At 41.0% G+C, this 121,896-nt stretch overlaps 5 protein-coding genes across 12 annotated transcripts; 3 read left to right on the top strand and 2 right to left on the bottom strand.

Moving 5' to 3' along the window:
• Positions 1-350: 350 nt before the first annotated feature.
• zdhhc11 (zDHHC palmitoyltransferase 11) lies at positions 351-6,531 on the bottom strand. 3 transcript variants are annotated; one of them, XM_030392738.1, is made up of 12 exons: positions 6,249-6,531; positions 5,779-5,876; positions 4,480-4,698; positions 3,825-4,003; positions 3,164-3,265; positions 2,932-3,056; positions 2,668-2,823; positions 2,448-2,566; positions 2,314-2,363; positions 2,162-2,222; positions 1,993-2,071; positions 351-1,075 (listed from the first exon to the last, which is right to left on the bottom strand). In XM_030392738.1, the coding sequence occupies exons 2-12, from the start codon at positions 5,857-5,859 to the stop codon at positions 936-938; spliced, it is 1,311 nt and encodes a 436-aa protein (XP_030248598.1). In that variant the 5' UTR covers positions 5,860-5,876; positions 6,249-6,531; the 3' UTR covers positions 351-935. The 3 variants fall into 3 exon arrangements, with proteins under 3 accessions (XP_030248598.1, XP_030248600.1, XP_030248599.1); XM_030392740.1 differs by having other exon boundaries at positions 5,829-5,876; XM_030392739.1 differs by lacking the exon at positions 5,779-5,876.
• A 543-nt stretch (positions 6,532-7,074) lies between these two features.
• Positions 7,075-14,352, bottom strand: brd9 (bromodomain containing 9). 2 transcript variants are annotated; one of them, XM_030394912.1, is made up of 17 exons: positions 14,176-14,352; positions 12,231-12,451; positions 12,006-12,134; positions 11,783-11,921; positions 11,628-11,706; positions 10,686-10,830; positions 10,471-10,581; positions 9,741-9,928; positions 9,477-9,609; positions 9,228-9,303; positions 9,028-9,123; positions 8,751-8,883; positions 8,535-8,646; positions 8,344-8,400; positions 8,155-8,260; positions 7,551-7,721; positions 7,075-7,380 (listed from the first exon to the last, which is right to left on the bottom strand). In XM_030394912.1, the coding sequence occupies exons 1-17, from the start codon at positions 14,222-14,224 to the stop codon at positions 7,280-7,282; spliced, it is 2,046 nt and encodes a 681-aa protein (XP_030250772.1). In that variant the 5' UTR covers positions 14,225-14,352; the 3' UTR covers positions 7,075-7,279. The 2 variants fall into 2 exon arrangements, with proteins under 2 accessions (XP_030250772.1, XP_030250773.1); XM_030394913.1 differs by having other exon boundaries at positions 7,149-7,380; positions 11,628-11,685.
• On the top strand, positions 14,340-21,779 carry trip13 (thyroid hormone receptor interactor 13). Its single transcript, XM_030394915.1, has 14 exons — positions 14,340-14,471; positions 14,689-14,772; positions 15,700-15,850; positions 15,946-16,072; positions 17,889-17,944; positions 18,049-18,139; positions 18,243-18,315; positions 18,399-18,462; positions 18,563-18,649; positions 18,826-18,932; positions 19,116-19,269; positions 20,364-20,476; positions 20,592-20,661; positions 20,740-21,779. The coding sequence occupies exons 2-14, from the start codon at positions 14,699-14,701 to the stop codon at positions 20,833-20,835; spliced, it is 1,263 nt and encodes a 420-aa protein (XP_030250775.1). The 5' UTR covers positions 14,340-14,471; positions 14,689-14,698; the 3' UTR covers positions 20,836-21,779.
• A 5,601-nt stretch (positions 21,780-27,380) lies between these two features.
• Positions 27,381-52,988, top strand: nkd2b (NKD inhibitor of WNT signaling pathway 2b). 2 transcript variants are annotated; one of them, XM_030395239.1, is made up of 10 exons: positions 27,381-27,709; positions 27,843-27,869; positions 27,976-28,067; positions 48,239-48,299; positions 48,844-48,971; positions 50,696-50,791; positions 50,999-51,140; positions 51,608-51,665; positions 51,792-51,916; positions 52,084-52,988. In XM_030395239.1, the coding sequence occupies exons 1-10, from the start codon at positions 27,685-27,687 to the stop codon at positions 52,692-52,694; spliced, it is 1,365 nt and encodes a 454-aa protein (XP_030251099.1). In that variant the 5' UTR covers positions 27,381-27,684; the 3' UTR covers positions 52,695-52,988. The 2 variants fall into 2 exon arrangements, with proteins under 2 accessions (XP_030251099.1, XP_030251098.1); XM_030395238.1 differs by having other exon boundaries at positions 51,789-51,916.
• Positions 52,989-68,714: 15,726 nt separating this feature from the next.
• On the top strand, positions 68,715-95,941 carry plekhg4b (pleckstrin homology domain containing, family G (with RhoGef domain) member 4B). Of its 4 annotated transcripts, XM_030394546.1 has the most exons (24): positions 68,715-68,800; positions 73,974-74,171; positions 75,200-76,442; positions 80,321-80,524; positions 81,029-81,152; positions 81,948-82,041; positions 82,567-82,653; positions 82,847-82,963; positions 84,000-84,098; positions 84,332-84,474; positions 84,570-84,708; positions 84,807-84,929; positions 85,024-85,188; positions 85,368-86,227; positions 86,540-86,789; positions 87,018-87,107; positions 88,167-88,391; positions 88,628-88,798; positions 88,895-89,072; positions 89,180-89,296; positions 90,425-90,703; positions 91,845-92,071; positions 93,874-93,943; positions 95,544-95,941. In XM_030394546.1, exons 1-23 carry the CDS (start codon positions 68,726-68,728, stop codon positions 93,916-93,918), a joined length of 5,253 nt encoding a protein of 1,750 aa, XP_030250406.1. In that variant the 5' UTR covers positions 68,715-68,725; the 3' UTR covers positions 93,919-93,943; positions 95,544-95,941. The 4 variants fall into 4 exon arrangements, with proteins under 4 accessions (XP_030250406.1, XP_030250409.1, XP_030250410.1 ...); XM_030394549.1 differs by lacking the exon at positions 93,874-93,943; XM_030394547.1 differs by lacking the exons at positions 68,715-68,800; positions 95,544-95,941 and adding an exon at positions 69,243-69,489 and having other exon boundaries at positions 93,874-93,918.
• The last annotated feature ends 25,955 nt before the right edge of the window (positions 95,942-121,896 follow it).

Below are 121,896 nucleotides of genomic sequence, written 5' to 3'. Positions count from 1 at the left end.
GCACAAATGGCTTAACACTACAAGGACACAACAACACATGAACTGTCAGTAATACCCTCATTAGCAGGAAGAAAATCCATTTAATTTCAATTGCCTGAAACTAGGTGTTTAGGTCCAAGATGTAGCATCTTACATTGATCCGAGCACTGATGTTTTTTTCTGTCCTGTATGAAATAAATCGAAATAAAAATATCAACAAGCAGCACCTCAATGCTGTCTGAAGCCCAACATGAGTCTCTAATTCAGCTTAGTATACAGACAGAAACAGGGAGAAGCTGGAGGGATCTCAGCTGTCCAAAGTGCTACTAAAGTGGTCAAGTAGGCTTAAGACGAAAAAAATGGAGCAAATAAAAAAAGCTTACATTTCTTTTATTTAATATCAAATTAAGATAAAACAGTGACTGAACAATGCGAGCTATGTGAAATTTACAGTTAATATAACAGCAATAAAAACTCAAGTCCTGTCCCCTCTTCCAGCTTGTATCTGCTCCAGTACTTTCACTTAATGAAGGTATTTTGCCAAACAAGGCAAAATGACAAGATGCTAAAATGTTACTGTCAGTACAGTGCTCAATATCCATTTGGCTTAGAGCAGTAAATTCTAGCATCCTTGTTTTCAGCTTTTCAGGAATGTGCCAAAATCCATATATCTGACTCTCTGTACAGGTCGGTGAGATAAAACTATGTTTTAAATAATTCAACCGTCATCATAAAAACACAGAGTAGATAAAAAATGAAAAAAATTAAATAAAATACAATTACAGGTCCACAGTTATTCAGACTGCGTCAAAGTTCCATCTTGTGTATCAAAGTGGTGTGAAGTCTGAGACGTGTTCCGTCTTTATCAATCTGTGGTTGTGTGGCTCAGTTTTCATAAAAAATAGTTCCTCAGAGCAGCATTTCCTGATGTACCATCACACAGGCATCAGTTACTGCTAAGTATCATCTGGAGTCATCACTGAGCTGCCCAGAGGGTCCTGCACTACAGGAACACTGTTAACTGACTTCACACTGGCGCTCGGAGCCTCTTCAGCTTCTGGCTTCCAGCTTTTGATGTTGCTCATACATATTTCACCTGGCACACAAAGGAAAAAGTGAGAAAAAAGTCATCATATTTACAAAGGGCAAAGAATAATATTCTTTGGTAATCCATAGAAATAAACCTAAAAGTCCCATAATTTGTCAGCAATAGATTTATATGTATACATCTGTTTTCAAATGAATTTAAACTAAACCCCTGTCCACGCACGCGCACACACACTCACACACACACACGCAGGCACACACACGCACGCACACACACACATACACACACACACACACACACACACACACACACACACACACACACACACGCACACACACACTTTTCTTAAAACTAATCTCTCTATGTGTTTTGGTCACCCACGTTTGCTTCCTAATAGGGCCTTACCAGTGTATGTAGCATGAACAATTGAGTGTGTGTTTTGTCATATGATATTGGAGTGTTTGAGTTTGTACGTTGACAGGATAAATGTTGTATTGAATACATTTAGAAAGACACAAACATACATTGAATATACAGAGATGGAAAAAATAGACACAAACGACTGCCGACAATGATTTAAGGAGGATTCTGTGCGAGTAGTCATGTTTCCCTGCCTCATTTGTAGTACTTTCTGTAACGAAGCAACCAACCACAGAGTTTACAATCGTCTTCCTGTTTACACAGGCATGGTGCGCATTGTATGTGAATGGGCATGTGATATGCCGTTAAGGCGTGTTAAAATGGACAGAGATTATTTCAGAAATGGCGGCAAAATGCTAGTTTTTCTTTCAAAACCCCTTTTCTAAAATAAATAACATTGTACACATTGACTAGTCCTAAGAGACCAGAGGATAATATGAAACTTTTCCTCGGCTGTAGTTATTTGTGTTTTGTTTGTTGCTCTAAATAGAAAGATGAAGATGGAGAAAAGTGAGGAGCAGTGATGAGTGCGGTCAAATACTTACTTCCTGCATTCTCCGTGGGATTTTCTGTGCCATAATGGAAACTGTTCTCCTTTTCTGATGATTTCTTAAAGTTCTCCAACTAGATCAAAACAGATTTTTAGTGCAGTATTACCAATCGGCTGCATATAAAATCATTCAGAGGAGGTTAACTATTAGTCGACATACTTACCTCAGTGCAGATGGACTCTGAAAGTCGGCTTGAGAGCGGGCCTTTGTCAAATTTACAGGTACTGCAGGCAAACCAGAGTGGGATACATTATCCTCCTCTACAAATTTAGCTTTAATAATCATATAACAGGAAGTGTAACGAATTAGGTCAACCTTGAACTCTGTGATAATGCTGGCTCACAGTCAATTGAGCTGTCTGGATTCTATTAAAGGAAAAAAGTAAATGTTTTAGACACACGACTGCATGAACATGTGACTGCCAGTAAGAGGCAAAGAACAGGTCTCACCTGTGTGGCATTGTTATTGATTTTCCCATTATGTGGACTTCCTGCCTCGGTGTCTCGGTTTCTGGCGTCTCTCTGGCGCTTCATCTTTACATAATCATACGTGCTGATGCCTTTATAAACTGCAAATTTGAGAGGACACATATCACAGGAAAATAGTGAAGACTGATGAGTGAATGAGGAGAAAAAAGCTCAAATGTTTGTCTTGAGGTGTGTCACTCACAGAGGTAGACGTGGAAGCCCAGCAGATGTCCGAGCAGCAGCAGAGAGATGACGCTCAGCATGACCGTTACGAAGGCTAATATGAGTAGACCAGCTGAACTGGTCTTTATGGGTGCTAAAGGTAGAAAAACCAGCCACGTGCTATTCCTCAGCATACCTACAGAAAGAAGGAACCACAGCCTTTAATGATGCAACTGATGAAAATATTACCAAGGCCACTTCTATTCAGTCAAAGAAAGCTTTACAGTACATCATGGTGACTCACTGTCAAACTGTGGGGCCGTCCGTAGGTTGTTTGGGTCCAGATAATGCTGAATAAATATGAACAAGATGACAACAACAAGCAGGAGTGTACCCAGTGTAGCAGAGCACAGTGCCACAAAGAAGCACCTGTAGGCAACACACAAAACCTGATGTTAATTCATAAAGCATTCCACATGTCATTTTATGAAATGAGACACAGGAAGTGCACAAATTCACCCAAGATGCCATCTTACCAGTAGTTCCTACCACCCACGCAGGTGTTCAGCCATTTGCAATGGTGATCAAAGTCTTCCACACACTTGTTGCAAACACCGCAGTGTTTAACTTTCGGGCCACTGCATGAAGATTGAGTACATTAATGTCTTTTAACACAACTTTTCATGATAATCAAATGTAGAGCTGCAGTGATGCATTCATTAGTTCTCAACTATTAAAACAATCTGCAACTACTTTGATAACAAATTAAATGGTTTTGACTAGTTTATTAGATTCTCTGATTCCAGCTCCTTAAAAGGTGCAATATGTAAGAATGTATAATGTACTACTGTATCACCAAAATGTGAAGAAATAACAGTTTGACATTATGACATTATTTTCATCTATGTGTTGTGCATCTACTGTAATTGATTAGCATGCTAACCAGGTAGCCCTGGTCTGTCTTAGGCCAAAGCTTCTGTGATAGAGGTATAAACATCAACACTTCCCCAGTGCTCCGAGGTCTCAAGGTTTTTAACATTTTACAGATCAAATTACTAATTGATTAATCAAGAAAGATATTCAACAGATTAATCAACAATAAAAATAATCATTACTGGCAGCCCTGACTAAATTATATCTCTTTATATCTCTATTAAAAGCAAAATCACATGCCACACTACTGCTTTGTATACATACACTCTGACATCACACAGATAACAGCGCAGGTCTTGGATAACATGCGGCTGCTTCGTCCGGTCAAAAACCGGCAATGGTCTGGAATAGCTCTGTTTGGCCCTCACACTGGCATCCGCGGGGTCTATAGTCACAGCAGCAATATGGGTGATAAAGTGCAAAATAAATGCTACGGCCATCAGCTGTACACAACAAGAGTCAAGGAAAATCTGAATAATGTTGAAGAAAATACAGCAAGATATGGTAAACGTGCAACAATGTGCAGAATAGTAAGTGGCACAAGTGTACATGAACAAGAAACTGCAAACTGTTGCACACAAGTGGGTCTTTTGTGTGAGAAATAAAGTCAGTTCTGAAGTAATCAACTGTTTCAGTTAAATAAACCAGTGTTGACATCATGCTGCATTCAACATGTGACAAAAACCCCACTGACTATGTCTTTTGGGCGTAACATAGACCACAGATACAGAGACGGAGTCACGTCTGGTGTGACTGGAGCCCATACAGACAGCACACACAACTAGATCCTTGTCTTCTCCAGCAGCATGAACAAACCGTAGCAGAGACTAATGTTTGCTCCATATTCAAATCTGAAAGCTTCACACTTGACACCCTTGCTACAATGAAAGCAAGGGTTTCAGCTGTGTGCTAAGGATACAGTGTAAACCACATGGTTCCATGGTGGAGGCAGGAGAGGGATGTAGATGCCAAAGCTGACTATGGCGAGGTAGCTGTAAAAAAGCCAGGCAACCACTTGGAAAGCCTGAGGGGGCCAAGACCATCCGTTCATCCTGGGAGGCTTGGAGGGGACCAGCTCGTTTCTACTGCTGCCGCTCAGGGGAGATGTGCGTCGCAGCCTTTGACTGAAGCAGTTCATCTGGACAGTACAAGAGGAGATTAGCCAAAGTCAGTCGAGTCAATTATATATATATGTATAAAACTATATATATATATATATATATATATATATATATATATATATATATATATATATATATATATATGTATATATAGATAGATATGTAGACTTAGACAACTTTATCAATCCTTTTGGGAGGTTCCCTCAAGGAAATTGAAGCTCCATGTCACACACAGCACTGTTCCACACATATAGAGGATCGAGAAAGAGAAGATGCCAAAGCACACCCATATAAAGATATAAAATAAATATAAAATACTATACATAGACATATGTATATAATAAATATAACACGTTAATATAAATATCTATATATATAAGTATAAGTAGGATAAATAAGTAGTATATATTACTATATTACTACTATATATATATATATATATATATATATATATATATATATATATATATATATATGTATATATATATATATGTATATATATATATACATATATATATCATCAAAACATCCATCCACACATTACACACACGACCAATAGTGTGGCTCCAGCAGTTTGTGGTCCCATTTGCTGGGGAAATTAGTTAGGAAAATGAGCTGAGCATTATGATAGTGGCTGCACGCCCATTATGGACCTACACTTAACCCAGTTATCGCTAGGGATACCTGATACACTGGCAAGTAATACGGCAGCATTAAGGTTACAAGGTGCATTCATTATCATTTTTTAAAACACAAGGGATTCTGTGCAACACTCACAGAAAAAAGGACAGAAATGGAAAGCAGTTTATTCTATAAAACTGAGTACGATTTACGATGCACTGGGGTGTTAAGTTAACTTCATGGGTATAAATGAGGTGGACAAAATATCAGAAACACCTCTCAGGGGTGTGATTCATCGGACAAACTGTTTCCACACAAACGGACAATTACAACCTTCATCAGTGTAGACTTTATTGCTCTGTGGTTAACAGCATTACTAAACAGACTATTGTGTGACAGTAGCAATCTTAACACAAGGAGGGGATTTGTCACGTAGCCTACTGAAACATCTGATTCAGGGTAAAGAGTTACTCAACGTGAAACATCCCTTCCTTTTTTTCTTTTGTCAAAAAGGCTTTATAATCACATGTTTTGCTCCTGGCCGTTGTCCGACACATGGATTGTGCAGAAAGTCCTACAAATAAGCCAAAAAAACATGACAACAATCAATGAATACGTCATTTATAATGTTTTCTGTCCATCACTACATTAGACCTATAAATATAATGCAAAGCTAGTTGGTATTGTCGTGAGTTAAACCTGTTGTCCTCCTGGTGCGTTTTTTGCCTGTTCTGCCTCGCAACTACAGTTGCTAGCTAACGTTAGTTAACTGTTATCTGTTTTGGCTAACCCCATATTTTGCATTTAATTAAAAGCCGCCCACTCGGGGATTTAAAAAAAAACATCTCTACGACTTAAAAATGAACAGTAAACTCATGCCAACGATAACCTTTAACATATTCGGTCTGTGTACAGTTTCAATAAAATAAGAGTTAACGTTACTTACTTTAGCCGTTGAGAGACAGCCACCATATAATTTAAACAATACGCTCCTGTTCAAATACAGACGCAGATTTCCACCGCTTGATATCCCATTATTAGTTTGTCAGTCGGGCAGGTGCTTCAAGAAGTAAAATTCACATGACGAAACAACACACAGCTAGGAAAACACGAAATAATTACAAAATAACTCGTAAAAAGCTCCAAAGTGCTCCAGCGTCCTTGTTGTCAGAAGTTGGAGAATCAACTCACTCAGCAGGTCGCCGCAGCGCTATGGAAACTGTCCCACCGCGCATGCGCACTACAGCTCTCTTCAAGATGACCAGCTTTTTTTTTTATTGTCACCCGTCACTGTTTGAATAATTATGTTCATTCTTTACGATGCTTTCTCATAATATTATGCCCTGGAGAATACAAGCTCCTCAAAGATAGCCACCACTCTTTTCCCATGTGAGCAAGAGGGAACTGCAAGTAAGAGATATGCACGATACTTCTGCTTTATTGGTAAAGCCAGTCTCTTAAATTAACTTACTCATGTAATGCTATGCTGAATGTAAATGTATACTGCATGCATGCAATTCATTTTCACTTCCCTACATTGTCTTCAAATACTGAGAAATCCTACAGTAACCAAAGTTGCTCAATGAAAGCCTTTGTGTGGAACTTAACTGCTGCAGAAATCTGAGGACTCAGCAGTGTCAGAAAATCCTTTCTCTGCAAATGCACTAAATCTGGATCAGTATTACTGGCAGACACTTTCTTCATTTACAGCTGCCCCTACAGGATGCATAAGCTGATAAATGTTTCATGATTTGCTTATTGAACAACACACATTTTAAACACAGGTGCAAGCATTTATTTTTGAAGTGTTGCACTTATACAAAATCATACGATTACACTACAAACATTCTGTACATTCATGATCAGTCTTTTTAAAACAGGTCACAGTCTCCTGGTGTCTCCACATTGTCCAGACAATCCAAAGCTGACAACCCCTTTGCTGTTAACACCAGGATGACAAAAAGGCAGTGTGTGTCGTCAGCTGTTTGCTGAGCCCTCTGGCTCAGGAGACTGCATGAACTCGTAGGGATCATGAACCATTTCAGACTGGTCCCCCACACCCAGGTGTGATGGGCTCCCTGTGGATAAAAGAAAATATAGTTCTTAAGTTGTTGCACTGTTGTTACTATTCCATGGAAATCAATGAAAGTTTTTCAAAAAGGCAGAGGTCTAACATTTAGTTGATGATTAAAAATTTAACTAAAATGCATTAGCAATGGCTTTTTAGGCTCCCTTTTGTTGCAAATACCTAAGTGGTGCTGGTCCCTCTCTGAGGCATTAGATAGGGAGGACAGATTGGACGAGGGTCTGGAGCCAACTCTGTCAACCTGAGCCTCCTGGAACTCCTGCAGAAGTTTATCGGCCTCATCAAATTGCTGCTGGCCCTCCTCATTCCCTGGCTCTTTTTTCACTGTTTTACCTGATGAAGAGAGAGAGATGGTAATATCAGTGAGATGAATAAATATGAGATGAATAAACTAGGGAACAAAATGCACATGATTTCTAGTGGGGTCCTGGCTCACAAGTACATATAAAAGACAGGAAAGGTGCGTACGAATTAACTAGCTTTAGGATAAAACTGAAGCACCACATTCAACATTTCTGTCTGTAATAACTCTGTCAGAGAGCTTTAATAGGATTAATGTGTTTACCTGGGCTTCATCCCCGAAAAACTGTGAATCCTCACATCTAACTTTTGTTGCCACAACGAGCCTTATCGCATTAACGTAATGCAAGCTTAGCATTTACACAGGCTCCTCCTTACACATCATACTGCCTTAATAGGGTTATGACTGGATTACTAGTGTACGTGTAAATGCAGCCAATAAAAGTGTGTCTATGGGGATAATCACCTAATGAGTTCAACATGGATATATCTAGAGACATATCAGGATAGTTCTTCATTGACATGAAGTCCAGGACGGAGCCACTCTCTCCAAGGCCGCTGCCATCTGCCATCTGAACAAAAACACACAGCTTCAGTCAGACAGTTGAGCAGCTATTTAAATGTGCCATCACTTTTAACAGCAACTACAGCATACCTGCATGTCACAGATGTTGGATTTGGTTTCATCAGGTTTCAGCATCATGTTTCTTTTCTGAAATGTAATAGAAGCATCATAAACAAAACAGGCCTAAACCAAAGACAGTAATAGTGTGGTAGAATTGTTCAAAAAAGCCTCGAGACTCAGAGAATGTTACAATAATGGGAGTAATACTACAAGTAAGATACCTGTCGGATTTGAGTGACAGATTTAATGTGATCGCCAGCGGTCATCTTGTCCAGAAGCCCATCAACCCAGTGCTTTGTGATGCCTCCACAGCCCTTGACAAACTCTTGTATGCTAAGGGTGAAAGTGGACACAATTTTAGCTGAAAACCAGGACACCTGTATTCACGAGATCATTTCAAAATCAAAATGGAACCTATGACTGCAAAGTCCCCTTACCTGAGAGCACATTGCACCCCAGTGTCATCTCCATAGGCTGAATAGAGGGTGTCCACCTCATCAGGCAGCAGGTCTGGGAAGACTGAGTTCTTCTGAAGGGTTTGGATGTTGTAGGCACTACTTAAAAATGTTACTACACAGAAAAAAAGAAAAAAAAAGCTCAATCCCTTGTAAGACATAGACTTATTGGAACATTTAAGTCACTGTTATTAATTGGATGAGACTAATTAAAGCTACTAATATGAATTAAATCAACAAAATTGCACTCCATGGAAACCTTTGTGTCTCCTGTCATCTTTGAAGCCCAAGGTTGTTAATCCAGGCAGAAGCTTGTTTGACAGAGAACTCAGGTCGACTTTATGAGTCTCCTCTTCTGCAAAAAAACAAAGAACAATTTGCTTTATTAAATGTATTTCAGATTTTGTGTGAAGATAGGATTCTAAAAGATGTTTAAAAGACTTAAACATGATAACAAACCTTCTGCATCAGGATCCAGCTGATTTACAACAGTATATAAAAGAGAACTGTCTGCCTCCTTGCGCAAGTAGCCCATCTGAAAACACAGATAGAGGAAAATATTTTCTATAACTACAAACTACACTGATGTAAAGAAGTTAAGTCCACACATTTGATTACTTCAGCAAATCAGTCAAATCAGAAATGTTGCAGGCAGCAGAATTATTATATATGAGTGGGACTTCATACACATCAAGTAATGTCAAACACCTTTGAGTTGGGCATGTATCTGTTGATCCGATCCCGAGCTTCATCTGCAGAATGTTCTACCAGTGCCAGAACATGCTCCTCTGCTGTACTGTCAGTCAAGCTGCAAGCGTTTCCCTCTGGTTCATACAGGTAACTGAAATGACAGAGGTGACGGCGTTAACAGTCATGATACCAACATCAAACACTCTGGACTTCCCTACTGGCCTTTCTGACTACATTTCATTCACAGTGAAATTTAATGTAGGTATTACAAATCAGTAATACCTGATGACTTCCTTCATGTCTTTAACTGGTTGTTTCTTGGACTTCTTAGCCGATTCCACTGGCATGGGGATGATCTCTGCAGGAGGTATATCAGTTGTGAGGTCTTCATCACCCAAAATGGCTGCCTGTTGGCTGTAGTCCATTTCCTGCATGAAAGACATGCTGCGCTTCAAAGCCAACAGCCGCTCCTGAACACAAAGCAGAGGAAAAAAAGGGGGCAACACTTAACTCTGTCAGCTTGATTCTAAATTCATGGACAAAAAGAAAATGGAATAGAAACTACAGTAGAAAGTTTTTGATGATTACAGTCATCCACCTTTGGTCAAATGACACCAATGTTACTGACTTTGTTTTCGGTCACTACATCCATCACAAACTATTTGTGTCTACAGCTCAGCTGCTAGGAATTAGATAATGTCATAATGCTTTAAATATATTCCATTACTCACTGTATACAGAGCAGAGCCATGAGCTGACTCAAGTGTACAAATTATGGAAATATGTTTCAAGATAGTTTTCTCTTATCAATTGACACACAGCAAATCCCTTCGATGTTGATATATAACATTAACAACTGGACTTCCAAAGTTAAAATATTTAAGTTGAAGTCAAAACACCTATGTGTAGTGAAACATTACCTTTAAAATGTATGATCAAAAGGTGAACTGGAAGTTAAGCACAAGTGGAAGTGTATGAAATGTGTTTAATTTTTTCCATTTGATCTCATTACCTTGCTCATCATCTTGAATCCAGTATGGAGCAGTTTCTTGGCAGCCTTGTAATAGACTGTCTCAGGTCGGTTGTACACCATGGCATTGTCACACATCAGTTTAAAGTCCCCCTGAAAGACAGAACGTGTTCTTAAAGGTATTAGGGCAAACCTTGGTTACAATCTTACTGTCAAAAGAAATAAATATTCGCTTTTTTGTTGAGAAATACCCTCACCTTAAATTCTGTAACTGTGTTGTAATCATTGTTTCTAATCTTGTCTTTCATGGTGCTGAAGTCCATCGGATGCTTGATGATCATTGAGTAGCCAGGAGCAATCGCATCTGTTACTGGGAACGAGAAAAATCCATGGGGGTCTTTCCTAAAAAGAAAATAGATGAACAGCCACTGTTAATCAGGGAAGAATCAACCTTTGGATTTTTTTAGTGTGCTTGTTCGATCATGCCGGGGCATGTTATCTGTCAGGTCAATTTGATCAATATCAATGTGTTGACAGCAATTTATGGCTCATACTTAAGCAGAGTCACACACAATATGACTTGAATGGCTAGTGTATAATAAGGCTAATGTCTGTCCTCTAGTCACAATAATACATGCTCAAATAAACTAAAGAGCGTAAGCCAACAGTAAGTCGAAGCAGCAAAGTTTATTGCACCAGACAATATTCCGTATGTGAGTGTTGCATGGAGCAAATGACAAATGCAAATGTTGCTATTCTTAGAGTCATGAAAATCACAAGGTCTTTGTCCCAGTAGGATAATGTGAACAGCCTGTTTGATGCTGACTTGTCAATCAGCCAGTGGAACGTGATGCAAAACAGAGAGCTCAGAATGCCCCAAATGGAAAGCTTTTATCTTGTGGGCAGAGTAACTGTGTTCAGTAAATGTCATTGTAAAATGCTGATTAATTCATAATATTTGTTGTGTACTTTATGTTTGACAGTATTTGTATTAGGGAAAGAGGATGTCCCAGAAAACAATAGGACTCATCGTCAGAGACAAATATCAGCCTTACTGTAAACCCCTACTTAAACCTTAGTCTTTAAGCTTGTGGATCTTTAAAGTATTAACTCTTCAGGAGCAGCAGAGTGGCATTAAAAGAGCAGAAGGCCAACAATACAGTTGGATGGAGCAATTAGACAGCATTGGTGTTCCTCACCTCTGTAACTGCCTCAAAAAGTGTTCCAGCAGTTGCTGTCGAGGAGTGGACTCACTCTCTGCAAAAACATTACAGATATCTAAATAACACTTTAACAAATGACAGTCACTCAGAGAAAAGAAGACGATGTCGTTCTAAGAGACAGCCATTCTTACCTTGTTGTGTCCTGCATGCTCGGACTGGTCTGTCTCCTTGTTGGTCCATTTCCATCTTAATAGTGGGATTAAACTCGTCCACATCTGGCTCTAGTTCAAAATCTCTCTCTCGCTCTTTCTTCTTTTTCTTCTCTTCCGGCTGATGAGACACCGCCAACATTTGAATGACTAGTCAGCAAAATCATTAGGAATCTATTCTCAAGATGAATTTAGGTTTACTCACCTCTAATCCAATGTTTATGCTTTTTGACAATGTGAAAGGTTCAACAGGCACACCAGCACTGGTGGAAGCTGTAGCAGCTGCTGCCTCCGATTCATTCTGCTCTCGCTCTCTCTTCTTCCTCTTTTCCTCCTGTAGGAAGGGATAAAAGGATGAAAAACATTTTTTTATCCAACAGTGGCAAAAGGACAGGTCCTGTAAGTTAGATTATTGTTTTTGTTAACTAACCTTCCGTCTTCTTCTTTCCTCATCATCCACGTATTTGTCTTTGTCCTTTTCAGACTTCTTCTTTTTCTTCTTCTTCTTCTCTTTGTGGCGCTCCCGCTCATGGTCTGATCTGTCATCGTAATAGCTGGAGTCATGGCCAGAACCAGAGAGCTCTGTCACCTCAGTTCCACCGACTTTGAGCACAAGCTTCAGGGGCTTCTCAAGAGCTTTGTCCTCATAGTCTACAATAAAAACAAACACAATTCAGGCAATAGCTGAAACAGGAATCATGGCACAAGGTGAAAGAAAAAAAAAAAGTCTTTCCCAACTTGGGATTAAAAATAGTATAATAATAATAAAAAAAGGTTGTTGGAGGAGTATGTGAACATGTGGAATTTTGTTGCCATTAGTGTATCGTGTTCCAAACTATTATGGACACCGCAGTTTGAAAACATTCAAGAGGTCAGAACAAATTCAAAATAAAAATCTGCTTATATTCAATGTTCAACATACATGTAAATATACAGTCCCTGCCTGTTTTTCATTTAGGGATGCTAGTATTATCTCCGAGAGCTGCTGTTTTGAGCAACACTGCCACTCACCCTCATAAATCTTCCTTTAAAGAATGCACAGGTTCTAAATTGGGTTGAGGTCAAGGGATGATGGTGGCAACACCATTATTTTTTTCTCCATTTATGCCCATGGTAACTAAGCAGTCAATCTTGTTTTGCTTTTGCAGTATTGGATGATGTGTTGTCCTGGATGACAACAACTTTGTTCCAAAAGACAATGCTCTTCCTTTTATAACATGACAGGAAACAGACTGTAAAGGAGCTCTACATTTTACATTTTTGTTCAGATGTAATTGTGGCACTCAGGGACACTTAAGGGCATTCCATCTCTATTCCCAATATTTCAGCCTAAAGCATCACTCTGCAACTTGCCACGTGATGTCGTAGTCTTGCTGAAACCGGATAAACCATTCAACAGTCATGCAGAGTAACAGCATTCGTCAGTGATAAAAGGGTTTTAAGTTAGTCTCAGTATTTCAGAGCTCAGTGCAATATTTTCTCTGTATGGGGCATTGGTTAGAGGTGGCTAAAACACAGCTTTAAGCAAAGCTTCCAGCCTCTGGAGGATTCTAGATCGAGAAATTGTGGGGACTCGAGCAGCTTGAGAACTCTTGCTCTGCTTGACAGAGACTTTCACTGAGTCTTTATCTGACTGAATTTTTCTGTGCTCTCAATCACACAGAAATCCAGACAGTCCACACAGTTTTATTGCTCTTCAGTTCTCACAAAACATCTACTGTTTTCACACCTTTTTGCAATACAATGTAATGTTAACACTTTTCAACTTCTGGGAGATCTTTTTCTTTCTCTCCATACTGCATAAGAACTGGGACATGCTTAATAATGCCCTTAATAACAACCTTATTAAGTAGGTTACACTTTAGTTAAGATCACCTGACAATTAACTAACACATCTGAGATTGACATCAGTAGATGGGAAATCATAAAACATTGAAAAACTTAAAAATAAAGAACTTAAATTCTACTGATTCGTTGTGCTCACGTACCACAAGTTTGGACTATGGTGTGTTTTGAGTGATATTACCTCACACACCAAAGAGCTTCTGTATTATTAAGAATCCATGAAAAAAAGCTGTGTTGCAGTTGTGGTAAGAGTAATTACTAAAAAAAAAACAAATTGCACAGTAACTACAAAACTTAAATGAGATACAACTTAATGTTTTTACTGACTGTAACCTACTTGCACAGGACAAAGTGCCAGTGGAATATGAAAACTAAAGCCGGAAAGTGCACCGTGTTGGTTCAGATTCACAAAAACCGAGTGCGAATCTGCTGTCTTTGAACGAGCCAGCTAAGCTAAGCTACGAAGCTAACAGGGGATACCTGGAACAACAGCGACGCAGGAACTAAGTGTAAAACATGCATTCATGTACCATCCACTGTTCTCCACTCCGGTTTATGTTTCTTGTGCTTTTTCCCCATTTCTCCGTGTTTATATCCGAGGGCTTGAGCTTATTCCAATAATGTTGTCGCTGGTTTATGTAGCAAGTCCCCGCAATAAGAACGCTCGCGGCCGGCGGAAGTTATCCCCCAAAATAAATGATGTATTTCCGGTTTAAGAAATCAGCGCGGAGGATTCGAACGACTGCCGATCTCTGACAGCACATTGGACTGTCGATAGACTTTTGGTTGTTTCAAGTTATCTGACTGATAACGTAGATGTGTAAAGGTACGTTTTCAGTTTTGTCAATGAAGCAACAAGCTGTTCTCTTGTTCTTTGAGGGATGTTGACGTTAGCCAGCTAGGTTAGCTAGCTACAACATCGCTAACTTAACTGACCCAGCTAACGATGTAGAAAAGTGTCTTTACCCGTTGTTTACGAGACTGACCATTAGCTAAGTTATCCACTAAGTTATATGTGATGCATGCTGCTGTCTTGTCCACAGCTTTAACGGCATGGAGGGTGACAGAATGGAGGTGGGAAACCAGAAACCAAACATCCATGTGGAGGTCCATCTTAAATCTTACAGGTGAGGAGTTCAAAACATGCCAGTCAATACAGGTAGGCAGAAAAGTCACACATACACGCTCAAATACAGTCAAATGGCCACAACCTTCAAGGGAGTATGCAATGGTCAGAATATTTTTTGAGTTTTTTGTTATATTTCTGTCAGCTAACCCTTTGACAACTGAGTAAAAGTTCTCTTTCAAAACATTTGCATACAGTTTAACCAGAAGAGAAAAATCTTCATTGACAGATTTTTATGCTTTATGCTTTTATGCTAAATAAACATACTCTTTCACTGAAGAAACCGAATAAACAAACTGAATTTAAAGGACAACGCAATTTAATACTGTTTTACTTTGTTTATATGGGGCGGACCCTGCCACCTCTCTAGCTTCAAACAGTTTTCTGGGGACCTTATTTCCTCAGAGAAAGGCTTGTTTATTCAATTATTGGAAAATAAACATTTTCGATTTTGTATTATTACCTCATTTACATTGTAAAATTCTGTGTTTGAATTTATCCAAAACTACACAGGAACCATTAAAAATCATGATTATGTGACATCTGTTGGGGTCTGTTCCAAACAAGGATGTTTTCTTACATCTGGAGAACAACATTTATGTATACATTTATATCTCAATACTGCAGTTCACTATAATACCGTTTTGTCACCAATGTCATATTTGAAAGCAGCTTTAGCAATTTAGATGTTGGCCATAACTCTATTTTCGCAAAAAAAAATTGTAAATTGGACAGGCCTAATTGGGAGAGGTCTGAAATGGCACTTATTTTCATAAGAGTTGTGTGACTTGTAAAAACAGACATAGATATTCATATTGATTTGATACTGTGTCAGCCATTAGAGGCTCAAACAATTAGTTCATATCCTAATGATGACATGATTATATACTTTTTAAAATTTATTTTCCCATTCTTGTTCATGTTTCAGCACCGCTAAACAGTCTGATGTGAAGATGCATGTTCTAGCTCTCCTTAATCGCCACAGCCTGGTTTTTGGAAACTACAGATGGACAGAGTTTGATGAAGACTTCCTGCAGAAGCACGTGGAATCTGTGGTTCTGGTTGATCTTGATGAAATGGTAACACATTGTTGTTGTTTTATTTTTTGTCTTGTTCTCTTGTAAGTGAAAAAAAAAAAAACTTTTTTTTTTCATAAACTTTTTTCATCACTCAGCCCATTGATTTGAAGAGTTGCTCTCTGTCCGTTCACATCTTCACGCTGAATGAGGACGGGCCCAGCACGCTCAGTTTGGAGGAGGATGAGGAGCTTTCAGCAGCCAACCACTGGTTGCTGCCAGCAGGTGACACCAGACATTGTGAAGGACAGCACGTTGAGTAGAACATTATGTTGAAAAAACAATCCTTCTTTTTTAGTTTAATTAAGTTTAGTTCAATTTGTTTTAATAAATTTTTTTCCAGTTAAAGTTGGAAACCCAAGCAAGATTTAAAACTGGAAGCAAACATTCTACAGTGTGTATCTTTAAAGCATAAAGTATACTTTTCAGTCTTGTGTCATGTTACGACCCCGGCTTTTGGGAAGCAACATAGGATTCAAACAACAATCAATGCAGCCAAAGTAACATTTTTTGCACAAAAAAGACAAACCATAGATAACAAGACAATCAAAGATGGAGTCTGGTGGCGTTGCAGCAGGCCCAAGCTGCAGTGTGAGAGAGAGAGAGTGGTTGGAGCTGCCCGGGGCTCTTAAAGGCCTCCCAGCAGGTGCCAGAGATCAGGAGGGAATAATGGGGAGGAGTTTCTGATCACCTGAAAAATACAGAGAATAGCCTTGGACATAACAGTCATGTGATACTAAACCCAAAATGTCTTTGATTGTAAAACACACCACTGTAGACACTCCCTCTTGACTTCAAAGGTGGCTGCAAAAAGTCTGTAGCTCTTTTTGGAGAAGAGACTCTGTGTTCAATGTGGATTCATGTGTTCATGTCTTGTATGTTCAGTATGTCACAAACTGTCAATACACTGCACCTGTCTCAGTCCTCACGCATAAACTTGTTGAGATAACAAAGGGGCGCCTGAAGTGAAGTATGAATTCTAGCACAGTAAATATTGGATCTTCAAGGCTTAGTCTGATCTCGATATTTGAGACATTTTTAAAAAATCTGATGACGATTTATTGCAGTTGTTCTTAATTTTTTTTAACCTAGACATATAACATGAACAAGCGATGCTGATCCCGACAATGGTGTCCTCAAATGACCTCAAACATAGATTGCCATTTCTGTAAAGCAAATTCTCAGTACATATTGTCTGACATATATACAGACTGTATCCGGAATAAGCTAATATTGGCACTAATATGAATGGGCTTAGGTACAAGTGGACTGGGAGTGGTTTGACAGGTTTCTGTAAATTATTTTTTTGCTGCAATGAAATCTTTAAATGAAATGGAATCTGTTCTGGCATCTTTAGGTCTACAACTAATGATTATTTTCATTGTCTATTCATCTGTCGATTATTATTATAATACATAGTAGTCATTATTATTATATACTAGATTTATCAATTAGTAGTTTGGTTGATAAAATGTCAGAAAACCAAGATAAACTTCTCTCAGTCCTGAGATGATGTCCTCAAATGTTTTTCTTCTGAACCTGAAGATGTCCTGTTCACTTTCATAGAGGAGTAAAGAGACCAGAAAACATTCACTTTTCAGAAGCTGGAATCGGAATTTTGACTTTCCTTCTTCAGTATTACTCTAATTGATTATTTGATGATCAAAATATGAATATATTACTAATATTAATAACATGTAATCTTTCACAACTAAATGTTTAATTATTGCAGCTCTAAACATCTGTGAATTTGACTTCACCAAAAGCCCCCTTCTTTTGTATTAGAGAAATCCATTTGTTTTATAACCACCCTTTTAGTCTTCCAAGGGATAAATATTATATAACAAAAAGGTAAATCAAGGCTGGGTCAAAGCACAGTTAACATTATGACAAATTAGTTTCATTATTTTGATTAGCATGGTCGACATCCATCTGTCTCATCTGCCACTCAAAAGACCGTCTTTTCCCTTTGGCTGATTAACGTTTTATTATTGTTGTTGATGTTCCCTGACAATGACTGGACCTCTATTTGTTTTAACAGCTGAATTCCATGGTATCTGGGAGAGTCTGATATATGACAGTGGAGTCAAAACTCAGGTGAAATAAATTAATATATAACGGCAGTTAAGAGATGAGAGGAAATAATTACATAACCTCTTCACGCTGCTGAACTGCACATTGTTTTCACTTCCTTCCTTCAGCTCCTGGATTACGTCACAACAACAATTTACTTCTCCGACAAAAATGTTGACAGCAACCTGATTTCATGGAACCGTGTTGTTCTGCTTCATGGTAAATATCACAGCATTTATCACAGTAACATTTCAAGGTTGAGCCTGTAGGAGAGATGTGAGTAAAAGAACTCATTAATCACTATGTGTATGCCTGCATTCAGGACCTCCAGGCACAGGGAAAACGTCACTTTGCAAAGCTCTTGCCCAGAAGCTGTCAATCAGACTGTCGAGTCGGTAAGACAATCCTCATTTTAGTGAAACCACTTCAGCAGTTACACCTGCTCCTTTCATTCCAGAATACACTCCTCTCCCTGCAGGTATTCCTATGGGCAATTTGTCGAGATAAACAGCCACAGCTTGTTCTCAAAGTGGTTCTCAGAGGTACACCTGGCTTCTTTTGTGAAATTGTTCAGTTTTAGGACGTTCTAGATTGAACTGATAACATTTTGGTCGCTAATTCAACTGTGCCTCTTTGTTACAGAGCGGTAAGCTGGTCACAAAGATGTTTCAGAAGATCCAACAACTGATTGATGACAAAGATGCTCTTGTGTTTGTTCTGATTGATGAGGTAAAAATCTTGGAAACTGACTACGATTACTTATAATTTGAGTTGATTGAGTCATTGATTTGCTTCCAGATTCACTAAATAAAACAGGACTTTCTTGTGCACTTGTTGTACATTAATTAACCTATAATCAGGGGTGTCTCTGCTGTCCTTTTATGAACCTGTTTTATGGCGGCCAGGTAGAAAGTCTGACAGCAGCTAGAAATGCCTCCCAGGCGGGAACGGAGCCCTCCGATGCCATCCGAGTGGTCAACTCCGTTCTCACTCAACTGGACCAGATCAAACGGTCAGGAAGTAAAGCGGTCTCTATACTATTTTAAAAGTTCTCATTTATAGCATAGAGCGCCAGAAGCCTTTATTTGGTCTTTACACAACAACTTTTAAAGACTGTTTTCACTAGAAAATCCATTCATCAGACGTTAATCGGTCATATTTACTGAGGTTTGTTTTGTGTTGATTTTTATTTCAGACATTCCAACGTTGTGATCCTGACGACCTCCAATGTGACAGAAAAGATAGACTTGGCGTTTGTGGACAGAGCTGACATCAAGCAATACATCGGACCTCCGTCAGTGGACGGCATCTATAGCATCTACCTCTCCTGCCTGGAGGAGCTGATGAAGGTGACTGAATAATCTAGCAACTTTTTACTTAATAATGTAAACATATTTGGCTAAACAAGTCTTTTACTTGCATGTTGAAACTTTGGAGCTCATTTTGTGGGTATGATGAGTCTAATGGTATACAGGGGTTTGTCTTTGGGGAACTTTTTGTAATTTAAGTTGTTTTTTGTTGTTGTTTTTTTTCCCAAATATATAAAAAGGTATACAAGGTGTAATTAAACTAACATACCACATAAGTAGAACATTAGCGAAGTAGCACATTTTTCTTCAGACAGGAGGAATCTTGTTATTTCTTTTGTTTCTGTCTTAACGTAAATAAAAAAGAATAGACCAGACTTCATTAAATTTCCATTGGTAATTTTTAGCCTTTGCAAGTAACAATTTGAAAGAGGCCATTTCTTTTATCAACTCTAACCTTTAATCAAAAACAGGCTTTGTAGGATTCTGGCGGAGAACAATCATTAAAACACCACTTAAGCCTGTTGTTGTTGTTTGGATATATCTGGTGGTAGGAGAGATCGGTAGCTGGGAGAATCTGTAAATGGTTTATGCGTGTACTTTTGACAACTACTTATAAGAAAGGAGACAAAAACAATCCCACAATATATGAAGATGAGTGCCTATTTCCTATGACCCTGAAACTTGACCATTAATAATTGGGTTCAATAACTTGACGCAAGACAGAATTATGGTGGCCATGAGGTGCAAGGCTCCGCAGGTAGAAGGCTTGATCCCCAGCTTATCCTGTCCACATATTGAAGTGTCTTTGAGCAAGAAGCGTGTCTCAAATTTCTCTGAATGCTAACTAATGTACTGAAACCAATCAAAATATAACCGTATTGGGACATTTGTTTTTTTTATCTGCCTAAGATACCATTCTTGGACAATAATGACCTTACTGACCACATATTAATGAATGCGTAATACTACAATGGAATTTATGAATTATATGTATCATATCAGGATGGTAATGATTAACTTTATTCTAATATGCTTCCAAAAATAAAGGCAATAACTCGCAGCAACAGTACAACCTTTTAGTAGATAAATAACAGTGTCCTTTATATCCGTGCTTTATGATATGTGATGTGCAGTGCCAGATCATCTACCCCCGGCAGCAGCTGTTCACCATATTTGAGCTCAAGACGATGGGCTTTGCAGAGAGTGAGGTGTCCGAACACAGCCTGAACCTTAGGAACATTGCTCTGTGAGTAGAGGCTCCCATAGTGGAATAGCAATCAAACACAGTGTCTCACTGCTCTGAGAATTGAAACGGCTAGCAGCTAAGGTTTTTTTTTTTGTTTTTTTTTGTTCATTCCCAGAAAAAGCAAAGGTTTGAGTGGAAGAGCGCTCAGGAAGTTACCGTTTCTAGCCCATGCACTGTTTGTTAAGGTAAGTGTTTGATTCTACGGAGAGTGTAGGAAAAGAATGAGTCGTGCTTTTTTTTCTGATACGTTTGTTTGCCTGCAGACACCGACAGTGACTCTTGAGAGGTTTCTGGAGGCTATGGGGCAAGCAGTGGATAAACAGATGGAGGAAAAGGCTAACCTGGTCAACGGTGTTTGAACTCTTTACAATGCCCAAAGGGTGACACATGATTGTTTATCAGCTGTCACATGCAAATAACCGGTTTGTAGCTGGGAAAACAACTGCAATTGTTTTTACAAAGCTTGTTCAGTTAATTTGGCAGCACTGTGTTGAATATATTGTCAGGAATTAACAAATACCTTCTTAACGCAACTCTTTATTCAGGTAATTTTCTTGGTGCTTCTACCTTAAAGACCAAAACGGTTTGGTTTAAGATGGAGTACCTGGTGCTTGAATTTTCTATATGTGTTTAACCCGATTGTTTACTCTGTTCCTGGTGTCAAAGTGGTTTTTTTTATGTCACATGAAGCTTTAACAGTACCAGCTTCTTCTTGTATGCATGTTTAAAGGGAGAGTTCAGGTTTGTTTTCGCGTTTGTTTTTGGCTATAGTTATTTTTTGTGTTTATCACTGCATGGACATTAGCTCAGCCTGTGGATTATGTTGGAAATATCCCTTTTACAATGCAGCTTGTCAGACAGAATTCAAAAGCAGTCCTTCAGTGGACAATGAAGCATCAGATGTACAGTAAAGAACATGCAACGTTATATTGTGTTGTTGTCTTTGTTGTTTTGTGGACTGGTTTCATTTTCTGTTGATTTCTTTTGTATGACCAGCTGTTTTCTCCGGCACACTCTATCCACAGGATCTGTACAATAAGCTAATGTTCATGTACAATACTTAACTTAAGTTGAAAAATGTGAACTATCTCTTTTTAAACTTGCTTTTTTTTGTACTCTGTTTATGCCTCTTATGTTTAAAAAATGGATGTTCCTCCTTCCCCATCAGTTGAACGTGTTCAGTTATATTTGTCAGTTCTTTATTTATGCTAACAGCAGATCCTCTATCAGACTTATGTTCATGACAACTTTGTTTTGTGTATATAGAATGTTGTAATAAACACTATTGTAGTGTGTTTGTTTACGGACGCATTCCTGAGATTTTTAACAAAGCCTCCGATCCACCACTTGGTGGCGTACAGATGCTGTCACACACTTTTACACATGGAAAGACTGAATTCTATATAGTTTTATGAGATACATGATAATCGTGGTGAGGGCAGGAAGTGAAAAATCCCCCACAGCAATTAAAACCACACTGAAGTTGACCTTGAGCACATTTCAGCAAAGTTATCTAAATCACTCCGCTGAGTAAAACCAGAGACCCCCACAGATGTTAAATGAATGTACATTTTTCCGAACTGGAAGTCAAAAGGACTCAGATTGTACTTGTAGTGCAATTGTGCATCTGAGACAGTAGTCCTGTATGAAACAAGCCTCTGCACGGGGACTTAAAGTGATGTATGATTACACCGTCTGACAGTGTGTGTTTGCACGGGGGTTGCCACTAATTTAACGTAAAATCAAAATTGTCAAAAGATGATTCAGTTTTATCAGTCATACGCACAGTTTATATGGACAGATCAGTGGCTCCATTGTTCGTATGAACATGTTTTGCATTCTGTGAATGCTCTGCCACTTTGCATGTCAGCTGCCGGGTTCAGACAATGTGCCCTTTGTTTGTTGTTGGGCAACAGCTTTTTCACTCCACTTCAAAGGTGGATTCTGTAGGCTGTTCCTGAATGTAAAAGGAAAGCAAACATTGAGTTCATCTCTATTCACACGCTTCATTCCTGCTCAATCATAATCACTGTCACCCTTAAAATGACCTTTTGTGGGTGTTTAGTTGAGTGCAGTTCACAAGAAATGTTTCTGGATTTGATTTTTGTTGCCGTCTAAAGTCTGTCATTAAGATCAAGCAAAAGAAAACACTCTCTTTATAATCTAATCAAGACCTTCAAGGGCAGATTTTTCATAAGGATTGGGTTTTACAAGAAACCCTGACTGGATTTTCCCCTCGCACATAAAGCCCTCATTTCATTAAAGAAACATGACTGTTGTTTGTTTGAATTATCCCTTTAATGCCACAGTATCTTTTTACACCTAATTGTTTGGCGCCTGCTATTTTCATAACGTCAATGAAGTTTTTATGTGAGATGAATTGCACGAGGAAGCTGTACTTTTCTCTAATCTGATCAATGATCACAAAGTGGAGAGAAAAAAGAAAAGATAGAGAAAGGGAGAGCTGTAAGAACGGGCATAGTAAATAAAACCATAATTGCTCTGTCTGGAGGCCTTTTTTCTTTTGACTGTAGTTGGTCCAAAACCAGGCGGCTGTTAAAAGGCAATCAAGGCTGAGAAAGAAGAAAAGTCAAAAGCCTTATTGTTACAGGGTTTTATCACAGTTTCAGGCAGCTTGAAAATGTCAGAAAAGTCCAAACAAAACAAACAGTCTGATGTTTATCCTCTCAACCGTTGTTCAGGTACATGGCAGAAAGCAGTGGAATATCGTTGCATGTGCCAATGGTGATTCACATAGAGAGGGGAATTAACTTACACACGTACTTATAGGCATGTTAAGGAGAAACTGAACAGAGTGGCGCACAAAACCATGGAAACTATCGCTCATTTCTCTGAGTATAAAATTGCAGATTGAACTTAAAGTCCCCCTCCAGTCAAAGGCGAGTGTTTCTCCTTGTTCCTGCAGTGGGATGTTTGAGCTTCACTGGGCAGAATGATGAAAGTTTGACGAGTTTGACACGAGAAGGCTGTTTTCACATTAATTGCTGAGAGTGTAACGTTTTTCTGTTTTTAAGAGGCGGGCTTAGGAGCATGATTTGTGACATCAGTAATAGTGATGGAAGCCAATCCTGGTCCAATATTCAGCAAACACAAGGGCCATGTGGAAACTTGAAGCCTCCGACGCTCATACACTCAGAATTGACTTTACAGTGAAGTGGGACACATCTTGTGTCCAGAAGTTAAACTTGTAAAGGGAGGAGGAGACGGAACTGGGGCCATTTTAAGTATTTTAAAGAATAAGTTTAAGATGAGCCCACAAAAGATGGAGAAAACTACAGAAAATCGCTACAGAGCAGCTCTTTCGGCGTAATCCAAGCCTGAGACATCCTAAACTGATATGAAAAGACGTTATTTGCACCCTTTTATTTTTTATTTACACCCAAAGTCTTCGCTGTAGCTGCTAAGCGTTAGTACACAGCCTGTCTGAAGTGGGTGTTCAAACTCAACCTCGCGTTAAAGGTGTAAATATGACTTTCTTAAAGATATTACAGCTTCCAGGGACTTGGATTACCCCGGATGATCTGTATGCTTTTTCTCTTTTTACCTTTTAAAACAAATCCCAATCCACTTGAGTTAAGTAATTACAACTTTTGTGCAAAAACCATGTCAAACACACATATTAAATGCATCCCTTACTACATGTGTGAAGAGGCTCTTTAAGCTTTAAAGAGGTTTACATTGACATTATCTTCGGGATGATTTCAGGTTTAGCAAACCCTGCGCTTTCAACAGCATAATGATCTACATCCTCTGTGCAAATGCGCAATAAGAGCCCATAAAACTTGTGCTGTGTCAAAGCCTCTCAGTTCTTCATCCACATGACAGCCTTTGATGATAAACCAGGACTTTTATCCAACTGAGCATCGCCCTTAAAAGACAGCTCCAGCTCCCTCTCTCTCCTCTCTGCGGTTCCAGTCTAAACTATCCTGTCAGAAACTGTCCGAGCATATTTTTTAAAACATTTTCTGCATGAGCTCTGAGACCTTTTTGGTTTTTTTCTTTTCTATGCAACCCATATATATGTCATCTATTTAAGCTGGATGTTAGAGGGGAGGATGAGGATGAGGGAGAGACACCTTGTAAAGAGGCAGAATCCTGGGAGCCAGTCTGCATAAAGAGTTGGTGATAATTAGGCACGGCAAGAAGGATCAAAGACAGCTGCCATCAATGAGCTATGCAAATGTCTGCTCATCCTGTCAACCACAGACAGTGATCTGAGAGTCCTGTGTCTATGGGAAGTCAAACGCCAGACAAATTGACAGGAAGGAGCAGTGCAGCAGCACTCCACACTCATCATGGCATGGCAGTGAAACTGGGACACTGTCATGTAGTGCCATTCAGTCAGAAAATAAGTTGTTCTTCCAGTGGCACAGAGAATACACGTCTACCATGTTGCTCCAGGCAGAGCTCTTCTGTTTAGGTAATAGAGGATAAAGATAAGGTTTAGTGCATGGACTGTAATTTCTGCTATAACAGCAGCGCTCTGAGAGTGTGAGTGATTGACTCCCAACTTTGTAAAAACAGTTTTACGCCTTGATAACATGCGAAGGATCAAAGCAGCGTCTCTCAGCGTTTTGAATATAATCCGAGCAGGAGTGGAGTATTTACAAAACACAGCCATCGCATTCATGTTTTCATAAGGTTGCCTGAGTAAATGAATATTCATAACACTTGGCATGTGCACTCGGGCCCTGCTTTAACACCCTGCCAAAGAAAACAAACTGTAAAAACTGCTGAGGAGCTTTTGATGTCTGCTGGGTTTAAAGTACAGCATGTTCTTCCTGGTTCTCTCTCTCTCTCTTTTTTTTTTTTATAAACAAAGGTTTATCTTCAGCATCTGTTGTGAGGAAACTTCAAACAAATAATTGAAATGACAATGGGCAGCCTGTCAGAGTGTGGTCAGCACACAGAACAATAGTACAATCACTCATTAAATAGTCATGTCATTAATTTCAGTCCTTTAACACACCAGCGTCTAATTTGCAGTTGCAGCCGTGAAGCACAAATCATGTCACTGTTATTCTGGTTTATATGTAATCATCGGCTCATGTCTTGTTTTCTGTTAACTTCAAACCTTTAAACTTTTTGGTTTTCAGATTAGTTTCATTAAGAGGAACTTGTGATGCAAACAGGCCCACAAAAATAATGCGCCTTAGAAATGATTTAGGGAAAACAAGGAAATAAAAATGTCCCGGGTCATAAATCCAAAAAAATCCCCTTTGAAAACCATGAATGGAGCTGTTCGGAAAATTACACCAACAGAGGACGCGGTTTTACGTTCAGCGACGCACGAGCTGCCAAACCAGACTTCAGTGCGTCAAACTGACACACCTACAACCGGAAAATAACTGAGTGGGCTATTCAAAATAATAGTACAGTTCGTAAAACTACAGATGAAGCCATAATTAGGCGTAGCAGAACAAATCCCCGATGAAATAGTCTATCAAGAGGTTATTATATGTTTGATATATATATTGTCTAAACCAAATAAACACTGAGCAAGTTAACACAAATAGAACATTAACTGTTATTCAATTGGTTAAAGACTATTAAAGGTTATAAAACAGCGAGTGTACTCCAGTGTGTGTTCACCTCTAATATGCCATGACCATGTTATAGTCTAATCGTAGGTCTATCTGTCTATTTATTGGGAAAGAAAGCTTTTTAGGGTTCAGTATGGACTGAACTCAAACTTCAGAATATTGTACCACTGAACAGTTTTAAAACTATGGTGAAATCCATTGATTCTAGGTTGTCTTTGTGCAAATGCTTCATCTGATCATTTGAATGTGTTTTCTCTGTTCATTTGCACTCGCAACTCTGTGTCACTGTCTTCCTCTGCCAGGTCCCCCCTGTGAAAGAGAACGTAATATCACTGGGACAAACCTGGTTAAATAATGGCTAATGAAAAAAAGGATCTGGAAGATTGTGTTCAACGTTTGTTGTTATTTTTCTATGTGAGTAATCAATGAATAAAAACTAATCAGTGATGGAATCATGAAATTACAAAATAATGCCGGTATCTTTCAATATTGTTTAGTAGATTCATTATCAAATAATGCTGATTTAAGTAAAAAACAATATAAATATGTTGTGTTCATAAAACCTCAACCTGTAGTCGACAGGGAGGGCAAAAGAAATACATAATTTGAAAATTGAATCCAGATGTGTTGTCTGGTTTTAGTCAAGCGTTATCATTTCTAGATGCTTTGTTTTTTGTATTCCATACATATTTTAGTGTTTCATTACCTGAAACATTCTTTTTTACGTAATTGATATCAAATGTCAATTGATATCAATTGCCAATTCAATATCTGACAAATGGATGTACATCATTTCTGCCACCATTGCAGCTGCACCTGCACAAAGTGCACTTTGATCACTTTTATTGCTGTTTTTATACTGTTTTGCCTTATTTTGCACACCAACAGTACACTCTTGGTGACTTTACATTCTGTAATTATATGTGTGTCTCATCTGCATACATGTAAAGAAAGTGTCATGGACAGAGATCAGAGATTCCCCAAGGTCCTGATGTGAACAGAGGCTTCTCAGGATCTTGGTCACAGGTCATCAGAAGCACAGTATATGCACCTCATCCCTGCTTTCTTATATTTGATTCCATATACTCCGTTTTTGTTATTATTATTGTTACCGTTGCTGTTATCTTCATTATTATCACTGTTATTATTATTACTATTAGTAGAGTCTCTAAGCAAAATATTTTTTACACGAGTGTACTTGTACAACCAGTGACAAACGTCTTGAATCTTCCACCAAGATGTTTTATTTTGTAGGAGCACTATCCGGAAGCACCGCACATGTCCTGCGTGCGTTGACACTGACTCTGATCTCTGCTGTGTTCTCCGCGCTCCTACATTCAGTTGAAGTGAAGGGGAGCCCAGAGACAGACCGAGAGAGGCAGACAGGCTGACAGACCGGCTGACAGACAGGTTGACAGTGCGTCCTGTCTCGCTCGCACATCATTCTCACACACTTCCCTCGCTCGTGCTCAGAGATCGACTGATGCCTCAATGAACGCGCGGTTGAATCACCTTCCTCTGGACGAAGTTGGAGTTCTCTTCTCGCCAAACAAACACAATGTGACCATGTCGAGCCAGTGACTGTGTTATCCTTGTCCGATTTCGGAGTACCTTTTATTGATCCGGGGAAGAAGGGACTTAACAATGGGGAAGCTTCAGTCAAAACATGGTAAGAAATGTCGTGGCTGAGTGCAAACAATGAGCCAATTTGCAAAGTTTTTTTAATTCATGTTACACACACACACAAAAACAAAAAAAAACTAATTGTGTGTTTTGCATCCCTGCTTGTGATGGACCTGCAGCGTGTAAGCGCAGAGAAAACCCTGAAGGTGAGCACAGATCATTTTTGCATAATCTTATGTATCAGTGTATAATCTGACAGAGCATGGGTCGAGTTTTACCTGCTAATCGGTGTGTTTTTCCTCCGCGTCTCAGGAGACAGTTTTGTCGTGAACGCCTTCCTCCGGAGAGGGATGGAGGAATGCGAGAGGTACAGCGCGACGGATCACAAGCTGAAGAACATGCAGGTAGCTCTCAGGCTTTTTTTTCTGCGTGGTATTTTCCTACGTGGTATTTTCCTCCTTATTTCTTCTCCCTGACAACAAAATCAGCTCGCACTGATGCCGCCCGTTTTGATTAAAATTAAATGAAAAGGCTGTGAGGCTATTGAGTTTTCTCTTTAATGACTGGAAACCGACTGACTTCAAAGCATTTTCAAGAGTCAAACCAAACAAATAAAACAAAACAAAACCAAAAAAATAAAAAATATGGATTCAATAAAAATCAAAGAAACACTGATTTATGTTGGCTGAGAAGATTCTCATTGAATCCTGCTCAGTGTAAATGTTGAAACGCTCTTAGAAATAATCATTGCATCACCTCTGCCTGTGCTGCATTCATGTTTGTTTGACAGTTTAACATTAGGCCATTATCAGAAAAAAAAAGTGTGCCAGGTGTTTGTGTGTGTGTGTGTGTGTGTGTGTGCAGATGGGGATGAGTCTGCCAGGCACTTCAAAGGTCGTGGCGAGGGGGGGGGGGAGCTGAGTGTATTCACGAAGCATGTGTGAAGACATGCTGATGTCTTCGCAGAGTTGTAGGTTGTTGTTCTTTCTGTCATGTCTGGCTCCGGCACAACACTGCAGCGGTTATTCCCCTGCCAGCATCGTTGGACGGGGTTATGACAGCCCATGAGCCCCAGTGTGTGAAGCGGCTTGGCAAGGCAGCACAGACACACACACACACACACACACACACACACACACACACACCAACGAAGACACAGACTGGATGGAAAGGCAGTCGTTTCTCAGACTGAGGGATATAAAGTTTGCTCTTGTGGCTGCTGGCATCGTGACTCAGGGCTGTGTCTTTTTTCCTCAATGCCTCCCATTCTTAGCGCGGCTCCCAGCGGGCAGACCTCTGTGGCATAACATTACATCACTTCAATTAGCTCTTGAGGGGCACGAGGGCCCGCAAGTCTCCTCAGACACAAACTGGCGAGGAGGTTCACGCAGAGGCACTGACAATCTGTGAGGTGGGTGGTTGTAATAGTGGAAGAGTTATAGATTATATCAGGGCCATAAACCGCCCACTCATGGCAAATTAAAGGAGAACTTTACTCGGCTTCAGAGGAGGCTGAGTTCACACTCCTCCGAAGGGAAACCACCAAAGGCATACGCTTGACACTTATTAGTTGTAGGGCCCCACCCTCACTTCTGATTTATTTTGCGTCACTGGTTGGCTGCATTAGAGGCTCGTTCACAGACCAGAAGTGGATAACTGTCAGCCTGTAACTAACCAGCCCGTAACTCCTCCTGCCTCCTTTGAGACTGAGGATTGATTGATTGAGAGGGGGTGGATGAACCGCAATGCAGTCACATCTATGACAGCATATTCTGGTCCTCATACGTGTTATTGATGGCAAAACATTGCTAAGTACATAAAAGTGCTGCCGGAGCGTCTAGTCGATTGATCGTTCATTCAACATTTGCTGTTCCAGCGTCGTATATGTGAAGATATGCTGCTTCTCTTTGTCTTATATGATAGTTAATGAAGAGTTTTGGGGTTCTAGGCGTCACTTCTGCCCTCAAGATGAGCACTTTCTGCAAATGTTTTGACACTTTATAGACTAAACAATTTTGGTTGATTGTAAAAACAACACTAAGATTATTCAATAGTGAATATAGTCCTCAGTTGCAGCTCTAGTATGTGAGAAAGAACAGAAAGAAAGGAAAGCGTTTTCCATATAACCTTGTACTGGGGAAACAAATTAGATGAACTCCTGGTTACTGTAACCAGGAGTAATGTTTTCATGTTTTCAAGAGTGATATTAAGATAGCATGGAACGATTAGTCTATTGATCGATCCGCACTGACAGAAAAGTATTTGATGACTGCTTTGATTATTAAGTTTAAGTCGTTTTTTAAGCAAAAACATCCTCTACATCAGACTTCTCAGTCATGAAGATTTGATGCTCTTAGGTTTGGTACTGTTGGTTGGACAAAAAAAGCTATCTGAAGGCGTCACTTTACGCATTTTTCTGTATTTTATGACATTTTATAGACCAAAATGCCAATACATGCACGTATGTAGTTCTGGAGAAGAAATTCAAACTCAGAATTTGGTATTTACAGTATTAATGAGGTAATAATACAAACTCAAATATTTGTTTTATCCATAACTGAATAAACAAGCTGTTCTTGGAGGAAAATAAGGTTCCCAGAACACTGTTTGGAGCTAGTAAGGTGGCAGGGTCCGCCAAATGTACACAAAGTGAAACAGTATAAAGTGTCCTACAAGGTCAGTTTGTTTATTCAGTTTATTCAGTCATAGAATCAAAGAGGGTTTGTTTGTTTAGGCAAAGAAAATAATGATCTTCCACTTCTGATCCAAATGTATTTCCCCAAACTGCGTGGTGCACCTTTAACTGATACTGAGAATACTTTTCATCTGCAGCCAGGTAATACAAATTCAGGATCATGAATGAAATTGATACAATGACGTTTCGTTGTCTGCGTGCTGGTTATTGTATCGCAGAGGCAATATGTGGCTGCCTGCTCGTACGCAGTGACAGCTCTATTCATGCTGTGTGAAATGAGCCCGTGCCTACATTAATGTAAAGATGGATGAGGTCCCGGGGGACGCCTTTCATGCCGCGTAGTTTCCCATCTAGCAGACCCGACTCTCAGCGCGGATAGAATTTATCTCTGCTGCAAGACAGTAATAACACCATCTCCACGTTTGATCCCACACACTGTTAATTAATTCTTCACCGGGATCGGATTACATTGTCACATTTCCAGATATAATTATTGGATTATGGCTTGTTAGATGTCTGGGGTTTAGACCAAGATTAAACAAGCGCACGTTGAATAGAAAGTAGCACTTATATCTTCTTTTTTTTCAAGTTTTAAGACCAATTTCAGCCTCATTTTCAGAATGTGGGCCTCGTCGGATAGCAGTTCCTCCTGGTTGGTGAGCGGCGGGGACAGTTAAGATGACTTGTGATTTGGGTACGGGAGGAGATTGGCCAAACTGACTGTTTGGCTCTGACCATCCCCCTCCTCATTGTCAAACGGGGGAGTAGGATTCCTGAGCTGTCTGGCTGCGACTTCAAAGCGCAGAGCTGGGAGTTATAAAAGGGCTCTGATATCAGTGGAGCCTCCGAACCCTCACCCCTCTATCCCCCTGCCCTGTCCTGGGGGATGGGCTGAGGGATGGAGCACAACCAAAGTGGTGGGGTGGGGTGGGGTGGGGGGGAGAGAGACAAGCGCTGACATAGCCCAACATCGGTTTGTGTAAACTTGTGAATCTCCTCAATAAAGCAGTCCAAGAAATTATGAATGCTTTGCCGCGCTTTCCCAAAGAAATAACAAAATATCAAAGGGTGCAAAGACCTGTTTAAATATTGATATTGCTGCGAAACACGATTCAGGATCGCAGCTGGCAGCCGGCCTTCGGCGTGTAATCCTTCAGGCTCCTCAAAGAGTGGTCTGAGTGGACAATGAGGGCGTGATTCAGCAGGATGACTTGGCTCATCCGCGGCCACAGTCATCAAGATTCTGACACTTGGTTTCGCAGGTGTTCGAGACAAGTCTTAACTGTCCGGGACACCTGGTGTAAGGTGGAGATATTACAGCGGGGATCAAAGTGGCACGCCGAGGCTTAGTCACCCAGTCCGCCTCTGCAGAAAAATGAGGCCAGTCTGTAGTTATTGAATATGTAGAAATGCAGAAAAACGCCTCACCCTGTACTTATCCCAACCTGTGTTCATTAGTGGAAGAGCTCTGTGAAGGTTCACTGTGTTTCACCTCTGGAAACATCAACACGTCAGCAGTCCAGACCTGTGAGCATGCACACACACACGCACACGCACGTGCGCACAGCCACAGTGCTTCATTTTCGGAGCTTCAAACAGACATGCTTGGATGCCCAAATAATGACAGGCTAATTCAGCCTTTCAACACCATCTTTTGTCTCTAAACTTCCCGCAGACTTGGCCCGTGAGGAGCGAGTGTGTCAACATTTTAAATTACACAACAAAGGCCTTTATAATTCCCGCTTGAAAGGTTAATAATATCACACTCGAAGTAAAAAGGGCTCGGTAAAGGGGATTCAGCTCGGATGCCGTGACGTGCCAAAAACTTCCGAGACGCAAATGTATTTTGACTTTCGGAGAGTTACACAGCACTCAGCCCTCGATAATAAATTTAGTTTAAGAGCAGAGTTCCCAAGCAGCTCACTAAACTAATTGTAAGCTAATGTTTTTTTAACATTCATTCGGAATCTGTGAATAAGACTTTCCCCTTATATAAAAATCCTCATTTGGCGACGGTGCTCGAAATGGATGTTATGTTTGGACGCTTCCGCCGCTGGGCATTCGGGTATATCTTCGAGTCACCATGTTAATTTTGAGTGAGCAGTATTTGATTTGGATCTGAGGCCGGGATATCTGTGTAATCATGGGGCTGCGACCCTAAATGACATTTTATTTTTCAGTACACAGCCACAAGTTTCAAACTGAGGTCATTTCTTTTTCAGTTTGGACTTGTGCGTGGCTACAAGCTGCCGAGGAGCACTTGAAGGCCCCTTTCAAGAAATATTCTTGTCAACAACATCTCGTCACTTTTCCCCTCCCGCCTCGCTTACAAATGACACACACACTCAAAAAAAAAGAGCCTGTCACTGATGTGGCGCTTGCAGAGAGGAGACAAAAAGATGCGCTCATATATGTACTCCTTTTGAAGGGACTTGAAGGCATTTGGAGAGTTTGTTTTTTTCCACCTCTCTCTCTCTCTCTCGCTCTCTCTCTTTTTTTGAAATTGGCTTCACAAGAAGGCGAGCTGTGAGCCTTCATCTCTGAATGAAAAGCATGTGGCTGGCATCCAGAACAGCGGGGTCTTTCAGCACGGCCCCGGCAGACATCTGTTCCTGGTTTGTACAGCAAAATCCTGGAGCAGGGAGAGGGGCTGTGGTGGAAATGGGGTGGGAGAGGGTGGCGGGGAAGAGGAAAAGAGGAGGAGGGGTTGTTTTTTTTTTCACAGGGGAGATATTTGAGGTTTTTTTTTTTAAAGGTAGTCAGGGGGGAGGGGACGTAATGGAGAGCCTCATCCGCCTTGTCCGCTGCATTGTCGAGCTGACCATTGATATCACCTTTCCCCTCCCCATTGACTTGCTTGTGAACTGTTGAACATGCAAATCACACCCCTCTTTCTCCTCGGGACTCATTTTCTACGTTGGTCGCCATTTGTCCGGAACAAACATTCACTTCTCTGTCAGCGTAAACATCATCACCTGGTCGGCCTCAACACTCGCCACAAGTGCGAGATGCTTTTCTTTGTAATCCCTTCTTTCATGTCAGAGGGGTTTCGGCATGCATCTCCACATGGCTTCACCTCCGCGTCGGAGGTCGAGTCCCTCTCTTGCTCACTGTATGTTTGTGAGTGGATGACTAAGTGAGAGGCACGGAGTGGTTTGTGTGGCCTGCGCCTAACGGAGAAAGACATTACAACACTGCCAGCAGATTAAATGTTTATTTTTCTGAGGATATTTATACTGTCTGAAGTACTTTGAAGAAGTTTGCTCACTTTCTCATTTTCAAACCCCCCCCCCCCAGTTAGGGATCTAAGTCTCTTCAAGGAATAGTAAGACATTTTGTTAGATACACTTCTACGCCTTCTTACTCAGAGTTAGATGAGGCAATGGATACCACTCTCATGTCCGTACAGTAAATATGAACTTAAAGCCGGCAGTTTAGCTCTGCATAAAGACTGTAAACCATGGATATAACAAGGAAAATCTGGACACATCACTGTCAGCAAAGCTGTCCAGTGGCGCTCGAGGCCAGAAAAGCTTGACTTCCCAGGTTTAAGGTTACCTTGATCTTCTGTGTTTTGGTGCCTATAGTATAGAGCGAGAACACTAGAGACTTGGGCTGACCGAGCAGGCTCACTTCCAGTTTAGACCCCCTGCTAACTTGAATGGGGGTAACATTATTTAATTGTGCATCTCTTCTACACTTCCCAAGTGTTATTTGACCAAATGGCTCGAATTCTGATGGTGAAACGAGTCATATGGGGTTTGTGACTCGTCTTACAGTAGCTTCTTGCACATGTAAGAGTATGGAAAATAGTCTTTCTGGGCCCCAGTGCATCATTGGGGGTTGTAATTGCACGGTTGGCCACTATGAAATCCGTCTTTAAAGCCTGCATGAAAACGTAGTGCCAATGCCATTGGTCCGACCTCCCATTCTTCAGATTCCCTGCATTATTCCACGAAGACCCGCAACTGCACTACCTCCTATGGACTCAAAGCCTGATCCAAACCATCCAACTAACCATCCAACCTTACCCAAGCAGCCAACAGAAGGGACCTTTGGCAGGTCTTTTCAGAAATTTGTGTCAGAACAGTAGTCAAAAGGGGGAAATGGTGAGCTTGACTCGGTCCAAGCGAGCGACAGCACACTGCAGGGTTCTGCTACTTGTTATCCACCTAGTATAATCTCATCATACCGCTGAGACACAATTGTTATAGCATCTTTTGCTAACTGCTATCAAAAACATCGAAGAGCAGCAGTGAAGAGCCTTGCACGCTAAGTCTGACAGCCTCCCTGCGTGGAAAAAAAACTTTCCAGTCTGGTGGATGCAATGGAGGTGCCAACACGTTTAGGGTTGTCTTGCAAAAAGAGTTGAACCAGGCTCAACTTTTGATGCCACGCAAAGTCATCTGGCAAAGGCTGATCACATATTCATGGTGGATTCCATTGTAACACGAGTTGTAAAATCCTGTTGGTATTATAAACCGTCCTGCAGTGTTTCTGGCGCACGAGAGACCTTCACATTCACAGATCTGTTACTCAAACTGGACTTCCTGGATCGGATTTCACGTGTCACCAGTACCTGAGGCAACAAGCCCCTACCAAACAGAGCCTCCTGCATTGTTTTAACACGGGGCTGACTTTGGTCTGAGCGCCCGCTACAACTCAACATGTTATATCTTGTTTGTTTAGGAAGTCACCGCTCCCTGCCAAAAAATAGTCCCCGACGAACGAGAGGTGATAATACACAGATTTCATTACGCCTGGAAAGAGCCAAGCTAGCTGTTTTCAGGCCTTTGTAGTAATCTAACCTTCTCCTGGCTTTGGCTTCATATCTACTGTACATGACATTGGATCAATCAGTAACATAAGCATAAAAAGCATACAGCAACAGCATACTCAATACTGTTTTTTGCCAAGGTTGTCATAAAAATATCTATACATGGGTACTTTGGAGCTGTCGGTTTTAGACAGACAGCCTTGTGACAGCTGTACCATATAACGTTTTATTCACGTATGTGATGTCATGGATCATAATTTATATTCCTCCCACAGTTCAAAACAGAATAGTATATATTTAGACAAGAGAAGTGGCAAAGACTCAGCTTCTTTCAGTGCTGAAGCTCTTATCTGTAGACGTACAGAATGAAGTCCTGTCGCCTTTGGAGTTATCTTGGTGCCGTCATCACCGCTTTGAAGTCACTGCTTTTCAAAGATATTTATGAGATATCTGTTTGTGTGCTTGAGAGACATCCGTGTAGCTGTACAGGACTGGATTGCAGGGACTCATCAGGCATGCGATCTCTGTGAATATCTCAGCTTCCCTGAATGGAGCCCATCCCAGGTTTTTTTCAGGGACGCTACATGACCTAGACACGCGTGGTCACCGATGACAGCAGGGAGACCTCACTTCCCCTTCATCGGCGAGCACGCTGGTGGCTGTTCAGGGCAGCCCTGCCGAGGGTTAACACTGGTCTGCGTCTTTGCTCTCGTTCCCTGCCAGGGGAAAGAAAATACCTGAAGCTGGAGCCCAGTGCTTAGCGCTGACATTTTTGGCAAAGGCTGCTGGATCCAAGTCTGTGTTTGATCTTATGCTTCTCCCAGCCAAGTAAAACACCGGGAGACTCAAAGGTTATTACATTTTAGTGTGTAAGGTATGTTTCCACATAAACCCCTGTTCCCCCTTAGAAAGCTTTAGCTCTTTTCCAAGTGAACTTCATTTCGCAAGCCTTAGACCAGCCGGGGGAATATCATATTTTTTCAGTTATGGTTGTTGGTGGTGTTATTATATGCTGTCATTACAACCATTGTTAATTGATTACTTTGTTTAAATTACATCTTCAGTGAGCGTAGTTCATGTGAGGAGCTCGGGGAGGACACAGGAAGCTTCAGACTCAAAATGTTTAACTCGAAACATGATGAGAAGAGACATTGCGGATCTATTCTGTTCAATATTTTGTCGCTTTAAATGTTTGCAGACTGAAAGGGAGACAGAGGTTTTGATTGTTTGTTTAAAGAGGATTGGGGATTCCTCTTCTGGTTACGTGTTTGTTATCCTATGAATTCAGCCAGTGGAAACTTGAGATTGTCTCCACAGAGGTCATATGCTGACCTGACATATATTCCACAATACAAGCACAGTGGAAACTAAATAGCAGTGTGCGGCACAATACACTGAGAGCTATGAATGACTAAGAACATAAGGCTTTGGTGTGAATTCTCCTACTTCTGAAGTTAGCGTGAGAACAAAAAATAAAAATAAGTGAGGACAGAATAGAATAAGGCCAATTATATGCCAGATGTGCGTAAATATTAGCTGGAGTTTGGTGTTTTTTTTTTGCAATTCTCATCCAAAAACACGTTGTGACGCCACGTGCCATTTGGTATATTACATTTGCTCTCTGTGTTAGAAAAAAAAAAGGACGGCGGAGTCACCCCTGAATGCTTCGAAACTTCATCCTTGTTCCACATTCCTGAACCTGACGCCCTACTAGGTTGGAGGCTGGAGAGCGAAACACCACACACCACAAAGCCTGGCTTCCTGTATCCCAAAAAAAAACAGAGGGCATTGCTGGCATTGTTTCTCATTGTTGTGATGCCGTGGTCGTTTCTTACATCTAGATCAAACATTCCACTGGGATGCTTTGCTAATGGTATAGACTCCAGGCTTCCCTCATGAGATTTAGGAGCATTCCCACGATTTTTTAGTGTTTATTCCATAGAAGGACTCAGTAATCTTAAGCCCATTTCATGCTCATGAACCCTGACAAAAATGTGGAATTTATAACAGAAATGTGTCCAAAGGTGAACAGACTTTACACAACATCCATCTTCCTGTCTCCCAGTTTCATATACAGAATGCCATAGCATGGGATTTATCAAACACACCCAAAAACCCAGACCCCAGAGGAGTCAGGCATCTCTCTATGCGCCGCGCTGAGCCTCCCCCTCTTTGGGACCCCAAGCCTGCACACATGTGTAGGTATCGCTATTACTCAGCTCATAAAACGCCACAGTTCCATCTGAAAGTGGTTAGCCGTTGAAACACACTCGCAGCTTCAAAGCTTGGATCCGGGCTCTGCAGACAGCACAGGCCTGGCCGTCCTTCTGCACATCACATTCCTCTCCGATGGGGAATGGCTGCAAACTTGCTTTTGTTACACAAACCTGTTCCCGTCATCAAAACCCTCAATGGGTCTCCATTGAAAGGAAGTGGTTTATTTTGGTCACGGGTGGTATTTTTTTTTTTTCAGGGGGATTTAATTCGGGAAAAAAAAACGATTGTGGAGCGATCCGAAGTATGTGTGCAGAGGAAATAAGAATCCAGCGGTTCTCGCGTTCAGCGCTGGTGTATTTATATACCCAAACACCTTTTGTGCTCTTTCTATATGTGACAGAGAGGGAGGGGAGAGGATGAAACAGTGCTGAAAGAGGCCACTGTTCTCATTTCCTCTGAAGGCAGCCTTCTTTTCTTCCCCCACCCATTTCTTTCCTGAGCCCGTCCACTTCAAAAGCTGACCTGGCCCTGTGTGCCGTGTAACATGTTTACCTAAAGGCTCATTTCAAATAAACAGCAGTTCTCCTTGTGATGCCTGCCCCCCCTCACCGAGAGCCTTTCAGAGACACCATCTGTCTTGCAGGGAGGTGCTTCACAAAGAAAAACGCACTTTTTCTGAAGCAGGTTTTTATTTCATGATATAGCTGCGGAGGGACTTTTGTAGCATGCGGCTTTAGAAAACACTAGTCAGCTTGAAGTGTACCGAAATATGTTGAGATTGAAAAAGAATTAAGACAGAAACGCCTTCAGCTCATACAAAAAAAAAAAAAGAAAAATCTGCTTTTGAAAGCTGAAAGTAAAAACATTTGTATATATGTGATGTGCAAACTTCTCAGATATAGCAGCTCCGCAAGGTCTCTCTCTGTAACCGGCACCTACCTCCATCGTGTTGATAGGGGCCGACTGATCCTATCACTTCAAGAATGCCAGTGTATCCGAATATCTGAACTTTGACCCACAGTGTCATGTGCTCAGCTTTGAGAGCTTCTCTATCCTGGCAGCACCTGATTATCTCATAGAATTCAAGGTGTTACTGCACATCAGCCCCCTTCTGCCTTTTGAAGCATAAATCGTCTTTCAAGGACTTTTATCAAACATCGAGTGGACACACTTAGTGCTCTCAAGTGGACCCCAGACTCATGTGATAGAGAGCGAGACTCCATCAGACTCGTAGCTCAATACCTGCGATAAGATAGGAATACACAAGCGGCTGAGCTAAGCTAACTCCACTCATGTTTTAAGTACTCGCGCTCACTTCGTATGGCCTCACAGCCGTGGTTTCCAGTAATTATGGCTGTGAAAGCAGCGGCTCTCTGTGCGCTCTGCTGAGCTGCCCTCTGCACCATAGCCTTTTGATCTCAGCTTGTGCCATGGATGAATTACGTTGCAGAATTTCACACTGGGGAACAGTGTTTCAGACACACACAGCTAGTCTGTCAGATCACTAAAGTGCACACATGGCAGCTTCGGCCCAAAAGGAAGAAGCACAGATGTTGCAGTCTCGCAGACCGTGGCCTCAAAAATCTCTACTTGCCGTATTTCTGTGCGTCTGATGTGTCACAAATAAGAATTAGAATTCATGGTTTGCACCACAAGGCTTTAAAATTCTCGTCTTGTTGCAGCGTTTTCAAAAGTAATTCATCATACGCATACCCCCACATCCTTTTTATTTTTTCGACCAGTAATTTTCTTTGAGAATAATTCAACAGAAATATGAGTGAGCTTTGCATGATTTTGGTGCATCAGTAATTGGCCCATGTGCTACTTTCTTTCTTCTCCATCTCATCTGTTCCTCTGCAGCCTTTAACTTTGTCTCCCTTTTTCATGGGAAGTTTTGTCTCATGTGCCGAAAGCACTGCAGACGGTGGCCCTTTAGCAGTGATCCTTTTCACATATCCAGACTTTTCTTCACATGGTCTCTGGATCGTGGAGTCTCCTCTGCTTCCTGAGCCCAGCATGAGTGTATTTTTAGGAATCCTCAGGAAAACGCTCGGTGTTGACCCTGGGATGACCCCCTGTCCAGTTCCAGGCCTGTGAGGAACTTCACAGCTTGGAATTAAGCCTGTTCTCGCAGTGTCAAGAATTTGCGTGGTCTTTGAGACTGGCAATCCCTATCTGCTGGAAGTGGCAGTGGTACCGGACTAGTCAGAGAGCTATACAACAATGCAGAGAGAGACAGGAGATGAAAATGAGCCGCTGCCACTTTGAACACCGGTATGCAGTCACTCTTTTTCCTGGAAGCCTATGTCAGATTTAGGGTATTTAGTGTCAAAAAACTGCAGCAGTCTGCAAAGCCAGGACATTTTTTCCCCCAAACAATGTTGGCAGGATGGCCTCCAGCCTTAAATAATTCATAGTAAGGCGAACAGTACCAATTATGTAAACAAGTGGTTTCTCCGAGGACCTGAGGTTTGGCAAGTGTCACGGAGAATAGCTAGGACACAGCAGATGAGTTATTAGCGGCTCTGCCTGCGTGCATACTTGTTGCATCCTCCTTAACTGCGAGGAACACTGCAATGTGTTCCCCTTGAGGGCTGAACGCATTAATAGTACAGTACAACAGCCGCCCGTCTCTGTTTGCTCCAATACGCCTCCCAGATGGATGTGTGGAGAGTTCACGCTACATTACTGGCTGATTGGTCACGGCAGCCAAAGCCCCTCTTATCGTGGTCAGTCATATGGATCTGTACTTCTCTGTGCAAGTTCCCCAAAGGGAGCAGTAACTAGTGGACTGTATAGCTGCGGTTCTGACCCCGAACCTGTTCTTATCCTGCTGGAAGACAAGTCCAGGAAACCAGCAGGCAGCTCACCCACTGGCCCTTAGGCGAAGGGGTGCTCCAGATTTAATTGAGCAGCAAAAAGTCATCATGGATTGGAAATATGTCATTCAAGTGTGTACTCCTGATACCCCAATGGTCCCACATTTTCCAGGGGTGTGTGTACACATTTCTGCTTAACCTTAGAAGTTTAACTTTGCTTAGAGTACAAAGAGTAAATGGATAAATAGTGTTTGTCGCCTGAGAAGTGTAGAACGACAGTATTTAGCCACAAATAATGGACAAACAGTTGGCGTAGAAATGGGGAAAATGTGTGGCAATAGAAAACTACAAGGAATGGAACAAATGTATTGAAATAACCTTGTTAAGTCATAGAAGGCTAATGAAAAAAAACAGTTGAAATTGTCAGCTAAAGGCAACAAATACATAGTTGGAGTAGCCTTGTAAACATACTGAATAAACGAAAATAGAAATAGACAGCTAAAAATAAAAAAAAAAAACTGTTGAAGTAGTTCAAATTAAACAGATATACAGTAATTAACAGTAATGAGCAGGTGAAATTGTTAACTGCTGTAACTGTATGGGTAAACAGATAAAAGCCTCTGCCACGAGAACTTTGCAACTTGACCAACACACAAAGTTTATTGCAAAGATTATAGTAACAGTAATTCATCCAGTTAACATCCACTTTACAATCCATTCATAAGAGCATATTGGGAACATGACCGGTGATGTTGATGAAGAGGTACTTCACCTGACAGTGCCGTGGGGTTATCAGACAACAAAGGTTAGGATCCGCTAAAGTTCGGCCCGTGTTGCTGCTCCTCCACACTGGCGCGCAGCTGTCCTTTACCCAACATGGTTTGTTTACATTTCTCAGTCACCCACAGGAGCGCTGCAACGCCTGTAGCTCCACCAGCCTCCAACCACAGAGCCTCGCCCCTATGAACTGCCGGGCCTGGTTTTTCAAAAGCCGTGACTCAAATCCCTCACAGCTTAACAAAACGAGCAGTGAAAACAGTGGTGTGGGTGGTTATCTCACAGGTGAGAGCAATTATAACTGACATCTCGATTCTAGACAGACAGCTGCAACCTGACACGAACTACAGTATACAAAAAGAAGCGCCCTCGCAGGTGAGAGTAATTGTGCTGAAATGGTTTTCACCCGGGAGAAGCAGACAAAAGGTTCTTACAGAGCCTTGTTGACTGTACCTGACAGGCCGTCAGTTTGAAGGGCTGATTTATACTAAACCCTCTGCTGACATGACATTCAGTAGATCACTTCCAAAATACCCAGCTGGACACTTGTGGAGAGCAGTACATGGCTGCGTGAGATGGGATTGGCGTTGCAGCCACCTCGCCCACAACCTGGCATTCTGAGATCCAGTGTGTTGTTTAAAGGGCCTGTGGAATGTGGAACAAATCCCCTCAGCTTTATCGGCCTGGGCGCGCTCCCCATTGGCTGGGCTTAAGAGCCAGGGGCCTGCGCGGGAGCTTACAGAATTTCACATGGAGGCCAGAAACAGAGGAACATCCTGTTTGAGTCTAACCGCCTGTCCCACACCCGCTTTGATATGCCGTCGCCCTGTGCACTCGCTTCTTTTACTTGTTTGTCAGGTTGTGCGTGCCTGTTTGAAGTCTGGACCGTGTATGTTCTGTCGAGTTCCTGTGCGCTCTCTTTTCTGTCTGACGTCCGGTGCTGCAGAGTGTGTTTCATTTACAGCTGAAATGATTTGTGAACGTATCAATTAGTTATTTATGTAATTTATCAAGCATATTCATCAAAACACTTCCTGTCTGCAGCTTCTCCGTGCAAGGACTTGTTACTTTTCTCTGCGTCTTATCATTGTTAGTTGAATATCTGAGGGATTGGACTGCTGGATAGACAATAAGACATTAGACATACAGTATTATGCTCATATTCAGGTTCATAAGTTTATCTTTGGTCACTACTAGAATAAGTTTTCATACTTTAATGCTCAGAAAAACCACATGAATTCTTATGTGCCAAACTTGGCGCCAGGTATAAACTATGCGAATGTCTGACATGGTGATGTAGTGTGATGTCACAAAGTCACAAAGTCACAAAATTAAAGGGCACACTACTGACGAGGCGTTTCAGGATCAGTGTTTTCTGTGGGAGAGGAGAGCGCTGGTGTGGATTTTTTAACTCCGAAGATCTTTTACATGCACAAGAACATACATGAAGCATTATATATCTCCTTGAAGATGTTGCGCTGGGAAAATGTGACAGGGATTTTTCTCAGTTTTTATTATATGTATATGTTCTATTGATTTATTGAAAAAAATATTGATAGAGTCAATAACACATTCCTTAGTTGCAGTTTTTTGCAATCATCTAACATATTCACATAGTTTAGATTCTTTTTACCTTGCCATACTTGAGACACTGAAATGACCAACACAAGGATTATCCTTTCAGGGAAAACTTTCAGGTGAAAACCTTCAAGTTGCAAGTTTTTACCTCAACAAAATAGTAAAAAGACAGCAGCACTTCTGAGTCTTAAAAGAACAGTTTTTTATGGTACTTTTGTTCAAGTAGATCATTAAATGTTTCAGTGCAAATAACACATGGCATTGGTCGTATAAAAGTCCATGCAGAGACTATTGCATTACACCAGGAAGCCCCGTTAGCTCTGAATTAAAGCAACATGCTCTCTGTGGTGCAGTCGTTACGTGTGTGGCACCACATTTTAACCTTAAACTCATTTTTTTTGTTTTTTGAACATAGTGAATCATGACAGGCGCTTTGTGTTTTTCTCTTTCCAGTAACTAATAAAATATATTAACAGTCTTATGACCTACTACCTCTATAATTTAATACATTTGCCTAACCCAGATTCATGAGCGTGATTCCAGTGACTGGTATGAAGCACATGGTTTCCAAGTCCCTACAGTAGCTGCCTGTGTGACAGCTGAGAGGAGGGCACCGCATTACATCAGACTCCTTTCAAAGCCCACTTTAATGAAGGCGAGCTGATTACAGCACTGGTGACAGATGCAGGGGGGTCAGCCAGTGATGCTAATCTTTGTTTATGCCATCCAGCGGGTCATAATCAAAGTGAGAGAAAGATCAGCGAGAGGATGAGGAGGGGGCTGGAGGGGCGTGCAGAGTTTAGGAGATAGTCTCTCCTGATTGAAGGGGAGCGGGTGACTTTCAGTGGTTTACGTGCTGCTCTTACATAGACAGGCAAGCATGCTCATCTCTCCCCACAGCTGTTGTTATACTAGCACCGAAGAGGCTTCGCCCCGGTGATTCATGTCCTGCCAAGGGAGAGGTCTTGCCTCCTGTTTGACCTCAGAGAGAGTCCTGCTATCCTGAAAAGGGCCGTATCTGGGCCATCTCGGACACATGGGACCGGTCCAGATGACAGGCCGGCATTCTGCTCTGATCTTATTTCCATTCATAGACAGACATGTCATGGCACCCTGATGCATAGATAAAATACTATAATTAGTGGACAAAGGAATGTCTTATCTGTCTAGTAATGACAACAGTTATGACAGAGTAAGACTGTGGTTTTGAGGTTAAACTTAAAAATGCTCCAAGTTAGGGGGTCGACCAATATGGCTTTTTAAGGGCTTATACTGATGCCAATTATTAGAAATCAAAGAGACTGATAACAGATTTTTGAAAGCAATATTCATTAGTAGTAAAGATTAAAATCAAGTGTCAATAAAGTGTCAAAATTTGAATAACTTCTGTATATTATCATATTACCGGTTACCAGTCAGATAGTCTTGCGGGCAGGACGGTGTGTGAGAAGATGTTGCCTAAGAGCCAAAGCATCACATTTTTGATAATAATAATTGGTCTGTCCCTTGTTCTAATACTGATACCGTGTGTCAGAAATGCTTTTGATACAGCCTAAAATGCTGGAATATTTACACAATCCAATGCCATGTTATTTATTTGATGCTGCTTCCCAGCGGCATCGGAATCGGTGTCAGGAAGGGTAGTTGAGGGTCCTTGGCTCGGACATGATGAAAGTGCATGGTTAGAAAGTGAATAATGAAATGATTGCTTTTAGCTTGTGTTTTTATTGTGATCATGATAAGCATTATTGGCAAAGGCTAACTCAAATCCAGCAGTATTTGCAGTACTGTTTGTTTTAATATTGCTACTCACTAGGAGCTGAAGCCAATCTGCTCTGTTGACTCCGAGCACCATAATTACCCTGACTTGGACCGAAAGCTGAGGTCCGGCGAACCGAAGGGATGGAGAGCCAAGAGACCAACATATTGTTCTTTTACTGTCTTGCAAGAGAAGAGACAGAAGTTGTGCAACTCTCTCTCTTCAGCTCCCCATATTTTCAGCCACAGCCCCTTCCCCCCTTCTCTCTCTCCACCCCTCATCTCCCTCTCTTTTTTACTCTGCCTCTCTGGAGCATAACCGCTCACATCTGGTTTTGAGTCAAGGCCAGGTTGGTTTCTTGTGGAATGGAGGGATTTTATTTCTCAATGGCCCCACTCCCTCTCCAGTTTCATTCTGCGGTTGGGAGTATGCAGTATGTTTACGAACTGGTGTCCCTTTCTTCGTATTGATTCTACTCAGTCCTCATTTTCATCACCGGGGAACCCCACAATCATCCCCAATTAATGGCCAGCGGGAGCGGGAATGCTGGTTCGGCTGGTGGTCACCAAGGCTTTACTTTGGCGCCCTACTTAGTGTCAGTTCCAGGTGACTTTGTATTTCTAGAAACTGTGTACATCCTGGAGAGCTCACGCTGTTAGCCGCTCATTAATTGTCTCCCATGACACTCTCTCAATCAAATTAAATGGGATTGTTGGTCTGGTTTGGATGACGAACAGTACAATACACAGTCATCTGACAAAAAAAAAAAAGGCGGCGGCGCAAACTCAGAATTAAATTGTACTCTCAAAGTTCTCTGTAAACTGATTGTGACTTTATATCAAAAACAAGCTATCTGAAGAAGCATCCCGACAGCGCCCTGTGTTTGTGCCTTTTCCAGCATATGTTTGTACTTGGATACGCATCCAGACATCTGATCAAGTTGCCATTTTTCATACCCCCAAGGCCAGAGGAACTCTGTAAACAATCCTCATGTTAGCCTCCCCTTTTTTTTTTGAAGATTCGATTTTTGCAAAAATCAGTGTTGCATCGTACGGTTTGAAGAATGGACTAAAAGAAGTGTGTGTGCTTATATTTAGTGCTGGAGCTTGAGGAGGTGGGGTGCGAGAACAAAGATGTGCAGTGTTTTCCAGGGGGAGGATGGGTGGTAGGCAGGCGGAGAGGGAGAGAGACTGCTGGGGGATGTCTGATGTCACCTGGTAGGGAGCTATGAAAGCTTCCCCCGGTTACCCTATCCCACATAAAAGTCTGGCAGTAGGCTGAGGCTTTAGGGAAGCTTGGCAGAAGTGCTGCATTAAATAGGAACAAACATCATACTCCTCTCTGTCTGTCTCTTATGTCAAGGCATTGGGGAGATATGACCTGTTTACATGGAACACTGACAAGCGCATATCTCCAATGCACTGTCTTTTAAGACAACGGAGATCTAATACGTTCTCATCTCCTTGTCGTCCTTGTCCCACATATGCTGTTTCCCCATCTGTCTTCCCCATCGATCACTTCAAACACTGGAGTAGATGGTGTAGATGTGTATATCACGGGTTTCAGGTGTACACCGCTGCTGGTCGAAAGAAAGAGGAAAAAAAAAACTGCCGCAAAACTGCTAACACATTTGCCTGCAGAGCAGTTTGTGATCTGATAGTGAAGGAATGAGAGCTGCTAGATGCCAGAGAGCAGTTAATTACACATGTGGTGGGCAGATTTGAGCCCCGACACCGTGGGCGATGTGGATGGAGATGCCATGTGTTTAGACGTTAAACTGCAGACTGCGGTCAGACCCAGCCTGCTCTCTCATTAGCTCCCCCGATGGATGTAATGAGCATGGAGGTAGTGGTGGTGGTGGTGGTGGTGGTGGTGGGAGCCATGTGTTCAACATGAGCCCTGCTGGTCCCCTCCTTGCACGCTCAGCAAGACGTCCCCTGATATCTGAATTTTAATTAGAGACGAGATTCACTTTTGGCAGCTGGCTGATTGATTTGTTTCATGATATTTAACGCCGGATCCGGTCTTTCATTTAGAGGTGCTTATACCTTGCTCTGCATCCTCGTGGGACCGAGGATAAGAAAGACTCGATGGTTCTTTGATGTTCCTCTGTGCTGCGGAACACGGTGTCTGTGTGAACTCCTTCTTCCTTACATACTGCCCTTCATTAAGGGACTGCGGTACAAAGCGGGGAGATAAAAGCATCCACTGCAGAAAAAGGAATCAACAACTTGGCTGCCGAAACCACAAAAGATGGAAACTGTGTGTAGGGGTGCGCATACACACTCGTCTGGTTTCTAGCGTGTGTTTTTTTTGCCGCTTGTTTAGAGGCCAGGGAGCGGCACCAGTTGTCTCCACCTTTCCCAGAAGCCTTCCAAAGTCTGTAAAAAAACAACAACCTCCACTTCCCCCACCAGTAAGACGAGATAGGCCATATCTCCCCTTTAACAAACCACATCCTCCTCTGCTTCTATCTGCTCTTCTCCTCTCTCCTCTTATCTTTCCTTCCCTCATTTGTGCCCTCTTTCCTCCGCTCCTCTCCAACTTCTTTAGTCCTCCTGCTCACTTCCTGCCACACTCCTTTATCCCTCTCTGCCTCCCCCCAAAGACTCCCATTCCGCCGCTGTTTTCTCTCACAATGTCTCCAGTGGCCAATTGGCCTTGACCCTGACACTCAGCCGGCTCCACCCCACCACCACCTCGTCAGGCGGTGAAGGTCACAGCCAGATTACAGGCCGGAGGTATCATCCTCTGAAGTGAAGAATAATCACGGTTCTCTGAGACTGTTAAATAGAACCACAGGCCCTGGCGCTGTCATTACTCTGAGAAAGAAGTGGAAGGGTAAAGGGAAGGGGGGCTCGTTCACCTAAACGCATGCAGATGTTCAGACTCTCGCTTGAGCCTCGGCTCTGTTGAAGGTACATGGAGTTCTTTTGTTTGCGAGCATCTATCTGTTTTTTATTTGTCTCGTTTCAGTGGGCCTCCTTGATTCAATCTGGTGAGATTTTATTTCAAAGTGTGTGTGGAGCAGCTTCTAGGACCGAGAATGACGTAAATAAGATGAATCATTTGTTGTTTAAATACTTGTGGTTTAGGGCCTGTGCTGCACTTAATTTTCATTGTTTCCACAATCCAGTTGTAATTAAAGAATGGCTGTGTGTGTGTGTGTGCGTGCGCACCTAGTTGCCTTTGCCCCTGTGTGCCTCTGCATTAGCACATGTGTGGGATGGTTATGGATACATTGTGGTTCTGTTTCATGCAGGATATAGATTATTCACATATGACTGCAGAGCCTTTTTTCCCCCTTCCGCCCCTTTTGTCCTGCTTTTGTTTTATGGGTATGGAATTGTGTATTTAATCAGCCCCATCCTATCTGCATGGAAATTTCCATCTGGCAATTATTCTCCATTCAAAATAAATACACACATGTTGCTGAAAGCTCATTGTTGAGTTTTTTTGTTTTATATAAACCAAACTTCTTCTGCGAGTCCAGCCTTCAGTGATGAAATACAACAAAACCTTTTCCCTAAACTCTGGGCTGCTTCCATCAAACTTTCCTCACTGGGTTCCTTGTCAGGCAGGATGAGAATAAACAGGTTGGCTAAACCAGAGCGGGAGCGAGAGAGAGCTCAGATGATGAAGTGCATTATGGGTTTTTTTGATGGATGCGAGGGGTGCGTTTGAAGGGCTTGGAGGAATCTTGAAAGCTTGGCTGTGGCCCGCGCTCGCTGTGTCCCAGACAGTGAAACACAATAAGCGTGCAGATGTTCAAAGTGTTTGGCCGCGCTGGAGCCTCCAGCCCTCTCCCTCTCATCTGAGTAGGAAATGCTTTAGCTGGAACTGTTTGTTTTCTCTGTGTCTGTGGTCTGAACTGTAGATTCACTTACATCTCTGACCCCCCTCCCCTCCTCCTCTCTCTCCTTCTCTCTCTCTCCCTCTCTTTCTTGTCTCAGGAGTTTCCAAACAGTGAGCTGAAGGAAGGACAATTCACAGATCAACACTGTCCCCTAGAGGGTAGGTTGCGAAAGATGTGTTTGCGCTCCAAAGTTGAACGATAGATATGATGTATGATATCACTGTGTGCATTTATTGCTACAAGCTACTTTCACACTGAATTTGCATGATGAGTGGTTAAAAAAAAGACAGATGGCTCACCAAACTTCATGATACCATTCTGTGCACTGGTTTTTAACGTAGTGGCCAAATTCATATTTGCAAACACGCAACACCGAAAAACAAAACAAACACCTGTAAAAACTGTGAAGAACAATGCCTGAGCATCACATTCACGTTTAGAAATCTCTCTGCAACCTCTTCTGTAATCATAGTTTGAATAATAATACATTAATTTTAATTGTATAGCATGTTAGAAGGTAGTCAAAGGAAAGGAAAGTGGAAACTAAAGGATCATATGTTATAACCAGATTTAAATAGGTGGGTTTTGAACAATAGAAGTTTATTATTATTTTTGTTGCAATTTCTTGATTCAAGTACATAAAAATGTCACCAAATTCCTGTGTGAGAAATCTAACTTGACTGTGTCATCTTGTGTCATCAGTGGTTCTTCCTCCGGAGAAGGCCGAGGGCTGTGAGAGCTACCTGCAGTACCTGCACTCAGAGGAAGGAGAGCGGGAGCTACTCAGAGACACGACCAAAGCTACCGGGAAGAAACGCATCAGTCTGGATGTAAGCACTTCAACTACCCGGCAGCATTTCACTCCCATGTTTATAACACAAATATATAGCAAAGGAGTGGTGTCCCAGTTCCGTTTTGCAAGAATCTACTTTTCAATTCCCAAGACTACAACTAAGGTGGATTTTGGGACTCCTAATAACCATTACTGGGATTTGGAGTGGTTGCCTATCTGGGTTTGCCCTTTTTTGGACTGAGGTTGTGGCAGTTCTGAAATTTTACTTCTTGACAAATCGAGGGATCACAGGAGAGTATCTTTAAAAGTATTAACGCTCAGTCACACAAAAAGTTCACACTGTTCAATCCCTTTATACCTTGCAAACATCATATCTTATCGCTCTCTGTACTCAACAACTGGTTCCTTCTTTACAGGTCGAACAGCATCTCTCAGAGGATCCTTTATTTCTAATGTTTTCCTTTGTGACCTATCTAAATGTTGCGCTTTACAAAAAAAGTTAAACTCCAAACAGACCTTCTGTCATAATGCACATCTCGTGATCCCTGTTAGATTTATGGTACACTTAAAAGGAGATAAACATGATTATATCTACATTTAATCATAATATGAATCAAATATAATTGTAAATACACGTGTGATATGTCTAATATCCCTCACAACTGTGGAGCTGAACACGATGCTTCCACTATTTGCTGGATTTTTTGTGGGTCAGAAAAAGGTCTCTCTTGAGAGTGTTGAAATGGTTTTGTGTTCCAGTGACTAAGAAATGATTCAAACACAGGTTAGACCATTAGATTCATGGTTTGCAACCTCCATGCTGGCCACTGCTGTATGCCTTCAAGCTGTGCACAGACCATGTGTCTGTATGTTGACACTTACGCTCCGGACCACTTCCTGATAAAGTTTAGGCACCAATAAATAGAACAAATAGATTGTGATGTTTAGACTTGCATTTTTTTTAAAGAACTGCTCAGATCTGCCCTTCGGTGATCACTCCTCATTATGTGAGCTGGGGAGAACCATAAAGGGCCGCCGCTCTCCCCGGGGTCTCCTCCCATGTAAATGCAAGCTGCCTTTTCGCACAGTGTCAGCTCTCCCCCATGCCTGGAGCACAGCCTATATTCCAGATGTTTATTTTTCCAATTACGGCCGTGTTACTAGATACATCTGAATCAAGGTTCCTGCCAAAAAGTTGTAACTGAGAATAGTGGGTGCGCTCATTTTTCCTGGAAGAAGGTACAAAGACGAGGTCACAGAGGCAGGGCCCACCCTCTGACTCCCCCACACAATGTAAAGGCAGCTGAGAAGTGATCGGTTTACATGTTAGAAACTGGAATAACAGTTGGCTTGTGTTCTATTTTTCTTAAGACGTATTCAGTTATAAAAAAAATATATGTTTTTTTTAGTTTTTTTTAGTTTTTTAAGGCTCTTACATTTTTTTCCTCAGCAGGGGGACGGCAGCCCTTTAATGTGCTTTCTGCTAAAGAACGTGTTGATTCAAGCAACGTTTGAACTGAATGTGATCGGAGAAGATAGTGTCATGAGTCACTACTATTAGCAGGTTCCCATGCAGAATGAAGGAAAATGTTAATGAGTCACACTTACGACCGTACTTTGCTGCCCCCTGTTGTCATAAACGCTGCAGTGTTTCGTTTCGGTTGTTGCAGGTGTGCTTTTTCTTTGCTTGTTGGTGACACAAGGAAGTAGATTGAAATCGTTTACGTGCATTAAGGCTGATTAAATTCTTTGTATTCACAGGACTTGGAGTGTGACGTTTCTGTGGAAGATGACAATCGCCAGGAGTGGATCTTCACTCTTTACGACTTTGACAACAGTGGGAAAGTTACAAAAGAGGTGTGTGTGTGTGTGTGTGTGTGTGTGTGTGTGTTAGTTGCCATGCCTTTCTGTGCTATGTCTTCATAACCCTCTAATATCCACTGTGGAATTCAATAATTTCATTTAAAGCACAAGTACTGGCTGCAGGCTTTCCCTGAACATACTACATATAGTCGTACGGTAGGACGCCATGCTGTACTAAGCGCATTTTATCTGTCACTATAGGACATGTCCAGTCTGATGCACACCATCTATGATGTGGTGGATGCCTCTGTGAATCACTCCTGCCATAACAAGAGCAAGACTCTGCGCGTCAAGCTGACGGTCACTCCAGAGCCTCGGTGCCACCGGCGAGAAACAGGAACAGGTAAATGACAACAAAAGTAGCGCCAAGCCTCAGGATGCTGCGAGACAACTTAGTATTTTCTGTATATTTGTTGACACTTAGATTCAGTCAGTTATTGGTCCAGTTCAATCACTGATGTTCAGCATCTTTGATGTTAAACAAGTGTTCGTGCTGTGATGTGTTTGCAGTGCACTTGTCAGTCAAACAGTGCAGCTGTTACTGCGGTGTCTTTTTCTGAATATTTTCAGTCAGATGTTCACAGTCTATGAATATTTTCTTGACTCGCTAAATAATTGTTAATCTATAAAATGCAAACAAATCATTCAAATCGTAGCTTTCATAACACTCAAAGCATTAATTACTCACATGGTATGGGTTGTGTAAAGCAGCAGAAGCACAAACTGTCAGAGTACATCCACCTCAGTCTGTAAGTGTAGATGTTGCTGAGCCCTTTTCCTGCTCTGAGTTCTTGTACTTTCCTGCTTCAGATCGCTGTCATCAGGAAGAGGGGCGTTCAGCTGACAAGCGGCTCTCCTCCTACATCAGGTTAGTACAACAACATCTACCCTATCTCTCTAATGGAACCTCTTCTAGCAGAGTATACTTTCCTCAGAGGCTGGCCCCTGTGTGCATTTGTCCACTTATCATGATGGTTTTACACATTTTTAGCAGCAGAGGGCAGAGCAATGAGGCGCCAACCGCTGAAGGGCAGCATTACTGTGTGGATGAGAACACAGAGAGGAGGAATCACTACCTGGACCTGGCTGGTATAGAGAACTACACCTCCAGATTTGACGGTACGTGGCATTTTATTCTGTTTCACAGCCGGCTTGACTCAAATTTGCATTATTATATGACAACGGCAGGTTGAACGTTGACTATGCATATGATAACAGTTAAAGCTCCATGTTATAAATCATATTTGTATGAACCCCTGACCCTGTGTCTCTCACCTGTCCTTCAGGAACCAACCCTTCTAACCCACCTCAGGAGGCTCATGGTCGGAGCTCACAGAGCCAGAGCCGCTCACGCTCCCAAGAACCAGAAACCCAAGTTGTTCACCAGCGCCGCTCACAAGTCATCAGCGATGGCTACAACCCTACAGAGTCTCGAAGCAAGGGCACACAGTTCCTCAAATCTCCCAAAGGAACCTACAAGGGAAGTGGAGGAAATAACGGGGGCAGCGGAGGTGGCAAATCCACTAAATGCCACGGCTACCACCCGCCTCTGCAGACCATGCTGCACAGTGGCAGCGCAGCAGGACATGGGGGTCAGGATGTGTACCACTTGCCACACCAAACCCAATCTTCCGGCCATCACCAGCACCCGCTGCAATACAGCCACAGCAAACGCCTGAGGGCAAAAGCCCGAGAGGCCATGTCCCCTTCCAAAACCCCGCTGTCCCCTCAGTCCCACCCCCAGCAGCCCTCTGTACTGCCGAGCCTGGAGAGAGAGCAGGCTTCTGGTCCACCCGGGAGCCCAGGGTTTGTGGTTCCTGTGGTCCAGCGTCACGAGCACCACCATCACCACGAACACCACCACCACCACCACTACCATCATTACCATCAGACATGACCGCCTTTAGTGTGTGCAGTGACTGAAACTGTACAGGACCAACCACAACCAACCACACCAGTCTGAAGGACTTAACATCATCCCACAGGAGTTTCTCACACTCTGTCCAGGATCTTTTTATTCTCCTCCTGCAAGCTATACAGATATATCCTGAGATTAGACGTATTGAGGAAATCGTGTAGTGTGACTGCAGATGACATTGGACCGGAAGGATGTTTTTCTGAAGTTATTGTGTGACAACAAAATGACGCGTGGCACAGTTTTGAAGTTTTGTAGATTTTTCTGCTGGGACTGCTGCGATCGTTACCCATGTTCAGTTTAGGGTACTGACGCCAGAGAGGAACAGATCAGAGGATTTCTTTTTGACGAAACACCGTTTCCCTCCTGATGCTGTTGGCTGAAGTCCCTGGAAGCTATATGTCAGAGTAGGTGTGTTGTTCTGTGTGAGACCTTTTCCAAAATATGGATCTCAGGTGTAAAGGTGCTGCTGCTCTCAAGCTTTTCACAGAGGCTGCTTCCTCTGGGAGGCCTGATGTGGACTGAGGGGTATCCTGTCGGGGAGGGAGGGAGGGGGGAGGGTATGAAATCACCACTGCCAGTTTTAATGCAAAAATATCTTGCTATATGTATAAAAAAATCTATATATGTAAACACATTTTACTGTATAATTATTATACTGTATATGCATATTTCATCATGGATATAATTATGCATATATGTATTTTGTCTTTTATATATTTTAATAAACGTTATATAGTTCATTTATATTATTTCAGCGACAGTCTTTTTTTCTTCTGCTCCTTACACACTCGATTATGGTGTGCCTGCTGCCATCGTGTGGGTAGAAACAGAACAACAGCACAAATCCCTCCGTATGATGCTGTATGTCAAGACTTTGACATTAAATATTTAATTATTTCTTCATTAAAACTTAATTGTGGTCTAAGAGGAAAGAAAAAAACCTCTTTGTGTATTGAATTAATTCGAAGAAATTGGAATTAAGGCAAATGCTTCTCAGTTCATAAATAATTGTAATAATTTTTAGGGTCATACTTTTATTTTGGATGTCCACTACAGAATGTTTACAAGTTGTAATGTTCAAAAACAATATCATTTTTATCACAATGTCCATTATTTGCATCACTTCTGTTCATCCTTGTATTTTTGTATTCAGGTTGTGTTAATTTCACCGTGGCTCGAGCAGTTTGACACTTGACAGTTTTTACACAGCACCAAGACCTGCCTCATAATCAAAAAGTTTCATGGAAATCTCACTTTCAACAATATGGGACCCTTAAATTAGCAATACCTGATCATGAAAAACAAAATAATTATCCTGCTATCAGAGGATTGTTTTGTTAATTATCACAAGGAGATATTAGAAACAGCAGACAGGTGATTTAAGGTTCAGGAAAAAGGCCTAAATTACAATCAGCTAAATGAATATACTGTAGGAACAGCAGCAAATGTTGTCCGTTTAGTTACAAGATGATCGTCTTGCCACAACTGTGACTGTAACAGCTTATTTAAAATAAGAATCGTCTCACTTCTCTTTCTGTTTGCGCTTCCCTCTCAGTCTGTGAGAAAATAGAGTGTTGGCTGTTTTGCTAGATCTTATCTTCTCCAATGCCTAAAAGTTTGAACAATCAGTCAGTAAAGGTCATCACACAAAGAGCTTTAATGCCTGACTGTGACTGACTGTCCCAACAGGGTTCAAACTGGAGGCTAATCACTTTCTCCCTGCTGGTTGTGTTTGCCCTGTAGAGGGAAGCCAGGGGAATAGACTGGTGCCACATGGTAGTGACAACAATCTGCTATCACATTGTGTGAGCAGTATTTAGTCCCTTGTGTGTCAGTTGGTAATCTGATTAAGCACAAATTAATTCAGCAATATGCACCACGTAAGGACAGTGCAAGGTGAAATAAAATCTATAACAGGAGCTCATGAGGAAATATGATCGGTGATATTGTTCTTTAATTGTGCATATCACCAAAGTACTACTTTGTTTAAGCATGCATAATACCAGAACTCTGGAACTGAAGCATCTAAATGGCATTCAGCCACCTTAAATTTAAAAGGTAGAAGAAGTTTTTAGATCCTACTTTCCTGAGCAAAAGTACGGATTCCACACTGTAAAATGCCATCACAAGTACAAATTCTGAATTGAAAATGTCAGTAAAAGTATGAAGGTACAATCAAGATGATGCATTTAAAGTATCAAAAGTAAAAGTATGCAACACAGGGAAAGTAAAAATAATCTTCACATTTATGTGTGTTTTTACATGAAAAATTTGAGAAGTTGCCAATTACTTTTCTTTCAACTGACTTTTTGATTAAACGACTAATAACTTCAGCTGTATAAACTTGTTTGGTAGTTTAGTTTATTATAAAACATGATATTTTAAAAACTCTTCTAGTAATAAAAACTATAGCTGTGAAGTAAAATGCATAATATCTCCCTAGTAGTGGAGTAGAAGCTGGCTGCACGATTACTACTTATTAAGTTCTTTTTAGTGTAGAAATAAGTTTAAATATTAACAATATTTGTCCCATTTCCATCTATGTGCTGGCACTGGTGTTATTTCCTAAGCCATTATTGGTCTTTTAAAAATGCAGATAATCATACTAAAGTCTTCAAAATGTTCTCAATGTATAGGTGGGGCTGGGGGGCCTGACCTCAGTATTTCCAAAAACCTGGCTACAGCACTGTGTAGGAGTAGAACATGACATAAAATAAAGTCTCAAATATAGTACAGTTACCTCAAAGTTGTAATTCTAAATGTGCATAGTTACTTAGACCCCTGTTCAACATTTAATTTGCCCCTGTGCTTGAGTCTGCCACTAGGTGGCAACAAACAGCCATCAATGGTACATACAACACACTGTAGGAAGATGTCAGTGAAGTTGGTGCTGCTGCTGTAGAGGAGCTGATTTATTGAATGTCCATCTCAGAGTTCACAGACATACATACTGAATATAGCTATTGTCCTGGATAATACTTGATGTGGGATGTGTGGTGCAAACACAAGACATGAAATGAAACGGGGAACCTGGGAGAAAATGTTCCTTGAGATTGTTTGAAATACAGTAGTCCAAGGCCAGTGTTGGTGAAAATCACTGCTCTGATAATCAGGGTGTTACTGTAGAGGAGTGCACATGCTCAGTCAACCCTCCTGTGTAAATGAAGGTAAACACACCGTCTGATCCACATGTAAACAAAAGAGCTGACTCCAACAGCAACACATAGAAATCTGGTCTCTCTCACAGTCTGGACGTACTTGAGTCGGCTAATTGGACCACTAGGTACATGGCTATGTGAGCTTACGAGCTAAGGGCAGCTGCAGTTAGCGATTACTCTGGTTATGAGCTTCCCCCTTTTTTTGAGTATGAATTCAACAGATGGCCGATTCACTGCTAACAGTTAAAGCAGACCTGTGATCATCTTCTTATCTGTCCTTAACCTCTTCGATGTGACATTGTCTTCTAATAGTCCTCTACGGTTTTTATTCTTTTATCAATTATCTATTTTTAATTCATCTTATTTATGTTCTTATTTTTTTCAATCATTTCTCCCCCCCTCATCCTTTTCTGTTAATTTTGCCTGTTTTATCACTTTTATTCCTTTTACTCGTAATAACTCATCAAGCCTTTTCGTGTTTTTGCATTTTTCTGTTCTGCCTTCTTGTTTTAACTCACCTTGGACAAGACTTCCTTGCATTTGGCTCGACCGCTGAGTGTCAGTTCTCTAATACTGAATCGAGTTTCCTGCTTTTGCTTAATTCCCAAAGCACTTAATAAAGTCCATTATTATATTATATTGTATGAACTGATTTCAAATCCACTGAAACTAATCTGTGCCGGTGAACATAACAGTTTACGGTGTCAACATAAATTGGGGCCCTAAGGACAAGCTCTAAATTAAGCCTTCCTGGTTGGGGGGGGGTCAAGAGCTATTAGGGCCCTAAAGGTTAGAGTCTTTCCAGTATTTCCATCACCTCCATCTAGGGGTCAAGTTGAGCTGCCACCTTGCTGAACATGCCTGTTCCACGTGACAACTGTCTGCCTGTTCCCAAACCTGCCATCAAGTGGAACAAACTGCAGTAAAAAAAAAAAATGTAGGCTCACCCTCGGCTCAGACTTATTCGCCATATTTTGTTTGTTTGTTGCGATATAAATGAAATGCTGTCAGCGTGTTGCTTCTTTCCTTCTTTTTGTTCTTCTCTTTGTTAATTGCCAGCAGCTCAGCTCAGAGAAAGCAGCAGCAGCAGCAGCATTCCCTGCTCCGGTCGTCAGGGGATTTAGGGAAGGACTGAATCCGAGCCCCGACTGAGACAAACAATGGCAGCTATGAAAGGCTGAGGGGAGGGTCGGCCTAATGCAAATATCCACTTTGTGTGTGTGTTTGTGTGTGTGTGTGTGTGTGTGTGTGTGTGTGTGTGTGTGTGCGCGCGCGCCTTGGAGGAAAACCCCGCACTAAACACTGACAACCACCAACTTCCACCCAAAGTGAGCGAGTAGCGCAGCAGCCCACTGTAAAAACACAAAACAAAAAACAACTTCAAGTTTTTTGTGGTTTTTTAGGGGAGGGGGAGGTTTGTCGCTGCATTTTCCTCGCAGGCTTTTCTTTTCCCCCCCGGGACTCGGTTCTTTCATGGAGGATTCGTCGATTCAGCAGCAACAAGTGCCGGAGAGGAGAGGAGACCTCGTCTGGAGACGGGACGGCGCAGCATCTCCGAAATGCGCCGAGTGCACCTGCTGAAGCGCGACGCGAGGAGGAAGGAAAGGTAAAGACGTCCGAGCACCTCCGAGTTCACTCAACTAAACTTTCTCCTCCCGTCCGTCAACACTTCAGAGTAAATTTCCTCTTGTTTTGTTTTAATGCATTCCTCTGTCCTGCTTTTCATTTCTGCGCACGAAGCATTTGCGCACGAACTTTTCTTTATAAAACAGAGGACACTCTAGCTTTTTCTCCAAATATACTACAGTTTTGTTCATGACACCGTTTTTTTTCTTTTTTCATTTTTTTTCTGCTGTGCGGCTTATTTAGTGCAGCTAAGCCTGCCTCAGGAAAACGTGATTATCCTCAGACCATCGATACGCTGGCTTTCATTCAAGACATGCATGAGAAAGGCTTTGCAGCATAATAGACCAGTGGGAGCCTGTCTGCTTGTATAGGCGTGGGGCAAACGGAGGGGAATCTCACTTGAATGTTGATATTGTTCCATGTGAAGGGGGAAACACAGGCAACATTTCTGAGGTGGGTAAAAAAAAAAAAAAAACATGCAGAAAATGTGAGGTTGCATGCTGGTTCGTTTGAAAAAAAAAAAAAAAGTGGACTCTAAGACTCTTTGGAAAACATTTGGTGTGATCAAGGTCCTGCATCATCTCTGCATTGCTGCAGGTTTTTTCTAAAGCCAGCGGTCAGCTAAAAAGCAACTCAGTGAAATGCTACTGTAAAATCCTCAGCATATCCCCCCCGGAGAATAACATCAAAGCGGACTCAACATGAGGCCTTTATCTGAACAATTGCTCCATTCTCCCCCCTACACCCCAACCCCGGCCACCCCCACGGCCCCCTATTCCCAATTTCCACTTGATTAAGCCCTAAACTGAGCAGAGTTGAATCTGGAGGGAAAATGGTTCACTAATTTTGACTCTCGAGGCTGACACAAAAGAGGAAGAGCCTTCTCTCAGGACTAATTTGAGTTGGATTCAATACATTCACAAGAGCTGGGCTGAGAACCGCATTGTTGGACAAATATAGACGAGTGTGTGTGAGGGCGAGGAAGTGACAGATGACAGAAATCAGCCCTTCGGTTCTTCATATTTTAGGTTGCTGCTTGACGATTTCAGTCTCTGGAAGGTGTATGATTCCTCTTAACCTAATTGGCAGGATAAATGTTGGCTTTGTACGTTTGTGCACACCGCATGTTGAAACTTATGTTCCTTTATGTTGAATTTTGTGCTTGTCTTCTGGAGAGGTTTAGGAAAAGATCATGTTTTGGCGACTTGGTTCTGACATTGTCCTGACATAACGTCAAAATTATCTAATTTTCCTCCCAGTGACACGGCTGGAAAATGTCACAGCTGCTTGTTGAAAGTATCCAGTGGTTTCACACCTACAAATGTCAAAATGCCATCTTTAACAGCAGTCTTTCGCTTGGCAGCGGTCCCCTCTTCTGACATGAAAGTCAGCTCATTTGGATGCAATTTAAATGTGATATGGCACGTACTGTAAAATGTGGATATTTCACTTATGTAACGTGCAAATTGAACGTGACATTATACTCTTGCGATTGAACTGTACCTGCAGCGTGTGGCTCCTACTAGAGATTAATTTACTTTGCCGAGGAGGACATGTTTTCGCTTATGTACATTTGACTAGTTGGTTGTTCGGTTTGTCAGTAGGACTGCACAAAGGCTACTGAACAGATTTCCATCAAACTTGGATGAAGGATTGGTCTCAGCCCAGAATCGCCGATCAGAATAAAGACACGTATTCAGGATTTTCTGATGAGTAAAAGAAACAGGTGAATGACTATGTTTTCATGTGAATAAAAGGAACTGATAGGCATTGGCGAAGGTGTATGCTTCACTGAGTGCCATTCTAGTTATGTAACTTGAAATTTTGCTGAAGTTGTGCAGCAAAAACCAAAGTTGTTAACCTCTGAAGAATGAGAGCATAAACATGGAAGCGTAACACCAGATGTTTATTATGAAGCAGACATTGTCATGCATGTGTAACAACCTGTGAAAAGCATGGACGATGGTTAGAAAAGGCTGTTTGTTTAGATGCAGGCACTAGTTTTCACGGACTGGCGTGAATGCCACCAATGCAGTTTATGACAACCCTTTACAAAGCCACCGCTGCGACCGGCTCTTAAATTGCTGTTTCAGAAATCTCCCTCTGTTACCGCAAACTCAAGTAATCTAAAGACTATGGCATAACGTTGAAATTGGTTTTCACACCATTGTTTTTTTTCCATTATTTGTAAGCAATTATCTGTAATGGTGAGAGTAAGCAGAAGCAGACCACTGTACACATTCTCTGCCCGGTGTTGAGGTTGCCAGGCGATGAGAGCTGCTGGATGAGGGCTGCTCACTCAGATCTCTCTCTCTCTCTCTCTCTCTCTCCCTCCCTCCCTCCCTCGGTCTGCTCTCTCTCCATCAACCCCCCACCTCTCCTCTCAGCTTGCCTCTCCTCTTCTGCATACTAATAGATGGACATAAAAAGGGGGCTGAGTACAAACCAGGGCTGTCAAACTGATTATTAATATTCTTCACTTTGTGGCACGTTTACAGGGACAGAAGTTTATGGGAACTTCCTCTATTGTTGTTTGTTAGATTTATTGTTTTCCACTGACTGGCTGTGAACTACAGTAGACAGAAAGTCTGGCAGTCTACAGTTAATGTGAGGTGCATGTGTTGTTATTGTGCAGGAGAGGGAAGTTTTTTTTTGTTTTTTTTTCTTATGTATCCTTCACCAGAGGAGGGCAGTGTTCAAGTTGTGCTGAGAAGCAAGTTGTCCCAGATCGTAAGAGTAATCAACCTACTTTTAACTGTTTGTGATGTTCTGTGCTCTGATAAAATATCTTTGGCAGCTACAAGCTCTTTGCCCCTAGACTCAGCATCTTTCAACAGCCACATAATTTCGGGCGTCTATCTGCTCTGCATCTCTAAACAGGAAGGAATCATTACTCTGACAACGACTCCCAAACATAAGGAGCGAGCGTTCAGTTTATGTAAAAACAGGCGCTCTCAATTGCAAAAGGACACTGGTGCACCAACAGTTAGCGTAACACCACATCAGTGTAATGAGCATGAAAATGTTGTTTGTTTTGCGTATTTCTTCTTGTATTTTTCCTCTTTTAAACGAGGACTGAGAGCAGCTTGCTGGCATTTCACAGAACTGGTGGCACAAATTATTTTCCCATCTAAATCTGCACAGAATTTTAAACTAATACATTGTCATACAGAGACTTTAGAGTATTTGTAAAGCTCATTATGGATTGTCCTCATACTTACTGTATCTGTGGGCTCTTTGTGTTTTCCATGTTATGCTCTTTGGCGTAATCCTTTATCTTAGCCAGATTTATGTAAGTACATACGAGAAAGTAAAGCCGCTGAGCCTTGTGTCATTGAGGAGTTCCTCAATGACAAAATTCCTCTTCCTGATAGGCCCCTATCCTCAAGAGACAGGTATAATTAGAGCAATGGAAACAGGAAACACCTCGCCCTCCCTATCGTCCCCCCCCCCCTTCCTTCTCTCCCTCTTCGTCTCTCTCTCATCCTCCTCGTCTCTCTCCTCTCAGATGTGCATTTATTTGTACAGATTATCAGGTGCAGAGACTTAGAGTGAGGCCTGTAATGAGTCCTGTGATGGTTATCGGTACGTCGTACATCCTTCAGTTTACTGGAAATGAGAGCATGACTTGTGCCTGATTATTTTGTTCTCTCTCTCCCAGAAAGCAATTAACTCAATGTAGCTGCACGTTCAGTGTGGACAGTTTTACAAAATATGACCTTTTTGATTGAATATGTCCCTGTAAGAATGCAGACTCACATTTGTTTTCAGTAGAGATTAAACTTTAGCTTCCTTCAGCCATTATATTGTCAAAAAATGACCATCACCTTAAGCTAACTGCCAAACAACACAAATGCATTTGATTTACAGTGATATGAAACCAAGAAAACCAACCAGATTTCATATTTTACAGGCTGTTATTATTATGACTTGATATGAGACTTTAAGGAGCTATGTGTAAGAATTTTTGTATAAAATGTTAAAAAAATTAACGAAAATAATCAACAGAAAGGAAAGAAACAACGGTTGAATTGCCCATTCCTACACAGCTCCCAGCTAGCTGCACAGCTAACTGAGCTAACTAGCTAACAGCAGCTACAGTTCAGGCCAAATCTCACATATTGTGCCTTTTTTTAATGTTAGATGACCGATCCAATCATTGGCTAATTGTTCGAGCAGTAGTCACCATGCTGAGGCAAGAACAACAAACATGAGAGAAGTAAGCAGACATGTTTGTTTATCCACCTTATTCTTAGCACCATTATTCAGGCTGTCTATACCTGTTAATCTTCCCACACTCTCCTCCTTGACTTGCATCACAGTGTTTTGTCTTTGACTGCCTGTGATTCATTTGTGGTGAATGTTTACACGCCCTCGGTAGTTAAACCCGATGTGAGGGATGTAGTAGAGAGGCCTCTAATTTCTGCTTCTTCCTCCAAAGATTAAAGACCCCGTGGAGACCAGGTGTACAGTTCAGACCAAAGCTTAGCCACCCATCGCACCTCCCTTCATCTTAGACCTCATGCACCTTGTGCAAAGGTGCACAGATTCTATTTATAGAGCGGAGGAGCTTCTCTTGACTGTCCAGTTAAATAGGTGCAAGGGTACTTAACCCAACTCCCACAGTCTTTCCTCAGGCACCCAGAGTTCAAGGGAGAGAAAAGTCAGCGTTTTTTTTATTGATTCAGAGGAGCGGCTCCCACCTTTCCCCTTCCTGGTGTGGAATGCGCACCTGGAGGTGTTTGCTAAGTGACTCTAGTAATCCGTGTAACAATGCAAGCTGACATCTGCTGCCATCAGAGGCACTCGAGGCCGTTTACTCTGACAGGCGCTGCATTGTCTCTGTAGATCAGCGCGGCTGTGATTCTGTTGATCTCTTCATTGTCACATTTATCTGTAATCCTTTAATTTTAATGCTGACAGCAGGACAGAGAGTCTGAGGTGTTGAAAGATGATTAGAGTCTTTTGAAATTGGCAGGAAACGGGATGAAATGATGGAGTTGATTTGTAAATAAAACATATGTGACTCTCAATCAAAACCTTTTCCGACATTTAAAAACACAACTGGAAGTTGGGGGACAGAGAGCACAGGTAGAGTTCAGTTGTCTAGACTTTGTTGACACGGCAGGCCAGTAGAGTTGCACAGCTCTCGGTTCCCCCTCGCAGTGTACACACAGGAGGGAGATGGGTGCAGATAAAACGACTGGGTTACGCCCCGCCGAGGAATTGGGATGCCTCTGGGGCTGGGAAACTTTCTGCCTGGCTAGCCTTAATATTGTGATTCTCCTCAGTCAACAAAGCAGTGCATTTGATGGAACATGTCAGGTTCCTCCAGGACTCGGGGGCTGGCCCTCTCCTCTGATGGTTAGACAGCTGTCAGCCTCTCAGAGCCCAGAGAGCCTGCGACTCCTCCATGTGTTGTCGGAGACTTCAAAGCAGAGGGGCAGCAGTGTGAGGTGAGTGCTGACTCTAAAAACAATTGAGCAGCTTTAGCTGGGATTCATTTGGATTCCGTGTTGGTTTGTTGGGTCGAGTTGTGCTCTGTGGCGCTCGGGAATTATTCACTGTTGTCAGATCTCTGAGGCATTGTTCTGTCTTTGCATGTGTGTTATTTGTTGTCAGAATTGAAGCTGTTGCCATTAGTTGCACTTAATCCGAGAACAAAGCAAAGTTACGTAACATCATTGTTGCTGTACACTATTTCATGTACAGGATGGCAGTCATTGCCAATACAGACTGTTTGTAGTGTTGAAATTGTTCGCAATTTCAGGTGAATTTTAATCCTGTTAAAATAGAAATGTAAGTTACACTTAATGACTACAGATCAGGTTATTAATGGCCTTTTAGGTTAGTTTGACAACCTGTCTCAGGTAGGGATGGGATGTTAAGAAATGTTATCATGGATTGCAGTAAAAAACAAACCCACTACTACATTACTTGTGGTAAATTATCTTTATCCGGATTATCATGATTATCCTCACGTGCATGACTTGAAAAAGCTGTCTAGCTTGATGACGTACAGTCCTATGTTCATTTCCTGTTTTATTTTGAACCTGTCATCATGGCTGAAAGCACGGCTAGTTCATTGTATCCCTACGGGAAAAAAATGGATGTTTGTAAGTACTACAGATGCCCAGTGCTTCAGGCCACCAGTCCGAACTCTAACTGCAGGGCTCACTGAGCTAACTAGTTAACCGTGGCTACAGTAAACAGCACCTACTCTAGTGATATGAGTATGATTTTCTTACAATAATTTCTTACAAATTGCACCTTTTAAGAATTGTTTATTTTAGTGCATTCTTAGTTTTTATTATAGATATTTTGATGATTATTGGAATGATATCATGAATCGTAAGTATTTTGGAGAGGATGATAATGACATGAAATCTTTATCATCCCATGCCTCGTCACATCACTATGTGATCAATCAATGAAACAGTAACAGTGCAATTATACACTGCTCCTTGAAGAGTTTCTATTGTCTTGATAATAAAAAAAAAGATATATTAAATGCAATTAAGGGCAACATACATACATGACAAAATCAGTCAGTCTTCAGTATTTACTCGATGTATGTTTTCAAGTTCTTGTTTGAACAGATCTAATTGTGCGTGGGTTTCCAGGCAAGTCTGTTCAAGGACAGCAAAATCTATCAGTGTGTGTTTAATATTGGAAAAGTTTTTTTCATGACTCACCTGTTCAGCCCTGCAGCGCTGATTAGATTTGATTCGATTAGATAAGGCACGAAAGGGGAGAAAACCTTTTACTATATTTTACTACACTCAAACCATATTAAACCTATGTACTATATTTACTGCACGTCCACAGTACGCACTGGTGTCTTTGTACACTTGGCCAGACTGAGGGTGCCCTCTCCTTGACTCCTTGATGAGTCGGGAGCCGCTGCTGTAACTCGACCTTGCCTCCTCCAGCCACCTGTGCTCGCGTGCTCAGAGAAAACACAGGCTTTTGTGTTGGAGTGAGACGTCCACACAGCGGGGGGCTGAGGTACATTAGTGGCTTTGACAGGTGGCACGCTCTTCCTGTGCTTCCCCGCAGTAAAGAGCACGAATATGGTCGGGCTGCTGGTGGAACAGCTGCACCACACTGCCAAGACGGTGGGGGTAAATGTCTTTACCGACAAAGACGTCAGGAAAGGACCTCGAAATTTGATTTTAGATGCACTTCCTGTGCAATGTGATCAGGGTCTCAGTCTCAGTACACCGGGGGTTGGGGTGCCATGTGGGTATTTGTGTAGCTGTGTGCATTTGTGTAGCGAGGTAATCAATCTGAAAGCCGGAGCCTATAGTGTGCAGCAGCACCACTGTGTCTGTCTGTCTGACAGAGGAGGAACCGTTCGGTCAGAACCCCAGTGACTGTTTTTACCCGCCCGCTGGGACTGGTCAGGAAGGGGGCAGAGGGGGCAGTAGCTCAGCCTGCGTTAGCCTGGATGGTGATGTGATGTGAGTTCTCAAGGCTGTGTGAGGCGGACAAGAAGGGGAGTGACAACTCATTCACTCTGTCCTCTGTATGGAGTCGGACTTCTTCACGGCTCAGAGCTGAACTGTAAGTATAAATCTTTGCTGTTCTTTTCATTTTCTTGGCGTGTACTTTTTTTCCCTTTACTTTGCTTTATCTCTGTAGAAGAGTCGGATATGGAAATAGTTGGAAATGTAGTGGGAGTTGGTTGACAAGAGGGCTACAAGTAACGGTTATTTCTAAGTTAGTTATCATTAGTTGCTTGGTTGATAGAATGGGGAAAAATGTCGAAGGTGATGTCCTCCAATGTCCAATATATTTTATCTACTGTCATAGAGGAAAGAAAATGACACAAGATTGGAGTTAAAATATTACTCAAACCGATTAATTAACTATCAAAACAGTTGACAACTAATTGATACAATGTGATAAACTGAATATGCTTTGGTGTTATTTTGACAAAACAAGACAACAGTTTTTGTTGTTTTTCAGAAATAATCAACAGATAAATCAATAATTAAAATAGTTGCAGTCAAAGTTGGTGTGGATTTCCTGAGCTGTTGCAAAAGTAATTACACAATAACATCATTTTTTTCACGTAGATGGATCTCACGCGTTAGATGTCATGCTTGCTGTAAAGATAAATGTAAATACTGTGATTGTCGAAAATATCTTGCCACATCTGTCGCAGTTTAAAACATGGTGCTCGAGTTTAAGAGGATGAAAAAATGCAAAGTTTTCATAACAACTGTTGTTGGGTGGCCTCTGTGCTGCTGTGAGGTTGGTACGAAGTGAGGTAGGACCAAGGTGTCACATTCCACAGTTTGGTGTGTGTCTCAGTTCATCACAAACGACCTCCCATCTATTTACAACACAGCTTGTACTTGATCTAACCCTGCTCGAATTTGTCCGCTGAAACGGACGGCAAAATCTTTCAATCTTAATCCAAACAACCAGCTTGTCCATCCTCCCCCTGTAAATCTAGCATGTATTTTTTTTTTTATCTGTAGAGTTACGGTCAAAGATATGACGTTGAGAAATGATGAAACTGCAGCTCTAATGTCATCTGGCTAATTTGTTCCCTTGAAAGCTCTATCAGATCGCGTGTCCCCCCCCTCGGGACTGCCCTATCTGCTTTTTCAGATCACATAAATATTGTTTACCACTAGTCTGCGTAAATGAGGCTATTTTAAACCTGATGGTTGCTCATGGAAAAACAACAGGAAAGGTTTCGGTCTTGTTGTACAAACATATTAGAGCTGATGTTTTACTGCGCTGGACTGTCCTGATATGGATCTAAAACATGCTGTAGATAAGAGTTCATGAAGCCCACAGATGGATGTTTTTTGTCTTTAGCTCGGGGACGTCAGCAATGTGGACTTAAATGCCACAAATTTAAATACGGTGTTGTTTACTGTTTTTCTCAGTGCAGTAGGGCCTGATCCTGGCCTAAATCTACACACTGATGCCTCCTCAGTTGGCCACAGAGGAACCACGTCTATGTTCCCAAACAGGACATATAAAGAACGGAAAATGATCACATGGCCAAAAAATCCTTTCTGGGTCAGACAGCCTGAATCTTTTTTACCTCAACTTTGTTAGGAACCTAGAACATTGCCTCACAGATGATAGATTTCTTTCATGCCACTTGTTAAACCATGGAACTGATAGGCAGTATGTATGAGATGTTGTGCATGGTATCAACTATCTTTTATCTCTGTATACTCAACAGTACTAAGTGCAAAACACGCATAAAACATGGCTTAGCAACAAGAACATTATACAAAGGTATAGAATTTGATATTTCCCGTGAAGGGGACAAAATAATTGTTGGCTAGCGGCCTTTTCCTCTGCTCATAGTTCAACAAATTACATTTTATATGTATACTTTTTCATACTCACTTGGTTTAGCTCAGTGCACTACACGGCAATACACCCCAGTTGAGTTTCAGCCTTACTCTGTTGAAACATAGCAGCTAATGTAGAGAGCAACAAGTTAGCCGACTGCTGTGTGAGATGCCCCGTTTGTCCGTTGACCTGTCATTTCTTCCGAAATCCAACTTATTTTCCGCAATGTAAATGTATACCAAAGAGGAGAGTAAATATCATCATTGTCATTACCTGCCTGGCACCAGAACCAGTTGAGTGTTCAGGAAGGAGGCGTGCTTGAACGGACAAGTTGACACAAAAAGGAATTTCAAAATAATTGTGCCTCTTAGAATTGGTGATTTGGAGTGTTGTTTTCGCATTGCATTGATCACATTGAATTGTTGATCATTCAATTTGTGTATTGATCCAGATCGACGGTTTGTTACAACCCTAATGACAACATAGCTGTTCTTTAAGTATAAAGGTTTAACACAATTATGAGCACATTAAAGGAGCTTTTTTTGTTGCAGGAAATTATTCAAAATCAGTGGTGTCAGTACTAAAAAACTGACCTTTGTACACTCATCTGTGCTTTACTTTTACAATCCAAACAATTTATCATAAAGTTTAAAGTCGTGGGTGCACTAGAGACCCAGGGGTTAACATGCCGGCCACTGGAACACAACGTTCCAAGTAGGAGACCCTCGGGGGACCTCTGCTGCATGTCATTCCCCCACATTTCCTGTCATCTCTCTTCTGTCAAATTCATTTTGCTTAAAAAAAAAAAAAGTCTACTCACCATGCTGCCATGACGGACTGGGCTGCAACCTCTCTCTCATAGCCAAAATTATACAGGCGGTCTGGCTAAAATCTGCTTTGAGCGGGCATCCTGCTCCAGTTGGCTGACACGCCTGCATCTTGGACACGTGCCACCCTGAGACCTTTGTTGATTTCAAACTTGGACCGTTTTGTTGCTCATGTGCAACCAAATTAGATAAGTAAGAATTAAAAAGAAGGAAAAGGAGAAAAAAGGAAGGGGGAAGGGAGGAGAGGAGACATAAAAGAAGAAAAATCTGCCCTCGGTGACAGTGAAACCAGGCCAGAGGGGAAAGGCAGAAATTATAGGGCACAAACATTATTTTACTTTGAGAGGGAGGAGTGTATATTTGCATAGTGCATATGTGAGGTGTGTGTGTCTGTTTATACAGCAGATTATACAGTAGATATACACATTGGACTAAATGTAGAACTGCTGTATATATAACAATACGATCATGGTCTTAACCTCTTAGTTTACAGAAGTACTCTCCATTTTTTGTAACAAGAAGTTTACTACATCAAAGTCGTAAGTTTCTCTGTGCACTTTTGTCAACACAGGAGTAAGTAATAATGTGTTTGTGTGAGCCCAGTTCTGCTCTGTGACAGTGACAGCGTGTCCGCTCATCCCTGCGGGGTCATTGTGATGACTGCCTTGATTAATGACAAGAATCTGGAGCCTTCTTCTAAATATAAACCAACCCAATTACCTATCCTCACTACCTTCTCTGTTTACACAGTCTGGCTTAATGCGATCTTCACATTTTCACACAAAGCGTGCATTCTCAAGACCGAATGTTTTTCCCGAACAAGGATTTCCTGTGTTTAGGCGGAGATGGGAAGGAGCTAACAAACTGTCACTTTGCCGCATTCCAGTGGTAAAAACATCCTCACCTCTTCTGTGTTTTGAGTTTTTTTTTCTTGTGATGCCTGTCAGAAACCATCACTGAGGTGTGTTAACTAATGATATGAGCTTATCTTTAACTCAGAGACAGCTTGTTCCGAAAAGCTCTGTTTTGAAGATGTCACTTCTGTCTTATGCAACAGGAGGATGTCCCACATATGTCAGCGGTGTGTAAGGGACAGTTAAAGGATTGGGTTTCCCCCCTGACAATATTCAAGGGGAACGTCATTGTGGTGAGTGACCTGAGCCACCAATCCTATGCTGATGTCTTCCTTTCTTTTTCCTTTTGAAAAGCAGCAGAATAAGCTGAAACCCTAGTCCATTTGTATTGTCAGGACAAAGAGGGACCATTGTGGCAGGAGGGGTGGAGGGGGAGCTGCCGGTAGAGGTAGGGGTGCAAGGGGTCATGGGGGGCAGCGAGGAGTTAGTCAGAGTCCGACCCCTGCTGGGTGGAGCGTCGGGGGTGTGGGGCGACGGGGGGTGGCTGTGCAGGTCAGGTAGTGTTTTTTTTTTTCTTTTTCTCTTTTCTTCTGAATGATGAGCCTGAAGTTGCAGCCGTGTGCATTTATCCAGCTGGAAGAGGCTTCAGTAGCAGAGCTGCAGCAGCAGGGCGGGGGAGGTTTTGCTGGAGGGAGGGTGAGTGACGGGGAAGCCAGCGCACTGCCTCTCTCACGCTTGGACACGAGTTTAGTCTGCTCCAGCTGCCACAGTGCACAGAGACAGAGAGTGAAGGCACGGGACCTGTTGATACCACAGCAATGACTTACGGAGAGGACTGTACGCTGGATTGTAGCCCTCGGCGTTGATGACACTGATTTATTTATTGACGTTCGTGATTTCGTCCCGTGCCTAAATGCTGTCACTGGGCAAAATGCACTCCAGAGCAAAGTCCCGGAGTTGTGACAACTATCTGAGTATTAAGGTACGAGCTCGAAATGTACAGTTCTACAGTGACTTTTTTGTTGCTATTTATCTCTGTGTGTTTTGACTTACCTTTTTCTGCTTTATTGAGTGTAAAACTTATTTTTCTTCTCGGGAAGCGTCGGTGTCTGTGTTAGTGTGTGTGTGTGTGTGTGTGTGTGTGTGTGTGTGTGTGTGTGTGTGTGTGTGTGTGTGTGTGTGTGTGTGTTATTGTGTGCATTCAAGGGATGGATGTTTTTGTCCCAGCTCGCAGACGGATGATATTTTGACTTCTAGCTCTGTAGCCAAAACAAGGCAGGTAGCTTTTTATAGGTGCATAAAGCAAGGGGGAGAAGAAAGGAGAGCGTTTGTGCTGATCTGGCATTATATTATTGTTTTGTTATATTTTTACTCAGTTTCAAGTATTTCATACTTTTATTTTCTCTTATTTTTAAATGAGAGAACATATTTTTTCACAGTAAAGGGGTACATGTTTGCATTCTCAGCGGAATCAAGTCCTTTGCTCTCAGATATTTGCCTGTTTGTGGTTCTGCTCACTTCGAAGGGCACCGGGGTTGTAATTCTTCATTGATGTCTCAACATGTTCTCCATCTGTTGAACAACAGTTAAAACTAACCATGGTAATCCTCACCATACTTAGTGTGGTTTATGGTGATGAAAGACAAATAAATGTCTTGACAGGGAATTAAACACTGGATTTGGAGACCAGAACTTATAAAAACTACACAGTTTAATCAGGAATTGAATCCAGTAGTTGATACTCTGCATTCACATATTTCAGCTCTGTGCTGTCAGCAGAAATGGTGTGTTTTTATCCGCAAAACAAAAAGAAAAGAAGGAAGCTACTTATCATTTCTTGGGTCAGTGAAATACACAATGTTGTATCCTGATAAGTCAGTTTTCTTTATCATCCTCGCTCTTGTTTTGGTATGTGCCCATGCTATATTTACCCTGCAGAGGTATCAGCAGACTTTGTTAACAGTCTCCTTTGTCTCCTCTGTCACTGCTCATCACCACTCCGATTGGTTGAAGGACCTCCATTCACTTTTTGTCTTCTTGTTTTCCTTTATGCAAAGGCCCAATCAAAAATGGGACTACGTGTGTCGTATACAGTACAACATGTATAGGGGTCAGCGAGGTCCGTCAGGGCTGCTCAGGAACAGTATCCTGTCACTGTTGTTTACATCCTGAAGGACAAAGTCATTAGTTGCAGGCTGATTTAATATATCAAGTCTTTCTGATAAGCAGCGTGGGAATCTGTACAGTTCCATTTTGACTTATTTAGCTTGCATCTTTTGTTTTGTTTCTGTGCCTTACACCTTACCAAAGTATCCTATAGCCTGCTGATTAGCAGATATGTTTCTCTCAGTTGTTAAGTGACCGTCAGGCTATAGGAATGTAAATGTTGATTTAAAAAAAAATGTAAGATATGACTTTTGCAGTAGGCCGGTGGGTGGCCAGTTTTATCACCTCCAGACTTCCATTATTGTTGATCTCGCTGTCACCTCACGGGCCCAGCTGTGTTTGTCACACAATCAGTGCGGGCCTCTCAGGGTTAAAGTTTATCTGCAGAGATAACATTATAACATTCACCAAAGTGACTTTTCTACAATGACATTCTAATACCACGCTGCAGCGCACCGAAGAATGTGACTTTCTTTGTGTGCGATGCGTCTGTGGTGTGTGTGTGGTGTGTTCAAGTACAGTGCAGTGGGAGTTTGATACTGACATTTGTAAGTTTGTGTCTGATCTTCAAACTGCACAGATTCAAGAGCTGTATTTTGACTCAACAGTGATCTTTGTCTAACATGATTAACATTACTTAACTTGATGCTAGATACGGGTTAAGGTTACTGTTTAGTTCAGTGTGAGTTATCAGTACAAATTTTGGCGTCCTTTGTCTGACTTCATTTCCCAGCCCCTCTCCTCCTCCTCTCATCAGATAGGATTTCTATTGGTGCAGATCAAAAGTTGAATCAAACTGCGTGCTCAATGGTGAGGTCTCACCAGGCTCTTTTGTTGGCGTCCTGGCACCTGGCAGCGGTGCAGGTCTGAGCAACCTGTGGCCTTTGTCAGCTCGCTGCCTTTGAGGCTGTTAGTGGGTTGGTTAGTGAGCAGCCTGTATGGGGGCTCCAGGGCTCTCCTGTTACACTCCCCTGGTGGCTTCATGCTCCACTGGAGGCCTGGTAGGCAGCGCCTTTTGTGTCCCTGACCCACTAAATGTGTCAGTGACCACCTCTCGCTCACTCTCTCTGTGTCTCTGTAGGTCTCTCACTCTTTCTTTTCCTGTGATGAACTCTGTTAGTTTGATTATCGTCTTCATTCACTTTGACACATGCTTTGAAATGTGCTGTACATTTAGAGTAAACAGCTTATGAAACATTTTCCCGTGGTCTATTTAATGTTTCACATGATTTACTTGAGGCAGCTTTTAAGAGGACTACAAACTTTCATTTATATCGCAATATTTGGTCTCACTTTAAACTCAGCGGTACTTCAACGTTAAAGAGAAAACTTGTTTCATTGAGACACAGAAACCCTCATCGTTGCAACATCTGAACAGCTGGTTCACCAACAGTACAGACTAAAGTGTCCCACCTGGATCTCGAAGCCATTAATTACCACCTCAGTCCTCCATCGCACAGGCGGCTGCTTACAAAGACCTGGCATCAGAGAGGGCGGGACTTCCCGATCTGCTTGCTCCTGTCCCGGCTGAGGGGTCTGAGACTAGACATACACCACCATACACACTGCATTCCTCTGTGGCTCAAAGCGGATGGGAAGCTCAGCCCTGGTGGCTAAGCTTAGGCACTCTGCTGAGAAACGCAGATATGTCTCCCACTCGCCAGGTGACACAAAGCTTTGCATGCTTCCTGACAGTGGAAAGCCATACGTGTTGTGTCTTACGGAGGATATTATAGACAAGATCTATTTGCCACTAGTCTGAATGTAAACATCGTGTTTCGCAGCCATTGTTCGGTTTTTGTGTTCATATTGTCGCACTGGATTAACACTCCTGCGCAACAGGTTGACTGGCATTTATCATTGAGCTCACGTCTCTGCTATGTAGAGCAATTGTTCTTCAAAACACTGTCCCTGTCAGTACCGCTGTTTTTTTTTTTCTGCCTTGGGAACCTGAAGAGAAACTTGCTGCTCTGTCCTAACTCTGCAGCGAGGGCTTTCCTCCCATTGTTAGCTTTCCTCCAATAAAACACCATGTTATTCTTCTCCCCTACGGGTGCAACAGTGACTAATGCCCAGAGACATTTTTTGTCTTGCTAAAAGCAGGCTGCCTGCTAATGGAGGTGGGCGTTTTTGTTTCAGGGCACCAACACTGTACAGCACATACCACTTAGAGAGGCGGAGTGCACAATGAGCGCCTTGTAGAAGAGTCGTGGCATGTGTACCAATGCACTGAACTGTACTCACTCTCCTCTAATTGATGGTGCTGAGCTGCTTAGATCAACAGGACAGATCCTACAAAGGGTGAAACATGGGCTGTCTGACAGGCTCACCAGAGCACAGGCCATCTTTGGATTTTTTTTTGCACACTTTTATTGTCATGTAAATGCAGCCCGGACATTCAAGTGGAAGTTGGAGGAGCTGCACCCTCAACCCCCTCACGTTCTTAAACATGCTACACAGTTGTCCTAGTGTGGGACTTTCCCTGGCATTGCCTTCTATCTGTGTGGTTATCGTTGGAGGCAGATGTCTCTATTCCACTGTTGTGTTCCACTCTGGAAGGACAGATAGCTGAGGGATGTTTGGCCTTGGCTCTGACTGTGGAGAGGAAGGTCATCGTCTGAACATAACTACAAAACCAGGTCAACCTCATCCAGGACTGCCGCTGTAATCCCAAATGTGTTGTCTCCTTCCCGGATAAATTGCAACCAACAGCGTGGGATGTGTCATCACTTCTGGTGGGGGCAGGTGTCAGTGGTCCAGGTCACGTACTGGTCAGATGATAAGTCAGCGACGACATGGTTGTTATTAGAGGGTAACATTGCACCACCCTGGCCGGTCCAGTGTGGACTTTCCAGTTATGCTGTTTGTGTCCGCTCACAGTGACGTCACTCTCACCAGGTGTTTCCCCTCGCTGCGATGGAAAAACCATCATGGCTGACATTTCCTGTCATGTTCAAGCTTCCTGACTGTCTGACTAAGTGGGATCATGCTCGGTTCTAATGTGCATAGGCAACCTTTTGTTTATCTAATTGAAATGCATGTGCAATAAGTGGGTATGTTGTTGTATGGTGAAAATTGTTTGTTTGTTTGATAGTTTGTTATGTTTGATAAATGTCCGTTGTCAGTTGTTCAGTCCAACGCTGATATCTCAAGAACCTTTTAACATGAAATTTTGTTAAGTCATTCATGGCTCCTAAATGATGAATCTTACTATCAATCAGAAGGCTCTGTATCAAATGTTCTATGTACCATATTTAACACAAGCTATCCAACCTAATCCAGTTCTTCTTTTCCCCACAGGACGCTGAGTCTTTGGACAACTGTATCCAGAGCACCTTGTCGGCCCTGTACCGACCCTTCACTGCCACGGCTGCCACCGTCCTGTGGCAACTCTTCAGTGTGGTGGAACGACAGTACAGAGGAGACGGCCTCCGCTGCCTCATTGACTTCTTGCTACCTGCCAAGAGAATCCTGCAGATCATCCAACAAGAAACCTGTGTGAGTTGTTGATGGATGTGAGAAATTATGCCTTCTATCATTTATTTCAGAATTCACCTTGAGTTTGAAACTTACCTGGTACTAGTGATTTCCTGCAGGACTGTTGGATGTAGGACTGCAGGACTCAGTTCTCATTTTTGGCCTTCAGTCTGTGGGAAAATGAAAGGTGCAGTGAGGACACAACAAGAAAACATGTTTCTGTACAAACATCTTGAAAGATAAGCCAGACAAAAATGTTTGTGACAGAAGAATGTGAGAACCGCACTGCTGAGTGTGAATATCTTTGCTGAGTGGGAAGGGGGAGCATCAGATGGAGACACAGTTGATTATTGTTCCAAAAACAAGCTGAAAAGCAGCCATCCCTCGATGAATAGGGAAACAGAGGGAAACTGTGGTCTGTTTGAGAGGCTGCCATGGACTCTTGGGTCCAAAGAGAAATTCAATATTCTCTCTCACAAGCTTTGATTGCCGTGTGTTCGGGCTCTAAGACCAAAGCACTGATACTTTAGTCTTCTGTATTCATCCCTGCGGTGATTACACTGTGACGATAGCCATAGAGCAATAGTTTCACCTAAGCTCAGCCCTTGAGAACAGTCTGCCGTGCAGGAGAGTCTTTGTATCACAGGCAATATGAGAGGCTTCAGATCACATCCTCCTCAGTCTCTGCCTTGACATTCATAAGAGATAAAAAAAAAGAAAGAAAAAAAGCCAACCCTTCAGCACTGTGTCTTTGCTCCGAGGGTCTGTTTGTTTCATTCTGTCTCAGTGAAGATTTGTGTTGTGGTTGCTATGAAACCAGGCCTGATCAGACAGGTTCTCCCCTGTAGTCGAGCGATCACTGACAGTGATTCATCCTGCACGTTCGATGAAAACATCTCGCCTCTCCAATAACGCTAAACATGTGTTTGAACACAGCTTTGCAGATGTCAGTCGAAATGATGCAAGTCGTACCACAGCTGAGCCGTGGCACAGATGATTATAATCTTTCAAGGGAGTGGGTTTTGACTGACTTTTGTGTTTTCTCTCAGGTGAGGTTCAGAGGACTGCTCTTCTGTCACGAGGGGTGGCCTCTCTGCATCCACGACAAAGTTGTCCTGCAGCTTGCTCCTCTGCACAAAGTGCGACTAAAGCAAGGAGACTTCTACCTGCAGATTGTTCCTTTAGGCCGCAAGACTGCCAAGCTCGTGATAAAATGTTTGTCGGCCAGTGGGCAGGCCATCACAGAAATCCCCATTGCAGAGAGCATGTATGGCAGCGTCTTCACGGCTGAGTTCTTGCAGAATGTAACACGTGACCGAAACCTGCACCCGCTACAGAACTGCCTGCTTACCACTGGAACGGCTGTGTTCAGGACGCCGTGGAAGAACGTGGTCAACCCACTATTTGTCAGCAGCACTTCGGACGCAATCATGCAAGCACGCTGCAGCAGAGGTGGCTTCCGCGGCCATCTCAGCACCTGCAGCACCAGCGGATCCACAGGGACTCTGGACAGCCACCGTAGTTCAAGAGAGTCCCTGCACTCTCAGGGAGCTGACTCAATCTTCTCGGAGCCCACCTCCCCAAACAGAAATCACATGGACGCCAACAGTGAGACGCACGGTGTCAGTGCACTGGACACTTCTACACCCATCATGAAAATTGAAAGATCGACCGAAGAGTGTGGGATTGGAAAGGCAACTGATGATAGTAGTGGGAGAGAGCGAGGGCCAGTGTCCAAGATGCTCTCCTTTAGTACAGACCTCAGTAACCCAGGCCTTCGACGCCGCCACCCAAGGGACTCTGTAGCCTTCGAGAGCAGGAGACTTTTCAGGAAATCTTACATGGAGGCCCTGCAGAACCCCATGAGCCTTGGGTCCAGCTCTGAATCCATCCTGGAGGAGAGCCCAGAGCACAGTACTGGCCTACGAGAGAGAACAGTAACACCAGGCAGCAGCCCCGACACCCGCTCCTCCTCCTCCAGAGAACTCTTATCTCGGAGGTTGGGAAGCCGAGGCTGGCTCAGTGGTGATGACTCCAGGCCCAGTACACCTTTACTTTACTTACAGCGAGGGTTGAGGAGTGCAGAGAGACGGGCAGAGAGACGTTCAAAGTCACTGGAGAGGACTAACAAGGCCGGCCAGGTCAAAGGCCACCGGGAACGATCCTCCTCTGGAGGCTCAGTCAGCATCTCCCCCAAAAAACTGATAAACGGCTACGCCCTTCGTTTTGGGAAGTTGGATATCGAGGCCGCTTTGCCTGGTTCGGAGAGGAGAAGCAGCAAAGAGGAGTCGGGTATGTGACGCTGCACTGATGTTCAATCCTGTCACAATTTACACAATTCACATTTAAGTTGCTGTGTATCATAGAAGATACTGTGTCTGTTAGCTCTACAAACAGGAGAAAGTACCTAGATACAATTACTCAAGCACTGTACATTTTTGAGATACTTTTACATTACATACATTCACAGCTATAGTTACTAGCTACTTTTCAAATAAGATTCTACGTACAAAACATATGACCAGTTTATAGTATATGAAACATCATTTTGAGTTGAACCCCTAAACATGTAGATCATAAAACAGATAGTCAGCCTCCCCTCACCTTGTTAAATAATATAACAATATATTTTTTTAATATAATATCACTGAATTCATCATAATAACACTATTATGATAAGTATGTTATTTAATACAGTATGAAATACATCTTTAAGGGTTTACTGCAGTATCACTACTCATTATTAATACAACGTGGTTTTGCAGTGATCCCTCAAATGTGATTAGCAAAAAAAAATATGTATGTTACGGAAGCAGGGTATTTTACAGTTTAACATTGAACTTCACTGAGAATTTCCTTTTTTTTTTTTAAATTGCCCCAAGCATCTTTTAGATTTCGGCACATATCCAACAACAAACATGATGATAGGCAACAGATATATCAGTCAGGCTTTAGTTAAAAATCCCCTGAAAACACCAAAACTGACAATGATTTGATCATAAGGGATAGATTAAATGTGTATTAATCCACTGCTGAAAATAGTCCTCAGTAAATGCACAGCTTTCACCTGTTTGAGCAGTGCCCCACTGTTTTTGGAGATTGTTTCTGGGTTTGTGAAAACGAAACTATTAATTTGCAAAACTTTAAACATCTTCAGTTTATTGGGTCAAGTCAAGTCATGTCATGTAATGTCTATGGCTTGTCATTTCTCACGTATCAAAAAACACAACCTAAGGGTGTGAAAAGCAGGTTTCACTCTTAATAGCTTGATAATGGTGGTACCTCACCAGGGTGTGTAATCATCCCCTGCAGCAGGACTGGTTACAACAGTTCAACAGGTGGCGTCAGTTGATTCAGCTCATAACTGTGAAGCATTAATGCTGTCAGCGGTGACAAATTGCTTTTCAAAGCCCCTGTGTATTCTTTGGCACAGTCAGGGCACAGGTACGGCCCTACCCTGGAAACAGAACTTTAGTCACATCCCTGTATTTTCTTTACCACTGCCAGTCTGTTTGTGTGTGTGTTGGTTCATACAGGGCAACTCAGGAAAGCTGCGATGTGAGAGTACCACCCAGGGAATCATGCTGTTTTTAGAAAATACAGATTCTTCCGTGAATTGAAATGTGAACTGAAAACTGTGTATTTAGAGCTCTGAATCCTGACCCTGGACAATGCCAGGCCGTAGCTTCAGCTTTTAGGGCTGATTTTTTTTTATTCCATAAAAGTGATCATATATATGTTCATTCAAATGTGTTGAAGGCACCACACTCAGCAAAAATACAGTAGTTAAATCACAACACTGCTGCGTTCCTGAGATTACCTCAGAGGGGATTGTATTTCAGCTGCTGCAAAGCAGGTTTCCCACAACGACATTTCAAAGGCAACAAAGGATCCTGTAAACCCTGTAAACCAACCACAGGGTCCCCAGCATCCCACAATGACATGACCCTACAGTGTTGTTGGGGCTGGGGGCTGCACTGATCCCAGATGGGTTGCCTCATTTACAAAAGTTTCCTTTGTGAATCAATCAGCCACTGGGGATCCACGGAAAAAACCTGTCAAACTATGCCTTGTGTCTTTGGAGAGTCCATTCAGTCCAGAAACACAAGATCTAACCTGCAGTGACTCACACCACTGTTAAAGAAATACACTCTGGAAGGGTTGAATTACTCATGATATGAGACAAAACAAAATCAAAACCCATCTATTGTGAATTATGCGATCAATAGCTCAAAAGCTCCGCCAACCAGCACAGATTTAACCTCACTGATGGCTTAAAAACGAGTCCTGCGGACTACACAAAAAGCAGACGTTCACACAGGACAATACTCAGGAGGCTTTACTCTACATTTGTCACTTCCTCTGAAAACAAAGCAATTTAGGAAACATGCAGCAAACACAAGCCTGGCCACACAGTCGCACAGGAAATGCACCAACTGTTTGAAGACAATAGAGGCTGAGCTGGGAGGGTTTACTGTCACACAACAGAGCAGGACAACACAAGAGGCCTCAAACTGTTTGAAAAGACAACACACAACAGGTGACCATGATCACAGATCTATCAGTGGAGCCGGTTAAATGATGGCCTATCAGGGTTTTATGTTGATTTCCAAGCCTGCTTGGATGCCTTGTGTTTTGAAAGGACCTGGTTTTTGAGTGGAGGCACTTGGACTTCAGTGTCAGTGTCAGTCAGTCCATCACTTAACTACTCGATAAATTGACATGAACAGACATTCAGGTTCCACTGAAGATGAATCCTTATTACAAAACTATTGACATTCCCATCAGCCTCAGTTTGACTTTGTGTTACGTTTTGTGTGACACTCCCTTCTGTTTGCACAGTGGCATTACCATGTAGCTCAAAGCATCTCAGTGTTTTGATTATAGCCCAACAGAACCACTAACATGGGTTTAGACAGTCTTATTATATTGTAAATTAAATGTTCTCACAGAAATTTGTCACAGCCCGGCTCTTGGATTGTGACAGGGATAAGAGACGTGAGAGTATAGTTGGTAATAGAATAAATACTACAAAGTAGTTTAAATGAATGAGTCGGTCAAATTTGTGGTGTCTGTGCCGTAGAAAATAGATGAGAAAGAGTGTGCTGCAAGGGTTTGTCTTGCTAAAACAAAGGAAGCCCAACAAAAACGCCACAACTTAGTGGCGTGTGGACAGAGACCTCGCTTCTATTCTCTGGCCTGATGAATTCGAGACGTGTAGTTGACTAGTAGATTCGACTCTGCTCCTGATGCTCTTCTGCACCAGAAATACTCGGCCATAGAATGTATTATTATTATTATATTATTATGTACACATTTAAATTACATATTGCCAAAATTTGTACTGAAACATCTTCCAAGAAGGCAAATGTTGCTTTCTAAAAGATGAGCATCTGTTACGAATGTTAACAGCCCGGTTGGAAGATCGCTGTAAGGACATCAGGTCCTTAAAAAAATCAGACTCAACCCCTTCAAACAGGCAAACAGGAAGCTGAAAAGACTTGGCAATTTCAAGTTACTATAAATCAAATAAATGGACCTGTCTTTTCCTGTTTTTACAATAATCTAATTGATAATCAATTTCCAAGCTCCAATGTGACATGTTTTGATGTTTTGCTTTGTCTGGCTATATTGCATAGATCAACTTGTTATTGGCGCTCTGCTGTTTACTGTTTATACAGTATAAAATATACATCTTGCCCCCAAGTTGTTGACATTCTCCCTTAACCAAAGCACAGTGAGGAATCCAGTTAGTTACACAGAGATATGCACTCTGGGAAGGTTTGCACGCTGCTTCGCTGCCTCAGGAGCAGGATCAAGTCTATAAACTTTGGTACCACTTGGGAATGTCAGCGCAGCATTCCTATAAACAGAGCCTGGAGGTATGTAAGCCTGAAGTGGAGGAGGTGAAGATACGAGAGTCTAATAACGCCTCGGTTACCTGTGAGTCAGACTGACTAAACACCTGGTCTCTGTGATGAGTCAGCGTGAACTCACACCACTAATAAACACATCCATGAGGTGTTATCGATTAGGTCAGACAGTACTGAGGTGAAAGGAAGCTTCTAATTTCTATTCTTTGTCCTGTATTTTTGTCCAATTGTTGCTCAGTAAGTGCCACTTAGACAATCTGCCGGATTTGCGCTCACTATTTATAATTATTTCCACAGGACAGCGTGATGACAGCCTCAGCAGTGAGAGCAGGCAGCACAGGCACAGTGGAGAAGAGTCACACAGTTCTAAAGCTGCCAACGGGTCGGCCATCAGGCTGGCTTCAGTGTCGAGCTCCTCCTATGGGAGCAGCGCAGCCCTCCCCAGGCTGCTGCCAGAGGTCAACCAGGAGCTGCTCACATCTGGGGCGGTCATCTTGCCAGGTAGGGGAGGAAGGGTTCGGCTGATATTACATGCTTTCATTCATACCCAGCAGCTTGTCTTGCAGGTATCTTACGCCCAGTAGTTAATAGTCTTGTGCTATATGTTCATCATATTTCACTCAGTTAAAAAATATAAATATAAATTACACATTTTCCCTGATTATTAGCTGGAAAAGTCAAATCACTTTGTTAAAAATCCTTTAAGTCATGACACCACATATTCCAACATGCCTTCTCCCCTGCTGTGAAGAAGAAACAGGCCTTAACCTCAAATAATCATGAGTTTGTGAGTTTTTCTGATATTATCTATTTCTGGATAATACTGAACTGTGCTTGATCTATATCAGGCTGTTTTTTCAAGTAGTTTCGTATCCCACATAGAGACTAACTTGTAGGTCACGACACTGAACTGCCTAAAGCTCAAACTTTCCTGACTGAGAAAGCGATAGTAGACATGTGAGTGGTGGTGAGTGTTGACCCCCCTGCTCGTCTTTTCTCTTCCAGGAAACCGAGATCGCAGTGGGAGGGCAGTGCTGCAGGTGTGCACGAGAGCTCAGGTGTGGGCCGGTGAGAGCTGCACGGTCAATGACCTCACCTGTTTATTGGGTTACTACTATTCCACGCTGCGGTAAGTCTCACATTCTCAGGGTTTGTTTTATTTTTTTTTCCATTAGAGTAACTCCAGTAACTTACACACCTGTCCCTCGCACCTGAAGTGAACACGCCTGCTGCCTCATGCAGACTTTATATCGCTCATTTAAACCTTGAAGTTGTCATTTAGAGCTTACACATGGATTATATATGACTTTAACCAATCAGCCAAACTTTATTCGTAATAGCACTTTTAAAACTAATCAAATGCTAATCAAAGTGCATTACAAGTGATTGGCAAAGCCATAGGGTGTTAGAATAACAAAAATGAATCTGGAGACTAATAGATATGCAAAATAAAGTTAATTGAATAAGACACCAATAAATATTGTAAGCCAAATTATTTACAGAAGAATAATCAAAAATGATAAAAGGAATAAGAAGATAAAATGATGAAAAACTACACATGATAAATTGACTGGATTCCTCCAGGAGGCTCCAAGAGCTTGGAGTGTAACAGCTGAAAGCACTATATGTGTTTTTTTCTGCTTTGTAGAACAGTTAAAAGAGAAGAACCAGAGGCTTTCACACTGTAAAGCGCATAAATTCACAAAGGTCTCACAAAATAAATGTTTTACATCCTTGTCTTTCAAAACTATATTGAATTGTTGGACTTGTTATTGGACCATCTCCAAATAATCCTTATATGTATATAGTTCTTTATTCATGTTTTCCTCGTTTATCAAAGATTAGCAAAAGCTAAGCTTGTATAAAATATCATGCAATCACTGGTATCACAAAGTGCACTAACTGTAATACGTTTTATTTCTAGGAAAGAAAGGTGTGATCAAGGCCTCTCTGTTGTAATAGACAGCAGGAGGCAGCCGCCTGTTCCAGCTCTGTTGTCATCTCTGTCTGAATTGCAGGTGAGTCCGCAGTGGAAAATATGTAATTACCCTCCAAACACACGCCCAAAGAGCCGCTCTGAGTCTCTGTTGTCCTCCGAGCTGTAACGCTACGTCTCTCTCTCAGAGTTATTACGCTACTGCATTCCTTACACATTTCTTATTGTTTGACCTCTCGGTCTCTGACACAGTTTTTTTTTTTTTAAAGAGGCGCACCTTTGAATTGGTAGTGACTGCAGGTTCCAAGACATTTTTGTGAAAAAGGCTGCCCTCGGGGCTCTTGTGGAGGAGCCTGTGCTTACTTGTCTGTATTTAACCACATGCTGCCAGCAGCCGGCTTTCAAGAGACATATCATCATGTTATGATGATGAGTTTCTCACTGATGTAAGGACGGTGATTCTGTAAACCACAACACATGCATCAGAAGTCACCTTAAATACACACTTTACATTGTTTAGTTGTTCATTTGAATAATCTTCATGTAATAGCACTTATTTTCTCCATTTTAAGTGACTATGAAAATTGCTCTTGCATGTTATTCTCAGGCATTAGTACCAAATGCACTTTACACGGTTCTCTTCCTGGTTGACAAGGAGGCAGCAGCCAAACCTGAGAGAGACATCAGTGTACAGGTAAACAAATATGGTTATTATTAGATGGATTAGAGTGATTTCAAATAAATTGATGGTAGTTTTGAGAAAGTATATCTAGGCCGTGATGACACAGATTGTTGTTTAAGTTAATGTTATTGTTGCTTTGAAGCGTGACAGCAGACACGCTCAAACTGAGACCTCATTGTGTAAGTTTTGTTTCTTCTTGCCACAGACCGAGACGCTGTCATCTCTGAAAGCCCTGCTGAAACACATCGACCAAACCCAGCTCACACGTGACTTGGAAGGCACCTTCCACTACGACCACAACCACTGGATCCACTTCAGGCAGGTGGGTGTGACAGAGGTGGCTGGACTGTAGCCAGCACGTAAACATATTAGGGTTGCTACAGGCCCTTATGCCATTTCTGCTGTTTGGGTCGCTCAGTAAAAACAACAGGCAGAGTTTGGTGATGTTGTGAAAGACAGTAGGATCATCGGATCTGACCTGAGTCAGGCAGAAATTTTGATGGATGAGGTAATGTACTGAAGTGTTTTGTTACGCTAAGTTATGTTTGCCAGCTTCCTTCCTCGCTCTCTGACATCATCTGGTATTTCCCTAGAATTTATGATGACCAAACAAAACAGACAGTTAACTTGAATAAAATTAGGATTTCTCTGGGTTTGTTGGAAACAATAAGGATAATGTAATGAGTTGTTGACATTTTAATACATTTTATCATTAGAAGTTGATTCACAAGCTCTTGCAAACATTTGATCTAATCCATCTTTTTTTTTTGATTTTGTCAAAATGGATCAAGTTCTTCAGCGTCTAAGTCCAAACTTCTAATGTTACAAACCTTTACACTTACCCCTGAACCTAATACTGTCTATGTTTTGAATACTTGCACTTATCTGTTGTTAAAATGTACATAACCAAACTAATTCTAACTCTAATAACCACATTTTTACATGAAACCTGCCTCTGCAGGTGATCAAATACATATAAGATGTATGCCTTACCTGCAGTGCTTTAAAAATTAGTCTTAAAGTCTTAAATTTGATTAAAAAAACATCTATAAAAGGTTTGAAAATCTGTTGAATTGAAATGTCTGATAACTGTAGACACCCTGCATTTGTAAACATTCTTAAGAGCTTGAGATACTTTTTGGAAAATAATATTTTTTGGTAACAGGACTACATGTATAGTGCCTGAAAAGGGTGTGTGTCAGAATAAATGAGAATACATTGAAAATTCTAATACTCATTTGTTCACATTTCTCCACTACAGATTTGGAGAAGAATGGCAACAGGCTTCAGTAATTTTAGATCATTTGACACTGCTAGCAGCAATAAACTCTCTCTATCTTTTTCTATCTCTCTCACAGAAAATTGAACCCTTTGCCAGCAGTTGCAGTGCGGCCATATCCTCCCTTCAGGAGTCCATCAGCACAATGAGCAACAACGGCAACCTGAAGACCTCTGAGGTCAGAACCAGCCCCCTGCAGGCAGTCTGGCCCTCTGATTTATGTGTCTCCCCTGACACACAATAACTCTCTGCTGGCCTCTTTCCTCCTCACTGGAATAAACAGTTCAGCAGTTTGTTTTTATGGCTAAGTGTCATGATCTTTGGGCCTGTTGAGGTCGAAAACGTTCATGTGTATCTCCATCGACTGTTAAGTCAATAGTTTTTATTTGTCATTGTGCGTGTTTACTTCAGGAGGTGTCTGAGGTGATGGAGAAGCAGAAGCACCTCATGAAGTCTGTATTAGATGACACCCGTCTGAACAGACTACGTCTAGAGGGAGGCACTGTCCTCGCCCGCATCAGGAAAGAAGAGGCCTGTGAGAATGAAAACTACAGGTACTGTAGGCTGGATGGACATGACACAGGTCAATATAAGGATAATAAAATGAACTCTTCATCAAGTGTGGATTTGTTTTCTTTGTTTCTTCTAGAGATGCTGTCGACATGTTGAATGCACTGTACAACCAGGTAGATGAAGAAGTCCACAAGCTTGTGATCCTCTCCAACAAGTCTCAGAAACAGCTGGAGAGCCTGCTGGAGGTGCACAAGTTTGAGGAGCAAACGCAACAGGTGAGCTTGAACTATTTCCCTCCTGACATTAACATCTGTGCTGCTGTTTTCTGATATTCAATGGAGATAATCAATAAACAAACGCCCTCTCCTTCCAGATCAAACTCTGGTTCAGTGGTGAGGGAGAGAAGCAGCTCACACCTCTGGAATCCCTAACTCTGTCTGCAGCTAAAATTAAGGAGATGAGAGAGAGTGTTGAGCAGTTTCTGGAGGAGTCGGTGGTAAATAGAGAATAGAATTTTTTTCAACACATTACTCATGGATCACAGAAGACAGTCAGTGTTAAATTGATCAGTTTTGTCCTAATCCTGACAGCACCAGCAGAGGCACGGCCTGCAGCTGGTGAAAGAGTCTCCGGAGTCCCTTCCAGATTCGGTTCTCCTCGACTTTAAGCAACATCTGGGCTCCATCTTAGGCAGAGTGGAGAGGAGGAAGGCCCAGCTGGACGTCCTCACCAACCTGTATGAATTCTATGACTCAGTAAGTATCAAAAACTAATGTCAATACTGTTTCAAAGGTTCTGTTAGATTTCACAGGAGTGCTCTCTATTAGCTGTCGTTACATGAACAATATTTCTACAGGACTCTGAGGCCTTTTTTACCAATACTGTGTCTCTTATCTTTATTTAAAGTAGATTAATAACTCTTTCTAACGTGTAGGTAAACCAGTGGATGGAGCACTGCCAGGATTACTTCCATCACCTGAGTCTGGACAGCCCAGGCGACATACTTTCGTCATCTGTGGTGCAGATCCTACAGGATTACTACACCGAGGCATCCAAGTTCTCCATGGACAACTTCAGCACCCTCAACAACATGGTGCTGTCTCTGGAGAGTCCTCAGCAGCTGCAGCAGTGGAACACGGTGTGGCACAAGTGTCAGGAGACCAAACGGCAGTTAGAAGAGACTTTGGCTCGAGCCACGACAGCAGCACCAGACTCCACAGCTGAGGATACGCCAGCTGTAGAGAGCCAGACTGCCTCTACAGAACAGCATGAACCTAATGAGTGTGTGCTTTTACCTGGGGCGATCACTCCCTTAACTTTAGAGGACAACAAGCCTCACTCTGCTGGGCCTTTCTCCAAGAGCCCCACCAGTTCAATCTCCTCCTCCTCGCACTTCATTTTCCCCGCCGACTGTGACAGCAAACTGAGGCAGAGCCCGTCCATGTTTGACGACACGGACAGCGACTGCACCGTCGACTCGACCATCTCCTGCCACTCAGAGCCCGTCTACTCCGGGACCGCCCGCCTCCGCAAGCAGCCGATGAAGAAGATCATGAAGAAGACCATGAGCTATGAGCTGACCCCAAGAGACAGCAGTCACTCGGATGTCAGCCACATCCATGGTTACACGGGCGTGTACATCAAGGGTTTGGAGGTGGCAAACAACGTGTCGGCAGAGAAGAAGCTGCAGAGACCTGACGTGACGAGCCCGGCGTTGGGACGCAGCCGCAGCATGTCTACACCCTCCAGGGTCCACAACAGACGCAGTGACGGAGATGGAAAGAAACAGAGCAGGTGAGGGGGAGAAGAGCTGATATGAAACTTTAACAGGGGATTTACTTTACAACCCCAAACCCTTCCTGACTCCTACACAATAGAACAATGGACAGATATAATTCATGAAGTATACAGTATACAAACAATTAAATAATGCTGAGAAAATCCAGCGTTTTTGCTAAATGTGCTTGATAAATTATGTAAAATGTATCAAAAATAAAGAGAAAACCTTGCTGAAGTTGTTATTGGTTGGTATTATATCAATAAATATATCAATGCACTGTAAAAAGTACTCAGTCTTACACCTCTTTGTGTCTTCTTTTTCCCCAGTAAAGTGCAGCACATCATGGACGAGATGATTTCCACAGAGAGGGAGTACGTCCGCTCTCTCAGCTACATCATCGAACACTATTTCCCCGAGATGGAGCGCCTGGATCTGCCGCAGGACCTGCGAGGGAAACGCAGCATCATTTTCGGGAATGTGGAGAAGCTCTGGGACTTCCACAGCCAGTACTTCCTGAAGGATCTGGAGGCATGCGCCCACTCCCCGCTGTCCATCAGTAGCTGTTTTCTCAGACACGTGAGTCCAGGCGGTCGGTCAATGAGCCCAGAGGTGACTCTCTGACAGCTTCAAAAACAACAGTGACTGTAATGATGTGTTGACCTGTAGTTGCTCGTGTTTTTCAAAACATCTTCATGTGTCCCATCAAGTGTCACGGTGCCATTCACAGTGTTAGGTAAAGCATACTGAAACGTGTGCATACTTCTAACTGTAGTCAGTGTTGTAACTTGTTAATCTTGTGTGCAGGAGGATCAGTTTGGAATGTATGCCCTGTACAGCAAGAATAAGCCCCAGTCGGACGCTCTGCTCAGCAGCCATGGGAACGAATTCTTTAAGGTGCGTCTGGAAGCTCTGGGTACATCCATCACACACCGACAAGTCCCGGGGTCAACACGAAAACAAGACGCGAAACACTCTCAAGACAAAAATCAATTCAAAAAGCAAATGTTTGATGTTTTGGATGTAAACTGAATGTATCACGAAAAGTATCCGCATTAGAGCCCTAACCAATAACTTGACATGGCCAGTACTGATGGACGATTCAGATTAGATTTTACAGAACAGGGCAGCACGGTTACACACAGGAATTTTTGTGTGTCTCTCTCAGTCATCTTATAAGAAGAAAAGCAAAATAAAGGAATTTAGAAAAGTAGAAGCACAACAAGAAAATACAGAAAAGTACACAGTATGAATTTCTATAAAAAGTTAGACAACAATCATTAAAATACACTATAAAATATTGCACATAGATTTATTTCAGGTTGAGCAAAGAATGGAAATAATCAATTTTTACTAACTAATGAGAAGTTTGTTTAACTAGGAGGTGACATTGAGATGAAGATCTCTTTTATAAATGTGACTGAGCCAAGACAGGGTCAAAATAGCATTCAGCACATGACGAGACAACAACAACATCTAATCACAACAGCAGCAGTAAGTGTGATAAGATACATTTCACAATACAATGCATTGACATGGTATCTTTATTTAGGCATATCGTTATGTTCCAATGGGCTGTTTGGAAACCTAGATGTGTCCAATAAGAACAGACTGAGTTGGAAGGCTTGTTAGAATTACTGGTAAGATCTCAGGACAAGCTTTTGGTCGTAACAGGCAGTTCTTTTGGAGCTTTGCTACATTAGGCTGCCAGGATCATCCACTCCAGAGGGAGTTAGAGCTGTTGCCCTCAGGCCGCCGTGCCAGGGCACCTGTTTGGAGACTCAGAGACTCATTCATCCCAAGTGCTTTTCATATGCTTAATGGCAATTTGCCCCCTGACTGCATTCCTTGCCGTACCCTGGCACTTGTTCTGTGTCTGAATTTCCATTTCGCTGCATAACAAATTTACCCTTTGAACCTTGAACCACACCAACAATCCTCACTGTCTGTCTCCAGAATAAGCAGTTGGAGCTCGGGGACAAGATGGACCTGGCGTCCTACCTGCTGAAGCCCATCCAGAGGATGAGTAAATACGCACTGTTGCTCAAAGACCTGATCAAGGAGTGTAGTCCTTCCCGGGAGCAGGAGCTGAGTGACCTCCGCACCGCAGAGGAGATGGTCAAATTTCAGCTTCGTCATGGCAACGACCTGCTGGCTATGGATGCTATTCGGGGCTGTGATGTAAGCAGTAATAATGGGCACAGAGCGATGCAACGCTATGATGAATATTTTGATGTCTGCATGAGAGCAAAAACACTACCTAAAGTTACTATAAGGCAATCTGGGGAGACAGGTCATTAAATCTATTTTTGAATTCGAGGTCATCTTGTTGTGTTTCCAGCAGAGTGAGGTCAGAATCCCACTAGAAACTGTATTGTTCTCTCTGACGCATATGACCGGCCGTGTTTCCTCTCCAGGTGAACCTAAAAGAACAGGGTCAACTCCGCTGCCAGGATGAGTTCATCGTCTGGTGTGGACGCAGGAAATACCTCCGCCACGTCTTCTTGTTTGAAGACCTCATCCTCTTCAGCAAGACCAAAAAGATCGAGGGAGGATACGACATTTACATCTATAAACAGTCCTTCAAAGTAAGAATATATTGTTTGGGGAGGGTTTTCTTGTGGGGTAAGTTTCTGCTATACACAGACAGTAGATTTGATTTTCTGTTTTTTTTTCTGCTTTAGACAGCAGAGATCGGCATGACTGAAAATGTTGGCGACAGCGGGCTCCGTTTTGAGATTTGGTTCCGCCGGAGGAAGACGCAAGACACCTTTATACTCCAGGCCAGCTCCGCAGAGGTCAAGGCTGTGTGGACGGCCATCATAGGGAAGATCCTGTGGAGGCAGGCGCTCAGAAACAGAGGTGATTTTCATTGTAATTTTGATCTAGGTATCAGTGTGACTCTCAGACTCTTTATCCTACGTAAGGCTTAGGTTTTGTCGTAAAAGTTTTACATTTCTAAATTTCAGCGTTGCGCATGCAGGAGATGGTTTCCATGGGGATCGGAAGCAAGCCTTTCATGGACATCAAGCCGAGCGATGCAGCTATCAGTGACAGAGCCATCGACTATATCATGAAGGGGTCAGGTGAGCTGTTCCTTCACATTTTACGTTTGTGTTTTGTTATTTTTTTTCTGTCTTCCTCTGACTCTCTTCCTCTCTCTGGTTTTTGTATCTTCATTATTCAGCTTGTATTCGTGCAGACTCTTAACATTCAACATTCACTTTGATAAGAACACAAAAACTTGGTTCTTGATCACAGGTGTTTTAAGGGAGAACAGGTTTGGTCGTCGCATTCAATCGATCTTGCTCACTAGAGGGCGCTCCTGGTACTAGTGTTGTCACGATACTGGAATTTCTAACTTCTATACAGTACCTTGAAAGATATAGATATTCAATTTCAATATTCAATATTCAAATTGACCTAACAAGGACTTATCACAAGTATCACATTACAATCGAAAGTCTTACATGAACTGTCGTCTACAAATACATCCTACCCCTCCCAATGGGTGCTGCCATTGTTTTGTGACATTAGACTCCCTTATGAAGTCAGGATATCTGCCCAGAGTCTACAGATGTGGTGTTCCATTGTACTTTATTCAGTTGGAAGTTGGAATGTTTTGATTTCTTAGAACTTGATATTGAGGCGCAATGACTTTTAGTGGTTATCACGTGAAAATGTAAATATCCAGCTGTTCTTTGTTCCTCTTCTAGACTTCTACACATTTGGTTGAAAATTACAAATAATTATTACCATTTTAAAAGTATAAAGGGAGAGCTTTAGATGGATTGTTGGCTTAGTCGCTAGCAAAAACAAGTACCACTGTGGGATGCTTGCATGTTCTCCTCAGGTTGTTTGTCACATATTACAAAGAGTGGCTGACACAAGGATGAGTTGCTTATTATTGTTCTTTGTTGTTTTTTTCATATTGTTATATAAGGATTTAAGAATGCACTCATAGGCATGACTTTTCCTGTTCATTGTGTTTCTTGTTGCAGGAGATTTGTTTGGTTATAGGAATTCATTGAAATGAACCTTTCATTTAACCTAGATCCTTTTTTTTAATTTTGCAACCACTGTACAGCTATTTTACATGAAACTCTGTCATGGCGTACCAGTGATGCCGTATAAAAAACATTCATGCCCTAATTATCATCAATAACAACCGCAGGAATGTTAATGATGTGTTTGTTTGTCTGCCCTGACAACAGAGTCTAGGACCAGAGCATCCATCGCGGTGCCTTCCTTTGAACACGCCACTTCGTTCAAGAGACCCCACTCCACCATCTCCAACAGCAGCACCTCCTCCTCCAGCAGCCAGTCGTCCTCCTCCCTGCTGGGCTCGCTCAATCTTCATCTCTACTCCTCACCCTCTCACCCACACACACATCCGTACCCGATGACCAGCGTTCCCTCCTTCGCGCAGTGGCCCTACGACTGCATAGAGGAGGACGAGCTGGAGCAGGACACGGGGAGCCAGCCCTCCATGAGTGAGTGGCTGTCTGTTTCTGCCCGTTGTTTTCAGTTGAAGATAAAACATAGCATTTCTGTATTAAAATGTCGCTTGTTGCTTTAACTCCCGGGAGAGAGTCAGAGAGGAAGAGAGGAAGTTGGTGAACGAGACTGAACATAACTTGAATAATGATCTGATCTCGTCCATGCACATTCCTGCCTGAGTCACGTCAGCAGTGGTGGTTGTTTGACAGTGATGACAGGTGTTTATTTTGGTAATTAGACAAATGGTGAACATCAGATACAGAAAAGTTCTTGGCAAAATAAGAAATACAAATAGAGTCTCCAGCATAAACACTGTAGTTTAACAGTGACTTGGCACATTATCAGCTGCTCATTTGTGCTCTCTTCTAATGTTGCTCTCCACTTTTTATTACTCAAAGTATTTTCTGATCGTTCAGTGTTACGCAAAGACCTGATTTACTTTGAATCTACTGTAATCGGTGTTGCAAAAAACACAAAAACGTAATGTTTATGGATGCTAAATCTGATGAACAGTTTAAACAGTTTAAAATCTATAAAAGAATGTAATCTATCAGCAGTTTTCAAAACACACAATGCCTCTAAAGACATTTAGCCTACTTGAAACTTTCGTGTTTTGAGTCGATTTGAGTTTGATATTGAGTTATAGCAGATTAAATTCGGCTTTTTTGACAGTTTTCAACAGAGAAGATCCTTTAATTTAAGGATGAAAACAGATCTCTTCAAACTGATCTTAATTATTTACAAAAATAGAATACAAAATACTTGTTTGCATAATTATTCGTCTGTGCTTTACAAAGCAATAAAAGTAAGATAAATAAAGATAAACACTTATAAAATGGAGAAATGCTTGAAAATAAACATGACAAATATAAACTGTTTTTCACAGGGATAGATGAGGGTTTACTTTCTGCCACATTGTGATCTTTGCTGCGACCACTAGGAGTTGCCAAAGTCTGAACATTTCTTATCTTTCACATAGGAGCTTCAGGAAAACACAAACAAAGCCTTGACGAACTAAGTAACTGCCTGCAAACTGACCGAACTTCCCCAGAACTCCTTTAGCCTTTAATGGAGTTCTGTGTTGTTTGATCCAGTTTAACAGCTTCAACATATTCTTTTTATGTTGTGTGACAGTGACTGAGAGCTCGGAGACGTCCTCCCAGTGTACCTCCACTGACAGTGTAACAGGGCTCAGCACCGTCACCATACCACCACACACCAGCATGGTCATGGACTCCCTGAACAACAACGATCCCCCCTCCTTCCTGTGCTCCTCCACACCACCCTCCTCCATCGAGTCTCCTTCGATCTTCCAGAAAGAAGAAGACCTCCAACCGCCCGGCACCAAGTTCATCACTGCAGTGAGTGTTTGATGATTTATCTTCCTTGTCATCTCATACCCAGATCACCTGATGTTGTACCACTGCTAGCAAAATGTTTTATGAGAGCGTATTTCATTCATCCATCTATTTATATTGTGAGGCTCTAGCTCAAGTCCTGTGTTTCAGTACAAGTCTATGTTTGTATGACGGTATGAATACTTAACCTCAGAACGTTTTGATGTAATTTTACAAGTGCTATTTCCTTGAATATATGTCATACATCAGCAGCATCTGGGACAGTTGAAGTATGAAGTACTTCCCTTTTTTTCACACTAATCATATCTATTCTTTTTTTTACTGATGCTATGATTTCCTTTTTATTTAAGATAGTAATCTACTTGATGAAATGAATTGTGCTTATCGTTGTATCTTCTACTCTTCCCCAAATATATCACCCACTAATAAGTTATATTTTTCTATTGATCCAGCAGATTTCATTAAGCCCAGCCTTAATCTACCAGTATGAAAAATTCAGCCCAAAATACTCAGCCCACTGGTACCACTAAAGGGCATTAAAATGTGGGACATAATTATATGATTTGTTTTCTTTAGATGCAAATACTTTATGTCTTTTTATTCATTGCACTTACTTATTCTCGTTGGATTAGAGCTGCAGCGATTAGTCGATTTGTTTATCGAAAGAAAATTGATCACCGATTATGACAATCAATCATTTTCCAAGCAAAAATGTCAAACATTTGCTAGTTCCAACTACTAAGATGTAAGGAGTATCTGCTTTTCTCAGCATTTATGCCTGTATGAAGAGTCTTTGGGCTTTGGACTGTTGGTCGGACAAAAGAAGCAATTTCGAGACGACACTTTCGGCTCTGGATGAGCATTTTTCACAACTTTTTGTCATTTAATAATTAGGTGATAAAAAAAGTATATATAAATATTTATGCCATAGAAGCAATACTGAGTTGCTAAAAAATGTCATCACATTATTTTGAAGTTCTCCTATTTTGAGAATGTCATTTTTACATTTGCCACAAACAAAGACAATAGAATTTAAAATGGATAGTAATTAAAAACGTTTTGGCGCCATGTTCAGGGCTCCCGACTAACCTTGTACACTGGTTGCACACTGGTTGCGCTGGTGCAGCAGCGCATAATTAAGGTGCACCCAGTAACACATTATTATTTAATTTCTGAACAAATAATGTCAATGATTATTAACAGGAATTAAGACACTAAACATTTTTTTTTCGTCTTATGAATCACAGCACACACGTCAACAAATTTCAATAACAAAAATACTTTTATCATCTGACCTGCTGAATATCAGGCGCTCAGTTGCACTTGACAGATTTTTTGGCGCATATGAACCACAAATAGTCGCACCCTGCAACCCTGATGTTGGTTATTTGTCTGAAACCAGAAACACTTATGTGACTTTAGAGCCCTATTAAACCACCAGGCTATGATGAAAAAATAATAAATCATAAATCATCACAAATATGCACTGATATCTGGTCACATGAAGACGTTTTGTATTCAGATCTCTAACCATCTGAGTAAGCTTTACGCCAAGCTGTTACTAATAATCAACATGTTTGATTTTTCAAGTTGGGAAACATATAAATCAGAACATGAGCCTGTACGTCATGAAGAGAAAAGTGTGTTCTGTGAAAGTCTTTAGACTATATTTCCTCCTTCTCATTCACATGTGGGAGAATGACTAATTTAAATGAGCTGGCATATTTTAAGTTGGATTTCAGACTCAGAAAATTAACTGAAGCTTCAGTTTAACTCAAACCTTTTTGCTGTTTTGTTTTTACCAGAGCACGGCCTCTCATATAGCAGTAGGCCTCTCTACTGTGGTCTGACTCAGAGCTGAGGGGTTTTAGCTCAGTAAGTAGCCGGTGTCACCAGAGTGGACATCTGTGTTGTTCCCTTCACAGACTCATTAACAACTGTGAGGAGCCTGTGGACTGACTACTAATCTGTGTGAAAATGTGCTTTTGTTGCCTGTATTGTGTGCTGCATGGCAGTGTGTCCTCGGGGGTTAGAGGGCTCTCATTCTGATGGGTGCAATTGTTTTGTAAACTTCTGTCTCTTTCTCATGTTTTTCCTCTCGGTTTCTTCATCCTCTCATTTCCTCTATGCATCCGTTTGACATGAGGGTGGAATTTGTGTCATTCAGTATGTGTTGTCATGAGTTTGATATGTGTTTGAATGCATGCACGCTTGTTGTTTTGGGGGCTTCGGAATGCATTTATGGTGAAAAGTTTTTTGGGTTTTTTTGACAAACTGTTGAACGTACGATTTTTATTTGTTTCTAATGTTCTAACAAGTTTAATGTTGAGGCTTTATTGTTCTTCATGGAAATAACGGTATTGCAAAACCACTATACACAATATATTCAAAAGATCAAATTAATAAAATATTACATTTTATATAGCAACTATAAAATAAGCTGTAGGAAATGAGCTTAACAGAATAGTCTTAATTTAAGTTACAATTAAGCAAATTAAAGGCTTGTGGAATAAACTTTGGTCTTTCTGCTTGTGGTGTGACCTAAATAAAATTAACAGTCACAATCACAACATTTGTATTATTCCCCATTTTTTTTAAATTAGGCTATAGTCATTTTTTGGCTTTTTGATTTCAAAATTTGTGTTAAATACTTAAAATATTTGTCTGTTGAAAGTGTTATTCCTTCATGTTCCATGAAGTGGTAAAAGTAGTTTTGCAGTAATCTAACAGTAATCTAATCATAAGCATTAAGTGTAAAGTTATAGCAATGTGATAGACTTAGACTTTTAAATTAAGTCTGTATATCATAACATCCTGAGAAAAGGATTGCTTTAGCACTCCAAGAAAATACATTGTTTGTTCCCGTTTCGTTTGTTTGTGCTGCTAGAGAAGAGCAGCTAATAAAACCCAACCTGAAAATAACTTTTAAACCCACTGGTTTAAGTCAAGTTAAATGCACTCTGTAGCTGTCTAACATTCTTAAGCCATTAACAACTCACTGTCTGTCAGAGATAGACACGGAGAAACTGTTCAGGAAACTGTTGAGATGAGTGGCTAATCCTGAAAGAAGCATATCATGTCTTAATTGGCAGACGAGGTTGATTTTCAAAATCAAAAAAATCTGTTTTTCTAATTTAACATACCAAATAGAGTATTAACACGGGATCAAAGCACATATTATAGTCGTTAAAGCTGTTCTGAATCCAATACTACCAAGCATTTGACAAATCCCCTTGTGACTATTGAGATCTCTATCATACTTGAATTCTGTTTATTTAATAATATGGAGTTAGTCATTTTATAATTTTTCAAAATCAAACCAATAAATTGTAGATTGATTTAATCACACGGCCAGTGAGTAAAAAACAGATGTTAACAGATGTTGAAAAAACAATTCTAAGCGCTGTAAAGAAAATGGATGAATGTATTCTGTGTTTTTCTAAACCCCTCATTCTTTTTCCTTCTTTCTTCATAGCTGTGAAGTCCTCAAGGTGAATGCTGCTCGAAGCCAGTCTGATTGTCAGCACGAGGAGATGTGAATAAGAGGAATCCAGCTCCGGAGCACTAAGACTTTAATGGATGAAGCTCGATGCTATTCGATAACATTTCATTACGATTCTGTAAATTGACTCATAATATACACTGCCACGATGGTACGTCAGCGGTCTGTACATTTGATTTAATCGAACTAGGTATGAATCAGTGTTTATATTGTAGATGAGTTTTTTTTTTATTATGTATTTTACAAAAACAAAAATAGTAGCAGGCAGATCAATCCAGACAATGTTGTGCTGTCATATTTGTTGTCTTTCGTTGCCAGTCTTGTGTTAAGACAAGTTTGTACAGATGATATTAAAAAATGTTTAAAAAACACGCCGTTGTATTCATTTCTTTGCGAACAACAAACCAAGTCAACAATATGGGACCCTTCTCAGTTAAGTAAAGCTTTCTGTATGTGAAACCGGCTCAAAGTGTGAACACAGTTGCAGATATTTCCACTGATAACAAAGCATACGTTTCAAACCACATAGACACCCCTTGCGGATTGACAGACTGAGCAGCACTGAGACCCACTACTACCGGTACACTCAGAATGAAGAAGTGGTTTTTCTTTCACATTAGAGAACCTGACATTTGTGTACCGCAGTTTTTTTTCTTTCTTTTTTTTTTTTTTCAGTCCGAGTCAAACATCAGACCACAGCCCGAGCGGTTCAGGAGGGGTCTCACCTCCACTGTAGGCAATGGAGACAGAGCAGAAAGCCACACTTGATGTGCAAAACAACTAAACGTTTGCGAATGCGGTTGCTTAACTTCCTTTAAGCACTTTACAGTTAACAGTTAATATAAAGTTTTTAATTCTCAGATTTCTTCTCAGTTTATATCTACAGCCGGATCAAGGGGATTTGGCACGTTTCTCTTTAGCGAACCAGAAGCAGAGAATCGCAGAGAGAATAACCTCCAGCCCCAACACACACAGCTCCATCAGCTCCATCTGTGTAAAACATAAAGATCATCATGTATTAGTCTCATATTAGTTAATATGAGTACTAAATATGTTTGCTAAATAAGGACTGAAGAGTTTCATTTGGTTTTACCTTCCATTCCTGATGACGTTCTTGAGTCCAGTGAGCCAGGTCAACACTAATCAGACAAGCGGCCAGTACAGCTACAATAATGCAGCCACAGTTGATCACCAGGGACACCTGTAACATTAACCATACACTCATCATCATTATTTAAGTAATTCCTTCATTAAAGTGAAACTCTCGCCATAATGCAACCTAGGCTTTTTTTGTGAATGTATATGAGTCAAACCTTCGTGTGAAAGCATAATTACGACGAAAGAGGCACTTTTAAGATTTACCCTATTTTCGTTTTCGGCTCAAACTAATTTTCAATGGGAGTGCATGGGGCACTTTTACACTAGCATCAAAATTGCTATTTTTAAAACACTAAGAAGGCTCGACACAACATGCTCGTTTTATCACCAGGGTCTCTACACAAAGCTCAACTGAACCACATACAATCTACCCAGACATGTCGACCCCCAAGTACGTCTGGGCTACCATGACGACGGCTAGAGGAAGAAGCTACTGCTAACGTGAGTTGTTCAAAAACTTTCTTTTTAGTAAAATCCTTTGTGTTTCAGACAGATACTGAGGGTGAAATAGTTCCAGCTCAAGAGAAACGCAGTAAGATTCCCAATTTAAGATCCTTGTTTATATTATAAAGCTGTGTTGTGCACACTTGCAATGATGAATGTGAAATTGCAAGCATCGCAGATTCTGTATGAGTATGGTCTCCAGTGGATCGGACGTCTTTGCGAACGTTAAAATTTGTCAACTAACAAAAAATATAAAAGTATATGAGAAGTACACAAACAATGTTCTCAATGCTCGTGTTCATGTGTAGAGACCCTGGTGATACTACGGGCAAAGTTTCATGTTGTGTCGAACCTTCTTAGTGTTTTAAAAATATCGATTTTGATGCTAGTGTAAAAGTGCCCCATGCAAAATCAATTTGAGCCGAAAACGAAAATATGCTCAATCTTAAAAGTGCCTCTTTTGTCGTAATGATGCTTTTATACAAAGGTTTGACTCATATACATTCACAAAAAAAAGCCTAGGTTGCATTTTGGCGAGAGTTTCACTTTAACTATTTGTGTTGCTTGTTGCACTTGTACTGAGTTGTACTTACAGGAAGTAATCTTGGATATTTGAACAATAGGTTGGAAGTGAATCCAGCGACGATGAACTGCAGAGGAGAAGAAGTCACTTTATTGAAGATAAATCGGATATATTAACATTTGCTTTACTCATTTTTGACGAACTTGTAGCTTTACATTCTTTCGTTTGAATAATTGGTTGTATAATTCAAGTAATGTGGGCTTACGAGTGCTCCAGTCAGCTGGGAAACTCTGAACAGAGTGAAAAGGGAATATCCCATCGGCTGCGTTGCAGCAAAAGTAATTCCCAATCCAACACTGAGGAGACCGCTCATCATCTGCAGAGACTGACAGAGGAACAGAGGCTCTGTTTATATTTACAGTAAATATTTTAAGATGAATTGATTATCTAGCGCATGAATTCTGGCATGCAATATTTGAAGGAATTGTACAAGACAGAAATAAGATGATCTCAATCATGACCTGAATGCAACAAGGCTCCTATGAGACAGACAGGAACATGAGACCTCAGCAAGCATGCATATGGTCATAATTTTTGCATTGATCGATGTGTTGGGCTTGTGTTAGCTCATGGATAAGACAAGTTCAGTCTTGCACGTGTCTACTAATTCAATTTAAAATAGTGTTAAACAATAGACCAAATATCTTAAACAGCAAAAAAACTCAAACAGCTCAGATAACTTAGAGAAAAATCTCAAATTAATTAAAAGTCTACCTAAATATATGAATGCGCAACCATTGAGACTACTGTGTACATGTTCATAGCATCATACAGACAGGATGACATGAAACTTCAGCCTGCACACGGAAGAGGTCGAATACCACAAAAACCCTGAACGATGCGTTTCCTGTTGCTGCTGCCCATATGTGCAAAATTAGTACAAGCATTTTTGGACATCCCTCCTCACTACACATCGTCGTTATCTGTTTGTTACATGCTGGATGAACTGTGTTGTGAATAACAAAGTCACATGGAGGAATGAGTAAAAGATTATGATCGCTAATGCCTGGACTGAAGTATTTTCAAGGTTGGAATATTAATAATAAGTAGTAATATACAAGAAAAAAAATATTTTTTATGACTATCCAACAAAACAATGAAGCAGTATACACACAAACACTAAATGAGGCTCATTCTGTAAAGACCTGATTACAGTCACATTAACACACAAAGCTTATAGTTATCAATATTTGCAAGTAATGCAGACTGACAGCAGCTCAGGTAGACCATGTTATCCAGTGATTGTGAGGTTGGTAGTTCGATCCCGGCCTCCTACAAACTGCAAACAGAAGCCGGTGGTTCTCAAACTGGAGTCCAGGGACACTGAGAAGTCCTTAAGGTGCCTCCATTAATTATCGCCATGATTTCATCCAAACATAACACAGTGAGAGATTGACAATTTTTCTCACGTGTTCACAAACTTCCGGCAGTTAGAATTCTGAACAAATCTTATTAAATTTGGGGTCCTTGATCTAATTTAATGTCAGTTGAGGGGGAAGAGTTTTGATAAGCGCTGCCGATGATGCACAACCACCGGTGGATCAAAATGTGTGCTTTACATTGTTGTCAGTTTAAAGGTGTTGTAGAAATACAGCCCGTCGCATGCCGAGTTGTTTTTAAGACTTGTATTTGTTAGATATATTTGTCATTATATGTAATCTTTTTTGAATCTGCACTCTCTACTGGGGTCACATATAACATTGGGGTCATAAACCCTAAATCGATGCAATACAATGCCATGATTTCATCACTGTGAAATAAGGTCAGATTACAACAGCAACACCAGAAGTGAACATAAAGTCAAATCATCTCCTGTGACACTTTCACAAAGATAGCTTGAAAGATTCTCAAAGGGTTTCTTTATCGGCTGTTACATTAGTTCGCATGATACTTAACAAGTGTTTATCTTCTTGCAAAGCCTGAGCAGCGTTGTCTCTCTTACCCCCAGCACATCAGGTTGTTTCTTCAGCAGATCATGCAGCGGCCCTTTGTCCTCCGGCATGAACTCTGTAGCTCGGTAATGTTGTATCCTCGGTGGCGTTCTACAGCCGGATGTGTCTGGCCCCTCGTCATCTCCTTGAATGTCCATGTCAACGTCAGCACAGGCCATGGTGCTTCTCTTATCTGGAGGGATGATGATTTCTTACAATGTATAATAATATGATGTATGTGCTCTTCACAGGGACTCTGTGGAACTTCTTTGTTATGCTGGTCATTCGTTTATGTTAACAGACTGTTGATTTCTGTTCGCAGAGCGGAGAGAGAAACTGAGGTGAAAGGTCTAATTTTTCCATATGGCCAATAAAGAAGTGATCAATACATGTTAATGGCTGAAACTTTTTACACAGAGCCACTTTAATTTGTACTGTGAATCGTTTCCCCTTTAGTCTTAACAAGGGACAATCACTGCCGTGGCTTTTTAAAGAATAAGAACAATTGAATATCTTGTACATTCAACAGTCTTATTAAATTGTTACTTAAATAAATTGTCAAAACAAAGATTTTTGACTGTTGTTGCCACAGTGAGTCGCTGGGTTGCCCTTTATCTTATTTAACATACAAACAATTAAGGGAGTAATGTTAAAAAAAGCATGATGAATAAGTAAGAATTTATTTCAGGGCTCTGTGTTGTATTTCAATGGGTAAATATGAAGCCTATGTTGTGCAGCTGTTTCTATTTTTCTTTTATGTGACTGATATACCAGATATGATATGGTTTTATTTGTTGTTTCTGTGCACTTTAGTTTTTGTCAAATGAAGGACTTACATATGTGTAGGTGTTAAGAGGTCAAGAGGCTCCAGCAACTCTTGCAGTATATAGAACTACTAACAACCTTGATGAAGGCCACATTCCAAAACACCTCACTTTAATAATAATGTTGTTCCATATATTACAAGTGCTGCTGGGGCTTTCTGACCACTTAAGATTGTTTCCCTTCTCAATGCACCTTTAAAGTAAGTGAAGTTGTACCAGAAACCCCTCCTCTGATTTATACTTGTAGGTTTTGCAGATTTATACATCGGCGGTCACACATTTCAGTGTCCAGAATTACACTTCACTGGCTTTTAATGATTAATGAATAAACAGATAAGGGTTTGTGTAAATCTGTTTAGTCAACATCGAACAAACTGGATAATTTACTGATGATATTTGAATTTTGCAAAGTAACATCTCTCACATTTATGATGTTGTAGGAGCTGAACTTCTACAGGTGAAGTCAAATAAGCGTTTCTCTACCCGTCAACAATCTCCAAGAGAACATTAACTCAATTCAGTAAAAAACTGAATATCTGGGTTGTTGAAAAATATATCAACAAGAGCTCCAAATAGTCTCCAATACTTCTCATATACTTTTATATTTTTTTTTAGTTGACAAATTTGACATTCGCAGAAACGTCCGATCCACTGGAGACCGTACTCATACAGAATCTGCGATGCTTGCAATTTCACATTCATCATTACAAGTATGCACAACACAGCGTTATACGATAAACAAGGATCTTAAACTGGGATTCTTACCGCGTTTCTCTTGAGCTGGAACTATTTCACCCTCAGTATCTGTCTGAAACAAGAAGGCTACCTCACTTGTCAGGCAACATCTTCACTTCCCTGCAAACACTTTGAAAGATGAGGTCACTTCACGCCTTGACTTCCTCACTCTACCAGTGGTTTTTGAGATATCATCACGTTCAGCCTTCACTGTGTGTGTGATTCTTTGCTGTGAGTGATATGTTACATACACTATTTCTAACTCAACAAAAACACTTCTTCAAATCCATGATCACGGATAAGTTTGAATAAAAGGTCCTAACAGTTTCAACTGTTCAAATTCAAAAGTGCGCAATAACTTATCGTGTGTGTGTGTGTGTGTGTTTGTGTGTGTGTGTGTGTGTGTGTCAGAGTGAGAGAGGGGTGTGGAGATAGAGACAAAGACACTTGGCTCGCTGGGTCATTTCCTCATCAAACTCATTTTACAAAGAAGAGAGAAGACAGAAATTCAGGTCTGAATCCAGACACGAGAAGTGAGGAAGGTAATCGATGAAAACCTCAAAGACAGATCACCACAGAGATGTAACCTGCTTTAACATCCTTCACCTTTGTTTTTGTTCACAGGAGAATGAAGAAGACATTTGTGTGTGATGAATCAATGATCATCACCATTCCCATTGGGAGTCTGAACGACGCTCGGGAGGGTCAACTGATGCCGGAGAAATTTCGGTGTGTGTACAAAGATTCCTACAAGGTCTTTGCACTCAATGGGAAACCTAAACCTCTCGGGGTAAGTTGAATTGTTTCTATACAGGTGGAGTCATGATCATGAGCTTGTATTTTTTGCTTTAACTCAACTGAGATGCAGCATTTTAATGAGGTATCTTTCTCTTTTCTTATTAGGTGGCCCAAGCCATCGCTGGTGTGTTCATTGTCACCCTTGGTCTGATTTTTAAAAGACATCCCTACATTCCAATCCACTATATCTACTCTCTACCCAGTATTGTGGTAAATACAGATGCAAAAATAAAAAAAGTATTAAATGATGATTCAGGGGTAAAAACCTGTATAACTAAGGGGAATACAATTAGAAAACATTTTTCTTGTTATTTACTGTACTTGTATGATTTTGAACAGTATCTCTGCTACACTTCCTTGTGCTGCTGTGACATTTCAGTTTCCCAGCTTGGGGTCAACAAAGCTCATCTCATTTTGATCCTATCCTACCTTGTATTCTTTAATTTTCTGCAATATTCAGCATTGCATTAGTATTATACCTTCTATGTTTTATCATCATCTTAGTTTGTGGTCTCTGGTATGCTGTCCTACGCAGCTGGACAATCTCCTAACATGCATGTGGTAAGATAAAAATCTGTTCTTGGTTCTTACAGTGACAATTTCAGAACACAGAAAAAAGCGAATTCATTAACTACAATAGATGAATTAACATTTTTATTTAAAAAAATAACCCACTGGCATAGGCTGGCTGGGTAGTATTATTCTGTGAGGTAGATACAGTAGAGATTTAGATTTTTATGTGCTAATGTAAAAGTTTATCCCGCAAATGTGAGTAAATGTGTGGAATGTGTAAACATTTTGAATCTGATCATTTAAAACATGGATCACAATCACCACTAGTAATCTGATCCTGGTTTTGTGAGAAAAGTCATTGCGATGTATTTTCTTCTGGTTCCTCGTGTTTTTCAGTAACAGCTGTATCATTACTGTGTTTTTACCCTCCAGACAAAGCTGTCATTCTCACTGAACATCGTCAGCCTCTTCTGGTCACTTGCTGCAGTCTGTATGTGTGGAGTAGATTTAGCACTTTCCCCGCCGTGGCACAGGGTAAAGGTCAACAGCATTTATCTCGTATTAAGTAACCTTTGTGTCTCTCTGAAATAGCAAATGTGTATTTACTTTTACTGTTTTCTCAACTTTTTAATTATAGCTCAGTGAAGGAATCAGGGGACTGATTTTGACTCTGCTGATTGTTGAAAAGTTAATGGCCGTGTTCCTGATCTACTGGTTGAGTAAAGCTGTATGCAGACAACGTTTCAACACTTTGGTACGTCGTTTTCTTCACACATTCAAATGCAGGAAGAGGAAGAAGATTCTTTGTAAGTAATCTTGCTCCTTCTTTGTTCTGCAGCCCATCATACTGCTGAAACAAGGAGACTGAGATTAAAGACGTGATGGAGCTCAACAAGCCAACGACCGACCACTTGCTGACAATGTGGGGTCTCAATGTCAAACATTGATCCCTCTACATACAAATGAACAATGAATGTAAAAATTAAGTATTGTTTTCATTTCAGAAGTAGTCGGAAAATATGTAAACAGCAGCTTTTGTGTGAGTGATCCACTTGTTGGACGTAGATTATTGTTTTATACGTTTGCCTGATTATATTGCTATGTGATTATATTGTTGCATTGTACATGATTCAAACTTTCTGTTTTAACGTTGTAAGAGATTTTTCTGCCACTTGCCAAATATTCTGCATTTTGATACTGTAGACCACCAATTTGGTTCACCAGATTATTGATACCCAGCTGTCTGTCAACATGGTTAATCCTGACTGTTCTTATCCTGAATGAAGTAGATAAGATGAGATGGCTGACAGATTCTTGAATCCAATACTTAATTTTTATTATTTTTAAAATCTTTATCCATAAGTCATTTAGCTTTTTTTTTTACTTAGATCCACTATTTCACATGGGTGGAAAAAAATGTAGTACAACTCCTCAAATTACTGATATTACATCATTTTTATTCTGAGAACAATTTGAATTCATATTTAAACCTTCCATCTGCGTGTTTGTAGCCAATAAGACTATCCAATCAGAAACGGCAAGTGAAAACCCTTGATATATGGACATAAAAAACATTGAAACATTGAACATCAACAGATAAAAAGTAACTCATACTCCAAGCAGTGTTTGACAAGAATACTTTTATTTAATTTTATCATCTTAATACTAGTAGCTCCTCTTGTAAATGAGTAATAGTTCAGTAATGTAACTGGACTTGTACCTGAGTACAGATAGTCAGTACTCTTTCCACCACTGATGTTTTCTGTCTTTCTTTCTTTCTTTAATTATTGTTTATCCTTTACTCTTTTCTTTGTGAATCAGCAAATAAAAGTGATTATTTTGTTTATCAGTGTTTCATTTGTCTTCTTGTGGACCCCCAACACACTCCTTTACTTTGGACAGATAACAGCCAGAAATTATAAGCTGGTTTTAAGATCAACATTTGTAAATATTCCCTGACTAGTAAATCTGCTTTTGGCATCAGTTAGGGAACAAAAGGGTAACACAATTTTGCTGTGATATATTTGCCACAAACGACAAATGAAACGTTGTTTGGACTCACAATAATCAAGAGTAAAAACAGAGGAAGAAAAATGTAATATCTACCATTGCAAACTTTTTTGCAAACTTTTAGGTAATTTTGAAAATCCAAACTTGTTCTGCAGCTAATTCAATTCAGCTGATCTGATGGCACATGATGAAGGAGGGCATGTGAACTCTTCCGCTTTGGGATACTCCCTACAAAACATGCACACCAATCACAACCAAAAGTGAACAGTTTCTCTAAAGCTGTCTTACCCTTTCTGTTTCTTGTGTGTCTTTGTTAACCCTCTGTTGCTCATTACGTTCAGCTGTCACTTACAAGCTCCATGCTGCATGCTGCTGCCGCTGTCAAAAGAGTAATTACATCATCTCAATAATGATCTAAATGCAAAAAGGCGAAGGCTCCTATGAGACAGACAGTCACATGAGCCCCCAGCAAGCATGAATATGGTCATAGTTCTTGATTGTCCTGTTGTTAATTCATGCATAAGACAAGTTCAATCTTGCACGTGTCTACTAATTCAGAGTACTGTCATTGAGTATGATTTTCATGCATGACAATGTGTCCTTAATTGAAATTGTTACCAAATACACACTAAAATGAAAATAACAAAACACAAAAAATATCAATATAAAGCAGGAAAGTTGCTGTGATTAATTTTTGAAACATCTTATTTACAAAATGAGATGCATTTTTCATCCAAATCACAACAACAGATAAACAAAGTCTAAATTAACAAATAGGTCACCAGTGATTTTACTTTTCATTCATCTGTTCACACAGAACAGATGAATTAAGTCAACCCTTAATTCTAACTATTTTAAACAATAGACCAAAGATCCAAAACAGCAAAAAAAAACTCTGACAGGAAGCTTAGATAAACATCTCAAATTAATTAAAAGTCTAAAATACCTAAATATATAAATGCACAACCTTTGAGAATACTGTGTACATGTTCATAGCATCATACAGACAGGATGACATGAAACTTCAGCCTGCACACGGAAGAGGTTGAATACAACAAAAGCCCAGAACGATGCGCTTCCTGTTGCTGCTGCCCATATGTGCAAAATTGGTACAAGTGTTTATAAGACATCCCTCCTCACTACATGTCGTAGTTATCTGTTTGTTACATGTCAGATAAACTGTGTTGTGTATAACAAAGTCAAATGGAGGAATGAGGAAAAGGTTATGATCGCTAATGCCTGGACTGAAGTATTTTCAAGGTTAGAATATTAATAATAAGACCAAGTAGTAATGTACAAGAAAAAATAATCTTCTTTTTTATGACTATACAAATTATTGTTGTAACTAACAAACAATGAAGCAGTTTACACACAAACACTAAATGAGGCTCATTCTGTAAAGACCTGATTACAACCACATTAACACACAAAGCTTATAGTTATCAATATTTGCAACTAATGCAGACTGACAGCAGCTCAGGTAGACCATGTTATCCAGTGATTGTGGGGTTGGTAGTTTGATCCCGGCCTCCTACAAACTGCATACTGAAGCCAGTGGTTCTCAAACTGGAGTCCGGGGACACTGAAGAGTCCTTAAGGTGCCTCCATTAATTATCGCCATGGTTTCATCCAAATGTAACACAGTGAGAGATTGACAATTTTGCTCACATGTTCACACACTATCTGTTGCAAAAAATCTGAAAACCTTGAAACAAATCTTATTAAATTTGGGGTCTTTGATCCAATTTCGTGTCAGTTCAGGGGGAAGAGTTTATGAACCGCTGCACTCAGGCCCCGACTGCTCCTGATGAGCACGAGTCAACACCATGATTGGATGCACAACCATCAGTGGATCAAAATGTGTGCTTTACATTGTTGTCAGTTTAAAGGTGTTGTAGAAATGCAGCCCATTGCAGAGCTGTTTTTAAGACTTGTGTTTGTTTGATATATTTGTCATTATATGTAATCTTTTTTGAGTCTGCACTCTCTACTGGGGTCACATACAACATTGGGGTCATAAACCCGAAATCAATGCAATACAGTGCCGTGATTTCATCACTGTGAATTCAGGTCAGATTACAACAGCAACACCAGAAATGAACATAAAGTCAAATCCTCTCCTGTGACACTTTCACAAAGATAGCTTGAAAGATTCTCAAAGGGTTTCTTTATCGGCTGTTACATTAGTTTGCATGATACTTAACAAGTATTTATCTTCTTGAAAATCCTGAGCAGCGTTGTGTCTCTTACCCCCAGCACATCAGGTTGTTTCTTCAGCAGATCATGCAGCGGCCCTTTGTCCTCCGGCATGAACTCTGTAGCTCGGTAATGTTGTATCCTCGGTGGCGTTCTACAGCCGGATGTGTCTGGCCCCTCATCATCTCCTTGGATGTCCATGTCAACGTCAGCACAGGCCATGGTGCTTCTCTTATCTGGAGGGATGATGATTTTCTTATGATGTATAATAATATTATGTATGTGCTCTTCACAGGGACTCTGTGGTACTTCTGTGTTGTGCTGGTCATTAGTTTGCATTAGCAGACTGTTGCTCTCTGTTTGCAGAGAGGAGAGAGGAACTGAGACGAGGCGAAAGGTCTAATTTTTCCACTCATATATGGTCAATAAAGAAGTGATCAATACATCACATGCAAAACTTTTTACACAGAGCCACTTTAATTTGTACTGTGAATCGTTTCTCCTTTAATCTTAACACGGGACAACCACTGCCGTGGCTTTTTAAAGAATAAGAACAATTCAATATCTTGCACATTCAACAGTCTTATTAAATTGTTACTTAAATAAATTGTCAAAACAAAGATTTTTGACTGTTGTTGCCACAGTGAGTCGCTGGGTTGGATTGGATCTCAACCATTTATGTAAATAAGATATTAGCGTTATCTTCCACTATAATGCAATCTAATACATCATGGTGCTCATTTAAAGTACAAACAATTAAAGGAGTGTTGTCATAAAAAATAAAAGCATGATGAATAAGGAAGCATTTATTTCAGGGCTCTGTTTTGTATTTCACTAGGTCAATATGTCACCTACATTGTGCAGCTGTTTCTGTTTTTCTTTTATGTGGCTGATATAACAGCTATAATATGTTTTTATTTGTTGTTTCTGTGCACTTAAGCTTTTTGTCGAATGAAGGACTTACACATTTGTAGGTGTTAAGAGGTCAAAAGGCTCCAACAACATTTGTTGTATATAGAACTACAACAACAACCTCAATGAAGGCCACATTCCAAAACACCTCGCTCTAATAATAATGTTGTTCCATATATTACAAGTGCTGCTGGAGCTTTCTGACCACTTAAGATTGTTTCCCTTCTCAGTGCACCTTTAAAGTAAGTGAAGTTGTACCAGAAACCCCTCCTCTGATTTATATTTGTAGGTTTTGCAGATTTATACATCGGTGGTCACACATTTTAGGGTCCAGAATTAAACAACACTGGTGTTTAATGATGAATAAATGAACAGATAAGGGTTTGTGTAAATCTGTTCAGTCTACATCAAACAAACTGGATAATTTATGTTGTTGTTAGAGGTGAACTTCTACAGATTAAGTCAAAAAAGTGTTTCTCTACCCATCAACAATCTGCAAGAGAACATTAACTGAACTGAATATCTAGGTAGTTGAAAAAATATATCAACAAGAGCTCCAAATAGTCTCCAATACTTCTCATATACTTGATGACAAATGACAAATTTAACTTTCACAAAAATGTCCGATCCACTGGAGACCGTACCTATACAGAATCTGAGATGCTTGCAAATTCACGTTCATCATTGCAAGTATGCACGACACAGCGGATCTTAAATTGGGATTTTTACCACGTTTCAATTGAGCTGTAACTATTTCACCCTCAGTATCTGTCTGAAACACGAAGGCTACCTCAGTCTTCAGGCAACATCTTCACTTCCCTGCAAACACTTTGAAAGATGAGGCCACTTCACGCCTTGACTTCCTCACTCTACCAGTGGTTTTTGAGATATCATCACTTTCATCCTTCACTGTGTGTGTGCCTCATTGCCATGAGTGATATGTTATATACACTATTTCTGATTCAAGAAAAACACTTTTCTTTAAATTCATGATCACAGATAAGTTTGAATGAAAGGTCTTAACGGTTTCAACTGTTCAAATTCAAAAGTGCATAGGAACTTATTGTGTGTGTGCGTGTGTGTGTGTCAGAGTGAGAGAGGGGTGTGGAGATAGAGACAAAGACACTTGGCTCGCTGGGTCATTTCCGCATCAAACTCACTTTTCAAAGAAGAGAGAAGACAGAAATTCAGGTCTGAATCCAGACACGAGAAGTGAGGAAGGTATTCAATGAAGACCTCAACGACAGGTCACCACAGAGATGTAACCTGCTTTAACATCCTTTATCTTTGTTTTTGTTCACAGGAGAATGAAGAAGACATTTGTGTGTGATGAATCAATGATCATCACCATTCCCATTGGGAGTCTGAACGACGCTCGGGAGGGTCAACTGATGCCGGAGAAATTTCGGTGTGTGTACAAAGATTCCTACAAGGTCTTTGCACTCAATGGGAAACCTAAACCTCTCGGGGTAAGTTGAATTGTTTCCTACACAGGTGGAGTCATGATCATGAGCTTGTATTTTTTGCTTTAACTCGATTGAGATGCAGCACTTTAATGAGGTATCTGTCCCTTTTCTTATGAGGCGGCCCAAGCCATCGCTGGTGTGTTCATTTTCACCCTCCGTCTGATTTTTAATGCCGAACATCCCGATGAAGAGCTCATCATTAACATCTACACTCTACCCAGTATTGTGGTAAATACAGATGCAAAAATAAAAATGTTATTTAATGATGATTCAGGGAAAAACCTGTATAACTAAGGGGAATAGAATTAGAAAACATTTCCATTGTTATTTACTGTACTTTACTGTGATTTTGAACAGTATCTCTGCTACACTTCCTTGTGCTGCTGTGACATTTCAATTTCCCAGCTTGGGGTCAACAAAGCTCATCTTATTTTTATCCTATCTTATCTTGTATTCTTTGATTTTCTGCAATATTCAGCATTGCATTAGTATTATACCTTCTATCTTTTATCATCATCTTAGTTTGTGGTCTCTGGTATGCTGTCCTACGCAGCTGGACAATCTCCTAACATGCATGTGGTAAGATAAAAATCTGTTCTTGGTTCTTTTCTTACAGTGACAATTTCAGAACACAGAAAAGCCGAATTCATTAACTACAATAGATGAATTAACACTTTTATAAAAACAAATAAATAAAAAATACTGGCATAGGCTGGCAGGTTAGATATAGTCGAGATTTAGATTAAGATATGCTAATACAAACAGTGTTCTTTTAATTTTAAATATATCTATAAATATAAATGTATAATTGATATGTAAAATGTATGTATATGTGTAATGCAAATGTGGAATACAGTGTTCTATTTATTTTAAATGTCTATATTTAGATAATTATATGTATAAAAATATTTGATGACGAAGTATGAGGTTTGTTTTTCTAATAATTTTATGTAGAATGTGTAAATAATTTCAGACTGATCATTTAAAACATGGATCAAAATCACCACAAGTAGTCTGATCCTGGTTTTGTGTGAAAAGTCATTAGTATTGTGATGTATCTTCTTTTGGTTCCTCGTGTTTTTCAGTAACGGCTGCATCATTACTGTGTTTTTAACCTCCAGACAAAGCTGTCATTCTCACTGAACATCGTCAGCCTCTTCTGGTCACTTGCTGCAGTCTGTTTGTGTGGATTGCATTTAGCACATCTCCCATGGCACAGTCAAAAGGTACACAACATTTATCTCGTATTAAGTAACCTCTGTGTCTTTCTGAAATAGCAAATGTGTATTTACTTCTACTATTGCCTCAACTTTTTTATTTATAGCTCCATGACGGAATCAGGGGACTGATTTTGACTCTGCTGGTTGTTGAAAAGTTAATGGCCGTGTTCCTGATCTACTGGTTGAGTAAAGCTGTATGCAGACAAAGTTTCAATACTTTGGTACGTCGTTTTCCTCACACATACAAATGCAGGAAGAGAAAGAAGATTCTTTGTAAGTAATTTTACTCCTTCTTTGTTCTGCAGCCCATCATACTGCTGAAACAAGGAGACTGAGATTAAAGGCTTGATGGAGCTCAACAAGCCAACGACCTACCACTTACTGACAATGTGGGGTCTCAGTGTCAAACATTGATCCCTCTACATACAAATGAACAATGAATGTAAAAATAACTATTGTTTTCATTTCAGAAGTAGTTGGAAAATATGCAAACAGCAGCTTTTATGTGAGAGATCCACTTGTTGGACATCGATTATTGTTTTATACGTTTGCCTGATTATATTCCTCAGTCAAGTTGGACATTTAGATCACATTTTAAAGCTCTTGTAAATTTTCCGTTGTAAGAGATTTTTCTGCTGCTTGACTATTATTCTGCATTTTGGTACTGCAGACCACCACTTTGGCTCACTTTAGTGGATTATTGATACCCAGCTGTCCGTCAACATGGTTATCCCGACTGTTCTCATCCTGAATGAAGTAGAAAAGTTGAGATGGCTGACATATTCTTGAATCCAAGACTTAAAGCAAAACTCTCGCCAAACTGCAACCTAGGCTTTTTTTGTGAATGTATATGAGTCAAACCTTCGTGTAAAAGCATAATTACGACAAAAGAGGCACTTTTAAGATTTACCGTAGTTTCATTTTCGGGCAAGCTCATTTTCAATGGAGTGCTGGGGCACTCGCTATTTTTAAACTACTAAGGAGGCTCAACACAACATGAAACTTTGCTCGTACTTTCACCAGGGTATTGTGTAGTATCTCTACACATGAACACGAGCATTGAGAACATTATTTGTGTACACAGAGTTTGCTGAAAAGAAGAATACTTTGTACTTTTGCTTTAGTTTTATTTTAATACTAGAACTCTTACTTGTAATTGAGTAATATCTGAGTAATGTAACTGTACTTGTACCTGAGTACAGACAGTCAGTACTCTTTCCACCACTGATGTTTTCTATCTTTCTTTCTTGTTTTACGATTGTTTAATTTTTACTCTGCTCTTTGTGAATCAGCAAATAAAAGTGATTATTTTGTTTATCAGTGGTTCATTCGTCTTCTTGTGGACCCCCAACACACTCCTCTACTTAGGACAGATAACAGCCAGAAATAACACGCTGGTTTTAAGATCAAAACATATGTCAATATTCCCTGAATGGTAAATCTGCTTTTGGCATCAGTTAGGGAACAAAAGGGTAACATCATTTTGCTGTGATATATTTGCTACACATGACAAACGAAATGTTGTTTGAATAATCAAGAGCAAAAACAGAGGAAGAAAAATTTAATATCTACCATTGCAGACATGAAAGTTTTAGGTCATTTTGAAAATCCAAATGCGTTCAATTAAGCTGATCCTTTCCCCAGGGTACTCTGTCCTTGCAACATTATTGTTTTTACCTCTATGCTCAATTTACTGGAGAGAAAATCATATAAAATGTCTCCTAAAACATAAGAAAGAACATGAACAGTAGATCTTGAGGGTGACTTCTTGCACCCTGTTGTGAGCTGGAGGATGTTTTGGGGCTTCAGTGATGTGTGACATCAGGAGCGGCCACGTGGGGGCACCACACACACTCTAAATTAAATCAAGTAAACTTAGTTTTCAGTGAGGGATGTTTGCTAGTAAACACTTTCATTTCACATTCAAATAGCTGTTTTGTTACACCGCGTTAAGCTGGTATTCATAACGTGTTCATCTTGAGCCAGAACTTTTACTCTCAGAATCTGTCTGAAACAGACTTCTGGCAACATCTTCACTTCCCTGCAGATACTTTGAAAGATCAGGTCACGTCACGCCTTGACTTCCTCACTCTACCAGTGGTTTTTGAGATATCATCATGTTCAGCCTTCACTGTGTGTGTGTGTGTGTGTGTGTGTGTGTGTGTGTGTGTGTGTTTGTGTGCCTCTTTGCCATGAGTGATATGTTATGGTACACATCAAAGACACTTTTCTTTAAATTCATAATCACAGATATGTTTAAATAAAAGATTTTCACAGTTTCAACTGTACAAATTCAAATGTGTGCAAGAAATGTGTGTGTTTGTGTTTGTGTGTGTGTGTGTGTGTGTGTCAGAGTGAGAGAGGGGTAGGTAGAGATAAAGACAGTTGGCTTGCTGTGTCATTTCCTCATCAAACTCATTTGACAGAGAAGAGAGAAATTCAGGTCTGAATCCAGACACGAGAAGTGAGGAAGGTATTTGATGAAAACCTCCAAGACAGATCACCACAGAGATGTAACCTGCTTTAACATCCTTTACCTTTGTTTTTGTTTCCAGGAGAATGAAGAAGACATTTGTGTGTGATGAATCAATGATCATCACCATTCCCATTGGGAGTCTGAACGACGCTCGGGAGGGTCAACTGATGCCAGAGAAATTTCGGTGTGTGTACAAAGATTCCTACAAGGTCTTTGCACTCAATGGGAAACCTAAACCTCTCGGGGTAAGTTGAATTGTTTCCTACACAGGTGGAGTCATGATCATGAGCTTGTATTTGTTGCTTTAACTCAACTGGGATGCAGCACTGTAATGAGGTATCTTTCTCTTTTCTTATTAGGCGGCCCAAGCCATCGCTGGTGTGTTCATTGTCACCCTTGGTCTGATTTTTAATCCTGAAAATTCCTACTCATGGGAACTCATTAACATCTACACTCTACCCAGTGTTGTGGTAAATACAGATGCAAAAATGAAAATGTTGTTCAATGATGATTCAGGGAAAACCTGTATAACTAAGGGGAATACAATTAGAAAACATTTTTCTTGTTATTTACTGTACTTGTGTGATATTGAACAGTATCTCTGCTACACTTCCTTGTGCTGCTTTGACATTTCAGTTTCCCAGCGTGGGGTCAACAAGGCTCATCTCATTTAGATCCTATCTTATCTTGTATTCTTTGATTTTCTGCAATATTGAGCATTGCATTAGTATTATACCTTCTATGTTTTATCATCATCTCAGTTTGTGGTCTCTGGTATGCTGTCCTACGCAGCTGGACAATTTCCCAACATGCATGTGGTAAGATAAAAATCTGTTCTTGGTTCTTTTCTTACGTGACAATTTCAGAACACAGAAAAAAGCGAATTGTTTAACTACAATAGATGAATTAACCCTTTGATTAAGAAAAAGAAGACTGGCATAGGCTGGCTGGGTAGATATAGTCGAGATCTAAATTTAGATATGCTAATGCAAACTTTTATCCCGCAAATGTGAAATACAATGTTCTTATAATTTTAAATTACTGAAATATATCTATAAATATAAATGTATAATTTATATTTAAATTGTATGTGTATATATGATGCAAATGTGAAATAGTGTTCTTTTCATTTCAAATGTATACATATATATATATATAAATACAATTATATATATATAAAACATTATTTGATGATGAAGTAAGAGGTTTGTTTTTCTAATAATTTTGTGTGGAATTTTTAAATAATTTGAATCTGATCATTTAAAACATGGATCAAAATCACCTCAAGTAATCTGATCCTGGTTTCGTGAGAACAGTCATTAGTACTATGATGTATCTTCTTTTGGTTCCTCGTGTTTTTCGGTAACAGCTGCATCATTACTGTGTTTTTAACCTCTCCAGACAAAGCTGTCATTCTCACTGAACATCGTCGGCTTCTTCTGGTCACTTGCTGCAGTCTGTTTGTGTGGATTGCATTTAGCGAATTCCCCGCCATGGAACAGGGTAAAGGTAAACAGCGTTTATCTTGCATTAAGTAACCTCAGTGTCTCTCTGAAATAGCAAATGTGTATTTACTTCTGCTATTGCCTCACCTTTTTTTATAGCTCCATGACGGAATCAGGGGACTGATTTTGACTCTGCTGGTTGTTGAAAAGTTAATGGCCGTGTTCCTGATCTACTGGTTGAGTAAAGCTGTATGCAGACAAAGTTTCAATACTTTGGTACGTCGTTTTCCTCACACATATAAATGCAGGAAGAGGAAGAAGATTCTTTGTAAGTAATTTTGCTACTTCTTTGTTCTGCAGCCCATCATACTGCTGAAACAAGGAGACTGAGATTAAAGACGTGATGGAGCTCAACAAACCAACGACCGACCACTTGCTGACAATGTGGGGTCTCAGTGTCAAACATTGATCCCTCTACATACAAATCAACAATGAATGTAAAAAATAACTATTGTTTTCATTTAAGGAGTAGTTGGAAAATATGCAAACAGCAGCTTTTATGTGGGTGATCCACTTTTTGGACATCGATTATTGTTTTATACGTCTGCCTGATTATATTGCATTGTGTAAATTTGTTTCCTCACTTGAGTCCTGGAGAACATTAAGAGCTCACCTCCAGGACATTTAGATCACATTTTAAAACCTCTTGTAGCTATTTTAACTAGTGTACATTATTCAAATTATCAATTGGAAGAGATTTTTCTGCTGCTTGACCATTATTCTGCATTTTGATACTGCAGACCACCGCTTTGGCTCACTTTAGTGGATTATTGATACACAGCTTTCTGTTGACATGGTTAATCCTGACTGTTCTTATCCTGAATGACGTGGAATAGTTGAGACGGCTGACAGATTCTTGAATCCAAGACTTAATTTTTATTGATTTTAAATATCTTATCCATAAGTTATTTAGCTTTTTTTACTTAGATCCACTATTTTATAGGGGTGGAAAAAATGTAGTTCAGCAAATTGCTGATATTAAGTCATTGTTCTGGGTACTGAAAAATACTGAGAACAATTTGAATTCATATTTAAACCTTCCATCTGTATTTTTGTAGCCAATAAGACTATCCGATCAAAAATGGGCCAATGAAAAAAACTGACATAAAAAACATTGAAACACTGAACATCAACAGTTCAAAAGTAACTCATACTCATAGGAGTGTCTGAGAAGAATTGTACTTTTGCTTTAGTTTTATTTTAATACTAGAACTCTTACTTGTCATTGAGTAATATCTGAGTAATGTAACTGTACTTGAACCTGAGTACAAATAGTCAGTACTCTTTCCACTACTGATGTTTTCTAACTTTCTTACTTGTTTTATGATTGTTTAATTTTTACTCTGTTCTTTGTGAATCAGCAAATAAAAGTGATTATTTTGTTTATCAGTGGTTCATTTGTCTTCTTGTGGGCCCCCAACACACTCCTCTACTTTGGACAGATAACAGCCAGAAATAATAAGCTGGTTTTAAGATCAAAACATATGTTAATATTCCCTGAATGGTAAATCTGCTTTTGGCATCAGTTAGGGAACGAAAGGGTAACACAAATTTGCTGTGATATATTTGCTACACACGACAAATGAAATGTTGTTTGGACTCACAATAATCAAGAGTAAAAACAGAGGAAGTAAAATCAAATATCTACCACTGCAAAAGGTTAAGGTAATTTTGAAAATCCAAACCTGTTATGCAGCTAATTCAATAAGCTGATCCTTGCTGATCGTTGCAATATTATTGTTTTTACCTCTGTGCTCAATTTACTGAAGAGAAAATCATATAAAGTGTCTCCTAAAACATAAGAAAGAACATGAACAAAAGATCTTCAGGGTGATGTTTTGGGGTTTTAGTGACGTGTGACGCCAGGAGCGGCCACGTGGGGGCAACAAACATACACGAAATAAAGTCAAGTAGACATACTTTTCAGTGAGGGATGTTTTCTGGGAACCACTTTTATTTGACATTCAAATAGCTGTTTTGTAACACCATGTTTAAGTTCCCTCTCAAAAAAGCTGTCGGCTGTCATGGTTTTGTTCTTTTATTGTTTTTGTGTTTAAACATGAACATGAGTGGTCACAGTTTGAGATCAGTGAGTTCATTTGGTGTGTAACAAGACGGAGACTCCTATGAGACAGACAGGAACATGAGACCTAAACAAGCATGAATATGGTCATAGTTCTTGCATTGTCCTTGTGTTAATTCATGTATAAGACAAGTTCAGTCCTGCGCGTGTCTACTAATTCAAAGTACTGTCATTGAGTATGATTTTCACGCATGAAAATGTGTCCTTGATTGAAATTGTTACCAAATACTAACTAAAATGAAAACAACAACAAAGAAAATATCAACATGAAGCAGGAAATTTGCTGTAATTAATGTCTGAAGCATCTCATTTCCAAAATGAGATGCATTTTTCATCTTCATCATAACAACATATAAATAAAGTCTAAATGAAAAAATAGGTCACCAGTGCTCTTACATTTCAGTTTATTTTAATTCAGAAATGCGTTGAGGAAGAGACTTAATTCAAATAGTGTCAAACATTAGACCAAAGATCGTAAACAGCAAAAAAACTCAAACAGGAATCTTAGATAAATCCTCAACTTAATTAAAAGTCAAAAATACCTGAATATATGAACGCGCAACCTTTGAGAAATACTGTGCACATGTTCACAGTATCATACAGACAGGATGACATGAAACTTCTGAATGCACACGGAGGAGGTTGAATACCACAACAGCCCAGAACGATGCGTTTCCTGTTGCTGCTGCCCATATGTGCAAAATTGGCGTTTTTGGACATCCCTCCTCACTACACCTCTTAGTTATCTGTTTGTTACATGCTGGATAAACTGTGTTGTGAATAACAAAGTCACATGGAGGAATGAGTAAAAGATTATGATCACTAAAGCCTGGACTGAAGTCTTTGCAAGGTTAGAATATTATTAATAAGAAAAAGTGCTAATGTATGATAAAAATAATCTTTTTTATGACTATAAAACAAAACAATGAAGCAGTAAACACACAAACACTAAATGAGGCTCATTCTGTAAAGACTTGATTATAACCACATGAACACACAAAGCTTAAAGTTATCAATATTTGCAATTAATGCAGACTGACAGCAGCTCAGGTAGACCATGTTATCCAGTGATTGTTGGGTTGGTAGTTCGATCCCGGCCTCCTACAAACTGCAAACTGAACCCGGTGGTTCTCAAACTGGAGTCCGGGGACACTGAGGAGTCCTTTAGGTGGCTTTATTTATTATCACTATGATTTCATCCAAACATTACAGAGTGAGAGATTGACTATTTACACTTTCTGTAGTTAAACATCTGAACACCATAGGACCAAATCTATTAAATTTGGGGTGCTTGATCCAATTCTGTGTCAATTCAGGGGGCAAGAGTTTGAGAACCGCTGCACTCAGGCCCCAACTGCTCCTGATGAGCACGAGTCAACACAATGATTGGATGCACAACCACCGGTGGATCAAAATGTGTGCCTTATATTGTTGTCGGTATAAAGGTGTTGTAGAAATGCAGCCCATTGCAGAGTTGTTTTTAAGACTTGTATTTGTTTGATATATTTGTCATTATATGTAATCTTTTTTTAGTCTGCACTCTCTACTGGGGTCACATACAACATTGGGGTCATAAACCCGAAATCAATGCAATACAATGCCATGATTTCATCACTGTGAATTAAGGTCAGATTACAACAGCAACACCAGAAATGAACATAAAGTCAAATCATCTCCTCTGTGACACCTTCACAAAGATAGCTTGAAAGCTTCTCAAGGTGTAGCAAGCTTTTCAAAGCTTTTACTGCAACTGTACTTTTTTTTTTACCATTAAATGTTATTTTATACATTATCATATTTTATAATGTTCTGTCACTTCACTGCTAACAGAAAAGAATGCAGCTCACTGCCAGTTGCAGCTTCTTATCTTGATCTGCAGTCTTTGTTAATTTTGTGTCATGATTGTTATTAGTACTTAGATTATCAAAAATCACAGTTACATGTCAGGATGTGGTTATTATAGACAGATTAAATATTTAACTGTCATGTATCATCACAGTAACAGCATTACATATATTAGCAGCTGTAAACACAAAAACATTATAAAACACATCATGTTGTTTGTTGTCGACCGGTATACTGAACGTATCAGGAGTAATCAACGTTGATAATTATCAGAGAACGTTACAGACATTGTTTTTGGTTCCTCTCTGTTTCCAGAGAATTCACAGAGAAGCTGGAGAAATTTGTGACATTTTCATCCCGGATTTCTGTGTGGAGGGAATTAAACGCCTGTCCCAAATAAACGCCTGGTCTGTTAAGTGGTTGAGACAAATACACGCCCGGCTATTATTTGGTATTTTACGGTAGATCCCGCCTCATCAGCACGAGCTGAACAATAAATCTAACTTAGCAAGAGAGGCGGGACTTAAGGCAGAACAGCCAATCATCAGAGGGTCAGTCTGATGACGGCCGGAGACAGTCAGTGCGTTTACATGACACTCAAGAAAACCGAATTAAAGCCGTTGCACACCGGTGCGATACGAAAATGCGGCACGGATTTGCGGAATATCCGTGCAGCAATGTTCCGCATGTAAAGCATGCGCACTGAGTCCGGTGCGAAATGTTCGCATTCTTGTGCTCTAATTTCGCACCAAACGAAAAAAAGTCGCGGTTCATTATGACAGGAGTGCTCAAGCTCTTCAGCACCTACAGAGCCGGCTAATAACAATAGTAATTGGCTGGGTCCTTGATCAAGCATTTGTGTGTTGTTGTTTTTTTAATAACTCAAAATAATGACTGTATTTCAAGCTAGAAAACGTGCATCTCTCTCCTCCCTCCATTGTTGTGTGTGTTTGTGTCGCTGCGTGGTGTTACACGTGAGTTATCGGGCGCGTTCAAGTTGACCTCCTGCTGCCTGATCACATCAGCGAGATCTGCTGGCGACAGCAGGGGCGGGGATACAAACGCTGCTATGAAGTCGGACACTCTCTCTTCCCGTAGACGTGACGTGACCTGGCTGAGCCTGCAGTGTTTGCCTTCTTCGCCGGCGAAGAAGTGGAGGAAATTGAAATTCCATTAATGTTTGATTAGAATCAACTGCGATCAGTTTTCTTACCTGATGCTATGGGAACTTTGCTGGCCTTTTTCTCATATTAATCTCCTTCAGAAATTATTCAATCTGAGATGTTCAAAATATTAGTCAACCAAAGTTGACATCTGATTACTTTTATATATATATATATACAGTTCATATTTAGAGACAACAGAATGTGACAGCTTTGTCACAATAACAACTTCAAATTTGGATACTTTGTAATTACTTCACTTCAAACGGTCACACAGTGGCGCATCAAGAGTAGATGAAGAGCCTAAATGTTGTCTTACTGTAAATGATCATGTTCTGTTTTCCTTGTAATGTCACCATTAAATACATTTGAACTTTGTCTGTCCGGTACATTATAGTAAGTCTTGCACAATAACAATACAATTACAACAGTTATTAATTATTATGATGACAACTGTGCTTAGGTGCATCATGATTATATCACAGCTGAGGGGAATTTGCTGACTACATTTAACAAATAAGCATAACTATAGACACATAAGATGATGCATTTTCTCATAGCAACATCACAATGAATTAAATACATTTCACTGAATGAATGAAATACAATAATCAGAACAAATGACTGAATCAGATGCCTTGTCCCGCTGCACCATCTCATCACACGCAGAATAGCTCAGGATAATTCTTTGTATTGTTAATGTGACGGGAACAGAGAGGGTTAATTAATAAGAGTGGATAGAACAGATAACACTGGACACAGCAGTTAACCACTTCTCCATCATCACCCTAAGCTGACAGAACTGAGCAGTTTATTGACGACATCTTTCAGGGTTGTTGCGTTACATGAAGGATTTTATAGGTTTATTCATGGTGACTATCCCATAGGTGCAGCCACACGGCTGCTACTTATCTGAAAGTATTTTATATTTGAGTAGAAAAGAGGCAGAGGCCTTATGGATATGGAAATTCATCGAAACACACGTCATACACGTCAGCGTAGATGAGAGCCAATTAGGGCAAAGTCCTGACGTCATGAAGGTGGGTCTGGGGTCGCGTAGTACCTGTAGAGCAACTGCGCGAATGCTCTGCAGCAGCCTCGCTCCCGCGATAACTTAAGGTCATGTGACATCAGATGCGGAGCAGAAACCACTCCCATCCAGGTCATCGTGGACACATTTTTACCAGCATGCGTCACGATTTATGCAGCGCTGCGCAGCACTGCGTGATCTTGAACTCGCCTATCCTCATGCTGAAAACGTGACTTGTCACACACGTGACATCACTCCCCGAGACGCAAGAAGAAAGCGAAAATATATATTTTTACTAAGGAAACTGACAAAATGATAGTAACGCACAGGGACTTGAATAAGTAACTTTAATCTGATTACTGGTTTGGAAATATTAACGCGTTAGATTATTCGTTTCTGCAAAAAGTGGTCAGACTAGAGTAACGCGTTACCGGCATCACTGATTGTATAACTTAAGTGCAACATGGAGCTTGAAGATGTAAAGAATAAAAGAAAAACAGGTGAATTAACTTTAAGCAAGTTTGGAGGTAAGTGGAGGTGTGAAACCATTTTAAACAAATCATGGGCAGTGACAACATGTGTCGGCTGTGTCGAGTGCATTAAGTGCGGCACTTGTTGCATTATTCGTTAAGATAATTCTAAACATATTTCTGTGGTTCAAACAACATGGAATTGTAGTTGAGAACGTCATTTATAACAGCCCACGTATTAAAAAATAAATCGGGCTCGGGCTCATAATTACAGTTAATGGGCCGGGCTGGGCCGGGCTCGGACACAACGTGCACAGGCTCGGGTCGGGTCGGGCTTGATTTTTTGGGCCCGATCTAAGCTCTAGCTGGGACACCAGAATGATTAAACTTTCGCTCATTTTATCAGATAAATCGTTTGCGTTGTATGATGTCACTTCCCGTCTACAAAGCAAGCGATTTAATTGGTCAAGCGTGTAGTTTCGCAGACGGAATTCCGCAGACGACAAAGTGGTTCCGGATTTTTTTTTTGCCGCACGAAAGTTCCGCCCCGGTGTGCAAGCTCCCATTATAACCCATGAAATCATTATTTATAAATTTCCGTGTAAAGGTTGTTTCTTAAGCAGGTCATGCAGCGGCCTTTTGTCCTCCTGCATGAACTCGGTAATGTTGTATCCTCGGTGGCGTTCTACAGCCGGATGTGTCTGGCCCCTCGTCATCTCCTTGGATGGCCATGTCAACGTCAGCACAGGCCATGGTGCTTCTCTTATCTGGAGGGATGATGAATGAATTTTCTCATGATGTATAATAGTATGATGTATGCTGGCACGTGCACACATAAGGCCCAAGGGGTGCTTGAGCCCCTGCACTGTATACCTCCTATTAAAAAGTGCCTTTTTTGTGTGTTTTTTAAATGAATAAATAAAATCCTGTTGTGCATAGGGATGTCAAAAAAAGGCGGCATAAA

The sequence above is a fragment of the Sparus aurata genome, chromosome 17, assembly GCF_900880675.1.
Source record: "Sparus aurata chromosome 17, fSpaAur1.1, whole genome shotgun sequence".
In the NCBI taxonomy this organism is placed as follows: Eukaryota; Metazoa; Chordata; class Actinopteri; order Spariformes; family Sparidae; genus Sparus; species Sparus aurata.
The sequence above is the reverse complement of the archived record's forward strand: the minus strand, read 5'-3'. Positions and strand labels throughout refer to the sequence as shown.

Excerpts from the sequence above, each read along its gene's own strand:
- nkd2b (XM_030395238.1), top strand. The coding sequence starts at position 27,685 with ATGGGGAAGCTTCAGTCAAAACATG. Across the intron at positions 27,710-27,842 it reads GAAGCTTCAGTCAAAACATG|CGTGTAAGCGCAGAGAAAAC; the intron begins GTAAGAAATGTC and ends ATGGACCTGCAG. Across the intron at positions 48,972-50,695 it reads AGAAACGCATCAGTCTGGAT|GACTTGGAGTGTGACGTTTC; the intron begins GTAAGCACTTCA and ends TTGTATTCACAG.
- plekhg4b (XM_030394546.1), top strand. The coding sequence starts at position 68,726 with ATGTCAGCGGTGTGTAAGGGACAGTTAAAGGATTGGGTTTCCCCCCTG. Across the intron at positions 82,964-83,999 it reads ACTGGATCCACTTCAGGCAG|AAAATTGAACCCTTTGCCAG; the intron begins GTGGGTGTGACA and ends TCTCTCTCACAG. Across the intron at positions 92,072-93,873 it reads GCACCAAGTTCATCACTGCA|AGCACGGCCTCTCATATAGC; the intron begins GTGAGTGTTTGA and ends TGTTTTTACCAG.
- zdhhc11 (XM_030392738.1), bottom strand. The coding sequence starts at position 5,859 with ATGTGTCGGACAACGGCCAGGAGCAAAACATGTGATTATAAAGCCTTT. Across the intron at positions 3,057-3,163 it reads GTGGGTGGTAGGAACTACTG|GTGCTTCTTTGTGGCACTGT; the intron begins GTAAGATGGCAT and ends TGTTGCCTACAG. Across the intron at positions 2,824-2,931 it reads GACGGCCCCACAGTTTGACA|GTATGCTGAGGAATAGCACG; the intron begins GTGAGTCACCAT and ends TTCTTTCTGTAG.
- brd9 (XM_030394912.1), bottom strand. The coding sequence starts at position 14,224 with ATGGGGAAAAAGCACAAGAAACATAAACCGGAGTGGAGAACAGTGGAT. Across the intron at positions 11,922-12,005 it reads GCATAAACATTGGATTAGAG|CCGGAAGAGAAGAAAAAGAA; the intron begins GTGAGTAAACCT and ends GTGTCTCATCAG. Across the intron at positions 9,929-10,470 it reads GATTCAAGATGATGAGCAAG|GAGCGGCTGTTGGCTTTGAA; the intron begins GTAATGAGATCA and ends CTTTGTGTTCAG.
- trip13 (XM_030394915.1), top strand. The coding sequence starts at position 14,699 with ATGGAGGGTGACAGAATGGAGGTGGGAAACCAGAAACCAAACATCCAT. Across the intron at positions 18,140-18,242 it reads CCGTGTTGTTCTGCTTCATG|GACCTCCAGGCACAGGGAAA; the intron begins GTAAATATCACA and ends GCCTGCATTCAG. Across the intron at positions 18,650-18,825 it reads TGTTTGTTCTGATTGATGAG|GTAGAAAGTCTGACAGCAGC; the intron begins GTAAAAATCTTG and ends TATGGCGGCCAG.